The 114,689-nt window shown below is 43.4% G+C and overlaps 1 protein-coding gene and 1 long non-coding RNA gene across 2 annotated transcripts; one reads left to right on the top strand and one right to left on the bottom strand.

The window, feature by feature from the left end:
* Positions 1-20,947: 20,947 nt before the first annotated feature.
* mal2 (mal, T cell differentiation protein 2) lies at positions 20,948-56,965 on the bottom strand. The gene is made up of 4 exons (XM_073027645.1): positions 56,773-56,965; positions 56,505-56,675; positions 24,253-24,417; positions 20,948-22,323 (listed from the first exon to the last, which is right to left on the bottom strand). The coding sequence occupies exons 1-4, from the start codon at positions 56,893-56,895 to the stop codon at positions 22,252-22,254; spliced, it is 531 nt and encodes a 176-aa protein (XP_072883746.1). The 5' UTR covers positions 56,896-56,965; the 3' UTR covers positions 20,948-22,251.
* Positions 56,910-67,792, top strand: LOC140715479 (uncharacterized). Its single transcript, XR_012096142.1, has 4 exons — positions 56,910-57,041; positions 61,945-62,130; positions 66,184-66,285; positions 67,667-67,792. It is a non-coding gene; the product is annotated as an uncharacterized lncRNA (long non-coding RNA).
* The last annotated feature ends 46,897 nt before the right edge of the window (positions 67,793-114,689 follow it).

The following is a 114,689-nucleotide window of genomic DNA, read 5'->3' as shown; positions in this document are numbered from 1 at the left end:
AGTGAAGAAATCTTAAACAGGAGTACAAATTTTTGAAAGTATAGATAAGGTAATTGCAAGCAGGCCTTTTCACCTCCATTTGGGTGAGTCATAGTTTAAAAGTGAAATGTGAAGTATTTAAGAGGAATTTGTGGGGAACTGTCTTCACTCAGAGGGTGGCATGGAAGTGGTTTAAAGTTCAAAGTAAATTTATCATCAAAGTACATATACGTTAACATATACAACCCTGAGATTCATTTTCTTCTGGGCATTCAGATTAAATCCAAGAACCATAATAGAATCAATGAAAGACCACACCTAACAGGACGGGCAAACAACCAATGTGCAAAAGACAAACTGTGCAAATACAAAAGAAAAAAGAATTAATAATAATAAGTAAATAAGCAATAAATATTGAGAATATGAGATGAAGAGTCCTTGAATCTGAGTCTATGGGCCGTGGGAACGACTCAGTATTGGGACGAATGAAGTTGAGTGAAGTTCAAGAGCCTGATGGTTATGGAGTAATTACAACACTTAAGAGACATTTGGATAGGCAGATGGATAGGAGGATGTTTGAGGATGATGGACTGAGTGGAGGTAGATGGGAGTAGGCCGATCAGGTCAACATTGACTCAATGGACCAAAGGGCTTGTTTCTGTGATGTAGTGCTCTATGACTCCATGAATTTTGGTCAATGATGAAGAACAGGATACTGATACCGAGACACTTGGCCACAGGAATGGCATGAACATTATGCTACTTATCAGCCTTGTCAGGTTATTTAGCTCGTGCCACACGTATTGTTAGTTTGCTGTTTTCCTCAGTGGACATTTCAAATGATCTGCCTGGGTCCGGCACTTAAATGCCATTACCAAGAAAGCGCAGCAACACTTCTACTTTCTTAGACATTTGTGAAGATTTGGTATGTCATTTAAAACTTTGACAAACTTCTATTGATGAGTGGTGGAGAGTATATTGATTGAATGGCTGCATCACAGCCTGGTAAGGAAACACCAATGCCCTTGAACAGAAAATCCTACAAAAAGTAGTGGGTATGGCTGAGTGGTTCATGGATAAAGCCCTCCCCACCCTTGAGCACATTGACATGGAGTACTGTCAAAGGAAAGCAGCATCCATCATCAAGAACCCCCACCATCCAGGCCATGCTCTCTTCTCACTGCTGCCTTTGGGAAGAAGGTACAGGAGCCTTCGGAAAACAGTTGCAATTGGAGCAGTTTATTTTAAAAGAATCATCTTTCAATTTAAAAATTGTAAAAATCAAATAGATTACCATCTTTTTGAAAGGCGGTAAGTTCTATACTTAAATTTATTGAATGGTGAAAGGCCTCGATAGAGTGGATGTGGAGAGGAAGTTTCCTATGTGGGGGAGTTTAGGACCAGAGGGAACAGTGTCAGATTAGAGGGGCATTCTTTTAGTATAGAGATGAGGAGGTATTTCTTTAGCTATTGAGGAAAGAATCTGTGGAATTCATTGCTGCAGGTGGCTGTGGAGGCCAAGTCATTGGGAATATTAAGGCAGAGGTTGATCAATTCTTGAATGGTCAGGGCATAAACTGATATGGGGAGAAGGCAGGAGATCAGGGATGAGTGGGAAAATGGATCAGCCATAATGAAATGGCAGAGTAGACTTGGTGGGCCAAATGGCCTAATTTTGCTCCTATATCTTATGGTTTTATTGTAAAGCATACACTGTAATAGTGAAAGTCAAACAGTAAAGGCTATGTTAGAATTAAGTGCAATGTGATCAGCGTAACTTTACCAAACGTAATTCTGCAGAGACTGTTGTGTTTGCAGTTATACAAATGATGAATTTGGCACGTGAAAGGAAGGAACTTTGACGTCACTGTTCTAACAAGGGTGAACAGGGGAACAGAACAGCAAACCACGCCTGTACTCAGCTAACGGATAGCGGTCTCCCCTTGCTGGTTTAAACATTGAGTGCACAATGCAGGCATGGGTTAATGTTCAAAGAACATTTATTATCAAAGTATGCGTCATTATACAACTTTGAGATTTGCCTCCCTAGAGGCAGCCACGAAATAAAGAAACCCAAAAGAATCCATAAAAAGGTCAAACAGTCAACGTGCAGAGAAAAACAAAACAAATCATGCAAACATAAACCACAAGCAGAACTGAAGTCCACAGAAGGAGCCCAAGACCCATACTTCAGTAAATGCCGTGGAGCACGAGCTGAACTGGCCTGTCCCTCGCCTCAGACCCCATCACTCCGACCTTTTCAATCTGGCCCAGCGCCTAAATTGTTGCCTAAATATGGGGTTCAGTCCTTGTGCCTGGACCCCGGGCTCTCTTTATGGACTTCAGTTCAGAACGTTATCTGCATGCGGATATTGATTCAGCCTGTACCCAACCTTTCCGATTTGGCGTGGCACTTAAGTCGATCGAATCTCAGGTCTTCCTCGCTCTCTGCTGCAGGTCCATTGCCTCGCCTTGGTTTTGCCACATTGAATCGCCTACAAGTCCAAAGGGAAGTTACAGACTATTGCTTACGATGATTGTTTGCCAGAACAAGAGTGATTAACCAATTATTTAGTTATTTGCTTTGTTTCATTGGCCACCAGCCAGAAGTTGCTGAAGTTCACTGGCGCCATCTTAAAAAATGTTCAAAGGCCCATAAACAAACTTCTCATCAAAGTACGTTTATGTCACCACATGCTACCCCGAGATTCACCTCCTTGCAGACGTTCATAGCAGAACGAACAAGTACAGGAGAATTAATGAAAAACTACACACAAAAATCTGACAAGCAACCAATGTACCAAAGAAGAGGATCTGTGCAAATACAAATTAATAATAATATTAGAAACATAGAAACATAGAAAATCTACAGCACAATACAGGCCCTTCAGCCCACAATGCTGTGCCGAACACATACGTACTTTAGAAATTACCTAGGGTTACCCATTGCCGTCTATTTTTCTGAGCTCCATGTACCTGTCCGGGAGTCTCTATAAAAGACCCTATCATATCCACCTCCACCACCGTTGCCGGCAGCCCATTCCTTGCACTCACCACACTTTGTGTAAAAAAACTTACCCCTGACATCTCCTCTGTACCTACTTCCAAGCACCTTAAAACTGTGCCCTCTCGTGCTAACCATTTCAGCCCTGGGAAAAAGTCTCTGACTATCCACAGGAGCAATGCCTGTCATCATCTTATACACCTCTATCAGGTCACCTCTCATCCTCCGTCGCTCCAAGGAGAAAAGGCCAAGTTCACTCAACCTATTCTCATAAGGCATGCTCCCTATTCCAGGCAACATCCTTGTAAATCTCCTCTGTACCCTTTCTATGGTTTCCACATCCTTCTACAGTGAGGTTACCAGAACTGAGCACAGTACTCCTAGTGGGGTTCTGACCAGGGTCCTATATAGCTGCAACATTACCTCTCGGCTCTTAAACTCAATTGCACGGTTGATGAAGGCCATCAGACCATACACCTTCTTAACCACAGAGTCAATCTGCACAGCAGCTTTGAGTATCCTATGGACTTGAACCCCAAGATCTCTCTGATCCTCCACGCTGCCAAAAGTCTTACCATTAATACTAATTCTGCCATCATATTTGTCCTACCAAAGTGAACCATCTCACACTTATCTGGGTTGAACTCCATCTTCCACTTCTCAGGCCAGTTTTGCATCCTAACGATGTCCCATTGTAGCCTCTGAAAGCCCTCCACACTATCCACAACACCCCCAACCTTTGTGTCATCAGCAAATTTACAAACCCATTCCTCCACTTCCTCATCCAGGTCATTTATAAAAATTATGAAGAGTAAGGGTCCCAGAACAGATCCCTGAGGCACACCACTAGTCACCGGCCTCCATGCAGAATATGATCCATCTACAACCACTCTTTGCCCTCTGTGGGCAAGCCAGTTCTGGATCCACAATGCACCCATCACTCTCTGTGTGAAAAACTTACCCCTGACATCCCCTCAGTACCTATTTCTAAGCATCTTAAAACTATGGCCTCTCGTGTTAGCCATTTCAGCCTTGAGGCTACCCACACAATCAATGCCTCTCATCATCTATACATCTCTATCAGGTCACCTCTCATCCTCTGCCGCTCCAAGGAGAAAAGGCCAAGTTCACTCAACCTATTATCATAAGATATACACTCCAATCCAGGCAACGTCCTTGTGAATCTCCTCTGCGTCCTTTCTATAGTCTCCACATCCTTCCTGTAGTGAGGTGACCAGAACTGAGCACAGTACTCCAAGTGGGGTCTGACCAGGTTCTTATATAGCTGCAACATTACCTTACAGCTCTTGAAATCTATCTCACAGTTGATGAATGCCAACACATCATACACCTTCTTAGCAACACTGTCAACCTGCACAGCAGCTCTGAATCTCCTATTGACACAGACCCCAAGATCTCTCAGATCCTCCACACTGCCAAGAGTCTTACCATTAATACTATATTCTGCCATCATATTTGACCTACCAAAATGAACCACTTCACACTTATCTGGGTTGAACTCCACCTGCCACTTCTCAGCCCAGTTTTGCATCCTATCAATGTCCCGCTGTAACCTCTGACAGCCCTCCACACTATCCACAACATCCCCAACCTTTGTGTCAATTGATAATAAATAAATAAATAATACGGAGAACATGAGTTGTAGAGTCCTTGAAAGTGAGTTATAGGTTAGAGTTCGGTGTTGAAGTGAGTGAAGTTATCCACTGGTTCAGAAGCCTGATGGTTGTAGGGTAATAACTGTTCCTGAGCCTGGTGTTTTGGGACCCAAGGCTCCTGTACCTCCTTCCTGAGCTGAACAAACATGTACATAGCTTTGGAGGATCTTTGTTCATGCTAGTGCTGAGAAATGGAGACGGTTTCTCCCCCTGCATCCCCGTCTCCTTCCCTTCCCTTACCCTATACCACACTGTACTCTATCAGATTCTACCCTTTTCAGCCATGTACCTCATTCACCTATCATCTCCCAGCTTCTCTCATCATTCCATTTCCCCCCTCACTATCACCGGTCAGATTTTATTCTTACCTCTCATACCCTTCCCACGTCCCCCTCCCCACCTCCAGTACTGTGCAGAAGTCTAAGGCACATTTATATAGCTAGGGTGCCTAAGACTTTTGTATAGCACTGTATTTGTCAACGTGGAGTGAAGAGTGAATTTGTAAATCTGGCCGGAGCAAAGGATTTTGTGCATGTTGAGGGTGGAGCGCTGTGGGAGGGGTGTGGGGCAGGTAGCAGAGGAGGAGTGCTGTGGGAGGGGTGTGGGGCAGGTAGCAGAGGAGGAGTGCTGTGGGAGGGGTGTGGGGCAGGTGGCAGAGGAGGAGTGCTGTGGGGCAGGTGGCAGAGGAGGAGTGCTGGGGGAGCAGAGGTTAGTGCGGGTGTAGACTCACCCAGCCCTGAGACACCAGGCCAAGTCATCTGATTCCAAACAATTGTTTTATTAATCATTACAGAATGTCTCCTGGTCTTCCTGCTCCCTTCCCCTATTCCCAACCAGATTCCCCTCTCCCTGCCCCCTTCCCACTCTCAGTCCACAACAGAGACCCATATCAGAATCTGGTTTATCATCACCCACATATGTCATATAACCATATAACAATTACAGCACGGAAACAGGCCATCTCGGCCCTTCTAGTCCATGCTGAACGCTTACTCTCACCTAGTCCCACTGACCTGCACTCAGGCCATAACCCTCCATTCCTTTCCTGTCCATATACCTATCCAATTTTACTTTAAATGACAATATCGAATCTGCCTCTACCACTTCTACTGGAAGCTCATTCCACACAGCTACCACTCTCTGAGTAAAGAAATTCCCCCTCGTGTTACCCTTAAACTTTTGCCCTCTAACTCTCAAATCATGTCCTCTTGTTTGAATCTCCCCTACTCTCAATGGAAAAAGCCTATCCACGTCAACTCGATCTATCCCCCTCATTATTTTAAATACCTCTATCAAGTCCCCCCTCAACCTTCTACGCTCCAAAGAATAAAGACCTAACTTGTTCAACCTTTCCCTGTAACTTAGGTGCTGAAACCCAGGTAACATTCTAGTAAATCTCCTCTGTACTCTCTCTATTTTGTTGATATCTTTCCTATAAATCGGTGACCAGAACTGTACACAATACTCCAAATTCTGCCTTGTACAATTTTAACATTACATCCCAACTCCTATATTCAATGCTCTGATTTATAAAGGCTGGCATACCAAAAGCTTTCTTCACCACCCTATCCACATGAGATTCCACCTTCAGGGAACTATGCACCGTTATTCCTAGATCACTCTGTTCTACTGCATTCTTCAATGCCCTACCATTTACCATGTATGTCCTATTTGGATTATTCCTACCAAAATGTAGCACCTCAGATTTATCAGCATTAAACTCCATCTGCCATTGTTCAGCCCACTCTTCTAATTGGCCTAAATCTCTCTGCAAGCTTTGAAAACCTACTTCATTATCCACAATGCCACCTACCTTAGTATCATCTGCATACTTACTAATCCAATTTACCACCCCATCATCCAGATCATTAATGTATATGACAAACAACATTGGACCCAGTACAGATCCCTGAGGCACACTACTAGTCACCGGCCTCCAACCTGACAAACAGTTATCCACCACTACTCTCTGACATCTCCCATCCAGCCATTGTTGAATCCATTTTACTACTTCAATATTAATGCTTAACGATTGAACCTTCCTAACTAACCTTCCATGTGGAACCTTGTCAAAGGACTTACTGAAGTCCATATAGACAACATCCACTGCTTTACCCTCGTCAACTTTCCTAGTAACCTCTTCAAAAGATTCAATAAGATTTGTTAAACATGACCTTCCACGCACAAATCCATGCTGACTATTCCTAATCAGACCCTGTCTATCCAGATAATTATATATACCATCTCTAAGAATACTTTCCATTAATTTACTCACCACTGATGTCAAACTGACAGGCCTATAATTGCTAGGTTTACTCTTAGAACCTTTTTTAAACAATGGAACTACATGAGCAATACGCCAATCCTCCGGCACCATCCCCGTTTCTAATGACATTCGAAATATTTCTGTCAGAGCCCCTGCTATTTCTACACCAACTTCCCTCAAGGTCCTAGGGAATATCCTGTCAGGACCTGGAGATTTATCCACTTTTATATTCCTTAAAAGTGCCAGTACTTCCTCCTCTTTAATCAGCATAGTTTCCATAACTTCCCTACTTGTTTCCCTTACATTACACAATTCAATATCCTTCTCCTTAGTGAATACCAAAGAAAAGAAATTGTTCAAAATCTCCCCCATCTCTTTCGGCTCCACACATAGCTGTCCACTCTGATTCTCTAAGGGACCAATTTTATCCCTCACTGTCCTTTTGCTATTAATATAACCGTAGAAACCCTTCGGATTTATTTTCACCTTACTTGCCAAAGCAACCTCATATCTTCTTTTAGCTTTTCTAATCTCTTTCTTAAGATATTATATTGTTATATAGATGTTTTGTCATATGCTTTTGTGATGTCATTCTGGGGGAACATTGTCTCATTTTTTTAACTGCATTGCATTTGTGGTTTCTAAATGACAATAAACTGAATCTGAATCTGAAGATTCTTTTTACATTCTTTATATTCCTCAAGCACCTCATTTACTCCATGCTGCCTATATTTATTGTAGATCTCCCTCTTTTTCTGAACCAAGTTTCCAATATCCCTTGAAAACCATGGAGCTCTCAAACTTTTAAACTTTCCTTTCAACCTAACAGGAACATAAAGATTCTGTACCCTCAAAATTTCACTTTTAAATGACCTCCATTTCTCTATTACATCCTTCCTATAAAACAAGTAGTCCCAATCCACTCCTTTTAAGTCCTTTCACATCTCCTCAAAGTTAGCCTTTCTCCAATCAAAAATCTCTATCCTGGGTCCAGTCCTATCCTTCTCCATAATTATATTGAAACTAATGGCATTGTGATCACTGGACCCGAAGTGCTCCCCAACACATACGTCCGTCACCTGACCTATCTCATTCCCTAACAGGAGATCCAAAACTGTCCCTTCTCTAGTCGGTACCTCTATGTATTGCTGCAAAGAACTATCCTGCACACATTTTACAAACTCCAAACCATCCATCCCTTTTACAGAATGGGCTTCCCAGTCTATGTGTGGAAAATTAAAATCTCCCATAATCACAACCTTGTGCTTACTACAAATATCTGCTATCTCCTTGCAAATTTGCTCCTCCAATTCTCACTCCTCATTAGGTGATCTATAATACACCTCTATAAGTGTTACTACACCTTTCCCATTCCTCAATTCCATCCAAATAGCCTCCCTAGATAAGCCCTCTAATCTATCCTGCCATGAAATTAGTTTTTTTTGTGGCAGCAGTACAGTGCAATACATAAAATTACTACAGTACTGTGCAAAAGTCTCAGACAGCCTAGTTATATAGATATACGTGCCTAAGACTTTTGCACAGCACTGTGCCTGCCTTCCTCCTCTCACCTGAATTAATCTATTATCAGCCAATTTGTTCTCCTTCTTCTCCCCCTACCCTTTTGTTTTGGCTTCCGTCCACTTTTGTTCCAGTCCTGGTGAAGACTCTCGGCCTGAAATGTTGACTGTTCATTTCCCTCCATTCATGCTGCTTGACTTGTGGTGTTCTTCCAGCGCTTTCTGCGAGATGCTGTCAAATGGAAGCTTCTAGAACTTCAGTCCTATGCCAGAGTCTGGCCCTCGCCCTGCCAGTTATTACATCATCTAAAGTAACAATATTGGAGTTGTTATTGGTTTAATGGTCACATGGACCAAGATAGAGTGAAAACTTGCCTTTCATAACGTTTATACTGATCAAATAATTCGTTCATTCGTTTGTTACGTGCTGTGTCTGTGTCAAATGACGTGGACAATCATGACCATGATTGTTCTTAGAAATTTTTTTTACAGCATTGCTTTGCCATTGCCTTCTGGGCAGTGTCTTTACAAGACGGGTGACCCCAGATATTATCAATCCTCTTCAGAGATTGTCTGCCTGGCGTCAGTGGTCACATAACCAAGACTTGTGATATGCACTGTCTGCTCATACGACCGTCCACCACCTGCTCCCGTGGCTTCACATGACCCTGATCGGGGGCTGAGAAGGTGCTACACCTTGCCCAAGGGTGAGCTGCAGGCCAGTGGAGGGAAGGAGCATCTTACACCTCCTTTGGTAGAGGTGTATCTCCACCCTGCTACCCTAACTCAAACCGTTACATGGTACATTGAGGTTGGGACTGGTTTATTATTGTCACATGCACTGAGAGAGTGAAAAACCTGACTGTTCATACAGATCAATCACCACACAATGCCTTGAGCTAGAATGACGTCAAACAATAACAGTACAGAATGAAGTGTAAAGCTACCAAAAGAGTGCAGTGCAGGTAAATGATAAAGTGCAAGATCATAACAAGGTAGATCGTAAGGCCAAGAGTCCACCTTTTTGTACAAAGGTCCCATTTAAGAGTCGCGTAACAGCGGGGTAGAAGCTGTCCTTGAGCCTGGTGGTACGTGCCGTTGGGCTTTTGTAGCTTCCACTTGATGGGAGAGGAGAGGGGAGAGATTGTCCGGGGTTGGGGCAGTCTTTGATTATGCTGGCTGCTTTACTGAGGCAGGGAGAAGTGTAGACAAAGAGTCCACAGTGAACTAATATGCCTAACAAATGTGTCGAAAATCTTTGAGGAAATAACAGGCAGGATAGAAAAGGAGAGTCAGTGGATGCTCTGTACTTGGATTTTCAGGAGGCCACACATGATGCAGCTAAACAAGATCAGTGCCCATGGTATTACAGGAAAGATCGTAGCATGGATACAAGATTAGTTGATTGGCAGGAGGCAAAGAGTATGAATAAAGGAGGTCTACAGAGGACTTAGATTATGTAACACTTACCCAACAGACTGGTATATGTCTAGGGGAAAAGGAGATCCAGCCACACACCAACCCACCTCCCGTACACGCAGGTGCTGTGAGAATCGCGTTTATGCCTCGCGCCCGCCAACAGTATCAAACCCACAACAAATACCGGTATGAAATACACTTTAAAGAGTTTACTAAGATTAAAAGAGTATTAGGCAATACAATATATATATTTACAAGAAAAAAACAAAAGGCGCCAACTTATCAAAGTTCAGTCAGTTTAGTGCACTCGTTGGAGCTCAACCAGCGAACCATTCGACTCCTCGTTGCTTGCCCTCCCGACTTCCATGTCTTCCACCTCAGACTCTCCGGTGGCCTTCCGAGCGCACGTCCTCCTTCCTCGGCGTCTCCCTCCCGACTCCCTTCACCCCCAAGCCCACGCAACCCCTCCCCCAAGTTCCCAGCCTCACAAAACACAATAACATTCCCCATTGATTAACAAATGAATACAATTACCATATCAGCCATTCTAAAGTGAAACAACGGCGAGAGAAACATTTAACAGTCAAAGAAACATTCCTACTCGTAACAAACCAAAGAAGCCCTTTTTAGTAACATACACAGGACATTGTACAATTAGGAGAATGGGCAAAGAAGTGGCAGATGGAATACAGAGTCGGGAAGTGTATGGTCATGCACTTTGTTGGTATGAATAAAGGTGTAGACTAATTTCTAACTGGGAAAAATATTCAGAAATCAGAGGTGCAAAGGGACTTGTGCAGGATTCCCTAAAGGTGAATTTGCAGGTTGAATCGGTGGTGAGGAAGGCAAATGCAATGTTAGCATTCATTTCAAGAGGACTAGAAATAAGAGCAGGGATGTGCTGCTGAGGCTTTATAAGGCATTAGTCAGATTGCACTTGGAATATTGTCAGCATTTTTGGATCCCTTATCTAAGAAAGGATGTGCTGACGTCGGAGATTCATGATAAAGATTCCGGGAAAGCAAGGGTTATCATATAAGGAGCATCGGATGTCTCTGGGCCTGTCCTCAATGGATTTAGAAGAATGAGGGGTGATTTCACTGAAACCTATTGATTATTGAAATGCCTAGATATAGTGGATGTAGAGAGGATGTATCCTATAGTGTGGGGGGGGGGGGGGAGGTGGGCGGTGGTTAGTCTATGACTAGAGGGCACAACCTCATCAACAGAAGAACTACTGGAGGAATTGCTCTAGCCAGAGTGCGGTGAATCTGTGCCACAAATGGCTGTAGAGGCCAAGTCATTGGGTATATTTAAAATGGAGATCAATGGGTAAGATTGATTGATTAGATAGATTAATTAGTGAAGGTGTCAAGGGGTTTTGGGAAGAAGGTAGGAGAATGGGGTTAGGACGGATAATAAATCAACCATCATGGAATGGTGGAGCAGACTTGATGGGCCAAATGGCCTAATTCTTCTCCTGTATCTATAGTCTAACCAGAATGCATATGTCAATAGAATGAGTGAGAAATGGGAGGAAACCCACGTGGTCACAGGGAGAAAGTACAAACTCCTTACAGAGAACAGCAGGAACTGAACTTGGGTCACAAGCACAAGAAATTCTAAAGATGCTGGAAATCCAAAGCAAAACACTCATGTTGGTGGAGCAACACCTTATATTCCATCTGAGTAGGCTCTAACCTGGTGGCAAGACCATCGATTTCTCCAACTTTCGGTATTTCCCCTCCCCAGTCCTTCGCCATTCCCCTTTCCTGTTTCCCCCCTCACCTCTTTTCTTTACCTGCCCAAAACTTCCCCATTCTTCCATGGTCTTCTATCCTCTCCTATCAGATTCCCCCTTGTCCATCCCTTTATCTCTCTCACCAATTGACTTCCCAGCTCTTTACTTCAACCCTTTCCCTCTCCTGGTTTCACCTATCACCTGCCACCTTGTACTTCTTCCTCCCCTCCCCCCTCCTTCTAGCTCTGACTTCTCACAGTCCTGAAGAAGGCCCAAAACATTGACTGTTTACTCTTTTCCATAGAAGGCGCCAGGCCCATTGAACCTGGGTAGCTGGTTCCATACATGAGGATGCAGAACTAGTGGGGTGCAGCTACAAGTCACTAAATGTGCTAGAACAGGCCATCATTGTTGCCAACAATGCCATTCTAGACCTCTGGCCTTAGAAACACAAGCATGTAGCACTATCGCGGCACAATCCTCTCCACCATCAAGAGGTGGTGCCTCAAGAAGTGGGCATCCATCACCAAGGGCTCTCACAGTCCAGGATGTAGGCTCAGAGCGTTACAGAACACTACAGCTCAGAAACAGGACATTCAGCCCATCTAGTTCATGAGGCTGCTTAAAAAACTACGAGCCCATGGTATTACAGGAAAGATTCTAGCATGGATAAAGCAGTGGTGTTCCACAGGGGTCTGTGTTGGGACTGACTCTTCTTACGTTACATGTCAATGATTTGGATGATGAAATTGATGGCCTTGTTGCAAAGTTTGCAGACGATATGAACACGTAGAGGGGCAGGTAGTTTTGAGAAAGTAGAGACGCTATAGAAGGATTTCAACAGATTAGGAGAATGGGCAAAGAAATGGGAGATGGAATGTAGAGTTGGGAACTGTATGGCCATGCACTTTGGTAGAAGAAATGAAAGAGTTGACTGTTCTCTATATGGAGAGAAAATACAAAAAAAACCTGCAACACAAAGGCACTTAGGAGCCCTTGAGCAGGATTCCCTAAGGTTAATTTGCAGGTTGAGTCTGTGGTGAGGAAGGCAAATACAATGTTAGCATTCATTTCAAGAGGATTAGAATATAAAAGCAAGAATGTAATGTTGAAACTTTATGAAGCACTGGTGAGACCTCACTTGGAGTACTGTGATCAGGTTTGGGAAAATTATCTTAGCAAGGATGTTCTGAAACTGAAGAGGATTCAAAGGAGGTTCATGAAAAAGATTCCAAGATTGAATGGCTTGTCATATGAAGAGCGTCTGATGGCTCTGGGCCTAAATTCATTAGAATTCAGAAGGAATGAGAGGTGACCTCATTGAAAGCCATTGAATGATGAAAGGACTTGATAGAGTGGATGTAGAGAGGTTGTAGAGAGTCTAAGACCAGAGGACACAGCCTCAGAATAGAGAGGTGTCCTTTTAGACTGGAGATGAGGAGGAATTTCTTTAGCCAGAGAGTGGTGAATCTGTGGAATTCTTTGCCACAGGCAGCTGTGGAGGCCGTTTTTATGTATATTTAAGGCAGAGGTTGATAGATTCTTGGTTGGTCAGGGCATGAAGGGATGTGGGGAGAAGGCAGGAGACTTGGGGCTGAGAGGAAAGTTGGATCAGCCATGATAAAATGGTGGAGCAGATTTGATTGAGCAAATGGTCTCATTCTGCCCCTATATCTTATGGTCACCATATACAACTCTGGGATTTACTTTCTTGCCGGCATATACAGTAAATGCAAGCAACACAATAGAATCAATGAAATACTGCACCCAGCAGGATGGACAAACAACCAATGTGAAAGGACAACAAACTGTACACATACAGATGAGAAATAACCACATAAATAGGCAATAAATATTGAGAACATGAGATGTAGAATCCTGGAAAGTGAATCCATTTACTATGGGAACAGTTCAGTGATTGTGTGAGTGAGGCTGAGTGATGTCCCCTCTGGTTCAAGAGCCTGATGGCTGAGGGTAATAACTGTTCCTGAAGCTGGTGGTGTTCCTGAGACTCCTGTGCCTTCTTTCTGATGGCAGCAATGAGAAGAGAGCACATCCTGGGTGGTGGCTCACATTATCCAACCCAATCAACATCTATTTATTTCTCAGTTACAGTACATGAGGTAAGACAAACGATTGCCTACGTCAACGGTTGTGGCTTGTGCACCCCATCCGGACACTCTGAATAGAAAAGGGCAGGCTGAACTCCAGAACGTGGACCTCAGGCAGAGTAGCAACAACACATACAAAATGCTCGAGGAACTTGCCAGGTTAGGCAGCATCCCTGGAAATGAATAAGCAGTCAATGCTTAGGCTGAGACACATCATCAGGGCTCAAGATAAAGTTTTTTGGTCCGAAACGTCACCTCTTCATTCCACTCCATAAATGCTGCCTGACCTGTTGAGTTCCTCCAGCATTTGGTGTCTGTTATTTTTGCCATGAGAAGCACCCTCATTGGACAGAGTTGCTCTGGTCCTCTCACTCCAGCTCAAGCCTCCACACTCAATGAACAACACACAAAATGCAGGAGGAACTCAGCAGGTCAGGGAACATCAATGGAGGGGAATAAACAGTTAATGTCTCAGTCTGAGACTCTTCATCAGGACTGGAAAGGAAAGGAGTGGAAGCCCATGTAGATACTGATCAACTTGCTGAGCTCCTCCAACATCTTGGGTCTGTTGCTTAAGATTTGCAGAATCAGTGTCCACACTCAACAAATTATTTCATAATTTCTGCTTGCTTGAGCAAGATCCCACCTCAAAGTATGTTCCCGTCCCTCCCTTTTCAGCAGTTTGAAATGATTATTCACTTTATGACTCTAATCCACTCTTCCATCCCTACCTCTACTCCCTTTTTCATGGCACTTCTTCATGCAACTGCAAGGGGTGAATGATCTGTCCTTGTCACCCCTTCCCTTCCTACCACCTGCTCTTCCCCTAACCACATATCTTTTCCCTCACCTGGTCTCACCTATCACCTGCCAGTTTGTACTCCTTCCCCTCCCCCCAACTTCTTATTCTGCTTTCTTCCCCTTTCCTTTCCAGTCCTGATGAAGGGCATTTGCCCAAAATGTTGACTCATTATTCCTCTCCATGGATGCTGTCTGACCCGCTGAGTTGCTCCAGCATTTTGTGTGTGCTGCTTTGGATTTCCAGCACCTGCAGAATCTTGTGTATTGTGTGAATAGCAACAAGAATGTTTATGGTATTTATATGGGCTGATTTGTGCATTGGAAAAATGGTCCAAACTTCAGAAATAATTGGCTAAATTCAGGAGGGCTCACAAAAAGTGTAACACAAATACAACCCTTGGCTACATAAAAATTTTCATAAGCTGACATTTCCAAGACAAATCTCATTTTTACAGCATTGCACTTGATGTAATGACTATTGCAATATAGGAATTCAGCACTGCTAATTAATTTGTCATCAAGGCCTAATCTCAGATGATCAGACATGATTCATCTGGAACGTTCCATATGTGCTTTGTGCAAATCACAACAGAACATACCATGGCTGTGAGACATTGTATGTAATTTTATTTTAAATTATATTGATGTCACAGTAACAATAGACATCTTATCAAATAAGCAATCGAGGTGAAGGAAAATTCAGTGGAAGAGAGAAAAGACATGGGAAAAGAACCTTGAAAGGCCGGTGGAACGAGTCCAACGTGTACATTTTACAATGTCATGGATAATTCAATAATACATTATTATTTCAAATATTAAATGCACTTATCTTAAGGATGTGCTGAAACTGTAGTGTGTTCAAAGGAGGTTCACAAAATGATTCCCAGTGTGAATGGCTTGTCCTTATGAAGAATGTTTGATGGCTCTGGGCCTGTATTCACTGGAATTCAGAAGAATGACGGCTGACCTCTTTGAAACCTATTGAATGGTGAAAGGCCTTGATAGAGCGGAAGTGGAGAGAATGTTTCCTATGGTAGGACTAGGACCAGAGGGCACTACCTCAGAATGGAGGGATGTCTATTTAGAACAGAGATGAAGAGCAGTTTCTTTAGCTCGAGAGTGGTGAAATTGTGGAATTCATCGCCACGGACAGCTGTGGGGGCCAAGTCATTGAGTGTATTTAAAGTGGAGGTTGCTAGGTCTTGTTTAGCCAGAAAATGCAGGGTGACAGAGAGAAGCAGGAGAATGGGGCTGAGGGCGATAACACATCAGCCATGATGGAATGGGAAAGCAGAATCGATGGGCGAATGGCCTGGTTCTGCTCCTGTGCCTTGTGGTTTTTATGGTCTTACAATGCTTTTTAATTGTCAGCCGCACTGAACTAACAGCATCTGGGCACTAAATTAGAATGGGTGCAAATTCTTCATTTTGACATCTGCATACTGATATCATCATTCCAACACCAACCTAACCAAATGTGTTTTATTTATGCAGAAAAATATCTCACATAAATGAGGACATTTTGGTTTTTTTTTGCAATAGTACACCATAATCCATTAGTGAGGCGTTGGAGTAGTTTTTGAGTTACCTACTACAACCTGAAGGTTGTTATAGCTGGGAGTGGTAGTGGGGACAGGGGTGGTAATAGAAACAAGCTCCCTCTACCTATTAAATGCTCCCAGTGGCAAATAGCCCTCTCTCCCCTGTCTTGTTCGTGTGCTGCATAGAACCCTTTGCCGAAGCTATCAGGAGGGATGGGGGCATAAGAGGGGTGACGCTGCCAGGCAGTGGAGGGATCCAAGTCAAAACCTCCCTGTACATGGACAACATCACCGTCTTCTGCTCTGATCCGAGGTCAGTTCGCAGGCTGATCGGCATCTGCTAACAGTTTGAGCAGGCGTCGGGGGCCAGGGTCAACCACACAAAGAGCGAAGCCATGCTCTTCGGCAACTGGCCCGACTGATCCAGCGTCCCCTTCACCATCGGGGCTGATCATGTGAAGGTGTTGGGGATCTGGTTCGGAGGGGCCGAGGTGTGCAACAAGAACTGGCAGGAGCGGACTGCCAAGGTGAAACAGAAACTGGGGCTGTGGGGAGGGTGCTCCCTATCGATAGCGGCAAGAACCTGGTCATCAGGTGTGAGGTGCTCTCAGGGCTGCTGTACTTGGCGCAGGTGTGGCCAGTCCCCCGCTCCTTCAGCTCAGAAATCACCCGAGCCGTCTTCAGATTCGTCTGGGGATCCAAGATGCGGGTCAGACGGACCACCATGCACAAGTCCCTGGACAATGGGGGCAAAAACGTCCCCAATGTTGCTCTCACCGATGGCCAGCTTCGTGTGTGGCTGCATCAGGTTGTGTGTGGATCCCAGGTACGTGGGCACCAAGTACCTCTATGTGTCCAGGTTCTACCTGTCGCCCTGGCTACGAAGGATGGGTCTGGCCCCTTTCCCGCGCAACACCCCTGTCAGCTGGTCGTTGCCGCCATACCTGTCCTTCGTAGAGAAGTTCCTTCAGGTCAATGCCTTTGACCACAGGGCCATCAGGCAGTGGTCAGCACGTAAGGTCCTGCAGGCACTGCAGAAAGACATGATGGACACAGTGGGGTGGTTCCCTGAGCAGACTGTCCAGTTCATCTGGCAAAATGCCTCATCGCCAGACCTCACCAACAGGCACCAAGACCTCGCCTGGCTGGCGGTGAGAGGGGCCCTCCCAGTCCGATCCCTCCTGTACACCGGAACGTCGTCTCCACACCCCTCTGCCCACGGGAGGATTGCAGAGAGGAGGAGTCGGTGACCCACCTCTTTGCACACTGTGGGTTCGCGGAGAAGGTGTGGAGGAGGATGGAAGGGGCAGTGTCGAGGTTCATTCCCAGCAGCTGCGTAACAGAGGACTCTCTGATCTACGAGCTGTTCCCGGGGACGCACACCGAGACCAACATCTGGTGCTGCTGGCAGATCATCAACTCGGTCAAAGACGCTCTTTGGTCGGCCCGAAACTTGATGGTCTACCAGCACACGGAGATGTCCGTGGGGGAATGCTGCCGACTGGCACATTCTCGGCTGCAGGAGTACGTGCTGAGGGACGCACTCAAACTCGGTGCAGCCACCGCAAGGGCCCGGTGGGGAGGACCATAGTCTAGGGTTCTTCTCCCGTGGGAGTTGAGGGGTGGGGGGGGGGTTGGGGGTATACCCCCGAATGTAAATATGAAAGAACAAAGTGCCACGTGGGTGGCAAAACTTTTGAACTTTGAAAATGTAAAGACAGTAATGGTACCAACTGTAAATAATTGAAAGTCTTTGAATGGTTATTGTATATGATTTTATTTTTGAATAAAGTATATTTTGTTTAATTAAAAAAAATAGCCTCTGACAACCACGTCCAGCTCCTGGCCTTCACACGTAGCTGACCTACTAAGCCTGGCAGAACTGTTTCTACTGACAGGAGAAGGGGCAAAGGTGGGTTACTGGAGCCTGAAAACCAAATGCTTTGGGTACATGGGGCTTGTCAGCCACAGCTGACTGCTCATGAATGCTGACTGGCGACTCCTGCAATGCTGCTGGTACCAAAGTGTTCTGGAGTCTGCCGTTCCTTTGAGTTCATCAGCTGTGTGGAGAGGGGGAGCTTGCTATGCGGGCAAGAGCTTCCTCTCCATATCCTACTGCCCTGGCTTGTCTATCTAGACAGCGAGGACACGACCTCCAAGGTCGACTCTGACTGATGGAGGCCTCTCTCACTCACTACAACCCATTTCCCCTCAATGGATTCTGTTTATACTTCTCACTGCCTTAGTGAAACATTCAGCATAATCAATACCCCCCCTCACCCCGGGAATTCTCTATTCCCCCATTGGGCAAAAGATACAAAAGCCTGAAGACACAAACCAGCAGCTTCTATCCCCATTGTCAGACTCCGGATGGACCTCTTGTATGATTAGCTGGAGTCTTTGGCTCACAATCTACCTCGTTAGGATCTTGCACTTTATCATTTAGCTGCACACTACTTTCTCTGCAGCTTTCACACTTGATTGTGTTGTTTTACCTACCTCGGTGTAATGATCAGATCTGTGTGAACAGCATGCAGGGCTTCTTCCACTGTGTCAGTAGCTTCGTCTTGGTTTTCACTGTAAGAGCTGTTTCCGTAAGAATTTCATCTTACCAGTCAGAGTTGCTAGCCTGAGCGGGACCTCTGAATTTTGAAGACCAGTGGACCACTCTTAGTCTGGCCTCTACCTGGTTTGGCATGGGTGACCCTACCAAGAGCCAAAGCATAAAGCCCTGTCTCCAGGTCCTGAGGCACACAAGCCTCCAAACCATGACAAGGTTGAGGTCTTCTTGAAGGACGGAATAATATGGAGATATTTAAAACATCCTTAGCCACAGGTGAGATGCCAGATAATGGGAGGATATCTAATGTTTCTGTTAAGAGAGGCTTTAGCGTAAGCAAGGAAATTATAGGCTGCTGAGTCCGACATCAGTAGTGGGTAAGATATTGGAAGGTATTCTAAGGGACCAGATATAAGGAACTGATTAAGGATAGTCAGCATGGCTTTGTGACTGGTAGATCATGCCTAACTGATCTTGTAGAGCTTTTTGATGAATTTACCAGGGAAGATGGTGGCAATGCAGTGGGTATCATTCACATGGACTTTAGCCAGGCCTTTGACAAGATCCTGCACTGGAGGTTGGTTGAGAAGGTTCTGTCACTTGGCATTCAAGATGAGGTAGTAAATTGGATTAGATATGGACTCTGAGGGAGAAGCTAGGGAGTGGAGTACATAGTTGCCTCACTGACTGGAGTCCTGTGACTAGTGGAATGCTGCATGGTTTGATACTGGTCATCATTGTTGGTCATCTATATCAATGATCTGTATGATACCAAGCTCCAATTTAAATATACCAAATGACCGGGCCTTCACAGATTCTCCACCCTCTGGCTAAAGAAACTCCTTCTCATCTCTGTTCTAAATGGACTTCCCTCTGTTCTGAGGCTGTGCCCTCTGGTCCTAGACTCCCCTACCATAGGAAACATCCTCTCCACATCCACTAACTAGGCCATGCAACATTCAGATTTCAATGAGATCTCCCCTCATCCTTCTGAATTCCAGTGAGTTAAGGCCCAGAGCCATCAAACACATACCAATAAACCTTTCATTCCCTGAATCATTCTTGTGAATCTCCTCTGAAGCCTCTCCAATGTCAGTACATACTTTCCCTCTAAGGGGAACCGTATGTACAAACAGATGGAGTGGCCATGGGATCATCCTGATCACTAGTTACTGCTCATTTCTACATGGAAGACTGAGGAGAGGGCTCTGAGTTCATTGCCTTTACACCCCAAATACTTCTTCAGATATGAAGATGAGACTTTCATAGTGTGACCTCATGGACTCCACGCACTCCAACAATTCCACAACCATCTGAACAACTACATCCAAACATTCAATTTACAATGGAAATGGAGAAGAATGGTTACCTCCTAATCCTGGATGTACTGATACAACAGAAACTGGACGGTAGCTTCAGGCATGCTATTTATCAAAAACACTCAGATGGACTAATTCCTCAACAATAACACCATCACACCTCCCTACAGAGCAGTTCTTTCTACTTCTTCAGACCCAGAGAATCTCCATCAGGAAATAAGATTGTGCATAACAATCCTAAAGAATGGCTACAAGATGAAGGAAATCAATCCTTAAAAGGGCTGATGGAAAAACCAGGAAACCTAAAAATGAGGAGGGTTGTCACTACCGCTCTTCTTCCCTATATTTCTGGGGTTTCTGTAAGGATTGCCAGGACCCTGAAGAAATACCAGATAAACACCTTCCACAAACAAACAAGGACCTGGGGACTCAGAATGGCTGCTGTTTGCAGGAGTCTCTGTGAATGCAGAGCAACGTATATCAGTCAGTCGGGGTGCACGATGGAAACCTGCATCAAGGAGATTAGGTGGTGTATTCGCTTGTAGCAGAACATTGCTTACACAGTGACCACAGGATTGACTGACAGTACAGAACTACTGTGTTGTTCCAATGGCATTTGGGACCAACTGGTAAAGGAAGCCATTAAAATAAGACTAGAGAACAAGAATTTCAACAAAGACGAAGGTTTTGCTCTAAGAACTGGAATACAAGTTTAAACAAGGTGGGACAGTAGAAACCTGACAGGGTGAGGACGATGGAAGTCGAGTATATATACCACTGGACTAGACATACCGCAGCATAATCCCCGATGAAGATGACAGAGTTTGTCATTGCAATGTCATTTACAATTGACACCTGGACCCGGCTGGAAGCCTGAGAAAAGTTTATGCATCATATGCTAGGAAAGTACTAGATCTTCACAAACCACCCCCCAAACCAAAGAATGCAGGGTTATAAAACACTCCTTGATAACAAGAACATGATGAAGCAGCAATCCAATGAACAGAATATTTCAGAGTACTACTTTTATTCAGTGCAAGTTCTTTAAAACAAAAGATTAGGAAAAACATTAGAAAAATCAGAAGCATGAAAACAACTATATACACAATTGGAAATTAAGGCAACAAGTTTGGGAAGATTTGGCTTGCATGAATGGTTTTCATTCAGCTGCTTGAAATTCATTTGGAACTGAGCAAAGTTTGAGAGATGAAGTACTTGGTAAACAGATTAATTTATTCAGAGATGAATCGGCAAACCACAATAATACTACATAACCAATTTTCTGGTTGAACAAATAGGCTGCAACTAAAAATTATGAAACTATTAATTTGTCTAGAAAGAAAACATCTGCTCTTCCATTAGTTTGTCTCACATCTCAGATGTAGAGGGCTTATGCTGTAGTGGTTGAATTAAAAACTTCAATCTCGTCATGAAAACCAGACAATGGGAATGGCTTTTAATTCTAGAATGGATTGAAAAGTTATTCTCACAAGCAGGAGATCTAAAAATTTAATAAGGAAACCATGCTTAACATTCAGAACCCACTCAGGTTCTGTGGTAAATAAACCAAAGGGATTATCAAGTGTAAATATGTAAATAATTTTTCAGTAAAAAGATTTAAGATGAAGCAATTCAACAGATTAATAGTAAACCCTTATAGCATTATGACTGATCCCAGAGAATATCAATTATGCAAAAAATTTTCATTTTAACATATTTAATACAGAAGGCTAATTTCTAAAGAGTTGCATAGCAAAAGAAGTTCTTTACATTTCACCCATGAGGAAACAGTAAAATAAGTGGAACTTGATGAAAACCTTTCAAATTTGTTTTGCAATACTTTGCATTTACCCATGGACTGGAGTGTAAAGATTAAATGTGTAAATAAACAGATTATGCAATATGAAAATTCACAAGCATTAGTGACCATGGTTCAGAGGAGCACATACAGAAGTAGAAAAATGCTGATTTTTATCTGTAGGATTCATTTTCCAAAAGTTCTTACTGTACATAAACTGATATTGTATTTAAATATTGTGAAATCTATAACTGTTAGACAAACACACTGATCACGGAACATTCAGATAGATTGGAAACTTATTGTTTCACACGTTTTAGATCTTAACACTGAAAATAATTGAAAAAAGTTACGGATTTATTAACAAAAGCCACTACTGCAAAAAAATACTTCAGTACAAAACAGACTTGGCCTATGAAAGGATCACCCTGGTCTTGTGAAATCTTCCAGAATGTAACTGGTGTCAATGAAATCAATCCAGCCACCTTTCATTCCATACAGTTCATGTGTTGTCAGTTACAGTTTCCATCTTCTTAAAGCAAGAACCAAACTGCAGGCATAACAGAGGGTAACGACAAAAGAAAATATCTGAAACAAAGACAAAAAACACAAAATAAATTAAATATTGCAGTCATTTCAGTTTTAGATCAGACAGAGAGCAGACAGACATACTTTATTGATCCCGAGGGAAATTGGGTTTCGTTACAGTCACACCAACCAAGAATAGTGAAGAAATATCACTGTTGCTTTTCTCATTTGTAAAAAAAAACACTTTGCAGTAGCACATAAAAGTACAGCACAGAAACAGGCTCTTCAGCACATCTAATCCGTGCTGAATCACTTAACCTGCCTACTTCCATTGACCTGCGCCTCAACCATATCCCTCCATACCACTACCGTTCATGTACTTATCTAAATTTCTTAATGTTAAAATTGAGCTTGCATGAACCAATTGTGCCGGCAACTTGCTTCACACTCTCAACCCTGAATGAAGCTTCCCCCTCCCGTTTCCTTTAACAGCTTTACCTTTCACCCTTAACCTGTGACCTCTGGATGTAGTCTCACCCCAAACTTAGTGGAAAAAGCCTGTTGCATTTATCCTGTCTATACCCCTCAGTTTTATATATCTATCAAATTTCCCCTCAGTCTTCTATATTACAAGGAATGAAGTCCTAACCTATTCAATCTTTCCTCATAACTCAGGTCTTCCAGACTCAATAACATCCTTGTAAATGTTCTCTGTACTCTTTCAAACTTATTGACATCCTTCCTATAGGTAGGTGACCAAAACCATACACAATACTCCAAATTAGGTGTCACCAACATCTTATACAACTTCAACACAACATCCTGAGTCCTGTACTCAGAATTTTGATCTATGAAGGCAATGTACACAATCTACCCGTGACAATGAATTAACCTTCAATTAATTATGGACCTGTACTCCTTGATCCTTTTGTTCAACTGCACTCCTTAGTGCCCTACTGTTCATTTTAGAAAACCTACCCTGGCTGTCCCATCGAAGAGCAAAACTTAAAATGCCATCTGCCATTTTTCAGCTGGTCTAGATCCCACTGCAAGGTCTGATGGTCTTCCTCGCTGTTCACTACACCCTCAATCTTGGTGTCATCTGCAAATTTGCTGATCCAGTTAATCACATTATCATCCAGACCATTCTTATGGATGGCAAACGACAACAGACCCAGCACCAGTTCAAGGCACCTCAGTCACAGACCTCTAGACAGAGAGGCAACCCTCTTCTTCCAGAGTCAACATCTAATCCAATTAGAGGCCTCATCTAGAATGCTGATCGACTTAACATTACCAATATTACCACAGTACTATAAAGCTATGTATTAGCTATTGACAGAGGAATTTATTCAGTATACTTTGCCATACATGCTGCCGATTGACTGTAAATGAATAAGATCAGTCTGCCTTCAAAATAAAAAATAATCAATATCACTTAAAAATCAGCATCTGTTGACTCAGATGAATAACCTAAGCATGTGCAACTAAATGATATTTAAAAACCATTTGCTCAAAGCATGATGCAGTGTCTAACAGCCATATAAGTGGCCAGCTGTTTCTAGGATCTAAGCCTGAATACTTGAAATTGCAGTGAGCAAAAAGTTTGAATTGTCTTATTTCTCAGAACTGAGTGACAAAAAAAAAAACTTATTTTTGAATGCAAGCAGTATGTAACTAACACCACTTTAAAAAAATTGTCCACTTGAACCACAGTGTAGCATCTAACAGTCACTGATAACGACTGACACTAGTTAGAGACTGTTCAGCAACAGTTTCCTGCCCCAATTAGGCAGGATAGAGTCCCAAAAAAAAATGTAAGGTATCCTTGTTATTTCCTCAGTTAGTTGTTCCAAATAAGCAGATGCGTAGATTAACCGATGGCCCAACCAACCAGAATCCACTGTACTTCGTAGGTTGCAGATTCCAATTAGAGAAAATCCTAACTCCCTATTGGTTTGATCTGAATTGCTGAGATTTAAAACTTACCGTGGCAACAACATTGATACTGTATTGATGAAAAGTTAGAGCAGTCACAAATTTAACTGTAGTCGAGTTGATGCTTCCGGGTTCTGTCGCTGCAGCTGTTGTGGCAGCTTCAAGCAGTGAAGCTCCAAAGTAGAACACAAAGGCGATGAAGTGATAGACAAAGTCCTGCATGAGAGAAGTCCATTAGCATCAGTTTTCAGTGTCACAGCTAGTAGTTACAAATTTTACCAAAGTCTTAAATTGGATTCTACAAAACAAATATTCCAGAGTCTGTGTGGCTAGAATGTCAACATTCAACAGAAAATGACAACCATCTGACCCTCATAGTTTAAGAGAGTCATTAGAAACAACTTGTGTATGGCCTATTCAGGAAGAGGAATAGTGCTCCAATTAACTGCTTGTGGTGAACTACATATACCTGTCTGGACTGCTCCAGTGGCTCCTCCCACAGACCCCTGTATAAAGGCGATTGAGGCCTGATGCCCGGCCTCATTCTCCAGGATGTAGTGTTGTTCATTCTTTCAGTCAATAAAAACCGATACCTCGTTTCTTACGTCTCAGAGTGAGTTATTGATGGTGCATCACTGCTACACATTTAATACACAATTGATACTACTAGGAGTGAGACAGGCCAGGTGACTGAAGTTCGTGTAGGGGAACACTGAAACTTATGGCATTATGGTCAGCAGATGCAAAGTAAATATGGAAAAAGGTTGAGATTCTAAATTGAAAAAAGGCCAATTTTGATGGTATCAGAAAAGATCTGACAAATGTGGGTTGGGACAGGTTATTTTCCGACAGGGGTTTACCTGCCCGACAGCTGTGGCAAGGCTGGAATGCTATCACCTCAAAGTAAAATTAAGTGACACACAACAAGGCTTCACTTCCAAATGAGCTTAATGCCTTTTATGCTCACTTTGACCATCAAAACATGCATGTTGGAACAATCATGAACTCCTACAGATCCAATGATCCTGTGAGTTCAGTCTGAGGCTGATGCAAGAGCCACCTTCAGCAGACTGAACACACAGAAAGATGGCCCAGATGGAGTAGGCGGCTGAGTACTTTAAACCTGTGCGGATCAACCGGCTGGAGTGCTCACCGAGACCCCATCTCAGCAGTCTGAGGTACCCACCTGCTTCAATTCTACCGATGCCTAAAGAACATGGTCAGCTGACTCAAAGACCATCATCTAGTAACACTTCTACGATGAATATTTTGAGAGGTTGCAGATGAAACATCAACTCCTGCCTGAGAAGTGAATTAGATCTGCCCCAATTTGCCTACTGGCACAAGAAATCCACAGCAGATGTTATTTCATTGGCTTTTCACTTAACCCTCAAACATCTGGACAGCAAAGGTGCATACATCAGGATGCTCCTCGGGACACTGGCAGGGGGCCCACGATATCCACATGAATGTGGTCGAACCTCCGTTGGGTGGGTTCAAACTGCTGCCGCAGGGCTTTGGTGTGCCGCTGCACCTTGGCTGTTTGGCACTGCGTGCACGTTCTGGCCCATTCACTGACCGTGCCACGTGAACTTGCTGGAGACCAGCCGGACGGTTGTCCTGATAGATGGGTGCGCCAAACTATGTATGGAGTCGAAAACTCGCCGCCTCCAGGCTGCCGGGACAATGGGGCGAGGTTGGCCGGTAGCCACGTCGCACAGGAGGGTCCTATCACCTGGGCCTACGAGAAAGTCCTGCAGCTGCAAACCCGAGACTGCGGTCCTATAGCTGGGCATCTCGTTGTCTGCCTGCTGTGCCTCCGCCAGGTCTGCATAGTCCACCCCCTGGACAGCTGGTTTGGAGAGTGCGTCCGCCACGACGTTGTCCTTTCCCGAGACGTGCTGGATGTCCGTCGTGAATTGAACTCCGAACTCTGGAGTGCCTCGAGCTGTGATAACACCATGATAACCGATAGGTTACTGTGGCACCTGCCATGTCCAAGGGGCAAGGCTGAACATCAGGTTTTACAAGGTTTGATTTCTCCAGAAGCAGAAAAGGTCAAGACCAATCATGTGACTGTCAACGTGCTACCTTCCAGCAATGAAGAATGTGAAACCACAGGTCATAGTTGTATAAACGTTCTGAAGTTCAGTTGGCAGAGTGACTACATGCTAATGTGTTCCATTAAGAAAGTTATTCTGATAAGATTGAGCAAAGTAGTTTCATATCTTCAATTAAGATTTACTTAATTCATTCAAATTTTTTTGCTTTTTGTTAATGGAATAAACTTCAAATGTAAAATTTGTTTATGGATATTATATACAGCCATGTCACTAATCTGGTTCTCTAACAAGCATGAGATCATGACTATGCAATTACATACAAAGCCATGAAGCTAAAACCCACATTTAATCAGCATCTAATCACATCATTACAAATAAAATTTGAAGATAGGAATGAGATCATAAAAATAAAACACAGCAATTATTAAAATCATGGGACACCACTGCATAACAGAAGCAACTTCTAATGTGACTGAGTGTTGGAAAAAGGTTGCCATTTAAAACCAGCGTTACTTGGTTCAAGCTTCAAGTACAGCAAGTTATGGATGAACTATCAGCTTTAAAACATCTGACTGATGAAGAGATTCAGCCTGAAACATCACCTCTTTATTCCTCTCCACAGATGCTGCCTGACCTGCTGAGTTCTTCCAGCATTTTGTGTGTTACCATATGACTCTCTTGAATTTCAAAAGTTCAATGTGCAAAAGTACAAAGTACATATACACACACAACTGTAAAATTCATCTCCTTAAAGGCAGCCACAAAACAGAAACCTCAAAAGAACTCATTTAAAAAAAAACAAACACCCAATGCACAGAGAGAACAAAGAAAAGAGCATTCAGAACTGAAGTTTTACCAAAGACACAACGTCAGACATCACCGCAGCCAGAGCAGGCCCCAGCTTTAGGTCATCACAAAGCCACGTAGACATTGCAAGAGCACAGGAGCTAAGCCAGGTATCACTGCAGCTGGCACTGCATTTCGGTGTGGAGTTGAGTAAACGTCGTGGAGCTGGGAGCAAAACTGGCCCGAGCCTCATCAGGGTGTCGGGACCAGAGGTCTTTCCATCTGGCCTGACACTTAAATCATCCAAACATTGTGTCGTTCCTCGCTGACCTCTCTGGGGCCCATACCCGACTTTTCCAGCTCAGCCCAGCACTCGAGAATCGATCAGACATCAGGACCTTCTTGCTCTTGGGGATGTTGCAACTCTGCTTCCCGACTTGGCCTTCCCTGCACCTCCACTTCTCACGACCACCCTTTGCTCATCTCTCCATTGTCAGTGTTGATCATTATTAAAGGGTTATTAGTAAGTTATATAGTAGCTTCCTTTGTTTTTGCCGCCTGTAAGTAGGTGCTGGGCATCAGTGCAACATTTTAAACCGGAACCCAAGATTTTTAGCAGGCAGAATGTTTGAAAAGTGCAGAAAAAGTGCTTTGGCTTCTATTGAAGAAAACCTAAAGCGTAAAAGACTCAGTTTAACTACTCGTAAATTGTAACTTTTCAGAACTTGTTATCAAGCCATCTTCTTAAAACAACCTGCTGATTTGCTTTGACAGCCAGGATCTCCAAAGTTCATTTTAGCTATGAAGCAAGCTTCATTCCAGGAACCAATGACATGTGAAAGTGTACTTTAAAATTTTTAAAATAATTATTATTAAACTTGAAAATATAATCTATATATACACTAGAGATTCTGCAGATGCTGGAAATCCAGAGCAACACAAAATACTGTAGGAACTCAAGCAGGTCAGGTAGCACCTATGCAGATAGGAATAAACAGTTGATGTTTTGGGCATAGACCCTTCGCCAGGCCTGGGAAGGAAAGGGGAAGAACCCAGAATTAGATGGGGTGGGGAGGGGGAAGGAGTACAGACCGGCAGGTGATGGGAGGTGTTGAGTTCTGCTCATTTGGGCTATGTAAACATTTAGTTGGGATGTGTACTTTCCCTGCGATGGGAATTTGCATGAAGGGCTACAGGGGCTGTGGGTAAGAAAATGGCAGCCCCTGTGTACCAAACGTTAACAGAAAAAGTAAAGTTGTTTAAGCTAAAGAAAATCATGTCTTTGTTGTTTGAGGTCAACAGAAGGTAGGTGAGGGGAATGAAGCGGGAAGCTGTGAGGTGATAGGTGTAAAGGTAAAGGGCACAAGGAAGAAATCTGATAGGAGAGAGTGGATCATGGGAGAAAGGGAAAGAGGAGAGACAGAGGGAGGAGATGGGCAGATGAGAAGATGGGCAAGCGAGGAGCCAGAATGCGGAATAGAAGAAAAAGGGGAAGGTTTATCCTCTTCCAGATGCTGCAGACATGCTGAATTCCTCCAGCATTGTTACTCTGAATATCCTTGTCAAAGTAAACGAGTAATATTCATTTAAACTATTAAGTTTCAATCCAGAAATGAGTGAAAGGGCACTGAAAATTAAGGGGCTTTAAAAATTAAACCTGAAAATATTAGATACAAAAATTGAAATCAGTATTTAACAGGCAAGGTGTGGGGAGGGGGAAGTTAAATTCTTGCATTTGGTCATAGTGAAACAGCACAACATTTTCCGGAATCCAGTAAACATTTCACTTGACTAATGATTGCCAGAATATATTTGAGATCCGGTGGCATTTTACATTCCAAACTCTACTTGTAATGTACTATGTCATCGCTATCAAACCCACGTTCCCCTGGCAATCTCTCTACAACTACGCTGGCTCCAATTACAAATTAAACACGACAGGCAAAACAGCCCCAGAGGGAATGGGAAAGATTTAGATTTCAGCAGTATTGTACTATTGAACACCATTAACAGCAATGCTAGTATACCAGACACTGCATTGCTATCTTAAGAGGAACCAACAAAGCAAATGTTTCAACACGTAGCCTTAAAAACAAACATTCAAATGAAACTTGTGCAACATTAGCCCTAATCTTCCCACAGGCTCTAGGCTTATACTCACTGGAGTTTAGTAAAGTGAGGTGGTCGGGAGGGGGGGATGCTCATTGAATGAGTGAGTATTGAAAAGCCTGGATAGAGTGGATGTGGAGAGGACGTTCCCTATAGTGGGGGAGTCTAGGATCAGAGGGCACAGCCTCAGAATACAAGGATGTCCTTTTAGCATGGAAATGAAGAATTTCTCAGTCAGAGGGTGGCGAATCTGTGGAATTCATTACCACAGACATTGTGCAGGCCAAGTTATTGGGTATATTTAAAGTGGAGATTTAGAGGTTCTTGCTAAGTGATAGCATCAAAGGTTATTAGGAGAAATCAGGAGAATGGGGTTGAGGCAGTTAAGTCAGCCATGATGGAATGGTGGAGCAGACTCGATGGACTGAACAGCCTAATTCAACACTTGTCTTATGGCCATTCAGCCCATCAAGTCTGCTCCACCATTCTATCACGGCTGATCCCAGATCCCACAACCCCATACACCTGCCTTCTCGCCATATCCTTTGACGTCCTGACTGATCAGAAGAACGATCAACTTTCGCCTTAAATATACACGCCCCAGTTAGTGCAGAGCATTCCACACATTTACTACTCTGGCTAAAAACAGCAAAAAATTTTTTTCCTCTTTACCTTGTTCTAAAGGATCACCCCTCAATTCTGAGGCTGTGCCCTCTAGTTCTGGATACCTCCATCACACCCCCTCCCCCCCAACCCACATTCTTCTAAATTCTAGTGAGTACAGCCCTAAAGCTGCAAAATGTCATTCATATGTTAAGCCTTTAATTCCCGGCATCATCTTCTTGAACCTCCTCTGGACTCTCTCCAATGAGAACAAATCCTTTGCGATATGGAGCCCAAAGCTGTGGGCAATACTCCAAGTGCAGCCTGACTAGTGTCTTGTAAAGGCTCGGTGTTATCTCCTTGCTTTTATATTCTATTCCCCTTGAAATAAATGCCAACATTGCATTTGCTTTCTTTACCACAGACTGATGTTTGAATCTTCTCCCCATTTAGATAATAGTCTGCACTATTGTTCCTTTTACCAAAATGCATTATCATACATTTCCCAACACTATCTGCCACATTTTGCCTATTCTTCCAATTTGTCCAAGTCCTGCTGCAATCGCATTACTTCCTCAGCACTACTTACCCCTCAACATTTCTTCGTATTATCCACAGGCTTTACACAAAGCAATTTCATCTAAATCATTGACAATGTGAAAAGCAGCAGTCCTAATACTGATCCTTGAACACCATTAGTCACCAGTAGCCAACCAGAAAAGGCCCCTTTTATTCCCAGTCAATGCCTCCTGCCAGTCAGCCATTATGCTATCTGTACCAGTGTCTTTCTTGTAACGCCACAGGATTTTATTTTGTTAAGCAGCCTCATGTATGACACCTTATCCAATGCCTTCTGAAAATCCAAGTAAATGACATTCACTGCCTCTCCTTTGTCCACCTTACTTGTTACTTCCTCAAAGAATTAACAGATTTGTCAGGCAAGACTTCTCTTTACAGAAACCATGCCGACTTTGACTTTATCATTATTCTCCAAGTAGCTTGAAACCTCATCCTTAATAATAGACACCAACACTTTCCCCAACCACTGAGTTCAGGCTAACGGGACTACAATTTCCTTTCTTTTTCCTTCCTCCCTTCTTAAAGAGTGGAATCTTCCAGTCCTCTGGGACTATGTCAGAATCAAGTGAATCTTGAAAGAACATGATCGATGAATCTGTTATCTCTTTAGCAACCTCTCAGGACTCTGGGATGTAGTCCATCTGGTCCAAGTGACTTATCCACCTCAAGACTGAGTTTGCCTACAACCTTTTCCTTTGAAATAGCAATGGAACTCACTCTTGCTCCCTGACACACTGCTAATGTCTTCCACAGGGAAGACAGATGCAAATACCCATTAAGTTCATTTGCCATTTCTTTGTTCCCCGCTACTACCTCATCAGCATCATTTTCCAGTGGTCCAATATCAACTCTCACCTCCCTTTTATTCTTTATGTCACTCAGAAAAACTTCTGGTATCCAGTTTTATACTATTGGCTAGTCTGCCCTCATTTCATTTATTTCCTTCTTAAAGCTTTTTAGTTGCCTTTTTCTTGGATTTTAAAAGCTTCCCAATCATCCAACTTCCCACTCACTTTTGCTACCTTATATGCTCTTTCCTTGGCATTGTGCAGTCCTTATCTTCCCTTGTCAGCCACGGTTGCCTACCCATGCCTTTGGTAAACAACTTCTTCTGTGGGACACATCTATCCTGCACCTTGTGAACTATTCCCAGAAACTTCAGCCATCTCTGCTCTGCCATCATCCCCACCAGTATCCTCCTCCAATCCACCCGGGCAAGCTCCTCTCTCATGTCTCTGTAATTCCCTTTATTCCAGTGTGATACTGATACATGTGAGTTATGCTTCTCCCTCTCAAATTGCAGTACGAATTCAAGCATATTACAATTACTGCCTCTTAAGTGTTCCTCGACATTAGGCTTCCTAATAAAATCTGAGTTATTACACAACACCTAACCTAAGATAGCCTTTTCCAAAGTAGGCTCAAGCACAAGCTTCTCTAAAGTGCCATTTTGTAGGCATTCAACAATTCCCTCTTGCAGTGTGACACCAACCTGATTTTCCCCAATCTGCTTGCATATTGAAGTCCCCCATTACAATTGTGACATTACCCTTATTACATGCCTTTTCCAGCTCCCTTTGCTATCTCAACCCCACAGCTTGGCTACTATTTGAAGGCCTATATACAGTTCCCATAATTTATTTTTAAAAACTCTTGCAATTTCTCAACTCCACCCACAAAGATTCAACATTCTCTGACCCTATATCACCTCTTTCTAAAGATGTAATTCCATCTCTTACCAACAGAGCCACACCACCACCTATGCCTTCCTGCCTGTCCTTTTGATACAAAGTATATCCTTTGATGTTAAGCTTCCAACTAAAGCCTTCTTTCAGCCACGACTCAGTGATGTCCACAATGTCATACCAACCAATCTCTAATTGTGCCATGAAATTGTCCACTTTATTCCAAATGCCACATACATTTAAATACAGCACATTCAGTCCTGCATTCTTTGTCCTTTTGAATTTTGCTCCTGGTCAAGCGGTGCTCCAAATTCATCTTGCTGGTTACAGGCCTTTTAAGATTTGCCAAGCAGAGCCCACCTAGGCTTGTTTACTTATTCCCTGACCATTTCTCCTTCAAGTTGTTATAGCTGAGGGGAGTGTGATTGGGGGGTGGAAACAGCTCCCGCTACCTATTAAATGCTCCCAATGACGTGCATCTCAAATGGAATCTGAAAACCAAGTCCCCCTCCTGGTCTTCCTGCGTGACTTAGCTACTGGGCCTGGCAGTACTGGTTCCACAGACCAGAGAAGGGCCAAAGGCAGGTTACTAGCATCTTAAAACCATTCACTTTGGGCAGACGGGGCCCCATCAGCTATGGCTGGCAGATAATCTTGGAGGGGAAATGTTGATCTCAAACTTCCATTGACTTGCAGCTATACCCACTTGTGGGGAAGGCTTCAGGAGTAAATCCAGAAGGAAAAGTCCAAAACTGGAGTCCCTAAGGCAGTCTTACGTTGAGTTCAACACTGACCGTCAACCCCTGCAATGCTGCTGGTGCTAAACTGTACTGATCTCTGCTGCTCCTCTGGGTTCAGCTGCGTGGAGAGGGGGAGCTTGCTACATGGGCAACAATTCATCATACTGCCCTTGCTGGCGTTTCACAGACAGATGGGACGCAACGTCCATGGTTGACCAACCAGAGGCCTCAGAGACCACTTCTCAGTGATACAGGTGGGGAGAAATGTCACTGAGACACCAAGCTCTTCATAAAGATTCCATTCCCATATCTTACAGTCATGGTCATCATCATCATCATGTGTCGTGTTGTATGACATGGACAATCAGACATTGTCTGCCAGACATTAGTTGCATAACCACCAGCTGTTTGTACAACCATCCATCACCTGCTCCTATGGATTCATGTGACCCTGATCAGGGGGCTAAGCAGGTGCTACACCTTGCCCAAGGGTGACCTGCAGGCTAGCGGAGGGAAGGATTGGCTTGCACCTTCTTTGGAAGGGTCATCTCCACCCCACCATCCCGATGGTCACATTGAGATTAACAAGAGGAATCTTCCCGATGCAGAACAGCAGCAGTTGAAACCAGCACAGCTGCTTTGAGAGGGTGCAAACTAACAGCATGGTAACGTAGCAGTTAGCTCAATCAGTTTACAATGCTAGCTCCAAGATCAGGGTTCGAACCCCACTGTTGTCCAAGTCTGTAATTCTCCCACAACCACATGGCTCTCATCTGGGTGCTCTGGTTTCCACCCACATTCCAGAGATGTATGGGTTAGGGTTAGTCAGTTAGCAATGGCAGCACCAGAAGCATGGTAACATTTGTGCAATCCTATGATATGAAGCAAAAGACAAATTTCACTTGTACAATTTAACTTGTATGTGCCAAATAGAGGGCACCACAGTTGTGTAGCAGACAGCACAATGATACTCAGGGTACTGGAGTTTGAAGTTCAATTCCAGTGTCCTCTGTAAGGAGTTTGTACATTCTCCCCATTCCAGGTGCTCCAGTTTCCTCCCACACTCCAAAGACAAAGGTTAACTGGCCATTGTAAATTGTTCCGTGTTTAGGCTAGGGTGAAATAGATGGGCTGGGCCAGCTGGCCAGTGGTGTAGTGGCATCAGCACTGGAATTCAAGGTAGACAGTCGTGAGTTTGAATCCAGCTGGGTGTCAACATGGGCAGCAGTATTGTGTGGAAGAAAGGCCCGTATCTTGCCACGAAAATCTTATGGACAACTCATGGTCAACACGAGTCGATGGCACTCATTGGATACCATCAATAGATGATCATTGGGCGAGAGAGGCCTGCTCCATGTTGTATCCCTAAATAAACTAAAGCTAATCTTTAAGTAGCACATTCATGCCTTGCACAACGGCAGGCATTCAGGAACCCCAGTTTACAGTAGATGGAGGCCCTTCATTGGTGAGTTTTGACCACGGATGTTGTGTCCTTACTATCTACATAATGCACAAGCCAGGGCAGTACAATACGGAGAGAGGAGCTGCTCCACACAGCTGATGAACCCAAAGGAACATCAGACACCGATACAGTTTGGCACCAGTGGTGTCGCCAGTGTTGACAACGTCGGACTGCCTTAGAGGTTCCAGCTCCAGATTTTTTCCCCTCGGGGGTTTGCTCCCGAAGCCTTCCCCACGTGTGGATAGAGCTGCAAGGCAGCAGCGGTTTGAGATCAGAGTTTTCCTTCTCCTAGATGAGCTGCCAACCAGAGCTGATGAGCCCCATCTGCCTGAAGTGACTAATTTGATGGCACCAGGAACCCACCTTTGCCCCTTCTCCTCTCAGTAGAAGCCATTCCACCAGGTTTACTAATTACTAATCAGTGGTAATACAGTACCTGGTTTTAGTTCTTAAAGATAATGTTTATTTGCAATATGCACATTAAACAGCGAACTGCATCAACTCCGTCAATAATCAGCACAGTGACAACGTGCCGGAGGCAGCCCACAAGTGTTGGCATGTTTCCAGCACCAACACAACAATGCCACAGTTTACTCACCCCAACCCATACATCTTTGACTACGGGAGGAAACTGAGCACCCGGAGGAAACCCACATGGAAAACACACCAACTCCTCACAGACAGCAGCAGGAATTGAACCCCAACCTTCCCTTTGCTGACATTGCAAAGCATTATGCTAACTGCTACACTAGTGTGCTGCCCCAAGTATCGGTATGGTTATTGCCAGTAGGTTGAGTTGGAGGACAGATCAATGGGATAGCAAATCCATGTTCTGGGAAGGGCCCTTTATGGCAAGGTTTGGCCTTGCTGCAACCTCCAAATCTATCCTTCAGACAGATTTTACACATCTGTTTTCTCACATCAAGATTCAAGGGGAGGGAGGACTTCTTGCAGTCTGAAGAGACTTAAAAAAAAGGCTTGCAAACAATGTGCCTGGGGCACACCGCCAGGAATAGCCGGTCCACAGGAGTGTGGCCAGCGAGTTTAGGTCATCAGCAGATCCGGCCCAATTTTAGTAGGCAGGATGCAACTCACTGGGGAAAAACTTTTAAAAAGTGCAATCGTGGAAACATCCCAACAGAAGGTGTTCACGTGGCTCCAGTGCTGAAGAAGCCACAGTGAATCTCTGACTGGTCACTTATTGCAGCTATTTCACACATTTACACAAATACTTGTTTTATTATAATAGTGACAATGACATTATACTGTTTTACATAAACCTCGCATTTTATGCCAACATGTCAATCTTCAGGCCATTCCATTCAGGGACTTGTGCTAATATTTTGTGATTGTATACCGGATCGTAACTACATGTACCAGACATCCCACCTCTCCTGGAAGTTCCGGGAGTCTCCTGCAAATTGATAGCGACTCCCTGATGCCTGCAAATTATATACAATATCCCAGAAATTGATTTTTGAGGGGCAGGGGGCGCGAGGGGTACCATGGCAGAGTGTTCCAAAAAAGAAAATATACTTCAGCCCAGACTGCACTAAGGTGTACCTCTGCCTAATAGGGGTCAAAAATAATGACAGTGTTGCTCGCTGCACTGTTTGCAAGCGACTTTTCTATTGCCCATGTAAGAGACATGTTGAGGCAAGTTTAACAGGTGTCATTCATTCATTAGCATAGCTAACGTTATTTAGACTAGCTGGCTAGCTGCTAAGGAGCCTACTCTATTGCAGACATCCCACTTCCCCCAGAGGTTCCGGGAGTCTCCAGCAAATTGATGGTGCTGGAGTGAGTTTTTGCAGGGTAGGAAGTCTGACACACTGTGTTTTGCATATTGGCCCAGTAGAAATGTTTTGTTTGATTGTATACATGTGTGGTTGGAATGGCAATAAACCTGAACTTCAAGTTCCAATTCTCAGAAGTTCGTGATTTATGGGAAACCCAAAAATGAAAAAGAGAGTGCATCCGGAGAAACTCCATAATTCAACACAACCCAATATAAACAAGCACGTTAGGGGACAACTGTAACACCTGCAGCATAACAAAATGCTGGACAAATTCCAATCAGGCAGTGTCTATGTACAGGATGTACATATCAGGATGTATATTATATACATTTCTGACATTAAATGTACCTTTGAAACCTTTGAATTAACAGTTGTTTTGGACCAAGACCCTTCATCAGCACCAAAAAATGAAGGAGACAAGAAATGCCACACAAGGTGACAGGTGCCATTAACAGTAATGCTTGTCAATCAGATGTTTCATCTTCAGAGACTTAGTCTACACTGTCATCTCCTCAGGCCACCCTCCCTGCTCTATTCCAAACCTCAATCTCCAGCCTCCCATTACAAGAAAGGCCAGCATCAGCCCACCTGCAGCTCTGTGAACACTTTCTCGTCTACTCCAGGAACATAAAGAACTAAGATCAGGGATAGTGCACTCAGCCTGTCCCCACCCACCAGTGACACAGGTAATCAAGGTGAAGAGGTCCTGGAGAAAGATTTTAGGGAGTTAGGTAGAAAGCTGAAAAACAGGCCCTCCAAGATAGTAATGTCTGGACTGCTGCCTGTGCCATGTGCCAATCAGGATAAAATTAGGATGAACTGGCAGGTGAACATGTGGCTGAGGAACTGGTACAGGGCAGGGGCTCAGATTTATGGATCATCGGCATCTCTCCTGGGGAAGGCCTGATGTGCATAAAAGGGGCAGGTTACACCCGAACCTGTGGGGTTCCAATATCTTTGCAGGCAGGTTGGCTGGAGTTGTTCAGGAGGATTTAAAGTAATTCGGCAGGGGGACGGGAATCAGAGTAATAGTGCAATAGAGTAATAGATCAGGTAAATGGTTTACAAACAGAAGCAGTGCGTAATGAGACTCCTAGCAAGGAGAGACTGATAATAGGGCAAAATTGCAGTCAACAGGATGATTTGCAATTGAAAAGGATGAATACAGGATGGTGTTAAATTTGAATGTGCACTGAACACGGAACAAAGTAGATGAACTTGTAGTCCAGTTACAGATTGACATGTATGATGTTGTAGGCATCACTGAATCATGCCTGAAAGATTATAGCTGGGAGCTTAATGTCCAAGGACACATATTGTATTGAAAGGACGGGCTGGAAAACAGACAGGGCAGTGTTGTCCTGTTGGTAAAAAATGAAATCGCATTATTAGGAGGTGTCATAAGGTCAGAAGGTGTTGAATCGTTGTGGATAGAGGCTAAGGAACTACAAGGGTAAAACAACTCATGGGAGTTGTATACAGACCCCCAGAGTAAAGATGTGACCTACAAATAACAACGGGAGATAGAAAATGCATGTCAAAAGGGCAATATTACAATAGTCATGGGGTATTTCAATACGCAGGAAGATTGGGAAAATCAGGTTGATGCTGGATCTCAAGAGGGGAATTTCTAGAGTGCCTATGAGATGGCTTTTTTGAGCAGTTCATGGCTGAGCCCACTAGGCGATCAGCATTTCTGGATTTGGTGTTGTGTAATCAATTGGAATGGATTAGAGAGCTTAAGGTAAAAGAACCTCAAGGGACAAGAGATCAGAGTATGATTGAATTCAACCTGAAACTTAGAGGTAAAAGCTAAAGTCAGATGTATCAGTATTACGGTGGAGTAAAGGGAATTAGAGGCATGAGAGAGAAGTTGGCCAGAATTGATTGGAAATTGACTGGCAGGGATGATGGCAAAATTGGCTGGAATTTCTGGAAGCAATTCAGAAGGCACAGGATATACACACCCCGAAGTAGTATTCTAAAGGTAAGATGGCACAACCAAAGCTAACAGGTCTAAGCCAACACAAAAGCCAAAGAAAGGATTTATAATAGAGCAAAAATTAGTGGGAAGTTAGAGGATTGGGAAGCTTTAAAAAAAAACCCCAACAGAATGCAACTACAAAGTATGTTTGTAGTTAAGGTAAATATTGAATACTAAAGTAAGCTAGCCAATAATAAAATTTATTATTTAATATTAATATTAAATGTTTCATCAGAGACATGAAGTGTAAAAGATGTGAAAGTGGGTAATGAACCGCTGGAAAAATGATGCTGGGGAGGTAGTAATGGGGATAAGGAAATGGCTGATGAACTGAACAAGTATTTTGCATCAGTCTTCTCTGCAGAAGACACTAGCAGTATGCCAGAACTTCCAAGAGTAAGTGTGGGAAGTTACTATTACTAGGGAGAAGGTTCTTGGGAAATTGAAAGACCTGAATGTAGAAGTCACCTGGACTGGATGGTGTACACCCCAAGATTCTGAAAGAGGTGGCTGACGTAATGATCTTTCAAGAATCATTAGATTCTGGAATATTTCCAAAAAGCTAGAAAATTGCAAATGTCCCTTCAAGAGGGGAGAGGCAGAAGAAAGGAAATTATGGGCCAGTTAGTCTGACCTCAGTGACTGGGAAAATACGGAGCTGGTAGTTAACAATGTCGTTTCAGAGTACTTGCAGGCACTTGCCAAAATAAGCCATAGTCAACATGGTTTCCTCAAATGAAAACCTTGCCTGACAAATCTGTTGGAATTCTTTGAAGAATTAACAAGTAGGATAGACAAAGGAGAATCGGTTGATGCTGTGTACTTGGATTTTCAGAAGGCCTTTGACAAGGTGCCACACACAAGGCTCCTTCACAAGCTATAAGCTCATGGTATTACAGGAAAGATTCTATCGTGGATAAAGCAGTGGCTGATTGGCAGGAGGCAAAAGAGAGACCCTTTTCTGATTGGTTGCTGGTGAGTAATGGTGCTCCACAGGATTGGGATTGCTTGTTTTTACATTATACGTCAATGGTTTGGAATTGATGGCTTTGTTGCAAAGTTTGCAGATAATATGAAGATGGGTGGAGGGGAGGTAGTTTGAGGGAGTGGGTAGAGTGGTGAATTTGTGAAATTTGTTGCTATAGGCAGCTGTGAAGACCAAGACTATGTATATTTAAGGGAACAGTTGAGAGTCTTCATTGGTCAGGGCATGAAGGGATATGGGGAGAAGGCAGGAGATTGGGGTTGAGTAGAAAAATGGATCAGCCATTATGAAATAGTGGAGCAGACCCGATGGGCCGAATGGCCTGTGACCAATTGCACATGGCTTTAATTCTTCTCTGCCATTTATCCAATGCCTTTTGTTCCTCTATTTACCAAATCTACATCCACCTCCATAGAGGTGTTGAACATTACACCACAGGACCTTCAGCCATGCCAAACTGTTATTCTGCCTAGTCTCATTTTCCTTCATCAGGGCCATACCCCTTGCACCCACTAGCTTTCCAAGTTTCTCTTACATGTAATTGTACCACATCCACTTTCCGCTGACAGCTCATTCCACACTTGTACTGCCCTCTGAGTGAGCTTTAAAGACTTGAAATACTTTGAAACTGTGTCCATTACCCTCCAGGCAGTGAATTTCAGAGAATCATTAACTTCTGTGAGAAGTAATATCCTGTAATAACCAGACACTGGACACTTAATTATATCCGAGACCTTCCTATGAATGAAAACATCTCAATCTCATCGGTCAAGCTTCCACAGGATCTTGTATGTTTGAATACATTCAATACTTTTGCATTTTTGCACCACCCACTAGACATCAGGGATATTAGTCAAGTTAGAGGTCAAAGGACATTCCCCTCCAACCCTCATCATCCCCCCTCTCCAGACAATAAACCTGCCATTTATGAACCCAACAGTATTGAATGCAAATTAGTAAAATGCTTAGCATCCATTATTGCCTGAGGTATCACGGCATTAGAAATGCAAAGTTCAAAAGGTAAAGCAACAGGTACAACCATTCTTTTGTTAATGGGGGGGGGGGGGGAGAAGAGAGAGAAGGGGGAAAGACCTGAGATACAGGAACATTGTATCTTCAGCTTTGGGGAACTGATGAGGAGAAAGATGGAGGCGTGTGACACAGGGTTGGGATGTCGTGTCACTGTGTTATACTGTGGTATAAGAAGTTGGCAAGACTCCATTTGAAGCATTGTGTGCATCTGTTTGCTATACAATAGGAAGGGTATCATTAACTGGGCAGGATGTAGAAAAGATTCACAAGGATGTCAGCTGGACTAAAGGACTCCAGTTATTGGGAAACAGGATAGGCTGAGGGATTTCAATACCTCCCCACCCAACCAGAACAAGGAGGCTGATGGATGACATTATTAGAGGCTTACAAGATCACAAGAGGCACAGATAGGGTGGTTAGTGGTTTTCCCAGGGTCTCGGAGTCTCAAGCCACAGGCCATGATTTAAGGCAGAGGGGAAATGTAATGAGGTGAGTGACAACTCTCCTGCACAACCACCCACACAGGTTTTGGGAGTATGTGGACTGAGCTGCTAGAGAAAGTGGAATAGGCAAGGACAATCATGTTTAAGATATTAGACATACATAGATTGAGAAAGTTAGTGAGATATAGGACAAAAGCAAGGGCTTGCTACTCATTCAGAGAGTCAGGTGGGTCAGTATGGATGAAAAGGGTCAAAAGGCCTGTTTGTACTCCCTCCTTACCAGGGTTGAGAGATCCCAAGCCTAGCAGAACAGCAATGATAGCTGAGTGGGAGGGGAGGTGAAGGGGAACATGGCAAACTGCAGTAAGAAACAATTACAGAAGACCAGCAGGAAGTGCTGCTCTCAGCTGTACTAGGTGGACTGGCCCAGGTCATACTGTTCAAAGAACACAAGGGAGGCACCTCATGACAATGACACTTTCTCCCATGTGCGGAAGACCAAGGATATGACTGTTAATTTTAGGAGGGTGCAGATGAACCTTCACCTTCTGCACAAACGTGGCTCATCCATAGATAGAGTTAAGTGCACCAAGTTCCTGGGAGTTCACATCACAGATGAGCCCACCCAGTCCTTCCAGATCATCGTCCTGAATAAGGCAGCAGAGCAGTACCTCCACTTCCTGACGAGGATGAGGTAAGCAAGGCCCTTACCCCCACCCCCATCTTAATTGAATTTTACTGGAGCACCATTGAGAGCATCCTGAGAAGCTGCATCTCCATCTGGTATGGGAGCAGCAGAACGTCAGACCAGCAGTCCCTACGAAGGATGAAGAATGGCCAAAAGGATCATGGGGATATCCCTGCCATCCATCAGGAGCGATGCATGCGCAGGGCCCTTAGTATTATTATGGATCCTATCCGTCCTCTGACATTCTTCCAAATGGAGGGTGCAATAGTTCAATCTAATACCAATGTACTATGTTTAAACAAAGATTACAGCAGGATGAGGATGGAACTGGATAGGGCAAACTGGGAACACAGGCTTTATGGTGGGATAGTTGAGGAACAGTGGAAGACTTTCAAAGAGATTTTCTGGTGTTCAAAAGTATATTCCAGTAAACAGCAAGGGTGGGGAGAGCCAGCCATGGATAACTAAGGAAATAAAGGAAGGCATCAAACTAAAATGGATAGTAAAAAGTTTTTATAATTCTATAAAGTGGAAAAGGGCGTCTAAAGTGAACATAGGTCCCTTGGAGGACGAGAAAGGGGACTGTTATTGGGTAATGAGGAAATGGCCAAGGCTTTGAATAACTATTCTATGCTGGTTTTCATGGTGGAGGATATGTCTAACATGCCAGAGATGATATGGATGCAATGGGAGGCGAGGACCTCATTACAATAGCTACCACCAAAGATGCAGTGCTGAGCAAACTCGTTGGCCTAAAATTAGACAGGTCCCATGGTCCTGATTGAATGCATTCCTAGGGTACTGAAAGAAATGGCAGATGCTATAGTAGAAGCTTTGGAGATAATTTACTAAAATGCTCTGGACTCTGGGCAGATCCTGGTGGAGTGGAAGAAAGCAAATGCTAGACCACTGTTCAAAAAAGGATGTAGGCAAAAGGCAGGTAACTACAGGCCAGTTAACATCCTTAGTTGGGGAAAATGCTTGAAGCTATCATTAAAGAAATAGCAAGGCATCTGGAAAGAAATGAATCCATCCTGGTTGACAAACTTGCTGGAGTTGTTTGAGGATATACTGAGTGCAATGGATAGAGGGGAACAAACAAATGGATATTATTTACTTGGATTGTCAGAAGGCGTTTAATAAATTGCTGCATAAAAGACTTATCCGTAAGATAAGGATGCATCGAGTTGGGGATGATGTATTAGCATGGATAGGGGATTGGTTAACAATAGAAAGCAGACAGTTGGGATACATGACCATTACTCTGGTTGGCAATCAATGGTGGGAGGTGTGCCACAGGGTTCAGTGCTGAGCCCGTAACTGTTTGATATACATTAATGATCTGGAAGAGGGGGACCGTGTGTAGTGTTTCCAGGTTTGCTGATGACACTAAATTGAGTGGAAAAGCAAATTGTGCAGAGGATACAGAGAGTCTGCAGAGAGATATAGATAAGTTAAGTGAGTGGGCAAGGGTCTGACAGATGTAGTACAATGTTGGTAAATGCAAGGTCATCCACTTTGAAAGAAAAATGGAAGAGCAGATTATTTAAATGGTATGCAGAGCCAACAACCCGTCCCTTAATGCGAACTAAACAAAAGATGGTTGTTGACTTAAGGAGGGCACGGAGTGACCACTCCCTGCTGAACATCGATGGCTCCTTGTTAAGAGCACCAAATTTCTTGGTGTTCACCTGGCGGAGAATCTCACCAGGTCCCTCAACACCAGCTCCATAGCAAAGAAAGCCCAGCAGCGTCTCTACTTTCTGTGAAGGCTGAGGAAAGTCCATCTCCCACCCCCCATCCTCATCACATTCTACAGGGGTTGTACTGAGAGCATCCTGAGCAGCTGCATCACTGCCTGGTTCGGAAATTGCACCATCTCTGATTGCAAGACCCTGCAGCGGATAGTGAGGTCAGCTGAGAAGATCATTGGGGCCCCTCTTCCTGCCATCATGGACATTTACACAACACGCTGTATCCACAAAGGAAACAGCATTATGAAGGACCCCATGCACCCCTCATACAATCTCTTCTCCCTCCTGCCATCTGGGAAAAGGTTCCGAAGCACTCGGGCTCTCATGACCAGACTATGTAACAGTTTCTTCCCCCAAGCTATCAGACTCCTCAATACCCAGAGCCTGGACTGACACCTTGCCCTACTGTCCTACTTATTATTTATTGTAATGCCTGCACTGTTTTGTGCACTTTATGCAATCTTATGCAGGTCTGTAGTCGAGTGTAGCTTTCTGTGTTTGTTTGTTTTTTTTTTACGTAGTTCAGTCTAGTTTTTGTACTGTGTCATGTAACACCATGGTCCTGAAAAACGTCTCATTTTTACTACGTACTGTACCCGCAGTTATGGTCGGAATGACAATAAAAGTGACTTGACCTGAAAAGTCTCCGGGACCGGATGAGATATACCCCAGGCTACTGTGGGAGGCAAGGAAGGAGATGGCTGAGCCTCTGGCGATGATCTTTGCATTATCAATTGGGACATAGGAGGTTCTGGAAGATTGAAGGTTTGCAGATGCTGTTCCCTTATTCAAGAAAGGGAGTAGAAATAGCCCAAGAAATTATAGACTAGCGAGTCTTATTTCAGTGGTTGGTAAGTTGATGGAAAAGATCCTGAGAGGCAGGATTTATGAACATTTGAAAAGGCATAATATGATTAGGAATAGTCAGCAAGGCTTTGTCAAGGGCAGGTCATGCCTTATGAGCCAAATTCAATTTTGAGGATGTGACTAAACACATTGATGAGGGAAGAGCAGTAGATGTAGTGTATATGGGTTTCAGCAAGGCATTTGATAAGGTATCCCATGCAAGGCTTATTGAGAGAGTACGGAGTCATGGGATCCAAGGGGACATTGCTTTGTGGATCCAGAACTGCCTTGCCCACAGAAGGCAAAGAGTGGTTGTAGATGGGTCATATTCTGCATGGAATTCAGTGACCAGTGGTGTGCCTCAGGGATCTGCTCTGGGACCCCTACTCTTCGTGATTTTTATAAATGACTTGGATGAGGAAGTGGAGGGATGGGTTAGTAAGTTTGCTGATGACACGAAGATTGGGGGTGCTGTGGATAGTGTGGAGGTCTGTCAGATGTTACAGCCGGACATCAATAAGATGCAAAACTGGACTGAGAAGTGGCAGATGGAGTTCAACCCAGAAAAGTGTGAAGTGGTTCATTTTGGTAGGTCAAATATGATGGCAGAATATTAATGGTAAAACTCTTGGCAGTTTGGAGGATCAGAGGGATCTTGGGGTCCGAGCCTATAGGCGCTCAAGCTGCTGCACAGTTTGACTGTAGTCAAGATGGCATACGGTGCATTGGCCTTCAACTGTGGGATTGAGTTTAAGAGCCAAGAGGTAATGTTACTACTGTATAGGACCCTGGTCAGACCCCACTTGCAGTACTATGCTCAGTTCTGGTCACCTCACTAAAGGAAGGATGTGGAAACTATAGAAAGGGTGCAGAGGAGATTTACAAGGATGTTGCCTGGACAGGGGCGCATGCCTCATGAAAACAGGTTGAGTGAACTTGACCTTTTCTTGACATAGAATGAGAGGTAACCTGATAGAGGTGTACAAGATGATGCACTGATTGTGTGGATAGTCAGAGGCTTATTCCCAGGGCTGAAATGAGAGGACACAGTTTTAAGGTGCTTGGAAGTAGGTACAGGAGGAGGATATTGGGGTAATTTTTGTTTTAAAAAAAAGTGAGTGCATGGAATGGGCTGCTGGCGACAGTGGTGGAGGTAGATACAACAGGGTATTTTAAGAGACTCCTGGATAGGTACAAGAAGCTTAGAAAAATAGAGGGCTATGGGTAAGCCTATCTAATTTCTAAAATACGTACATATTCAGCACAGCAAAGGGCCTGTATTGTGCTGTAGTTTTTCTACAGTTCTATGAAGTACTGCTTGCAGTTCTGGCTTTGGCGGTGGTGCAGAGGTGGTTCACCAGGTTGAATCCAGAGATGAGGGGCTTAGACTATGGGGAGAGATTGAGTCACCTGGGACTGTACTCGCTGGAATTAAGAATGCAAGAAGATCTTATAGAAATAAAATAATGAAAGTGATAAGATAGAGGCAGGTAAGTTGTTTCCACTGGTAGGTGAGACTAGAACTATGGGACATAGCCTCAAGGTTTGCGGATGTAAATTTAGGTTTGAGATGAGGATGAATTGCTTTCCCCCCCCAACAACTAGTGAATTGGTGGAATTCTCTGCCTAAAGAAGCAGTGGAGGCTACCTTAGGAAATATATTTAAGACAAGCCTTGATAGATTTTTGCACAGTAGGGGAATTAAAGGTTATGGGGAAAAAGGCAAGTAGGTGGAGATGGCCAGATCAGCCATGATCTTATTGAATGGTGGAGGAGGCTCAATGGGCCAGATGGCCTACTCCTATTTCTCATGTTCCTAGGAGACTCCAATGCACAAAAATCAACAGTCAGAATGGGAAACAGTTTTGTCCTTCAGGCGATTAGGCTTCTGCACTCCATGCCGCATTGCATCGAAGTGTCAAAAGATAATTTGTATTGTACCATACAATATTTAACTTATGCACTTTACTTTATCTGTGCACAATTTATTTAGATTTAATTCTTACTTTGTCTTGTGTACTACTGTGCTTTACACCTTAGTCTGGAAAAGCATTGTCTTGTTTGTTGGTATAAATGTTTAGTTAAATGACAATAAACTTGGCAAGGCAAATCAAAGCCAAGTTTCACAATATCCATTCTTCCACCCAAATGATCTGATCCCACCATTGTTCAAGATTCCACATTACATCAACTGATATTTGCTTGGCCAACATCCAATTGTTTGGCGCTGAATTCCCAAAGGGGGTGGGGGGAAGAGAATCTAAAGCAGAGTCCACAAGGTAGCCCACATTGATTTCAAAGTGGACAGGCAACTCCTACAATGCCACTGGTGCCAAACTGTATTGGTCTTTGCCGTTCCTTTCGATTTGTCAGCTGCATGGAGAGTGGGAGCTTGCCACATGGTCACCAGCTTACTCTCCATACTGTACAGCTCCAGCTTGCTTATTTGGACAGCTAGGATGCAACATTCATGGTCAACGACCATGAATCCTCAGATTGCATAGAAGCCTAGAAAACCTAGAGCACAATACACGTCCTTCAGCCCACAGAGATGTGCCGAGCATGTCCTTACTTAGAAATTACCTAGGGTTATCCATAGCCCTCTATTTTTCTAAGCTCCATGTACTACAGTTCAACATTGATTACTTTGCACTAAAATGGATTTTTGTGCTAATTTTGTTCTTGCAGAAATGACGTACAATTCATGCTGATGTTTTTCTTGCGAACGCTACTTACCTGATGCGCTGTGCCAGTGATGCTGCTGCAGTTAAGTTTGGCATTGCACCTGTGCAGATGTGGACTTGTAGATATGACAAACTCAAGTTTACTATTAACAAGATTTGATGGAGGTACACAAAATTATGAGGGGTATAGATAGGGTAAACAAGCAGGCTTTTTCCTCTGAGGTGGGTGAGACTACAACCAAAGGCCACAGATTAAAAGTGAGAGGTGAAATGTCCAAGGGTAACATGAGGGGGAGGCCTCTTCACTCAGAGGGTTGAGAGAGCGTGAGCTGTCAGTGTAAGTTGTTTAGGAGAAGTTTGGATAGGTACAAGGAGGGTAGGGGTATGGAGGGCTGTGGTCCTGGTGCAGATCAATGGCTGTTTAAGTGGTTTGGTATGGACTAGATTGGCTGAAAGTTCTGTTTCTGTGCTGTAATTTTCTATGACCATTGTGCAGGAGTTTTAGAGTTAAAATCCTTCTAAAACCCACAACCAAGTCCACATCCACACTTTGAGGCAGTGCATTTGGTATGTCAATTATTTACTGTGCTTTTAAAAAAGCCTTTGGCTTGAACTTTTGCACTCTGTGGCAGTGAGTTCCACGGATTCACCACCCACGCATTGAAGAAATTCCTCATCTGTTTTAAAGGCGCTTCCTTGTATTCCGAGGCTGTGCCTCCTGGTCATGGACTCCTCCATTCCAGGAAATACCCTCTCCACGTCCACTGTCCAGGCCTTTCAATATTCAATGGGATCCCCTTAGTGGCATAGGAACTGGCTCAGAGGGCATGGTTTCAGGTCTTTGGATGACTGGAACATTTTCTGGGGCAGAGGTGACCTGTACAAGAGGAATGGGTCAACCTGAACTGGAGGGGAACCAATGTCCTGGCCGGGAGGTTCACTAGAACTACTTAGGAGGGTTTAATTGAGTTTGGCAGGGGAATGGGAACCAGAGCAGGAACTGTTGGAATGGAGAGAAATGTCAGGGCAAGTAAAAACAAAGTAATTGATACGAGTCAGATAGTTTGAAGTGTGTGTATTTTAATGCTGAGAGTATTATGGGTAAAGGTGATCAATTCAGAGAATGTTTCAGTATGTGGAACTATGGTGTTGTGGCTGTTACAGAGGGGGACAGGAGTGGGTGCTTAATGACCCAGGGTTTTGATGTTTTAGGAAACTGATACATTGAGGAACAGATATGCAGGCAGATTAAGGCAAAAACAAAGGGTTGTTGTCATGGGGGTCTTCAACTTACTAAGATAAACTGGGCCTCTTTCATGCATGGGGTTTAGGTGAGGCAGAATGTTAGGTGCATCCAGGAGGGGTTCTCAAATTAATGTCATTAGTACAAGAGGAGGGGGCTGTACTGGATCTGATGTTGGTAATCAGTCTGGCCAGATGAGTAGTTAGGGAACTGTGACCAAACTCCTTAGGTTTAAGATAATTATGGACCTTGTGGGAGTGTATTACATTGGAGCAGGGCAAATTACAGAGCATTAGGCAGGAACTAGGGAGAGCTAGATGGGAACAGCTGTTTTTGGGCAAGTCCACATCCACTGCGTGGAGGGTGTTTAAAGACCAACTGCCTAGAGCACAGGGCAAGGACGTTCCAGACAGAAGGGCAACGACGTTCCAGACAGAAGGGCAACGACGTTCCAGACAGAAGGGCAACGACGTTCCAGACAGAAGGGCAACGACGTTCCAGACAGAAGGGCAACGACGTTCCAGACAGAAGGGCAAGGATGTTCCAGACAGAAGGACAAGGACGGCAAGGAAAGAGCTTTTGATGTAGAGATAGGTGATGAATTTAGTCAAGAAAAAAGAAGTACATGAAGGTTAGAAAGCTAGAATCAAACAGACCTCTTAAGGATAATAAAGAAGCCAGAAAGTTACAGAGGGAATTGGGATAGCCCGGAGGGACCATGAAAAGTCTTTGGCAAGTAGGATTAAAGAGATTCCCAGGGCATTCTATACATATAGCACAACAAAGGGACAACCTAGAAGAGGATAGGTCCAAAGATAAAGGGGAAAAATTTGCTTGGATGCGGAGGACGAGGGTGAGGTCCTTAAAGAGTACTTTATTTTAAATGAGTCATTTTTTAAACTATCAGTGAGTCATAATTTATCAAGGCTGTAGAAGATCAGGAGATCATTGTCGAGTATTAATATGCCAGGACATTTCAAAGTACAGGAGGAAGTAGTGTTGGGTCTCTTAGAGCATTAAGGTTGACATGTTCCCAGGGCCTGATGGGATATATCCTGACTTATTGAGAGGGGCAAGTGAAGAGATTTCTGGGCCTTGATCAATATCGTTGAGTCCACTCTAGCCATAGGTGAGGTCCTGGAGGGCTAGTGAGTAGCTAATGTTGTTCCATTATTGCAGAAGAGAACCAGGGTTAACCGTGGAAACTATAGACTGGCGAGTCTCATATCAGTAGTGGAGAAGTTACTTCAGAGAATTCTTAAGCATTTGGAAAATCATCGCCTAATTGGGGAGAGCCACCATGGCTTTGTGTGGGGCAAGTAGTATCTTACTAACTTGATCGAAATTTTCAATGAGGTGATGAGGGCAATTGATAAAGGCAAAGCTGTGGATGTTGTCTACATGGATTTTTGTAAGGTGTTTTTACAAAGTCTCTCATGGGAGGCTCCCTGAAAGAGGCTACGATAGTTGATAGGGTGGTTAAGAAAACAATGACATGCTTGCATTAGTCAAGGCATTGAGATTAAAAGTCATGTGGTTATGTTGCAACTTTATAAAATTCTGGTTAGGCCACATTGGAGTATTGCATACAGTTCTGATTGCCCCATTATGGGAAGGATGCAGAAGAGGTTTACCAAGATACCAGGTCATGTGCTGTAACAAGAGACTGGACAAACTTGGGTTTTCTCTGCAGTGGGATGGCTGAGGGGAGATCTGACAGAGGTTTATAAGATTACAAGAGGCATAGATGGAGTAGCAGATGCAAACGGTCAAGTGCTTTTTCTAAAAAAAAGTGGTGGGTCCCTGTAATGCACTGCAGAAACATTAGGGACTTGAGATGTTTAGATAGACACACAAATCTGAGGAAAATGGAAGCATATGGACATTGTGTAAGCAGAAGAGATTAGTTTAGTTAGCCTTTTCATTACAAGCTTACTTGGTTCAAAACAAAAATGTGGGCTGAAGGGCCTGTTTCTTCACTAGTCTATGATCTACAGTCAATGTTCCTCTGCACGAATTTGCTTGCATACCAAACATGTGCAATATGTCACCTTTAGCTTTAACTTAAATCTTTATCACAACTGCCAAGCATTGTTAGAAAATAAAAACAAATGGAAAATCTTCAGTTCAATCATTTTTGTTTGCTTTTAACACTCCCAATTTGTTAAAGTGGGTGACTTTTTCAATGCAGAGAAAATCATCTGACAGAAGACTTACAGATTCTATTATGTAAAGTTACTATTGTCTGCAAATTTCCTTGCACTCCACTTCCTGACTTCAACCAATACACATACATAGACGTAGTAAGAATGTACGCAAACCCCATTAACTTTTCCCGTTACAATCCCTGAAGTTACATAGGACAGTGCAAGGACAACTGTTTAGTTTCGTGCAAATTTAATTGCACCTGGTACTTGATTCACCTATCAAACCCAACTTGTAAGAGTAAAAAAAATCACAAAATAAACCATCAAAACCCGACAGATCAGTACAAAGGTATTGGAGAAACTTAGCAGGCAGCATCTATGGAGGGAAATGGAAAGTCAATGTTTAGGGCTGAGACCCTTCCTTAGTTCAGTAGAGATGTGTATATAATGAATAGAATTGTTTATTTGTTATGTGCCATGTCATATGACATAGCTGATCAGGGTCTTCCCATGACCATTCCTGGCAAATTCTTCAAACAAGTGATTTGCCATTACCTTCTTCTGGGCAGAGGTGAGCCCAGCCATGATCAATACTCTTCAGGGATTGTCTGCCTGGTGTCAGTGGTCACATAACCAGGACCTGTGATATGTACCAGCTGCTCATACGTCCATCCACCACCTGCTCCCATGGCTTCATGTCACCATGATCGGGGAGGGGAGGTGGTCTAGACCAAGATTGACCTGCAGGCTAATGGAGGGAAAGGGCACCCTATACCTCCTTTGGCAGAGACATCTCTACCTTGCCACCCACAATGGAATAACTTGCAAAAAAAACACAAAAACCATGAACAATCTGTGTTTGTATCAGAAAGAAAATTCAGCTTAATAAAGAATTTGAAGTCAAGTCAATTATGCAAAATGCACTAATTTGATGAAATGTTTTTCATTTTTGTGAACATTTATAAACTGAGTCTAAAAAAAATACTCTCTGCTACCACTTTGTGAAGTACACCAGCTCATTAATGCAAATAGCTAAAATAGAACCCCGAGGCTCCATCAAACACACTGAGCTAGTTTGTGCATTCCTTCCATTTACTCCAGTTAGTTCCAACTTGGAATTCCAAAGTGAAATAGCTCTTCCTCCCAGAGATGGGCCCATGGGAGGATGATAGTAGTGATCACTACAATGAGCAGATTGTGTTTTCATGGTTTTGTCAGTAATTATATACTCAAGGCCACTTTATTAGGTACACCTGCTTGTTAATGCAAATATCTAATCAGCCAATCATGTGGCAGCAAAACTCAATGCATAAAAGCATGCAGACCTGGTCAAGAGGTTCAGACCAAACATCAGAATGGAGAAGAAATGTGATCCAAGTGACTTTGAACACAATGATTGTTGGTGCCAAACGTGGTTTGAGTACTTCAAGCTGCTGATCACATGGGAATTTGAGTCAGAATCATAGAACATTATATCAGAGAAAGAGGCCCTTTGGCCCTAGCTCGTGTCAAACCATTAATCTGCCTAGTCCTATCAACATACAATCAGACCATAGCCCTCCCAATCATATACCTATCCAAATGTCTCTTAAAATGTTGAAATCAAACCAACATCCACCACTCCTGCTGGCAGCTTGCTCTACACTCTCAACACCCTGGGTAAAGAACTTCCCCCTGATAATTTCAGGTTTCACCCTTAACCCCCGACCTCTAGTTAGAGTCTCACACAACCTTACTGGAGAAAGACTGCTTGGCTTTTCACGCACAACAGTCTCTAGAGTTTAAAGAGAAATGTGGGTGAAAATGCCTTGTTAATGGGGGGGGGGTCAGAGGAGAATGGCCAGACTGGTTCAAGCTGACAGGAAATCAACAGAAACTCAACCACGTGTTACAGGGGTGTGCAGGAGAGCCTCTGAATGCATAGCACATTGGACCTTGAAGTTTTGAGCAACAGAAGATCCCACTGGGTTCTAATCATGTAACTAATAAAGCAGCCACTGAGTGCCAATCTGCAAATGTGATGTCAAGAGTTTAGTGAGAACATTTTTACACCCAATGTAAAATCCAAACAGATATTCAGACCCAGAAAACTAACCAGCCTTAAATTTGCACAAAAGAATCCTTTAAAAAACATTTTATGGCAAGATGTCCAATTTGTTTTGATGCTGGACAGAATCTCTGAAGAGAATTAATAATGACCGGGGTCACTTCACCCATCTGGTAAAGACACTGCCCAGAAGGCAATGGTAAAGCACTTCAGTAGAAAAATGTATCAAGAACAATCATGGTCATGGAAAGATCATGATTACTAATGTCATGCAACACAACAATGTGGAAATAGGTGGTTAAATTATTAATAGTTTAAAATGTTTCTTATTAATCTATTTGTGGCCCTATTACACACATAGCCCCACCTCACTCCTGTTACCACTCCAGGTAATAGAACTCCAATGCACCCTAGTAGAAATGTCTAAAACAAATGCTATTGTATAGATTACCCTGCCTTATTGACTCAGCAACCATTCGGTACCCAAATTTCCAGTAACGCAAGCTGAAATTTATGCTGAACTTTGCCAACCATATCCCAAGCCAATGCAGAGTGTTCATTGGGTTACCCCAGCTTTGCAGTCTCTTTCAACCCTATAACCTTCCAGGAACTCTGCTCACCACTAATTAGTTACGTACCATTTCTTACCATTCTGTTGCCTTGTAGCTCACTGGCCCTTGGTCTAGAATTCCCTCCCTCTCATTTGCCCTTACAATTACAGGCAGTGCTCAGGTAGGGAAGTCATCGCCTCACAGACCAGAGTTCAAATGGACCCCAGGTGCTGTCTGTGTGGAGTTTGCATGTTCCTCCCAGTTTCCTCCTGCATCCCAAACATACATGGGTGGTGGCTTGCAGTGACCAGTTGAGCTTAGCATCAGTGCAGACCTTCGTGTGAAGTTCTAGGAATGCACGAGAATGTGGTACTAGTGCAAGTGGGTAGCTGCGGATGGGGCAGACCCAGGAGGGCAGCAGAGCTCATTTGCCATGTGTATTTTTTTTCATTAAGCCCATTTCCCTCTCCAAATATTCCTCTTAAGTTTGCATAAATATACCTGTGCAATTTTACCAAGCACAACAATGCAATTTTTTTTATTTTTTATTAGTTTGATACAGTAATCTAATCTGCAGCAAGACAATTCCAAAGCTCATGGGTAGAACAAGGAAGATTTAATCCTCAACCTCTAATATTAGACTGAATGGCTTTAGAGGCATAGAAAATTGTAGTACAGAACCAGGTCCTTTGGTTCATCTAGTCTGTGCCAAACTATATAATCTGCCTACTCCCATTGATCTACACCAGGATCACAGCCCTCCAGACCCTCCCATCCATGTAGGAAGCCAAACTGCTCTTAAACATTGAAATTGAGCTTGCATGCACCACTTGTGCTGGCAGCTCATTCCACACTCTCAACACCCTCCTCATGGTCCCCTTAGACTTTTCACCCTTAACCCATGAACTCAAATTGAGAGATACTGATGCAGACTTCAAACTAAATGGCCTCCTTCTGACGTTCTCCATGCCAATAGCTTGTCCTGTTCCTACCACAGAGGTCACAGCACAAAAGCTCACCAACACCACTACTTCCTCAGGGAGTCAAAGAAATCTGTCATGTCGTCGTCCACCCTCGCCTGGATGTCTGGCATGACCCCATGGAATGTGTGGGTTTTCTCTGGGCTCCTCCCACAGTCCGAAGACGTACCAGTTAACAGATCATTGCAAATTGTTCTCTCTGATTAGGCCAAGGTTAAACTGGGAGTTACTGGGTGAAGCGCTTCAAAGAGCCGATTTTGAGCTGTATCTCAATAAAATTATTTAACTGCTGCACCACAGGAAGTATTCCATCTGGATACATCACAGCTCAGCAAGGAGCTGCTCTTCACATAGTGGAAAAAAACACAAGAGTTGTGAACAATACACACACAAAATGCTGGTGGAACACAGCAGGCCAGGCAGCATCTATAGGGAGAAGTGCTGTCGACGTTTCGGGCCGAGACCCTTTGTCAGGAAGAGTTGTGAACACAGCTCAGCACATCATGGAAACCAGCCTCCCATCTGGACTGTCTACACTCCTCACTTCCTCAGTAAAGCATTTAGCCAACATAATCAAGTGACCCCACCCACACCAGACACTCTCCTCCCATCAGGAAGATGAAACATGAGCCTTGAAACCATGTACGTACTGACTCAAGGACCGCTTCTATCCTGCTGTTAAGGCTATTGAATGGGACAGCAAGTTGTACTGTTCACCTTGCATGTTACTGTTTACCTGCCCTGTTTTCCCCATTTTCTCTGTAACTGTTACACTTCATTCTGCCTTAGACCACAAGATATAGGAGCAGAATTAGGCTATTTGGTCACTGGAGTCTGCTCTGCTGTTTCCTCATAGCTGATCCATTTTCCTCTCATCCCCAGTCTCCTGCCTTCTCCCTGTATCCCTTCATACCCAGAAGAATCTAGAATCTATCAACCTCTGCCTTAAATATACATAAAGACTTGGCCTCCAGAGCTGCCTGCAGCAATGAATTCCACAGGTTCACCACTTTCTGGCTAAAGAAATTCCTCCTCATCTCTGTTCCAAATCAATATCCTTCTTGTCTGAGGCTATGTCCTCAGATTTTGGACTCCCTTGTTCTTTCTCAATTAACTGTGTAGGCACAGCACACAAGACAAGTTTTCCACTATATCTCAGTAACAATAGTAAACCAATTCCAATACCTGGTAGGCATCAAAGAATATATCTAAAATTATCAAACTTCCTCTGCAATTTGTGTTTCAAGTAAAAACAAAAATTCCATCCCCAGAAACCAAAGTGAAGAGAGTTTAGTGAAGGTTCCGGTCTTCAACAATCTCTCCAGTCTTCTGGCTAACCACAACTAGACTTGCCACTTAAACAGGCAACTGAAAGTTCAAAATAAGCTTATTATCAAAGTCCATATACAACCCTGAGATTCATTTCATTGTGGGCATTCACAGCAAATAAAGCAATAACAGAATCAATTAAAGACCTCACCCAACAGGAAGGACAAAGAACCAATGTACAAAAGACAAACTGCAAATACAAATACAAAAAAAATAAATTATAAGCAATGAATATCAGGAACACGAGATGAAGAGTCTTTGAAAGGTTATGGGATCAGATCAGTGCTGAGTAGCACTGAATACTGTTGAAACTCAGCAAGTCAAGCAGCTTCATGGAGGAAAATGCTGCTGTTTTATGTAATTTCACAACTGCTAGTTTATTATGATAGTGCCAGTAACATTATACTGTCTTACATAAAGTGCGAGGTTCATATTAATGTCAATGGTCTGGCCACGCCCCTCAGGGACTATGGCTAGAACACAGGACAGTAAACACTAATCCCTCCAATGACACAATATCCACATCCCTCCATCCATGTAACTATCCAAATGTCTCCTAAAAGCCTCTAAAGCGTTTGCCTCTGCCACCATACCAGGCAGCGGACTCCAAGCATCCACCACAAGGAGTAAAAAGCTTCACACACAAAATGCTGGGGAAACTCAGCAGGCCAGGCAGCATCTATGGAAAAATGTACAGTCGATGTTTTGGCCTGAGAACCTTCAGCAGGACTGAAAAGCTTACCCCTCACACTCCTCCGTCCATATGAACCCACCCCTCTCACCTTCCATGCATGCCCTCTGTTATGAGTGATGCACTATCAATAACTCTAGCAGACTGGAAGTGAACGATAGGCTTTTATTAACAGTGAAAAGGGAGCACGACCATGTTGAAGACTGAGGGAGGAGCAGGGCCCCAATCACCTTTATACAGGGGTCTGTGGGAGCAGCCACAGGAGCAGTCAGCAGAGGGGAGTGTCCAGACAGGTATACATAGTTTACCACAATGAGACACTTCAACCCTTGGAAACAGATACTCTCTATCTAGGCTAATACTTTGTGACTGAAGGTGCAAGAGTGTAAACATTGTTTCAGTTAACTGTATACATGTGGTTGACTATAAACTTGTTTTTTTGTATGGGAGGAGTGATTTGGGGGATGATGTTCCATTTTTGTTCATTTTTTTGTGTTGGGGGTGGTAGATAAAACCCTCAAAATAAGCTGCTTCCCCCCCCCCCCCCTTAGTTTCTTGGAGGAGAATTTCAGAGTTGCATACTTTGATAATAAATGAACCTTTAAACCTGAAAATGAATAGCTGATGGTTTGGGAGGAGACCCTGGAAAAGAAGGCGACAGAAGCCAGAAGAATGTGGAGGGGGTGGAAAGGTGAAAGTTCAGGAGTCCCTTTCCAGGGCCAATTAAGAATCTTGGCCAGAAACGTCAGCAGTTTCCCTCCACAAATGCTGACTGACCTGCTGAGTTCCTCCAGCATTTTGTGTGTGTTACTCCGGATTTGCAGCATCTGCAAAAATCTCTTACGTTTAAGGTTCGCGATCTTGCGTGCGCCCGCCTTCGGGGACCGGTGAGAAACGGCCGGCTGGTGAGTTTTCAATGAGTGTGAGGCCGGCTAACCAGAGGCAGGCTCCACCCCACACCTCCCAGCGGCGAGGCGACGCCGAGATTTCCGCATAGCGACCCATGGCAGGGGCACAGGCTCTGGCAAGAGGGGGAAAGGGTTTGCGAGGACAACAGGCGATGGTCTACTTACCACCATGTTCCAGTCAGTGTCCAGCCGGTCGGCCAGCCCGCACAGATACACCGACAGGTAGAGGCAAGAGCACACGAACATGGTGACTGACACAAACATCACCCAGCCTTGCATCAGGGGCACCGGGACGTTGGAGGAAGCGACCAGAATCCATACCAAGCCTCCGAACAACTGTGTTGGGAGAGAGAAAGGCAAAGAGGGATTGTTACACCGCCGGTAAACAAGACGCCGCCGCCCTGCCCTCCCGGACCTGGGCAGCTGTACTTACTATCTCCAGGCAGATGAATACACCCGAGTAAGTCTGCAGCACCGACATGCCCAGGGGTAGAGTCACCCGCGGAGCAGGGAAGGACACGGCGTTCGCACTGGCGTTGGTCGTGGCTGCCGACATGGTCGCAGGTGAGTCTCAGAGACCTGGCGGCGTCACGTGACCCGGGCCCCAGGCAGGTGCAGCCACTCCCCGGAGAGCGCGTGCACGGCGGAGGGAGCGCGCCTGTGTAATTGCGAGAAGGGATGTCCCAGGAACTACAGTGAAAGGTATTTATGATGTTTATTTTATTGCTGGCAATTAAGTACAATCATTCATACCTCTTGCTTCATTAAGATTTTTACAGCCGGGTGAGGTGGTTATGACAAACTCCCACTGTCTTTTAAATGTTCCCAATGGTGTGAGTTTCAAATACTCTGTGATAACCAAGTTCAGCTCCAGGTTTTAACATGTGGCTTATCACCAAACCCAGCGGAACCGGTTCTACCGACTAGAGAAGGGGCAAATGCAGGTTACTGCCGCCTTAAAACCAGTCGCCTAGGACAGATGGAGATTGTCAGCGGTTAGCAGCTCATCTAGGAGAGGGAAAACTCTGATCTCAAACCTCTGCTGCCTTGCAGCTGCACCCACTCATGGGGAAGGCTTTAAAAGTAAATCCTGAGAAAATAAATCCGGAGCCAGAGTCCCTAGGGCAGTCCTAACATTGAGTCCAACACTGACTGGCAACTTCTGATGCCAAGCTGTATTGGTCTCTGCCATTCCTTTGGATTCTTGAGCTGTGTGGTGAGTGGGAGCTTGCTACATGGGCTACTTGTTCTCCGTATGGTACCACCATGGCTTGTCTACACAATACCCATAGCCAACCCTGACCAAAGGAGGCCTCTTGGGAGTTGCGAAATAAATCTAAGGCTAGAATCCCGTGTATTATCACTGCCTTGTATCTGGTGAAAGTTGTTGTTTTGCAGCAGCAGTATAGTGCAAAGACATAAAATTACTATACAATAGTAATAACTGTGCAATAATGGAACAGCGAGGCGATACCAACCGTTCAGAAACCTGTTTGCACAGGGGAAGAAACTGTTTTGCTGAGGCTCCCTGATGGCGATAACCAGAAGAGAACATGTCCAGTGTGATGCTGGAGAAATCAGTCACTGAGCCTGCTAGGAAGTGGTTTTTAGGGAAAGACAAAGACTTCTCCTCGCTGACACTTGTAAATTCACATAATATTTCACTAGTATTGATTCTTCTTCAGCCCATCACCCTTACTAGGGTGTAGGCAACAGATGGCAGCTTGACAGAGTTCTCTGTCCTGGGCCAGTGTTTCAAAATTTCCCCAGATTTAGCCCATCTTCTTGGTATCCTCCTCTCCCAGGGATGAGGTCTTTGGAGCTTCTGTTGGCAGTTCTTCACCTCTGGGTATTTAGTGATGGGGTTGCTAGCTCGATGCCCTACTCGCCTCCTCTCAAAGCTGGGCTTGGGACTGTCCATGTAGAGTTTAGTATTCTAGTATTCACACCAGGCTTGGGACTGTCAATGACAGAGTTGTAATATTGAATGTAAACAAGTAATTTGTAGTAATTGAAGAATTAAGTAACAGCAATGTGATTGATTTGTGGTATCCGGAAAAGTCTAGGTGGATGTTAACATTGACAGCAGAAATCAAGTTTGCTCTGCATTTATCTTTAAATAAAGAAACAAATTTCTCTGACTCATGGGTTCTGAAGTTCTGTACACCTTGTGCATTAACTATGGGGGCTGAGCTACTATGGTGATTATTTTAATACCATGTAAAGGATGGAGAGGAGACAAGGGAGGAGATAGTTTGGGAACAGGGGGAGATTGGTGAGGCTGAAAGAAAGGGAATGAATCAAGAGCAATGGTATGATTGTGTAGATGTTGGAGGAACTCAGCAGGTCGGGCAGCACCAGGGGAGGGGGTAGGCAGATGAGGAGAATAGGTAGGACGTCAGAGTGGGGAACTGAAGATGTGAGAAGGGGGAGTTGGAAAAGATTACCAGAAATTGGAGAAATTGCTGTTTATGCCATGATGTTGGAGGCTACCTAGATGGAGTATGAAGCGTTGGACCTCTAAGAGGAGGCCAAGGCCTGACATGTTAGAACGGGAATGAGATAGGAATTAAAATGGTTGACTGCTTGGAAATCCCGCTCTATCTGTGTTGACACAGGGAAATTTACCAATTACATACTGGTAGGCAAATGTGAAGGATGAAATGCTTCTGGAAAGTTCTATTCCTGTTCATCTCTTTCGTTTGCAGATAGATTGAAGGAATGCAATGATATCTGCCAAACTGTGGCACATCCTCTACCACTGGACTCTCAGCCAGGTGGAGGAACATAGGGATCTGAGTGTCCACATCGATAGATCCTTCAAAGATGCCTCATGATAATGGGGTTGTTAAGAAGGTGTATGGTGTGTCAGTCTTCATTCGTCAGGGTATTGAGTTTGAGAGGTAACGTTACAGCTCCATAAAACCCTGCTTAGATGACAATTGGACAATTATGGTCGCCTTGTTATAGGAAGGATGTGGAAGCTCTAGAGCAAGTGCAGAGGATTTGCCTGGATGAAAGAGAAGATCGGTAGCTTGGGTTGGCTGCTAGTTTGTAGGGTTGTAGGTCCCAAACATTTCATCACCAGTCAAGGTGACATCATCAGTCCGCGTGAATATTGTTTCTGCTGAGTACTCACATTTATATTGGTCTGACTTGTTCTGGTTGATTGCCTATCGTGCTGGCCTCTAGTCTCCACTGGGTCCCAGCAAACTGGATAGCTGAGTGATCTCCGCTAGCCCGTATCCCTGGTTATCAGTCATTGTGAGCGTTGGTTCTTTGGGTGTCCACGGCACACCCCTTGGCCCTGATCCCACGGATCCAGAGGATGCTGCCTCGGTTAGAGACCACGTCTTATAAAGATCGGTTTGGTGAACTAGGGCTGTTCTCTTTGAAGTGAAGGAGGATGAGCACTGTACAAAGTGATAAGAGGCAGAGACTGAGTGGACAACCAGAGACATTTTCCCAGTGTGGAAATGGCAAGTACGTGGGGCATAACCTTAAGCTGATTGTAGGATAGTAATGACGGGGATGTCAGAGGTAAGTTCTTTCCACAGAGAGTGGTGAGTGTGTGGAATGTGCCGCCAGGGGTGCTGGTAGAGGCAGACATTTAAGAAACCCATGGATCATAGGAAAATGGAGGACTATCTATGAAGGAGGGAAGATCAATCTTAGAATAGGTTTAAAGGTCAGCACAACATTGTGGGCCGAAGGGTCTGTACTGTGTTCTATCTTCCATTGTCTATATATTGCCAAGTCTGATTGTCCTCCTGCCATCTGAGCAGATGTAGAAGGGATTCAGTGTGGTACCCAGACATAGTATTAACTACAGAAGGATAGTGGTTAGCACAATGCTTTACCAAACCAGCGACTTGGGTTCACATTCTACCTCTGTCTGTAAGGAGTTTATATGTTCTCCCCATGACTGCCAGTTTCCTCCCACAGTCTAGAGATGTACCAGTTAGTAGGTTAATTGTTCATTGTAAATTGTCCTAAGATTAGGCTAGGGTTAAATTAGGAGTTGCTGTGCAGCGTGGCTGGAATGCCTGTTCCGTGCCGTATCTCAGCAAAGAAAATAAATAATTGCCTTTGGTCAGGCTAGCCGTGTAGTGACATTTACTCTCTGAGCAGAGGGTTCTGAACCTCCATGAAGACAGCTGATCAGTGTCCAGTGGACGTAGACATCATTGACAAGGCATCGAATAATAACCCATCCCGGATCCCCCTGAGCATCAGCTGTTCCTGTTCATGTAGTGATACAGCACGCTTTCATTAAAGAGTTCCAATGTATTGATTGACTAGCAATAAACAAGTCTAAATGGAAAAGTTCTTGGAGTTGATGGAACACTCAATGCCTCTGCCACTATTTTCCCAGATGACAGAACATAGAACATTACAGTGCAGGCCCCTCGGCCCACAATATTGTGACGACCCTTTAACCTACTCTAACATCAATCTAACCCTCTCCCCCCCCAATAACCCACCATTTTTCTACCATCCATGTACCTATCTATGAGTTTCTTAAGTGTACCTGATGTATCAGCCTCTTCCACCAACCTTGGCATGGCATTTCACTCTGTAAAAAAACATGAAGTACTCATTTGCAACACCCCCCTGTAATTTCTTCCAACACAATTCCATGAAAATCAGTGGGCCATTTGATCTTTTGAAACACATAATCATGAGCAGATTTATTAACACTGTTGTATGGTGTGATTTGTTGTTTTGTTTCAGCAAAGACATAAAAATCACTAAATTACTAAAACAAATATATAGTGGAAAAATAAAGGCAGAAAGAAGGCTGATTGTTCATGGGTACATGGACCATTCCGAAATCTGATTGCAGAGAGCAAGAAGCTGTTCCTAAGTTGTTGAGAGTGATGTGTCTCTGAAGAGAAGTGTTATTTTTAAGCTCTGACTAAGCAAAACACTTCAAGTTGATAATATTTCCTTGGACACAGTCTTATGTAGCTGTTGACAAACAATAATAACTCATCTAACTGACTCTTACACTTACTCCCACCCCAGCCCACCACCATTTCCGGTTCTAATAACATGTGCCAATTATCATTTAAATTGATTATTTTGCTCATGGTGTCAGGGTTGCCTCATCAAGATCGTTTCTGAGGACTATGACGTGGACTGATGCAGAGATTAGTCCTTACACGAATGCATGGTAGCTTAGGGGTTAGCGTAAGTTTATTACAGGGCTAGCTGTAAGATGGGGGTTCACTTTCTGCCAATGCCTGTAAGGCATTTGTATATTCTCCCCGTTACTGCATGGTGCTCTGGTTTCATTCCACATTGCAAAGACGTACAGGATGAGGTTAGTGAGATGTGGGCATGCTATGTTGGTGGCAGACCTATGCCAGCACTTGTAGACAACTTGGTCAAATCCTCACTGGTTTGATGGAAAAACAACACGTTCTGCTGTTTGCTTCAATGTACCGGTGAGAAACAAAGTGAATCTTTATTGCTTTAGATAAGAAGTGCTCTGCTGATCTAACTGGATGAGACCACTCACCCTCTTCTCTATTATTCAAATAATTAAGAAGCTTTCATTCCAATAAAGCCTGTGATCTGCATTTTGATTATGTGTTTTCAGGCCAATTGAGCGGTCTGGGGCTTTGCTGTCTCCAAGGGAATTCAGTGAGATTTCAAGCAAAGCGTGCAGCCTAGAGACCAAGAAGTCTGGAGACGGGTTGTGAGCCCATGATCGACTCCATTTCTCAGTGATCCTGCCAGTTAAACCATTGAGGAAGATTGAAATCAATGAGGATAAGAGCAGAAGGTGGGTGGGGTTCAGTGCCATTTGACCTCCCTCTCTTCCCCACCACCCTCTCTCACCCTCCCCACCACCCTCTCTCACCTTCCTCCCCCTCCCAGGAATGTGCCTATGTATGAATGGTCTCTCTCTCTCTCTCTCCTCCTTGCTCGATGGTGCCGGAGTCCTGGGTTTTGGGCAAGGTTTTGTTGATTGGACTCTGTTGTTCACGTTATGAAGTGTTTCTGCTTTCTGGATGACCCTTTTATTTTTGCTGCTGCTTTGTATGATTTTTGAATGTGCGGGCTAGTGCTGTGGCCTGTAGATAGCAGCTGGATTGAACTGAATGGAATATGCCTGGACTCCTTCAATGCCTTTGTGATTTTATGTTTTGTATTCTGTGTTATTCACTCGTTTCTTTAGCCGCTTCCGCAATTTTTTTTTGGTGTGTTGGGAGTCTGCTGTATTTCTCTAAACGTGTCCGTGGTTTTCTTTTTGTCGTGGTTGTCAGTGGGAAGATGGATCTCAGGGTTGTACCCTGCACACTTTCTTTGATAACAAAATATACTTTGAATATTATTAGCAAGTATTAAAAGACTGTTCTGGAATGTAAGAACAGGTTGCCTGAAGGGTCAAATATTACTTGACTGAGCAACAGCTCAGCTTTGCCTGTCCGTGGAGTGATAAAATGTGACTCAAGCATTCAGAATGATGGTGAAATACAATGGGTGATTGATAAGTTTGTGGCCTAAGGTAGAAGGAGTCAATTTTAAAAAACCTAGCACATTTATTTTTCAACATAGTCCCCTCCTACATTTACACACTTAGTCCAGCGGTCGTGGAGCATACAGATCTTGGACCTCTAGAAAGTGCCACAGCAGGGGTGATTGATAAGGTTGTGGCCTAAGGTAGAAGGAGATTGAGAAGATTGAGGGGGGATCTTATTGAAACGTATAAAATTCTAAAGGGATTGGACAGGCTAGATGCAGGAAGATTGTTTCCGATGTTGGGGAAGTCCAGAACGAGGGGTCACAGTTTAAGGATAAAGGGGAAGCCTTCTAGGACCGAGATGAGGAAAAACTTCTTCACACAGAGAGTGGTGAATCTGTGGAATTCTCTGCCACAGGAAACAGTTGAGGCCGGTTCATTGGCTATATTTAAGATATAGCCCTTGTGGCTAAAGGGATCAGGGGGTATGAAGAGAAAGCAGGTACAGGGTTCTGAGTTGGATGATCAGCCATGATCATACTGAATGGCCTACTCCTGCACCTATTTTTTATGTTTCTATGAGATGAGTTATTAACCAAACTTTCTGCATAATCACTCAAAGAGTTGCCCTGCATGAGCATGTAACGAGAGCGGTATAACTCATCTCCTTCTACCTTAGGCCACGAGCTTATCAATCACCCCTGCTGCAGACAGTTTCTGGAGGTCCAGGATCCGTATGCTCCACGACCGCTGGACTAAGTGTGTAAATGTAGGAGGGGACTATGTTGAAAAATCAATCTGCTAGGTTTTCTAAAATTGACTCCTTCTACCTTAGGCCACGAACTCATCAATCACCCCTCGTACTTTGGTGTAGATATGTTATTGAGTAACCATCTGAAGCAGACTTTGGTAATGAAAAATATGTATGCATTACTACTGTTCCATTAAGTGTTTTATTTTCTGCAGTTTTTCTATAAAACGCAGTGTGTTCTGTTCTTTAAGTTTCACAGTTCAGTATTCACATCTTCAAAAGGTGATGCCTCAAAATGACGACATCCATCATTAAGGACCCCCATCACTCTGGACATGCCCTCTTCTCATTGCTACCATCAGGGAGGAGGTACAGGAGCCTGAAGACACACACTCAACGATTCAGGAACAGCTTCTTCCCCTCTGCCATCAGCGAGGAGGTACAGGAGCCTGAAGACACACACTCAACGATTCAGGAACAGCTTCTTCCCCTCTGCCATCAGGGAGGAGGTACAGGAGCCTGAAGACACACACTCAACGATTCAGGAACAGCTTCTTCCCCTCTGCCATCAGGGAGGAGGTACAGGAGCCTGAAGAGACACACTCAACGATTCAGGAACAGCTTCTTCCCCTCTGCCATCAGGGAGGAGGTACAGGAGCCTGAAGACACACACTCAACGTATCAGGAACAGCCTCTTCCCCTGCCTCGGCAGCCATCAGATTTCTGAACAGCCATTAACCCACATACACTACACCAATATTTTTTTACACTACTTTTTAAAAAATATATTTCTTGTTGTAACACGCAGCAGATTTTTTGAATGTATTGCAGTGTACTGCTGCTACATGACAACAAGTTTCATGACATACATCAGCGATTATAAACTTGATTCTGATTCCTTCAGCTGCTTTGGTTGTCGAGTACTGTACTCTCTCTCTCACCTGAATTCAGTTTAATATCACTGGCAAATGCTGTGAAATTTGTTGTGTTGTGGCAGCAGTACAATGCAATACATGATGTTAAAAAATATAACTTGCAATAATATGTATATATAAAAATTGGATAAGTCGTGCAAAAAGACAGCAACAAAAGTAGTCAGATAGTGTTCAAGAGTTCATAGTCTGTTCAGAAATCTGATGGTGGAGGGGGAAGAACCTGTTCCTGAAATGTTGAGTGTCTGCCTTCAGTCTCCTGTACCTCCTTCCTGATAGCAGTATTGAGAAGAGAGCATGTCCTGGGTGATGGGGGTCCTCAGTCCCTTTTTGAGGCATCTCCTTTTGAAGGTGTCTTTGATACTGGGGAGGCTCGTGCCCATGATGGAGCTGACTGAGTTTACAACTCTCTGCAGCTTTTTCCGATCCCGTGCAGTGGCCCCTCCAGACCTGACGTTGATGAAACCAGTTAGAATGCTCTCCACGGTAAATCTGTAGAAGTTAGTGAGTGTCATTGGTGACATACCAAGTCTCCTCACACTCCTAATGAAATATAGCTGCTGTCTTTGTAACTGCATCAACATGTTGGGCTTAGGATAGATCCTCAGAGATGCTGACACCCTGAAACCGTTCACCCTTTCCACTGTTTATTCCTTGATGAGGACTGGTGTGTTCTCTCTAATCCAGCCCTGAACCCCTTTGGCATTGAATATGTCGTTAGTGTGGGTCGTTCAGTCTGAGATCAGCAAGCTGAAAATACTCCGGGTCTATGCCACAGTTGTACCCACCTAGCCTCGGAACACTTCATATGGCTCATTGTATGCTAGGAGGATTGATTTAACAACGCGGTTGCTCTTCTTAATGAGTAAAGTATTTTATAAACCTTTCTCTTTGCTCACTGTTTATATTCAGTTAATGATTAAAGCAGTCACCTTTCATTCTTGTTTGGCCAGTGTGGGTTGCAATGTCGCTTGCAATCTGCTGGCTGGGTTTTCACCTTGCTGTGCGGGTGATGACCTAGACGAGTTGATTACACAGTTCATGCTGATCTGATCGACTAGATGAACGTTGGGAGTGCTTTACAATGATCATCTCCTCCACAGCACTGCAGGCATCTAAGTTTACTGAATATTTCAACCGCTCACACTTTACAAGTTCAGTTTATTGTCATTCAATTGTACACACGTATATCACCGAATGAAGCAACGCTCCTCCAGGGATTTGAGTGTCCTATCAACATGGACCACAAGATCTCTCAGAACCTCCACACTGTCAAGAGACTCATCACTTATATAGTGCAAACACAAGGAAATCTGCAGATGCTGGAAATTCAAACAACACACACAAAATGCTGGTGGAACGCAGCAGGCCAGGCAGCATCTATAGGGAGAAGCGCTGTCGACGTTTCGGGCCGAGACGTCGACAGCGCTTCTCCCTATAGATGCTGCCTAGCCTGCTGTGTTCTACCAGCATTTCGTGTGTGTTACTTATATTATATTCTGTCTTCAAATTGGACATAGCAAAATGAACCACTTCACACTTATTTGGCTTGAAGTCCATCTGCCCCTTCTCAGCCCAGTTCTGCATTCTATTGATGTCTTGCTGTAACCTTTGCTAACCCTCCAGACTATCCCCCAACTTTGTGTCATCGGCAAACTAACTAACCCATCCTTCTACTTCTTCACCCAGTTCATTTATAAAAATCACAAAGAGGAGGGGTCCCAGAACAGATCCCTGCAGAATACCACTGGTCACCGACCTCCATTTACAACAATCCTTTGCCTTCTAAGGGTAAGCTAATTTTGGATACACAAATCAAGGTCTTCATGGACCCCATGCCTTCTTACTTTCTGAAGGAGCCTTTCATGGGGAACTTTATCAAATGCCTTACTGAAATCCATCTACACTACATCCTCTGCTCTTCCTTCATCAATGTGCTTTGTGACATCCTCAAGGTATTTAATCAGGCTCACAAGGCACAACCTGCCCTTTACAAAGCCATGCTGACTGTCCCTAATTAGATTATATCTCTTCAAATGCTCGTAAATCCTGCCTCTCAGGATCTTCCCCAACAACTTGCCCATCGCTGAAGTCAGACTCACTGCTCAATAATTTCCTAGGTTATCTCTATTCCCTTTCTTTCAAACAACATTTGCAACCCTTCAATCCTCCGATCCTTCTGTTGTCCCTATTGATGATACAAAGATCATCGCAAGAGGATCAGCAATCTCCTCCCTCGCTTCCCACGGTAGTCTGGTGTATATTTCATCCAGTTCCGGTGACTTATCTAACTTAATGCTTCTCAAAAGCACGAGCACATCCTCTTTTTAATGTCTATATGCTCAAGTATTTCAGTCCACTGTAACTCATCCCCAAAATTGTCAAGTTCTTTTTCCCAGGTGAATACTGAAGCAAATTATTCATTAAGTACCTCCACTACCTTCTCTGCCTCCATTCACATGTTTCCGCTTTTGGACCTGATTGGTCCTATTCTCGCACAGCATATCCTCTTGCTCTTCAAATACTTGTAAAATGCCTTGGGGTTTTCCTTAATCCTGCTCACCAAGGCCTTCTCATGGCCCCTTCTATCTCTCAATATTCCATTCTTAAGGTCCTTCCTAGCAATCTTCTAATTTTCTAGAGCTCTAACAATACCTAGTTTCTTGAACCTTTCTTGAACTTTTCTTCTTAAAGGATTTTCTAAATCCTTTTAAAACCATGGTTCTTTAACCATACCAACCCTTCCCTGCCTCAACGAAATGTACCTATGCAGAACTACTGCCTTGTGTATTTCCCGGAGAACATCTACTCCCAATTTATTCTCCTAAGTTCCTGCCTAATAGCATCATATTTTCCCCTACCCCAATTAAATGTTTTCCCAAATTATCTGCTTCTATCCATCTCCATCACTATGGTGAAGGAGATAGAGTTGTGGTCACGACCTCCAAAATGCTGTCCCCCCCAAGAGATCTGATACCTGACCAGGTTCATTTCCCAATGCCAGATCAAGTACATCCTCTCCTCTATCGATAATTTCTTGATTCTGACTGAAATACAATTTAAGCAAAGGTAGCATTTATTTGGCTAAGAAATTTAAAATACAGTTGCCAGATTTTGTTAAATGTATAATGAAAAAGTGATCAATGTTTGTGCATTTGTTTTTTTCTTACAGTGACATGGTCAAGCCAAGTTGAACAGCTGAGGGAATTTGAGAACTTGTGGATGAAAACCAAAATGGTTTCTGGTATCAGTGATGTTTTCATAGATGGGAATAAAGAATCATTGACTTTTTTCATAACAGTGTTGGTCACAGTTCCTACAGTGTGAAATCTAGCTATGGTGCTCTTGTCTCGTGACTATCTAAATTTAGGTTTGGAGGAAAGCCCGAGTTTGCTCAACTTTTCCTCATAAGACATGTTCTCTAATCCAGGAAGAATCCTGGTAAATCTCTTCTGCACCCTCTCTAAGGCTACGTCCACACTACACTGGATAAATCCATTACCAAAGCTTTTTCTCTTCATTTTTACCCTCCGTCCACAATAAAACGGCGTTTTTGTCCCCCAAAACCAGAGATTTTTGAAAACACTCTCCGGAGTGTGTAATTTTGAAAACACTGGATAGTGCGGAGTAGTGTGGACGGGGTAACCAGAGTAATCTAAAAACACTGTCATGACGTGCCGGAACAGATGGTGACGGCGGCACGCCATCTCATTGTTTTCTTGAACGCAATCTAACAATTTCAGAACAGACGGCAACGAGACTGAAGCCAGAAGAGAAATGTACTCATCAAATACTTTGACCCATAACTTACTGAATAAATAAGTATACTTTGCCCTGTTTTCTGTCCTTGCTCATATGAAGGTGTCCGTCGTTTAAGTTTTTCTAGTCTGTAACTGAACAAACGCGCACTTTCACGGCGAGATTCGACACCAAACATGTTGCTTGTTTTCGGTAGATGTGTCTTTCGCGTGCGCAGTAGGAGGAGATTCGCCGAAATATCTGTTTTATCATAGACGGAGGTATTTTTAAAAACGCATAGTGTGGATGCCTTTCGTTTTTACGCGAAACCGGCATTTTCAAAATTATCCGGTCTAGTGTGGACGTAGCCTAAAGCTTCAAAACCCTTCCTTTAATGAGGCAACCAGAACTGATCACTAAACTCCAAAGGTAATCTAACCAGAGGTTCAAATCACTTATTCTGAAGAAGGGTCTTGGCCTGAAATGTCAATTGTTTATTCATTTCCATAGATGCTGCCTGTCCTATTGAACTCCTCCAGCATTTTGTGTGTGTTGCATTGTAAGTATAGTGTTTACTGAGTGCTCTTAATCCTGCAGAGTTTTGCTAAATGATGTTAACAGTACAGGAAGGGAAATAAATAAATACTGTAAATTTTATCCATTCACAAGCAAAAGAAAATCCTCAGATGCTGGAAATCCAAGCAACAATCTGTTTTTGTTACAGAGTCTAGCCATTTAATGAAAGTCATTCAAATAAATACTTGCTCAAGAGAAAATCTGCAGATACTGAAAATCCAAGCACCACACACAAAATGCTGGAGGAACTCAGCAAGCCAGGCAGCATCTGTGGAAAAAAGTACAGTCGATCTTTCGGGTTGAGACCCTTCCGCAGGAGAGGAGAGAAAAAGATGAGGAGTATTTTTAAAAGGTGGGGAGTGGGGAGAGAAACACAAGGTGATAGGTGAAACCGGGAGGGGATGGGATGAAGTAAAGTGCTAGGAAGTTGATTGGTGAAAGAGATACAGGGCTGGAGAAAGGGGAGTCTGATAGCAGAGAACAGAAGGCTATGGAAGAAAGAAAAGGGGGAGGAGCACCAGAGAGAGGTGATGAACAGGCAAGGAGATAAGGTGAGAGAGGGAAAAGGGGATGGGAAATGGTGAATGGGGGGGGGGGTGGGAAGCAATCCTGGAAGTTTGAGAAATTAAAGTTCATGCCATCAGGTTGGAGGCTGCCGAGATGGAATATAAGGTGTTGTTCCTCCAACCTGAGTGTGGCCTCATCGTGGAGGCCATGGATTGACATATCAGAATGGGAATAGGAAGTGTAATTAAAATGGGTGGCCACTGGGAGTTCCTGCTTCTTCTGGTGGACAGAACCTAGGTGCCCTGCAGAACACTGGGTCTCACTGATATACTGTGTTCTTGATGCATCCCCAAAAGACTCACAGGTGAAGTGTTGCCTCACCTGAAAGAACTGTTGGGGCCTTGAATGGTAGTGAGGGAGGAGGTGTAGGGGCTGGTGTAGCATTTGTTCCCCTTGCAAGGATAAGTGTGAGGAGGGAGATCAGTAGGGAGGGACAAATGGACAAGGGAGTCGCATAGGGAGTACTCCCAGTGGAAAGCAGAAAGCGGGGTGGGGGGGGGGGGGAGAGTGAAAGATATGCTTGGTGGAGGGATCCCGTTGGAGATGGCAGAAGTTCCGGAGAATTATGTGCTGGACGTGGAGGCTGGTGGGAGGGTAGGGGTTACCTCTTTACTTGCCCATCACCTCCCTCTGGTGCTTCTCCCCACCTTTTCTTTCCTCCGTAGCATTCTGTCCTCTCCTATCTCCCTTCTCCAGTCCTGTACCTGTTTCACCAATCACCTTCCCAGCTCTTTACTTCATCTCTCTCCCTCCCAGTTTCACCTATCACCTTCTGTTTCTCTCTTCCCTCCCCCACCTTTTAAACCTTTTCCTCTTCTTTTCTTTGCCAGTCCTGTCGAAGGGTCTCGGCCCAAAATGTCGGCTGTGCTTTTCTCATGAATGCTGCCTGGCCTGCTGAGTTCCTCCAGCATTTTGTGTGTGTTGCAAAGAAATACTTCTCATTTTCCCTTTGATATTTTGTTCAACTCCAGGCTCTCCACACAACGGACTTCAGTAATATTGTCAAGGTGGAGACCTACCAGCTGGTGATGTGCCATTAATTCCAGTAATCCTTACAGGGTTAGCTAAGTATCCTCGTTAATGGTGTACTATTGAAGTGTCTTGAGTAAGTCATTAAAATTTGACAGATGGGAGAAACGTGTTGCTTCTGGATAAACGTGTTGCTTCTGCTTCTGGATAAAAGCAGAGCAAGATAAAGCATCACCAAATTCCTGAAGATAATTAAGGGTATCCTCTCCTCTAGGGTTTTTTGACAATTAAGCTGAATTACTGCCCTTTCTTACTAGAAGATTTCTTCTGCTTTCTACAGATATTGAGCCATTCAGATAAAGCACTGAGGACAGCCTCGGGGTTGCTGCCTGTGCCACGTGCGAACGAGCGCAAGAATAGTATAATCAGGCATATTAATTCATGGCGGAGAGACTGGTTAAGGGTTCAGGGCTTCAGATTTCTGGATCACTGGGGCCTCTTCTGGGGAAGATACAACTTGTACAAAAAGGACAGGTTACACCTGAGCCCAAAGGGGTCCAATATCCTAGCAGGCAGGTTTAATAGAGCTGTTAGGGAGGGTTTAAACTAATTTGGCAGGGGGATGGGAACCGGAATGATAGGGCTAAGGAAGGGGAAAACAGAAATAAATCAAAGATTGCGTGCAACAGAGATGATAGAAAGACAGGCAGGAGATGAAGTATAATCATAGCCAGTGAGATGAGTTACAGGCAATAGAGGCATGATGTAGTTAAAACAGAAAGCAACACATACTGGACTGAAGGTGTTGTATTTGAATGCGCGCAGCATAAGAAATAAAATGGACGATCTTGAAATTCAGCTACAGATTGGCAAGTATGACATTGTGGCCATCTCTGAAACTTGGCTGAAGGATGGCTGCCATTGGGAGTTGAACGTCCAAGGATATACGGTGTATCGGAAAGATAGGTTAGTAGGCAGAGGGGATGGTGCGGCCCTGTGTATAAGAAATAATATTGAATCATTAGAAAGGGATGACATAGGATTAAGGTGTGGAGTCTCTATGGGTTGAGTTAAGAAATGGCAAGGGTAAAAGGACCCTAATGGCAGTTGTATACAGGCCTCCAAACAGCAGCCGGGATATGGATTACAAATTACAGCAAGAAATAGAAAAGGCAGTATTGGACCTCAAGAGAGAATTTGTAGAATGTCTAAGGGATGGCTTTTTAGAACAGCTTGTTGTTGAGTCCCTGTGCTGAATTGGGTGTTGTGCAATGATCTGGAGCTCATAAGGGAGCTTAAGGTTAAGGAACCCTTAGGGAACAGAGATCACAATATGATCGAGTTCACTTTGAAATTTCAGACGGAGAAACTAAAATCCAATGTGTCGGTATTTCAGTGGAAACAAAGAAAATTACAATAGCATGAGGAGGGAACTGGCCCAGTTGACTAGAAAGGGAAACTAGCAGGAAGGACAGCAGAGCAGCAATGGCTGGGGTTTCTGTGAAGAATGACAGAAGTGCAAGACAGATATATTCCAACTAAGAAGAAATTTTCAAATCGAAGAAGGACACTACCGTGGCTGACAAATGAAGTCAGAGCCAAAGTAAAAGCAACAGATAGGGCATACAAGAAAGCCAAAAACTAGTGGAAAGATAGAGGATTAGGAAGCTTTTAAAAACTTTCAGAAGGAAACTAAGAAGGTCATTAGGAAGGAAAAGATGAATTATGAAAGGAAGCTGGCAACTAATATCAAAGAAGATACTAAAAGCATTTTAAGTATATAAAGAGTATAGAAGAGTTGAGGGTAGATATAGGACCAATAGAAAATGACACAGGAGATGTTGTAATGAGAGATGCAGAGATGGCAGAGGAACTGAATGTGTATTTTGTATCACAGTGGAAGACGTCTGCAGTATACCAGACATTCAAGAGTATCAGGGAAGTAAAGTTTGTGCCGTGAAAATTACAACTGAGAACGTGCTCAGGAAGCTAATGGTCTGAGGATGGATAAATCTCCTGACCTGATGGAATGCACCCCTCAGATTCTGAAGGAAGTAGCTGGAGAGATTGCAGAGGCATTAATGATGATCTTTCAATAATCGCTAGATTCTGGCATTGTACCGGATGACTGGAAAATTGCAAATGTTACTCCGCTATTTAAGAAGGGTGGGTGGCAGCAGAAAGGAAACTATAGACCTGGTAGCCTGACATCAGTGGTTGGGAAGTTGTTGGAATTGATTGTTAGGGATGAGATTAGGAGTACCTGGAGGCACATGACAAGATAGGCCAAAGCCAGCATGGTTTCCTGAAAGGAAAATCCTGTCTGACAAACCTACTGCAATTTTTTTGAGGAAATTACAAGCAGGGTAGACAAAGGAAATATAGTAGACATGGTGTACTTGGATTTTCAGAAGGCCTTTGACAAGGTGCCACACATGAGGCTGCTTAGCAAGATAAGAGCCCATGGAATTACAGGGCAGTTACTAGCATGGGTGGTGCATTGGCTGATTGGCAGAAGATAGAGAGTAGGAATAAAGGGATCCTATTCTGGCTGGAGTTCCACAGGAGTCTGTGTTGGGATTGCTGCTTTTTACGATGTATGTCAATGATTTGGACTATGGGATTAATGGATTTGTGGCTAAATTTGCTGATGATACAAAGATAGGTGGAGGAGCGGGTAGTGTTGAGGAAACAGAGAGCCTGCAGAGAGACTTAGATAGTTCATGGAAATGGGCAAAGAAGTGGCAAATGAAATACAATGTGGGGAAGTGTATGGTCATGTACTTTGGTGGAAGAAATAAACAGGCAGACTATTATTTAGATGGGGAGAGAATTCAAAATGCAGAGATGCAAAGGGACTTGGGAGACCTTGTGCAAGATACCCAAAAGGTTAACCTCCAGGTTGAGTCGATTGTGAAGAAGGCAAATGCAATTTTGGCATTCATTTATAGGGGTATAGAATATAAGAGCAGGGATGTGATGTTGAGGCTCTATAAGGCACTCGTGAGACCACACTTGAAGTAATGTGTGCAGTTTTGGGCTCCTTATTTTAGAAAGGATATACTGACATTGGAGAGGGTTCAGAGAAGATTCACGAGAATAATTCCAGGAATGAAAGCGTTACCGTTTGAGGAACGTCTGGCAGCTCTTGATCTGTATTCCCTGGAGTTCAGGAGAATGAGGGGTGATCTCTTAGAAACATTCCTATTGTTAAAAGGCCTGAACAGATTAGATATGGCAAAGTTATTTCCCATGGTAGGGGAGTCTGGGACAAGAGGGCACGACTTCAGGATTGAAGGATGTCCATTTAGAACTGAGATGCTGAGAAATTACTTTACTCAGGGGATGGTAAATCTGTGGAATTTGTTGCTGTGAGTGGCTGTGGAAGCCAAGTCATTGGGCACATTTAAGGCAGAGATAGATATGTTCTTGATTAGCCATGGCACCAAAGGGTATGGGTTGAAGGTAGGGGAGTGGGGATGACCTGAAGAATTGAATCAGCCCATGATTGAATGGTGGAGCAGACTCGATGGGTCAAATGGCCTGCTTCTGCTCCTATATCTTATGGGTGGAAGAGAGACCCCAGTGATCCTCTCAGCATTCCTTGCAATTCTGTGTGGGGTCTTGCGATCAGGTGCCTTGTCATTCCTGTATCAGGCGGTGAATCAGCTGGTCAGGTCACGCTCAATAGTTCCCCTATAAAAACTGGTTAAAATGTGCAGGGAGTGAAGCCTCACTCACCTCAATCTCCTCAGGAAGTGGAGATGCTGCTGTGCTTTCTTGACAAAGCAGTGGTGTTGAGGGGTCAGGTGAGATCGTTCATTTTGAGCTCTCTGATAATACTAGATAGAATGATTCATCTTGTTATGCACTCTGATACATCATCAGGGTGTTTCGGATCATCAGACACTCTCACCGGGTGACTCAGCAGGGATTGATCAAGCTCCAATTTGTGTCTGAGTAGCATTCAGCCATGGATCAGTCCTCCTGATCCACAGCTCGCTCTGCTGCATCTTTAAGGTGTTCCTGATGGTTTTCCTCTTCTGGTCTGAGATGTTCATCCGGCTGTAGGCTCGGCAGAGGGGTGAACAGCAAACCCTCTGCAGCACTCCTCCACCAAGTCTTGGTACTTTGTCTCTTTCCTTTCATGGGCCTCCTCCATCCGGTCTTCCCAGGGAACGGTCAGCTCCACCATGACCACCTGTATAGATGACTCTGGCAGCAGCACTATGTTTGGTCTAGTCATGGTCGAGGAGATGTGCTCAGGGAATCTGAGCTGCTTCCCCAGGGTCAGCTCTCAATTGCCAGCCCTTTGCAGTTCCTAGGAAACCGGCGTGCTCCTGGGATTGGGTTTGGCCTTCTCCCCCGCCTTGATGAAAGCAATTACTTTGCACAAGGTGTTAGCCACTGTCTTCAGCCCCTGGTTGTGGTGCCAATGACAAAGCGCTTCCCCCAGGGCTTTTGGGCAGCAGCTGAGAATGTGCTCTGGTGTCCCCTTCCCTTGGTACAGGGACCATGCTGGAGTTTTGGCCTTGCCCCAGCGGTAGATGTTCACCGGACTTACCAAGGCATCATAGACCGACTGGATCAGGAACTTGATGTTCACCAAACTTCCCCCCGTGAGATGTTGTGTTCCAACTGGATCAGGAACTTGATGTTCACCAAACTTCCCCCCGTGAGATATACTCCATTACCTGGTCCCATCTTCTCCACGTGCCTCGTTGCCGCATGCCAGCAATGTCACTGGCGCATAGCTCCTCCACTGGAGCTCGTATTTCCTTTTTTTTAAATATTAGTTTTTTTATACATTTTCTACATAGCTACAGATAAAAAAACCTGGATCAAAATGAAGAACATTGATACAGTGCAAAAATAAACATACAATAATAATATGATACAAAGAAAGATAATTGAGAAAGCACCCAAATTGAAGACATGTAAAATTAGTATCCTCCCCAAGCCCCGCAACAAAAAAAAAACTCCAGACCAACCACAACACAATATAGAGAATATAAATTAGGACAATCAAACCCCCAAAACTGTAAATACACTCAGCAACAGAAGATATTAATGCCTACTACCAACAAAAAAAAGGAGCTGAAAGCAAGGGACCGAAAAAAAACCTTAGTTAAGAGGAAGGTTATAAAAGTACTCAATAAAAGGTCCCCAGACCTTATGAAACTTTATATCTGAATTAAGAACTGAATAATGAATTTTTTCAAGGTCTAAGCAGGCCATAATATCGTTAAGCCATTGAGCATGTGTGGGCGGGGCAACATCTCTCCATCTAAGGAGGATTAAATGTCTAGCCAGGAGAGAGGCAAAAGATAATATTCGACACTTAGTCGAACTCAGACGTAAATCTGTCTCACCCCAGAAACTGAACAAAGCAATTAAAGGGTTAGGTTCTAGGTGGCGATTCAGAATATACGATAACGTTATGAAGACATCTTTCCAAAATTTCTCCAAGCTAGGACAAAGCCAGTACATATGAATGAGAGAGGCCTCGCCCCTTTTGCATTTATCACAAAGCGGACTGATGTTAGGGTAAAACCGAGATAATTTGGATTTAGACATATGGGCTCTATGAACAATCTTAAACTGTAAAAGGCAATGGCGAGCACAAAGAGAGGTTGAGTTAACCGATTTGAGAATCGAGTCCCAAGTCTCATCGGATAAGGAGGTATTTAAATCATGCTCCCATGCCATTTTAATTTTATCCACAGGGGCACGTCTAGGGCTGCTAATTTATCATGAATAAATGATATTAAACCTTTACCTAGTGGATTAATAGAAAGAAGTAAGTCCATAACATTTTTCTCAGGCATTACAGGGAAGTTAGGGATTAAAGGAGTAATAAAGTGTCTAATTTGGAGATATCTAAAAAAATGAGCATTAGGCAGATTGAACTTAGCAGAGAGCTGTTGAAAAGAGGCGAAGCGATTATCAATAAAAAGATCTTCAAAATGTCTAATGCCCTTCCTATACCAATCATGGAAGGCTGAGTCATACGTAGTAGGTAAAAAAAGGTGATTATGTAAGATAGGGCTAGAAAAGGAAAAACCATGGAAACCATAAAATTTCCTAAACTGAGCCCATATACGCAAAGTGTGTCTGACAAGAGGATTAACTATTAATCTGTACAAACTACTAGGGAGTACAGAGCCAAGAAGTGCAGAGATAGATAATTCTTTAGTGGAGCTCAACTCCATTGCCACCCAATTAGGGCACTCGGGTTGGCCATGGAAAAAAGACCAAAAGGTAGCACAACATGTATTGGCTGCCCAATAATATAAACGAAAGTTAGGTAAGGCCATGCCACCCTCTTTTTTAAATTTTTGGAGATAAACTTTGTTAATTCTAGAGCGCTTATTCTTCCACAGATATGACAAAATAATAGAGTCTAAGGAATCAAAAAAAGATTTAGGAATAAAAATTGGGATTGATTGAAATAAATATAAAAGTTTAGGGAGAACATACATTTTAACAACATTAATATGACCTACCAAAGACATAGATAGAGGTGACCATTGTAACAGACTCTGTTTAATAGTATATGAAAGATTGGCAAAATTTTCACGAAAGAGATCTTTAAACTTCCTTGTGACTATAATCCCAAGATAAGTAAATTGATTGTGGACTACTTTAAAAGGGAGATCACAAAATGTTAATTCTTGTGCTTCTTTATTAATTGGGAAAAGTTCACTCTTATGTAAATTAAGTTTATATCCAGAGAACTGGCTAAACTGGTCAAGAAGTGAAAACATTGGAGGTAAGGATGTAGATGGATTTGAAAGAAAAGTAATAAGTCATCAGCATAAAGAGAAACTTTATGCTCAACACCCCCTCTCCAAATCCCGGTCAGTTCAGGACAATTTTGAAAAGCTATCGCCAAAGGTTCAATAGCCAAATCAAAGAGAAAGGGACTTAAAGGGCATTCCTGACGGGTGCCACGTTTGAGGTTAAATAACTGGGATTTCTGAAAATTAGTTAAAACAGAGGCAGTAGGACACAAATACAGCAATTTGATCCAAGAGATAAAACTTTGACCGAAGTCAAATTTTTCTAAACCTGCAAAAAGGTAGTTCCACTCTATACGATCAAATGCTTTCTCCGCATCAAGGGAAATAACACATTCAGGAATCCCAGTTGGAGGTGAATATAAAAAGTTAAATAAACGCCGAATGTTAAAAAAAGGAAGACGGTTTTTAATAAAACCAGTTTGATCATCAGAAATAATAGAGGGGATAACAGTTTCTAATCTATAAGCCAAAACTTTGGCCAAGATTTTAACATCAACATTAAGCAATGAAATCGGCCTATACGAGGAATTCTCTGTTGGGTCTTTACCCTTTTTTAATAAAAGAATAATAGAAGCCTCATTGAAAGAGGGTGGCAATTTGCCATAGTTAAACGAGTCAGATAATACTGAAAGTAACTGAGGGGAGAGAAGTGAAGAGAATGATTTATAAAATTCTACGGGGAACCCATCAGGTCCAGGAAATTTCCCTGAGGACAATGCAGAAATTGCAGAAGATATTTCTTCTGATGATATAGGCGCATTAAGTTTGGCTTTAAAATCAGATGAAAGTGAAGGAATATTCAGATTATTTAAAAAATGATCGATAGAGATATTGTCATTCAAATATTCAGAGGAATAAAGTCGAGAATAGAAATTTTTAAATGCGTCATTGATTTCTAAGTGATCCGATGTAAGATCTCCATTCTCCTTCCGGATCTTTGTAATATGTTGTTTGGCTTTGGAACGCCTCAGCTGATTGGCTAGAAATTTACCAGATTTGTCACCATGAATATAAAAACGACTCTTACTTTCAAGAAGTTGGCGTTCGACAGGTTGAGTGGACAGAAGATTAGATTTAGTTTGAAGTTCTACACGTTTCTTGTATAGTTCAAGATTCTTAGTTTGAGCATACAGTTGATCCAATTCTTTAATCTGATTAATGAGGTCTAAACGATCTGCACAAGACTTTCTATTAAGATTTGCTGTATAGGAGATTATTTGACCCCTCAGATATGCTTTCATGGCATCCCAGACAATCTGGGATGACACTTCAGGTGATGTTTTGGTGTTAAAATAAAAGGTTATCTGATCCTTGATAAATTTTAGAAAATCATCATCCGATAGTAAAGTTGAATCAAACTGCCAGTGTTTATTCCTCTGAGGGAGGCCAGGAAAATTTAAGGACAGAGTAATTGGGGCATGGTCAGAAATCAGTATACTCTGATAATCACAAGAATAGACAAATGGAATGAGTTGATTGTCGAGTAAGAAGTAGTCAATTCTACTAAAGGTATGGTGAACATGTGAAAAAAAAGAATAATCTCTCTCAGTAGGATGAAGGAAACGCCATATATCAGAGACGATAATTAGATATCATGATAATTAGAAACGATTGAATAGCTGAGGCAGATTTAGTAGGTGGTCTAGTAACAGAGGACGATCGATCCAAACTAGGATCTAACCAACAATTGAAATCACCACCCAGTATAAGAGTATGAGTTTAAGTCTGGTAGTGAGGAGAAAAAACGTTCAAAAAAATTAACATCATCAAAATTGGGGGCATACAGGTTTGCTAGTACAACTTTAGTATTATATAGTTTACCAGAAACAATAACAAAACAGCCATTTGTATCAGATATCTTATTATGGAGTTCAAAAGGAATATTTGAGTTAATAAGGATGGAGACCCCCCTAGCTTTGGCAGCAAAGGATGAATGAAAATGCTGACCCGCCCACTTTGACAAAAGCTGGGAGTTATCAGAACAACGAATATGAGTTTCTTGAAGGAAAGCAATGTCCGCTTTGAGTTGTTTAATATGTGAGAAGACCTTCCTTCTTTTAACAGGGTGATTCAATCCCTTTACATTCCAGCTCACAAATTTAAGTGTGTTAACCATTATCAGTTGTTAGTACGTAGAAGGCAGCAGGCATATAAAAAGTCAAGCAGTACAATAACAGTCTGGGAGCAAAAATGTAAACATAGATTCGTAGAATCAAAACAGAAACATGTCCTGAGTAACAGAGGAAAGCAAAGGAAACAGTGAGTGGTGTTGGAACTGGAGAATCCACCCCATCCTCCCAACCCAAAACTAGACAGCTACCAAAAAAAGCAGCTAGCTCTACCAAAAAAATTAACCCAAATATGACTTCCAGTTCTGTGTCATTAACAACAGTTCCGTATAAATACTATAGCAAATGGTAACTAGTTTATGCACTAGAAAACATAACAAATAGGAACAGCTTCAGCAGAAGTGTGAGACTTAATACAAAGAGAATCAAAAGAAAACCAAAACTAACTTACCCGCGAAAAATTATAGAAGATTAAAAGAAAAAAAAAGGGAGGGAGAAAAGAGGAAAATTATAGATTCGAAAATAGTACTTATCAACCATTTACAGAAAAAAAAAGCAAAACTTAAACTATGAATCAACCAACAGGGAGGCCTTCAATAAAAACTCCAAACCTCCAAAACAAGTTAAAGTCAATTGTAGATCTCTATAGATAAAGTTATACAAGAATAAAATAGATTACACAAGTACAGTCTAAACGTCCACAGGGAAACATTAAACTCAGATTATCTATTTAGAAAGAACGCACCAAGTCCAGGGAGAGATTGTCTACAGCCCTTAGAGTCTCAATAGATAATGTCTGAATTATTCAAGTACAGTCTGAGTCAGGAAAAAAAGTAGCTTTACTACGAGAGGTACTTATCCACCATTTTAAAAGGTCAGACCGGGTTCCTGAGGAGACGGGATAGCCGGAAGACTTCCGACAAATGCTTCAGTATCCTTCACTGATTTAAACCACTTATATTCTCCAGTAGTAAGCGTAATTCGCAGGTCGGCTGGATTGCGAAGAGAGGGTCTAAAACCACGATCAAAAAGCACTTTCATTACACCTTTAAACTCAGCACGCATCTTCAGAACCTGGGGGGCAAAATCCTCCACAAAGCGAATGACTGTATTTTGAAAAGCAAAAGTACCTCTGCAGCGTGCCTTCATAATCAAACGGTTTTTCACCTGGTATTGATGAAAGCACAAAATTACCGGCCGTGGGCGGGAACCCAGAGTTGCACGGGGAACGTAGATCCTGTGTGCCCTTTCAAGCTCAGGTGGAGTGGGAAGAAATTCTTTCCCAAAAATCTCACAGAGAAAATCGGAAAAAAATTTCACGGGAGAGCCCTGTTCGGTGGCCTCTGGCAAACCAAGAATTCGTAGATTACAACGTCTGCTCCAGTTTTCAAGATCCACCATTTTGGAAAAAAGCTTACAAATCTGCTGCTCCAGGCTGGAGCAGAGGGTTTCCAAATATTGGGCACGGCGTTTTAAATCTTAAGAAGCCGAGTCGATGCAAGATAAATGTTCGGCATGTTCGTCCACTCTAGCGTTGATCCGATCCAATTTGATATCCAGCTGGTTGAAAGAAGTTCTAAATTCTTTTAAAATATCTTGTCGATGCTGTTCCAAAGCAGCGAGAATGTCAACCGGCAAAGCCGTAGAAATTTCTTTTTTCCCAGTTTTAGTACTTTTGTTAGACATTATAAGATAGATGTGTTCGCAGGCAAGTAAGAGAAACCTAATAAAATACCTAACTAAGGTTTAAGAATGGAGACATATAGTGCAAAGGTAGGGAAAATGACGGAGCAAAAGTTCGGAACAGCTAAACAGTCGCCATCTTGCCTGAAGTCCGGAGCTCGCATTTCCTGCTGGACCAACCGGTGCCTCGCTCTTCCTTGCTCCTTATCATAGCGGACTATTGGGAAACAACCCAAAGCCCACCCGTCCCGATGCCACTGAGCCCACCAGCATGCTCTGGCATAGCCGTGCTTCGGTTTGTTCAACCGCATCCTGTGCCCTCCACCTCATGCCCGTCCTCACCTCAAAGCCAGCGTGTGAGACCTTCGGGTTGCTGGGCTCGCTGTGTTGCAGCACTTCTCTTGCACGGGTGACCATGAACTCCTCGCTCACACCGCTGACAGGGAGTTTCAGTCCGTTTTCCTTCCCGTACCAGGCTCCTAGGCAGATCCAGCCGCCTCCCCAGATGCTGGCTGGATTTTCTCTGAAAAGTCAGCTGTCACTGTTTCTCACTGTCAGCTGTTGACAGTGGGACATCTTAGACTAGCAGAGGCCACAGGATCCGAGGGAGAATAACATACGGATTAATCCAGGCGTTGGATTTACCCGGCAGCCCTGACTTGTCCACAGCAGCCAACCATTGCTGCAGCTTCTCCCCAACTGCTTCGACGAATGCTGCATCTTCAGTGAGCTGTTAAACACTTTGCCAAGGCTCTTCACCGACATGACCCATGCCTACTGGCTGGAGAGTTTATAGCCAACTATAGCTAAGTGGGGAGGAGTGTTGAGTATTTAATATTTCAGTAATATTTGTGTAATATCATTAATATATTTGATTAAGCACACTTTTCTGTAAATAACTCATGGATTATATGTAAAAATACATGAATGGCATCAACACACCATCATGTCCTTGTGTATGCATGTCTCACTTAAAGTAAAATCGAGACTGAAAAATGTACTCCCGGCCCCATAATTTTATCTTCAATTATTATTATTATTATTATTAGTATTTTAGTTTTTATGTTTTGGAGTTAGAAAACATAACAGAAGTTATCCCCTCTGGTTCAAAGGGGTAGTAACTGATCCTGAACCTGGTGGTGTGAGTCCTGAGGCACCTGTATCTCCTTCCTGCTGGCAGCAGCAAGAATAGAGCATCACCTGGGTGGTGGGAGCTTTTGATGATGGACGCTGCTTTCCTGCGAGATGTGCTGAATGCTGGAGATGGCTTGGAGGGAGGTGGGCTGAATGCTGGAGATGGCTTGGAGGGAGATGTGCTGAATGCTGGAGATGGCTTGGAGGGAGGTGGGCTGAATGCTGGAGATGGCTTGGAGGGAGATGGCTTGGAGGGAGGTGGGCTGAATGCTGGAGATGGCTTGGAGGGAGATGTGCTGAATGCTGGAGATGGCTTGGAGGGAGGTGGGCTGAATGCTGGAGATGGCTTGGAGGGAGATGGGCTGAAGGGTGGAGATGGCTTGGAGGGAGGTGGGCTGAATGCTGGAGATGGCTTGGAGGGAGGTGGGCTGAATGCTGGAGATGGCTTGGAGGGAGATGTGCTGAATGCTGGAGATGGCTTGGAGGGAGATGTGCTGAATGCTGGAGATGGCTTGGAGGGAGGTGGGCTGAATGCTGGAGATGGCTTGGAGGGAGGTGGGCTGAATGCTGGAGATGGCTTGGAGGGAGGTGGGCTGAATGCTGGAGATGGCTTGGAGGGAGGTGGGCTGAATGCTGGAGATGGCTTGGAGGGAGGTGGGCTGAATGCTGGAGATGGCTTGGAGGGAGGTGGGCTGAAAGCTGGAGATGGCTTGGAGGGAGATGGGCTGAATGCTGGAGATGGCTTGGAGGGAGATGTGCTGAAAGCTGGAGATGGCTTGGAGAGAGGTGGGCTGAATGCTGGAGATGGCTTGGAGGGAGGTGGGCTGAATGCTGGAGATGGCTTGGAGGGAGTTGGGCTGAATGCTGGAGATGGCTTGGAGGGAGGTGGGCTGAATGCTGGAGATGGCTTGGAGGGAGGTGGGCTGAAGGGTGGAGATGGCTTGGAGGGAGATGTGCTGAATGCTGGAGATGGCTTGGAGGGTGGTGGGCTGAAGGGTGGAGATTGGGACAGATAAGGTGGACTTCGTGGTCAACATGGGCTCATTGGTCCTGTATTGCTGTATGACTCTAATACCCAGGGGTTCCCATTGAGTAAGGGGTCCATGGACCCAAGGTTGGGAGCTCCTGCTCAAAGCCGTTTCCGACATTTCCCTGTCACTCAGGTGTAGAGTTGGACACAGTAGTTCAACTTAGTTGAGTAGAAGTACAGTAGTGCATCTTGCCCTACAGATAGAGGCTGGTAAATAGCCATCTTATTTGTGGATACTCTCTTTTACAGTCAGTACAATTTAAGCATCCTCTTATAATGCTCCAGTAAGTTTTGGATTGCTAAACTGTGGTCAAATTCGTTGACCATCACAATTCCCATTCATTGGATTATCTTAATCACTTTAATACATTTTAATAAGATGAATTTTAGAATTCATTCAGCAATCTTGTTTATTCTAAGCCAGTCAATTGGTTCAGGATAATTAATGAATTGATAGGGTTTAGATATTAGTAAACCACATTCAGAAGAAGCGATTCTCTACTGCCATCATAGAGAGCATCCTCACATCAGCCATCGCTGTCTGCTTTGGTGTAGCACCCTCTCTCAATGTGCTGATCATTTTTGTTAGCTTTGTGTGTGGGGGGAGGGATTTGGGGGGGGGTGCAATTTGCCCGATCCATTTTATTCAAATTTTTTTTGTCTGGGAGGAGGGATTTGAGTGGGGGTGGTCGATGTTCCTGATCCGTTTTGCTTGTTTTTGTTTTGTGGGGAGGAGGGGTTTGGGGGATCAATGTGCCAGATCTGTTTTGTGCAGGAAGAGGGATTGGAGGGGGGGTGGTTCGATATGCATGATCTGTTTTGTTTGTCTTTGCGGGGAGGAGGGATTTGGGGGATCAATGTGCCTGATCCGTTTTGTGCAGGAAGAGGGATTGGAGGGGGTGGTTCGATATGCATGATCTGTTTTGTTTGTCTTTGTGGGGGAGGAGGGGTTTGGGGGATCAATGTGCCTGATCCGTTTTGTGCAGGAAAAGGGATTGGGGGGGGGGGGGTGGTTCGATATGCATGATCTGTTTTGTTTGTCTTTGTGGGGAGGAGGGATTTGGGGGATCAATGTGCCTGATCCGTTTTGTGCAGGAGGAGGGATTGGGGGGGGTGGTTCGATATGCATGATCTGTTTTGTTTGTCTTTGTGGGGAGGAGGGATTTGGGGGTTGATGATCGTGCTGCCTTTCTTTCTTGGTTTCATGGCTACCCGGAGAACTGAAGAATTTCAGAGTTGTATACTTCGGTAATAAAATGAACTTTTGAGCCAATGTACAAGGACTACAGCGAACTGTCGGGTCAGCAGAAAAGGTCATTGGCTGCAGTCGACCATGACTGCAGGACTCCTATGTGTCCAGGACAACAAAGTGGGCAGAAAAAAGCATTGTGGATACATTGTGCAAACTTCACCCCTTCAGGAAAGCGCTATAGGAATATTAAAATAAAAACCTCACTCCATCTTCAAAGTTTCTTCCCCCAGGCACTTAATCTGATCAGAATTGTAGTTCCCACAGCTTGCTGGGGGTGGGGGATAAGATCAGCAGAACACAAATATAAAGGGCTACTGGAGCAGGGCTCGGATAATAATAATAATAATAGCTCAATCCAATTACTTATACAGACACAATCACTCAATCTAATTACTTACAAGTCGCCAACTTCATTCATCAAAACTTTGCTTTAAAATACAAACTCATGAAAGTCACCATACCTTACTATAAATACAAGGCTGATCCGGTTTTAGCGTCAAAGTCCCACGAATTATATTACGACTGATCCGTTATGACAGAAAGTCAATCTGCAAGAACAGTCCGGGTATAATATTACAGGATTAACAAGCAAGAACAACTTACACGATAGACACAGCCGTTCTAAACACACAACACACACAACTCAATAAGTTTAAAACACCAGAAATATGCTGAATTAGAAGAGGCATATTTCTCTTGACACCTGACTTTGGAACATGAACAGGGTATACATTGTCCCCATAGTAATATCTACAACTGGTATTCTCCCAAGGTCACTACACAATGGCATTAAACAATTAGGGCTACACAGTAATATCTGTGTAAATTTCCAGAAAGCCACAATACTAAACACCACTAGAATAGTCTCTAAGTTGCTAGCAATTGAGAAGTGAATGTGCTTGGCTATGCCTGTACCTCAGGTTTTACCAGCTTGAGCAGAGAAAAAATAACAATGACTTAGGGCACTTTTCATATGGACAATGAATTCAAAGTGGTTTGCAATGGGATAGAATGCAGACATTAAAAATAAAATTAAAAATTAAAATATAAAATTTAACATGAAAATAAAAGACAAGAAGTTGTCAGTTAAAAGCAAGGATAAATAAATAGGTTTTGAGCTGGTGTTTAAAAGTCTCAACTGAGTCTGCATCCCTTATAGTTTTTGGTACTCAGTTCCATCATTTAGGAGTGTAGTCCCAAAAAGCTGACCTGCCAATTACCTTTTGATGGAAATTGTTTAGATTTAAAAAACCGGTGGAAGACGACCCGAGTGCTCGGGCAGGATTATAACACAAAAACGATTCTGTGATGTAGTCCGGTCCCAGACCACTGAGATGTTTTAAAAACAAGTAAGGGAACTTTAAAATCAATCCTAAACAATACAGGAAGCTAATGCAGAGTAGCTAGGATGGGAGTGATATAGGTGAGAATAGGAACCATGAGGGTAAACAGAAGTTAGAACCAGATGGGGGGGAGGATTACTCTGCAAGAGTCATAGACACATATACTATACAGTATACAGCACAATGTGGAGCACAGCACGAGTTTGTCAATCTGATGGGAGCACAGGATGTTGGGAATGGTGAGGGTGGAGTGCGGGACGGGTGGCAGAGAAGGACTGCTGGGGGTGGGGTTGTGTGGGTGCAGACACACCCAGCCCTCAGACATCAGGCAGGGTCGTTGATTCCAAACAATTGGTTTATTGATCATTACAGAATGTCTCTCTGGTGCTTCCCACTCCCTCCTCTCCCTTCCCCTTTTCCCAACCATGATTCCCCTCTCCCTGCCCTCTTCCCACTGTCAGTCCACAATAGAGACCCATATCGGAATCTGGTTTATCATCACTCACAGATGTCATGAAATTTGTTGTTTTTTTGTGGCCGCAGTACCGTGCAATACATAAAATTACTACAGAATTGTGCAAAAGTCTTAGGGACCCTATGATATAAAGTTGAATTGAATTAAATTGACATTATTTCTTACATCCTTCACATACATGAGGAGTAAAAATCTTTATGTTACATCTCTCCATCTAAATGTGCAATCATAGTAATTTATAATGAATGGAACAGTCAATGTAATATAGAGTACACTCAAGTTAGTGTGAGTTCATCAGTCTGATGGCCTGGTGGAAGAAGCTGTCCCGGAGCCTGTCGATCCTGGCTTTTATGCTGCGGTACCATTTCCCAGATGGAATAATAGACAATAGACAGTAGACAATAGGTGCAGGAGTAGGCCATTCGGCCCTTCTAGCCAGCACCGCCATTCACTGTGATCATTGCTGATCATACACAATCAGTACCCCGTTCCTGCCCTCTCCCCATATCCCTTGACCCCACTATCTATAAGAGCTCTATCTAACTCTGTCTTGAATGCATCCAGAGACTTGGCCTCCACTGCCTTCTGGGGCAGAGCATTCCACATATCCACCACTCTCTGGGTGAAAAAGTTTTTCCGCATCTCAGTTCTAAATGGCCTACCCCTTATTCTTAAACTGTGGCCTCTAGTTCTGGACTCACCCATCAGCGGGAACATGCTTCCTGTCTCCAGCGTGTCCAATCCCTTAATAATCTTATATGTCTCAATCAGATCCCCTCTTATCCTTCTAAATTCCAGTGTATACAAGCCCAGTCGCTCCAATCTTTCAACATATGACAGTCCCGCCATTCTGGGAATTAACCTTGTGAACCTATGCTGCACTCCCTCAATAGCAAGAATGTCCTTCCTCAAATTTGGAGACCAAAACTGCACACAGTACTCCAGGTGGGGTCTCACCAGGGCCCTGAACAGCTGCAGAAGGACCTCTTTACTCCTATACTCAATTCCTCTTGTTATAAAGGCCAGCATGCCATTAGCTTTCTTCACTGCCTGCTGTACCTGCATGCTTGCTTTCATTGACTGATGTACAAGAACACCTAGATCTCGTTGTACTTCCCCTTTTCCTAACTTGACTCCATTTAGATAGTAATCTGCCTTCCTGTTCTTGCTACCAAAGTGGATAACCTCACATTTATCCACATTAAACTGCATCTGCCATACATTTGCCCACTCACCCAACCTGTCCAAGTCACCCTGCATTCTCATAACATCTTCCTGACATTTCACACTGCCACCCAGCTTTGTGTTATCTGGAAATTTGCTAATGTTACTTTTAATCCCTTCATCTAAATCATTAATATATATTGTAAACAGCTGCGGTCCCAGCACCGAACCTTGCGGTACCCCACTGGTCACAGCCTGCCATTCCGAAAGGGACTCGTTAATCGCTACTCTTTGTTTCCTGTCAGCCAGCCAATTTTCAATCCATGTCAGTACTCTGCCTCCAATACCATGTGCCCTAAATTTTCCCACTAATCTCCTATGTGGGACTTTATCAAAAGCTTTCTGGAAGTCCAGGTACACTACACCCATTGGCTCTCCCTTGTCCATTTTCATAGTTACATCCTCAAAAAACTCCAGAAGATTAGTCAAGCATGATTTTCCCTTCATAAATCCATGCTGACTTGGACTGATCCTTCTACTGCTATCCAAATGTGTCGTAATTTCATCTTTTATAATTGACTCCAGCATCTTTCCCACCACTGACGTCAGGCTAACCGGTCTATAATTCCCTGTTTTCTCTCTCCCTCCTTTCTTGAAAAGTGGGACAACATTAGCCACCCTCCAGTCAGCAGGAACTGTTCCTGAATCTATAGAACATTGGAAAATGATTACCAATGCGTCCACGATTTCTAGAGCCACCTCTTTAAGTACCCTGGGATGCAGACCATCAGGTCCTGGGGACTTATCAGCCTTCAGACTCAACAGTCTATCCAACACCGTTTCTTGCCTAATATAAATTTCCTTCAGTTCATCTTTTACCCTAGTTCCTTTGACCACTATTACATCTGGGAGATTGTTTGTGTCTTCCCTAGTGAAGACAGATCCAAAGTACTTGTTCAACTCATCTGCCATTTCCTTGTTCCCCATAATAAATTCACCCGTTTCTGTCTTCAGTGGTCCAATTTTGGTCTTAACTATTTTTTTGCTATTCACATACCTAAAGAAGCTTTTACTATCCTCCTTTATATTCTTGGCTAGTTTACCTTCGTACCTCATTTTTTCTTGGCGTATTGCCTTTTTTGTTATCTTCTGTTGCTCTTTAAAAGCTTCCCTGTCCTCTGGTTTCCCGCTCATCTTTGCTATGTTATACTTCTTCTCTTTTATTTTCATACTGCCCTTTACTTCCCTCGTCAGCCACGGCCACCCCTTACTCTCCTTAGGATCTTTCTTCCTCTTTGGAATGAACCAATCTTGCACCTTCTGCATTATTCCCAGAAATACCTGCCATTTTTGTTCCACTGTCTTCCCTGCTAGAGTATTGTTCCATTGAACTTTGGCCAGCTCCTCTCTCATAGCTCCATAGTTCCCTTTGTTCATAGATTGTGGTTGGGGTGATTCAGGTTCCCAGTGATCCTACGGGCCCTTTTTACACACTTGTCCTTGCAAATGTCCTGAATCATGGGAAGTTCACAAGAATCCTGTGATTAAGGGAGGTACAGTTCCCATACCAGGCAGTGATGCAGCCAGTCAGGAGGCTCTCAATTGTGCCCCTGTAGAAAGCTCTTAGGATTTGGGGGCCCATACCAAACTTCCTCAACCATCTGAGGTGAAAGAGGCCTTTTCCACCACACAGCTGGTGGGTACCTAAGACTTTTTAAACAGCACTGTAACAGAGGGAAACCTATGTGTTACAGGAGTGGATGAAGCCAGCAGAGGTTGTTCCACCTTTAAGTTTTTTTTAGGTTTATTGAGATGGATGTGGGGATAGCAAGGGGAGTTAGGGGGGCAGGTTAAGGTTTAAACACAGGTATGTGGGAGATGTCAAGGTCAGGCCAGAATCTCAGTCTCCGATCCGTGTTTGAAAAGCAGTGACATGGACATGATCAGATGTCATGTCGGTCTTTTTTAATTAAGTGCAATCGTGAACAATAGCCAGATCAGAAATGCTGATCAAGTCAACTAGTTCCCAAAGAGAACTCTGATAGGCCAATCAGATGGTTCACTGCTGCTCAGTGTTAGAACATAAAAAAAATGATATGTGCAATTAAGAAACATTAAAAAGTAGTAGAAATACTGAAGTCATGATGATCACGATGAAGTCTGCTGGAGAGAGACCTTTATACACATGCTGTCCTCCATAAGAGGCCTCCAGAGAGATTGAAGGATAAGGTTGCAGGGTGACAAAACGCGACAGGAGCACTTGGAACTAAAAACTAATCCCTACCGGGAGAAAACAGCACCTGATCTTTCCGCATTGTTCTCCAGCAGTTTAAGGACTAAGTCCAGCCGGAACATAACTCACAAGTGCTCTTGAAAGTCAGCTATTAACCCTACCTACCTGGTAGATAGATAGATACTTTATTCATCCCCATGGGGAAATTCAACTTTTTTCCAATGTCCCATACACTTATTGTAGCAAAACTAATTACATACAATACTTAACTCAGTAAAAAAATATGATATGCATCTAAATCACTATCTCAAAAAGCATTAATAATAGCTTTTAAAAAGTTCTTAAGTCCTGGCGGTAGAATTGTAAAGCCTAATGGCATTGGGGAGTATTGACCTCTTCATCCCGTCTGAGGAGCATTGCATCGATAGTAACCTGTCACTGAAACTGCTTCTCTGTCTCTGGATGGTGCTATGTAGAGGATGTTCAGAGTTATCCATAATTGACTGTAGCCTACTCAGCGCCCTTCGCTCAGCTACCGATGTTAAACTCTCCAGTACTTTGCCCACGACAGAGCCCGCCTTCCTTACCAGCTTATTAAGACGTGAGGCGTCCCTCTTCTTAATGCTTCCTCCCCAACACGCCACCACAAAGAAGAGGGCGCTCTCCACAACTGACCTATAGAACATCTTCAGCATCTCACTACAGACATTGAATGACGCCAACCTTCTTAGGAAGTACAGTCGACTCTGTGCCTTCCTGCACAAGGCATCTGTGTTGGCAGTCCAGTCTAGCTTCTCGTCTAACTGTACTCCCAGATACTTGTAGGTCTTAACCTGCTCCACACATTCTCCATTAATGATCACTGGCTCCATATGAGGCCTAGATCTCCTAAAGTCCACCACCATCTCCTTGGTCTTGGTGATATTGAGACGCAGGTAGTTTGAGTTGCACCATATCACAAAGTCCTGTATCAGTTTCCTATACTCCTCCTCCTGTCCATTCCTGACACACCCCACTATGGCTGTGTCATCAGCGAACTTTTGCACATGGCAGGACTCCGAGTTATATTGGAAGTCTGATGTGTACAGGGTGAACAGGACCGGAGAGAGTACGGTTCCCTGCGGCGTAAAGTCTAGCGGTGACCCCCCCCCCCCCCCCCCCAGGTCAGTGAGTCAACATTAGGTTCCGTGTGGGCTGGAGGCGTGAGGGCTGGTGACCCCTTAGTACACAAATTGGTGAGACTGGAGTTTGAGGCCTAGTGCTTGGGCCCTGCCTTTGTCATCGACAATGAATTCTGGGCTGATACTGAAGGTTGTAGCCCGAAGGTTAATGGAAGCACCACGATAGTGTAGCAGTTAGTGCAAAGCTATTATTATAAATGATTACATCACGACTCGATGATTGGTGCCCCCGGTTTGCAGGCCTCTGTGAGTCTGCTGAGGTTGTCAAGGGACCAGTGTCTGTGAATCCTTTAGTGCACTGAAGGCTGGAGGCCAAAGATGGCCTGTCCTGGGGTTAAAAGCCTGTGTGCGTGTGTGGGTGGAGAAACTGGGCATGTTTTGCTGTGTTGTTTTGTCACCAGGAATATCCAGTTCCATGTTGTTCTGCTGAGCATCCTGGGCGTTCAATGACGGTGTCTGAATGTGTGGTGACTCTTGCGGGCTGCCCCCAACACATCCTTCAATGTGCTGGTTGTTAACATGAGTGACATATTTCACTGTAAGTTTCAATCAATGTTCCCTCTGACAGTTTTTGCAGCTGCATAGACCAACCATTGCTCTGAGCACGAGATTCTCACGTGGCCTGCAAAACTGCCCGGCACATTGAATGGTTTTTTTTGTAATATGTGTACTCTGAATATTTGGAATGAAAATTGAAAAATCACATACTTTCAAGTTTATTTATTAACTGAAGGGTATAATGAGATACAGTAAAACAAAGAAAATCTTTCGCACTTTGTAAACTGTTTCTCATCTGTCTTTACTCCAGCTGCACAGCAACAACGGCTACGTGCGCGGGAACATTGCGGTCACTGTGCGGCCGCGTACTCACTCGGCCTAGAAGGAGCAGTGATTATGATGTACATGTGATAGATAGATAGATCTGAATCTGACTTCTGAGCACCTCAAGTCTTCTGTGTTTTCTTTTGTAAGATTGAAGATTCGAGACTGTTTAATGTCATTTCCAGTACACAAGTGTAAAGGAGAACAAAATAATTGTGACTCCAGATCCAATGCAGCACAAAAAACAACACAATAAGATAAAGAACACAATAATACTAAAAAAGACAATATATGTAAACCAGCTTATATCCATAGATTGATGGTACTGTATGTCCATGAAGTGACGATAGGCACAGGGGTGTCTGTGCATAAGGTGACTGACTGGAAATGATAAAATACTAGTGTTTGGGGGTGTGGTTCCTTAAAGTTGTCATGGTTGGAGGGTTGGGAAGGTAGTGGGGGTGAGCTCCCACTACCTATTAAGTGCTTCTAATTAGGTATGTCTCAAATAGCCTCTTACAACCAAGTTCATCTCCTGGTCTTCATGTGAGGTTCAGCGCTGACTGGCAACTCCAGTGATGCCACTGGTTCCACCGCTCCTGCATGGAGAGGGGGAGCCTGATACATGGGCAGCAGCTTGCTCTCCAACTGTCCTGACTTGTGTATCTGGACAGCTAGGGCACAACATCCATGCTTGACCCCAACCACTGGAGGGCTTCTAAAACTGTCCTAACTGTTTTTGAGTCTGGTGGTCCTAGACCGCTGGAGTACGTCCTATGTAGCCTCCTCCCTGATGGGAGTGGGACAACTAGTCCCCACTCTCACTGAGTTATGGAGCCACTTTAGGCCATTTATCAAATTCCTCAGGTTGAGCAGATCTGCAAGAAAACACTTGCCTTCTTCCGTAGGATCTGTTGCCTGTTGCCTGTTGCCATGCCATTTCCCAGAAACAGGCTTTAACGGACCCAGTTCAAGGTATGGCTGCTGCTCCTAACATCTCATCACTGCTATCAACTCTTGAGTCACTAGAGGTCGCTGTTACATCAAGGTTGGGTCTGTTGTGAATTCCTTCTCCAGAGAAATTCACTGTAAAATCAGTCAACATAAATTTATTATTAAAGTTTGCGCATATACTACCTTCCATAATTTTCAAGAACTTTACAACTCATTTTCTCAATATTATTTATTACTTACTTATTATTACTATAAACATTTTTCTCAGCTCAAGCTGGTAAACCTGAGGTACAGGCATAGACAAGCACACTCATTTTTCACTTTCTAGGAACTTTCAGACTATTCTAGTGGTGTTTAGTATTGTGGATTTCTGAAGATTTACAGAGCATGCCCACCATATTGAGCAGAACAACACAAACAATAGTAACAAACAAAACAACAACAAACAAGCCTTTCCCCACCATCCAATCACACAGACAGGACTCCCACACCAGGAGAGATGGCCTCTGGACCTATGACCTCCAATCCTAGGCTCCAGACCCTCAGACTTATAGATACTGGGCTTCTGACTTCAGCACCTTCATTTATTTATCTATGTATCTATCTGTCTATCCATTTATTTATCTATCTATCTGTCTTTCTTTATTTATTTGTTTGCTTGTTTGTTTGTTTAAAGACACAATGTGGAATAGGCCCCTCTGTCCCTTCGAGCCAAACCATCCAGCAACACCTTACAACCCCAATTTAACCCTAATCTAATCACAGGACAATTTATAACGACCAATTAACCTCCTCGGTATGTCTTTGGACTATAACAGAGTCAATGAAAGATGCCCAACTAGGGTGTTCAACTAGAGTGCAGAACACAACTAATTGTGCAAATACTAAAAGAAGATATAATAATAATAATAATAATAATAATAATAAGTAAACAATAAATATCAAGAACATGAGAAAGTGAGTCCATTGGTTGTGGGAACATTTCAGTGATGGGCAAGTGAAGTTGAGTGAAGTTATCCCCTTTGGTTCAAGAGCCTGATGGTTCCTGAACCAGATTGTGTGAGTCCTGAGGCTCCTGCACCTTCTCCCTAAAGGCAGCAGTAAGAAGAGAGCATGAGCTGGGTGGTGGGCTTTCTGATGCTGGCCTGTATGCACCCAGAATAAAGTAGGCAGGAAAAATCATTGCAGATTTGACCCACCCAGCAAACTGCCTTTTTACTAAAAGCTCACTTCTGGAAAGCACTGTAGGACTATTAAAACAAAAACATCTTAAAAGTTTCTTTCCTTAGGCAACTAATCGGATCAACCATTCTAGTTAGCTCTTCCCGCCCCCTCTATTACCTCAATCACTGCATTGCTGTGTAAACACTTTATTTTATTTTGGGATACAGTGCGGAACAGGGGAAAAGGCCTAACCAGACCTTTGAGCACCACTGCCCAGAAACCCACAAATTTAACCCTAGCCTAATCACAGGACCAATAACCAATTAACCTACTGTCGGAGGAAACCAGAGCACCTGGTGCATATATGGGAAGGAACATGCAAACTTACTTACAGAGGACGATGGAATTGAATCCTAACTCCGGCACCTTGGGCTGTAATAGCATTGCGCTAACCGCTCCGCTTCTGCAGCGCCTCACTTTAAACCACTTTGTATAAAGCTGTTTACATTGTAAATACATGCTGGCGTTTATGTATTTTTGCACATTTTACTCTATATCTGTACTTTAACTTCTAACCTTACTATTTAATGTAATTCTTCTTTTGTTGTTTATAACTGTTGAATGTTGTTTCTTGTTTCATGTTTATTTATTTAGAGACACATAGCAGAACTCTTCCAGTCCTTCGAGCTGTGTCACCCAACAATCCTTTGATTGAATCCTAGGCTAATCATGGGACAATTTATGATGACTAATTAACCTACCAACCAGTAAGTCTTTGGACTCTGGGAGGAAACCAGAGCACCCGGAGGTCATGGAGAGAATGTATGAACTCCTTACAGGCAGCGACAGGAATTGAACCCAGGTTACCTGTACTGTAAAGTGTTGTGCTAACCACCATGCTACTGTACCACCCCCGACCAACACACCACAGCAAATTTCTTCCAGATATAACTGTGTATGGCAAATTAAGTTCAGCCTTGATTATGAAGTTATAGTTATGAAAGTTTGAAATTAAGCTGAGGGAAGATTGAGTCAATGGAAAATTTGTAAAACTTCTTTAATTGCCTGAAGCTATTTTTTTGGCAATTGGAAGGCTGAGTCAGAGCCATCAGGCTCCCCTCCAAAACAATGATACAACAGGGACCAAGACATATCTGTTACTAGAAATTTCCATCAGAAATTGACTTCTCTTTTTGTGCAAAAGACAAGGAGCAAACACAAAAAGAAAGAATAATGATAATAAATAAACAAGCAATAAGTATCAGGAGCATGAGATGACGAGTCCTTGAAAGTGAGTCCGTAGGTTTTGGGAACGTTTCAATGATGGGGTGAGTGAGGAGCTCTGATTCAAGAGCCTGATGGCTGAGGGGTAATAATTGCTCCTGAACCTGGTGGTATGGGTTCTGAGGCTTCTTCAGAATCAGAATTAGGTTTAATATCACCAGCACGTGTCCTGAATTGTGAAGTTTTGTGGCAGCAATACATAGTAATAAAGGCTATATATTGCAATGAAAAGCATATATAAAGATGAATTAAATAAGTAGTGCAAAAAGAGAGGAGAAGAATGCTGAGGAAGAGTTCATTGTCCATTCATAAATCTGATGGTGGAGGGGAAGAAGTTGTTGCTGAATCATTGAGTATGTGTCTTCAGGCTTCTGTACCTCCTCTCTGATGGTAGTAATGTCCTGGGTGATGAGGGTCCTTAATGATGGATGTCGCCTTTTTGGGGTATTGCCTTTTGAAGATGTCCTCGATGCTGGAGAGGCTAGTGCCCATGACAGAGCTGGCTGAGTTTACACCTTTTCCAATCCTGTGCCGTGGTCCCTCCATACCAGACAGTGATGGAATCAGTGGATGCTGTCCGTGGTACATTTGTAGAAACTTGCCAGTGGGTTTGGTGACAAACCAACTCCCCTCAGACTTATAATGAAATGCAGCCACTGTTGTGCCTTTTTTGTAATTGCATCTACGTATTGAGCCCAGGATAGATCTTCAGAGATGTGGACAGCCAGGAACTTGTAATTGCTCACTCTTTCCACTGCTGGTCCCTCCGTTCTGATCGTACCATGGAAAGCATTCTAACTGGTTGCGTCACTGTCTGGTACGGAGGGGCCACTGCACAGGACCAGAAAAAGCTACAGAAAGTTGTAAACTCAGCCATCTCCATCATGGCCACTAGTCTCTCCAGCATCCAGAATACCTTTGAAAGGCGATGCCTCAAAAGGGCAACACCCATCACCCAGGACATGCCCTCTTCTCATTGCTACCATTAAGGGGGAGATACAGGAGCCTGAAGACACACACTTAATGTTTCAGGAACAGTTTCTTCCCCTCTGCCATCGGATTTCTGATTGAACAGCCATGAACTTGAAACTGCCCATTCTTTCCACTTCAGATCCCTCGGTTTCCCCCTTCCTGAAGTGCACAGTCAATTCCTTGGTTAACTTGTTAGTTAATCTACCCAGCTTGCTCCAATAAGAAAGAAGAACCATACCTAGTGAATGCCACACAATGGCTCTGATAGGTGATAGAGACACGATGAAGTGAGGCTTGAGAGAGTGGTAGATGTGTGAAGGCATAATCAAACACAGAGTGGTCTTGGATCCCAATGATACGCCTGCTTGGAGAGTGAAGATGGTGAAAGAAACTGAAGGATGCAGATACATTAGGGGGATTTAAGAAAAATGGAGGGCTATGTGGGACGGAAGCATTATGTTGATCTTGGTGTAGGTTAAAGGGTCAGCACAAAATCATGGGCTCAAGGGCCTGTTCTGTGCTGTGCTGTTCTATAACTACTAACGTTAATCTGACAATGAGTGCACTGATTCTTCTTGAGTTTGTATTTGAATTGACTTTACTTCTTACATCCTTCACATACGCGAGAAGTAAAAATCTTTATGTTCTGTCTCCATTTAAATGTGCAATGTGCAATCATAGTACTGTTTGCATTTACCCTATCTATACTCCTCATAATTTTGTATACCACTGTTAAATCTCCTCTCGATTTTCTATGTTCCAAGGAATAAAGACCTATTCAAACTTTCCTTATAACTCAGGTCCTCCAGACCCGGAAACATTCTTATAAATTTTCTCTGTACTCTTTGAACTTCATTTAGATCTTTCCTGTAGGTATGTGACTCCACACAATACTCCTAATTAGGCCTCACTAATGTCTTATACAACTTCAACATAACATCCTATCTCCTGTATTCCCAGATCCCTTTGTTTAATCACACTCTACCACGTTCATTAATCATTCTTGTTCATTCAAATAATTCATTACAGGTTATATGTGTAAATATATAGATTACATATGACATCATGCTACTGCGTGATACATGTGTGTCTCACTTAAAGTAAACACAAAGTCAGACTCACACCATGTCTTTCTTTGAATTAGTTTAATATTTTGAAGTAACAAAATATAACAGCGGCAACGAGCTACTTTTAGAAACAAACCCGATATGACTACCAACCTGTTGAAGCGCAGTGAGGAACAACAAGTTAAAAAAAAGCACAGTGAGAAATGGTGGATAAAAGAACACAGTCCAGTAGATGCAGAGACAGTCGAGTTTAAAAAAAGTAGAGCAGCTCATATTCTTCAGAAGGGAAGATACAATTGAGCTTTTCAAACATTCAGAAAAGGGAACAATTCATGGGCTGATAATGACTGAGTACCAGATGAGAATAACCGTAAAATAAAATCAGAAATGGCTGGCTACATTGGTTAGATTGACACATTTAATTACACAACAGATAACTGGATTTTATTTACTGAGCAAATTGAACAGTATTTTGAAAGCAATGGCATAGCCAATGAGAAACAAGTACCAATTCTGCTAAGTGCATTGAGTTTAAGGGCATACAGTTTCCTTTGAAATTTGACTGCTCCAACCAAATGAGCTTTGCTGCTACTGTGAAAGTAATGCAGGAATATTTAGAACTGAAACATTGTTGAATGTAAATTCTTTAGGTTTCATAAGCAGAATCGAAAAGAAGGGGAGTCCATTTTAGTGTATGTGGCTGAATTGTAGAGATTGTCTGAGCATTGTCGGTTCAATGATAGGCTTAATGAGGCACTAAGAGATTGTTTAGTTTGTGGAATCCTACAAGAAAACATCAAAAATGGCTCCTAACTGAAGCACAGCTTACATTTAAAAGAGCACTGATCAATGGAAACAGCAGGCAGAGACACAATTGCATTGCAGTCAGCAAAGAAAGTGAACGTGAACAAAATTGCAAGATCTAAACAGAAACTGTCCTGACTGGAAAAACTTGTGTTACCATTGTGGCAGGGGCTCACATACATCAAACCAATGCAGGTTTAAAGATGAAACTTGCAAAAAATGAAGCAAAGTAGGTCATATACAAACAGTATGTCAGGAAGACAAAAATATATGTTCTGCATAGGAAAGAGAAAAAGCTAAAAAGGCAAGTTGCAGTTTCAAAAAGGGCACTAATTTCTGATAATGATGGGAGTGATACAGGACTGTGTAGCCTTGAGATTTACAATGTGAAAACTAACAATAGAAGCAATGTGGCTTAGGCCAGAAGTGAACGGCAAACTAATTAAAACGGAATTAGACACTGGCTCAGCTGTTTCAGTCATTCTACAAGATGAGTTTGAATGACATTTCAAAGTTACTAAACTGAAGCCTGCAGATGTCCATCTAAGAACTTATACTGGAGAAAAGATAACTCCCGTAGGAATGACATTTGTAACAGTGAAATACAACAACCAAGAGGCCACATTGTACTTGTATGTTGTAAAAACAGGAGTACCAGCATTGTTTGTTCATGGTTGGCTGAAGCAACTACAACTTAATTGGAAATTTATTGACCATTTGCATGCCATGTCCCCTGTATAGACTGTGAAAGCAAATTAAGAAAGGTACTGGATGATGCCAGAACTGTTTCCATGCAACACCATGAACCATTGCCCAACAGGGGAAAAATGGGTGTTGGTGCCAACCTCTGTGCCCCGATTAGAAACATATTAGACCAAGGAACGTCCATGCTGTTCAGAGGAATATTGAAGGTGACGAAAGCAGTCGTCCGACTACAACGGGTTTTGTTGGCAACATATCTGAGAATACTTCTGATATCAGAATCAGGTTTATTTTATATATATATATATATATAAAGTGAGGTAGTGTTAATGGGTTCAATGTCCATTTAGGAATCATATGGCAGAGGGGATGAAACTGTTGCTGAATTACTGAGTGCGTGCCTTTAGTGTTCTGTACCTCCTTCCTGTCAGTAACAATGAGAAGTGGGTGATAGGGGTCCTTAATAATGGACACCGTTTTTCTGAGGCACCGATAATTGAAGATGTCTTGGATACTACTGACGCTAGTATCCAAGATGGAGGTGACTAATATTACAACTTTCTGTAGCTTCATTCAGTCCTGTGCTGTAGCCCTCTCCCCAACCCCCATACCAGACAGTGATGCAACCTGTCAGAATGCTCTCCACGGTACACCTATAGTCGTCTTTGTGTGCTTTAGTTGACAAACCAAATCTCTTCAAACTCCTAATGAAATATAGTTGCTGTTTTGCCTTCTTTATAGCTGCATTGATATGTTGAGAACAAGTTTGATCTTCAGAGATCTTGGCACCGAGGAACTTGTATCTGTTCACTCTCTCTACTTCTGACTCTTCATATCAATGAGGATTGGTATGTGTTCCCTCATCTTATCCCTCCTGAAGTCCACAATCAGCTCTTTTGTCTTACTGATGCTGAGCGCAGGTTGTTGCTGCGAGACCAGTCAACTAGCTGGTATACCTTGCTCCTGCACACCCTCTCGTCTCCATCTGAGGTTCTACCAACAGAGGTTGCAGCAGCAAATTTATAGATTGTATTTGAGCTATGCCTAGCCACACAGTCATGGAGAGTAGAGAGTAGAGCAGTGGGCTAAGCACAGGTCCCTGAGGTGCACCAGTGTTGATCGTCAGCGAGGAGGAGATGTTATCACCAATCCGATCAGATTGTGGTTTTCTGGTTAGGAAGTTGAGGATCCAATTGCAGAGGGAGGTACAGAGGCCCAGGTTCCGTAGCTTATCGACCAGGACTGTGGGAATGATGGTGTTAAACACTGAGCTATAGTCAAGAAGCAGCAACTTGACATAGATGTTTGTATTGGCCATGTGATCTAAGGCTGTGTGAAGAGCCATTGAGATTGTGTCTGCCATAGACTTACTATAGTGATAAGCAAATTGCAGTGGGTCCAGGTATTTGCTCAGACAGGAGTACATTCTAGCCATGACCATAAAACCATAAGACATAGGAGCAGAATTAGGCCATTCAGCCCACTGAGTCTACTCCGCTATTTCATCATGGCTGATCTGGGATCCCACTCAATCCCATACACCTGCCCTCTCACCATATCCCTTGATACCCCGATCAATCAGGAGTATATCAACCTCTGCTTTGAATATACCCATGGAATGGCTTCCACCACAGTTTGTGGCAGAGCATTCCACAGATTCATCACTCTTTAGCTAAAATAAATCCTCCTTACTTCTGTTCTTCTTCTGTTGTAAAAGGTCGCCCCTCAATTTTGAGGCTGTGCCCGCTCATTCTGGATATCCCCACTAGAGGAAACATAAGTCCTGCTGCAATCACATTGCTTCCTCAGCACTACCTACCCCTCCACCTATCTTCATATCATCCAGAATCTTTGCCACAAAGCCAGCAATTCCATTATACAAATCATTGACAAACAATGAAAAGTAGTGGTCCCAATCCTGATCCCTGAGGAACACCACTAGTCTCTGGCAGCCAACTAGAAAAGGCCCCTTTATTCCCACTCACTACCTCCTGCCTGTCAGCCACTCCTCTATCCATGCCAGTATCTTTCCTGTAACACCACAGGATTTTATCTTGTTAAGCAGCATCATGTGTGGCACCTTATGAAATATCTTCTGAAAATCAAAGTAAATGTCTTTCACTGCCTCTCCTTTCTCCATCCTGCTTGCTACTTCCTTGAAGAACCCTAACGGATTTGTCAGGCAAGATTTCCTTTCACAGAAACCATGCTGACTTTGCCTTCTTTTATCATTAGTCTCCAAGTACCCCGAAACCTCATCCTTAATAACTGATTCCAACACTTTCCCAACCACTGAGGTCAGGCTAACTGGCCTATAATTTCCTTTCTTTTGCCTTCCTCCCTTCTTAAAGATTGGAGTGACATTTGGAATCTTCCAGTCCTCCAGGGCCAGAATCAAGTGATTCTTGAAAGATCATGACCAATACATCTGTTATCTCTTCAGCAACCTCTCTCAGGACTCTGGGATGTAGTCCATCTGGTCCAGGTGACTTATCCACCTTAAGACCTTTGAGTTTGCTTAGCACCAACCTCTCATATGTTACTCAGGAAGTTCTTGGTGAAATGTGGCTTGGTTTTTAACTGGGAGACAGTTCAAGGACCTTCAGGAAAGATGCAAGCATTCAGCTTTTGTGAGTACAAAGAATGAGAGCCTACTCTGCGTGCATTAAAGTTTTTGCATGAACTTCAAGTGGGAGACAAAAGCTGCTTTTAAAAGTAGATGCAAAGACCAAAGCCTGGCTGGATGAATGAAAGGCCAGAAAGAAAAGAGTCAATGGAGATAAAAATACATAGGATTCGTCAGATGACATTGTGAATGAGGAAGCCAAGAAGAGAGATCAGATCACAAAGGGGGCAATTGAAGGATTAGTAAGAAAATATTCCTGTGAGCTAAGTGGACCTTCCCATGATCAAGATGCACATCTCAGAAAGAAGAACAAGGAGAAGAAAGGTGTCCAGAGCTGTCAGAAACACTTCCCACAGTCTCAGAGACACCTCCTACAATCAGCATAGAGGAGGCCACAGAACCTGAGATTGTTTCACAGCCACAAGTCTCACCTGTTGAGCAGAGTGATCCCTTTGTCAGGGAAGCCGTTATCTCACAAGAGTAAGAAATCCTCCACAGCGATTAAATCTTCAGGCCTGAATGGAGCAATTTAAAATTTACTACACTGTGGATGTCTGCTTCCATGTGATACATCTGCACTTTGCTTCAAGTAAACATGAAATTAGACTCACACTTCGGACTCCTGTGTCTTTCTTTAATGTTTTGAAGTTACGAAACATAACAAGTCTGACCACCCATATACGATTATTCCAATCGCGCAAACCTTTATCGATATCCTCAGAGTCACAATTATGGCAATAGATCCCAGAATTATCTGCTCTGATTACCATATGTACATATTTTGGGAAGCATTCCCAGAAACTACAGAACATCCTCTCTCCCATACACTCTTACACCATTTCTCACAGTCCAAAGTTCAAAGTAAATTTAATATCGAAGTACATAGATGTTACCATATATGAACTCAAGATTCATTTTCTTGTGGACATTTACAGGAAAAATAGAATAGACTTTAAAAAAACAGAGAAAACAAATTAACAAACAATGGGCAAAAGAAGTCAAATTGTGCAAATCAATAGATAGATAAATACATGGATAGAGACAAAAAGATGGATAGATAGATAGATAGATAGTTAATGACAGAGATAGGTATCTAATGATAGAGATAGATTTGGATAAAAAATTGGCTTTTGGATAAAAAAATTGGCTTAATTTGGATAAAAAATTGGATAAAAAATCCACACGATCAATGCCTCTCATCATCTTATACACCTCTATCAGGTCCCACGTTGCTCCAAGGAGAAAAGGCTGAGTTCACTCAACCTATTCTCATAAGACATGCTCCCTAATCCAGGCTACATCCTTGTAAATCTCCTCTCCACCCTTTGTATGGTTTCCACATCCTTCCTGTAGTGAGGTGACCAGAACTGAGCACAGTACTCCAAGTGGGGTCTGACCAGGGTCCCATATAGCTGCAACATTACCTCTCAGCTCCTAAATTCAATTCCATGATTAATGAAGGCCAATACACCGTATGCCTTCTTAACCACAGAGTCAACCTGCGCAGCTGCTTTGAGCGTCCTATGGACTCGAACCCCAAGATCCCTCTGATCCTCCACACTGCCAGGAGTCTTACCATATTCTGCCATCATATTTGACCTACCAAAATGAACCACTTCACACTTATCTGGGTTGAACTCCATCTGCCGCTTTTCACCCCAGTTTTGGATCCTATCAATGTCCCACTGTAACCTCTGACAGCCCTCCACACTATCCACAACACACCCAACCTTTGTGTCATCAGCAAACTTACTAACCCACCCCTCCACTTCCTCATCCAGGTCATTTATAAAAATCACGAAGAGTAAGGGACCCAGAACAGATCCCTGAGGTACACCACTGGTCACCGACCTCCATGCAGAATATGACCCATCTACAAACACTCTTTAACTTCTGTGGGCAAGGCAGTTCTGGATCCACAAAGCAATGTCCCCTTGGATCCCATGTCTCCTTACTTTCTCAATAAGCCTTGCATGGGGTACCTTATCAAATGCCTTGCTGAAACCCATATACACTACATCTACGGCTCTTCCTTGTGTTATCCAGACGGAACCCACTTACCCAGTGGCCACACATTTTAACTAAAGCAGGATCTCCCAGTGGCCACACATTTTAATTCCACATCCCATTCCCATTCTGATATGTCTATCCATGGCCTCCTCTACTGTCAAGATGAAGCCACGTTGAGGTTGAAGGAACAACACCTTATATTCCGTCTGGGTAGCCTCCAATCTGATCGCATGAACATTGATTTCTCTAACTTCCGTTAATGCCACTCCTCCTGTTCTTAACCCATCTGTTATTTATTTCCCCCCCTCCTTTTTTTCTCTCTCTGCCCATCACACTTTGCCTGTTCTCCATCTCTCTCTGGTGCTCCCCTCCCCCTTTCTTTCTCCTGAGGCCTCCCGTCCCATGATCCTTTCCCTTCTCCAGTTCTGTAACCCTTTCGCCAATCACCTTTCCAGCTCTTAGCTTCATCCCACCCCCTCCGGTCTTCTCCTATCATTTTGGATTTCCTCCTCCCCCTCCTACTTTCAAATCTCTTACTACCTTTTCTTTCAGTTAGTCCTGACGAAGGGTCTCGCCCCGAAACGTCGACTGTACTTCTCCCTATAGATGCTGCCTGGCCTGCTGCGTTCCACCAGCACTTTGAGTGTGTTGCTATTATTACGCCTTTCCAGGATCTGTTTCTGTGGCCTGTTACTATTGGGCGGCCTATCAAAAACACCCAGTAAAGTCATCAGGGCATATAAGTTATCCTTTGAAATGACCAAGTTAGCTAAGCATTGGGACAGGGCTAATGTTGATTTAGATTGGGTAGTTATAGAACAGAGCGTGGCTGCACCACATTCTCTCACAACATCAGGAAAACAAGACTAATCTAAATCCTATACTATTTCACTCAAGGAGTGTGTGGAGTACAATTCATAAAGCTTGTAAAATGTCACATTTAAATCAGTTATATCCTCTACCCAGAAAGTGTTGGAGGAGCAACATCTCACGTTCTGTCTGGGTAGCACAGACATCAATTTCTCTAACTTCCAGTTATTTCTTCACCCTCCCTCTTTCCGTCTTTTCCATTCCCCATTCTGGTTCCCCTCCAACCCATTGTTTCTTCTCACCTGCCCATCACCTCCCTCTGGTGCCCCTCCTCCTTCCCTTTCTCCCATGGTCCACTCTCCTCTCCTATCAGATTCCTTCCCCTCTCCCCCAACCTTGTATCCTGGCTTCTGTCCCCTTTCTTTCCAGTCCTAATGAAGGGAAGGGTTGACCGTTTACTCATTTCCATAGGTGCTGCCTGACCCTCTGGGTTTCTTCAGCTTTTGGTGTGTGTTGCTCAAGATTTCCAGCACCTCTTTCCCACCTATCACCTCCAAGCTATCCAGCTTTCCCTCCCTCCACCGTCTTATTCAAGTATCTTTTTCAAGTCAAGTCAAGCCACTTTTTATTGTCATTTTGACCATAACTGCTGGTACAGTACACAGTAAAAACGAGACAATGTTTTTCAGGACCATGGTGCTACATGAAACAGTACAAAAACTACATGAACTACGTAAAATCAACACAGAAAAAAACTACACTAGACTACAGACCTATCCAGGACTGCATAAAGTGCACAAAACAGTGCAGGCATTACAATAAATAATAAACAGGACGATAGGCACAGTGGAGGGCAGTAAGTTGGTGTCAGTTCAGACTCTGGGTATTGAGGCGTCTGATAGCTTGGGGGAAGAAACTGTTACATAGTCTGGTCGTGAGAGCCCAAATGCTTCGGTACCTTTTCCCAGATGGCAGGAGGGAGAAGAGTTGGTATGAAGGTTGTTTGGGGTCCTTCATAATACTGTTTGACTTGCGGATGCAGCATGTGGTGTAAATGTCCGTAATGGCGGGAAGAGTGACCCCCTTCCTCTCCTTCCTCTTCCCCTTTCCTCTCCTGTCTTGGCCCAAATGTTGACTGTACTCTTTTCCACAGAAGCTATCTTTTCCATAGAAGCTGCCTGACCTGCTGAGTTCCTCCAGCATTTTGTGTGTATTACCCTATTCAAGTATTTTCCGCTTTCAAAAATAGTCTAATGTTTAGTGCAGATGGCCATAAATAGACAAATTTAAATTTGTACTTGGTGTACTGTTGAACATCGGGTTTCCTGATTCAAGCAAACTTCTGCTAGTTTGAGGTTTCCATTCAATTAAGCCAGCAATGGCAAAAAAAAAAATGCTAACCACAAAACTGTTAACATTATCTTCCAAGCAATTAGTGAATATCTTCTTTGTGCAAATGGAAAAAAAAAGTAATTTGGAAGATTCCAGTGTGCAGACAAAATGCTAAAAAAAGACTGATGAGTGGGAAGAGGGTAATTATTACAAAAATGTTCCATAGATTCAATATAAGATGTTTGGGTTCTGGGATTTATTTTATAAACAGTTAGTTTTTGGCTTTTCATAATGATAAAGGTTCACAGCCTCAATTGTTACTTGTTGGTACTGATTAAATCACATAAGTAAAAGCTGATAAAAGAGCAACACACTCAATCTGCTAGAGGAACTTGACATTTCATGCTGAGGCCATTTATCAGGACTGGAAAGGAAGAGGGTAAAAAGCCAGAGTAAGATGGTTGGGGCAGGGGGAAGGAGGACAAGCTGGAAGGTGGGTGAAGCTGGGTGTGTGGGGAGGAGGGAATGAAGTAAGAAGCTGGGAGGTGGTAGGTGGAAAAGGTAAAGGGCTGAAGAAGAAGGAATCTGATAGGAGAGGAGAGTGGACCACGGGAGAAAGGGAAGGAAGAGGGGCACCAGGGAAGGTTATAGGGGGGGGGGGGGAGAAGAGGTAAGAGGCCAGGGTGGGGAATTGAAGAAGGAAGGGAAAGGGGGAAATAATTAGTGGAAGTTGGAGAAATCAACTGTTTATTCATTTCCATAGGTTCTACCTGAACTGCTGAGTTCCTCCACCATTTTGCATGTGTTGGTCTGGATTTCCAGCGCCTGCAGAATCTCTTGAGTTTATGTAGCTGATAAAAGGGTTAGGAGGAACCATTTACAAGCATTTTTTCCAAATAAGCTCACACTACAAAAATAATTATAGTTCACAAATAGAATGGCCATATAGAATGGAAGTATAATCCCCCGTGTATTTCAGAAGTGAGCTCTGCTGATAAAGTAATATTAGACTATTGGAAAGGGAATGGGAAAGTAATTAATGTTTTCTGGGATTTACATCATTAATCTGAGAAGATGAAGTGTAAGTAAACAGAAAGTGATATCATTCCTACAACTTTATTCCCCAAGAGATGTGAAAGATAGCAAATACTGGAATCTGGAACAATAGTCTGCTGGAGCAACTTAGGACAGTTGCAGAGTTTCACCCTGAAATATCAAGTGTCTTATTCAGAATCAGAATCAGATTTATTATCACTGACATAGGTCATGAAATATATTGTTTTGTGGCAGCAGCACAGCGCAATACATACAAAAATTTCTATGAATTAAAATAAGAAATATATTTAAAAATAAGACCATAAGATATAGGAGCAGAAGTAGGCCATTTGGCCCATTGAGTCTGCTCCGCCTTTCAATTATGGGCTGATCCAATTCTTCCAGTCATCCCCACTCCCCTGCCTTCACCCCATACCCTTTGATGCCCTGGTTAATCAAGAACCTATCTATCTCTGCCTTAAATACACCCAATGACTTGGCCTCCACAGCCGTTCGTGGCAACAAATTCCACAGATTTACCACCCTCTGACTAAAGTAATTTCTCCGCATCTCAGTTCTAAAAGGATGTCCTTCAATCCTGAAGTCATGCCCCCTTGTCCTAGAATCCCCTATCATGGGGAATAACTTTGCCATATCTAATCTGTTCAGGCCTTTTAAAATTGGGAATGTTTCTATGAGATCCCCCCCTCATTCTCCTGAACTCCAGGGAATACAGCCCAAGAGCTGCCAGACGTTTCTCATACAGTAACCCTTTCATTCCTGGAATCATTCCTGTGAATCTTCTCTGAACCCTCTCCAATGTCAGTATATCCTTTCTAAAATAAGGAGCCCAAAACTGCACACAATACTCCCAAGTGTGGTCTCACGAGTGCCTTATAGAGCCTCAACATCACATCCCTGTTCTTATATTCTATACCTCTAGAAATGAATGCCAACATTGCATTCGCCTTCTTCACAACCAACTCAACCTGGCAGTTAACCTTTAGGGTATCCTGCACAAGGACTCCCAAGTCCCTTTGCATCTCTGTATTTTGAATTCTCGCCCCATCTAAATAATAGTCTGCCAGTTTATTTCTTTCACCAAAGTGCATGACCATACACTTTCCCACATTGTATTTCATTTGCCACTTCTTTGCCTGTTCTTCTAAACTAATCAAGTCTCTATTTCCTCAACTCTATCCACTTCTCCACCTATTTTTGTATCATCGGCAAATTTAGGCACAAATCCATTAATACTGTCGTCCAAGTCATTGAACACACATCGTAAAAAGCAGCGGTCCCAACAACAACCCCTGTGGAACTCCACTGGTAACCGGCAGCCAGCCAGAATAGGATCCCTTTATTACCACTCTCTGTTTTCTGCCGACCAGCCAATGCTCCACACATGCTAGTAACTGCCCTGCAATGCCATAGGCTTTTATTTTGCTAAGCAGCCCCATGTGCAGCACTTTGTCAAAGGTCTTCTGAAAATACAAGTACAAAGTAATGCAAAAGGAGAGAAAAACAGTGTGGTAGTGTTCATGGGTTCAGAGACCATTTAGAAATCGGATGGTGGTGGGAAAGAAGCCGTTCCTGGAATGTTAAGTCTTCAGGCTCCTGTTCCTCCTTCATGATGGTAGCAATGAGACGAGGGTATGTCCTGGGTTGTGGGAGTCCATAATGGTGAATGCTACCTTTTGATAGCCATGTGCCTATCTAAGAGTTTCTTAAATGTCCGTGACCTACCTGTCTCGACCACCACCCCGGCAGGGTGTTCCACACACCTACCACTCTTTTTAAAAGGCCTACTTCTGACATCCTCCTTACACTTCCCTCCAATCACCTTAGAATTCTGTTTCCAGATATTAGCCATTTGCACCTTGGGAGAAAGGTGCTGGCTGTTCACTCTTTCCATACCCATTATCATCTGATACTGCTCCATCAAGTCAAGTTTAAGTTTAATCAAGTTCAATTGTCATTCAACCCAATGAATACAATGATACAGTGTTCCTCCAGGGCAAAGGAGAAAAACACAGTACCATTGATCCATAATGATGGGAGCCACCTTGTTGAGGCATCGCCTTTTGAAGATGTCCTGGATGCTGGGGGTGTTCGGTGCCCCTGATGGAGCTGGCTGAGTTTACAACCCTTTGCAGCTTTTTCCAATCCTGTACATTGGCCCCTCCACACCAGACAGTGAGGAAAACAGCTTCTTTCCTCCCACAGTCGCCGCTCAACCCAGCAGATTGTTTGTTTCTCTTTTCTCCCTGAGAAGTCGAAAGAAAGAGAGTTAATGCTTTGAGCTGACAAACTAACCTTGGACTTGGTAAACTTTAGGTACTGTAGCCATAAAACAACACATTTCACAACATGCAAATTTACAGATACCTAAATTTGTACCTAATAAAGTGGCCACTGAGTGTATGTTCGTGGTCTTCTGCTGCTGTAGCCCATCCACTGCAAGGTTCAACGTGCCGTGTGTTCAGAGATGCTCTTCTGCACTCCACTGCTGTAACGTGTGGTTATTTGAGTTTCTGTCAGTTGAACCAGTCTGGCTATTCTCCTCTAACCTCTCTCATTAACAAAGTATTTTTCTCACAGAACTGCTATTCATTGGATGTATTTTTTTTTGATTTTCCATAAAACCATAAGATATAGAAGAGTTAGACCATCAATGGCTGATCCATTTTTCCTCTCAGCCCCAAACTCCTGCGTTCTCCCCATATCCCTTCATGCCCTGATTGATCAAGAAATTATCAACTGCTGCCTTAAATATACATAGACTTGGCCTCCACAGCTGCCTGTGGCAACGAATTCCATAGATTCATCACTCTCTCTCTGAAGAAATTCGAACTTGTCTCTGTTCTAAAAGGACACCCATAAAACCCTAAGACTATAAACACAGGAACAGAATTAGACAGACAGACAGACAGACAGACAGACAGGCAGACAGACATACTTTATTGATCCCGAGGGAAATTGGGTTTCATTACAGCCGCACCAACCAAGAATAGTGAAGAAATATAGCAATATAAAACCATAAATAATTAAATAATAATAAGTTAATCATGCCAAGTGGAAATAAGTCCAGGACCAGCCTATTGGCTCAGGGTGTCTGACTCTCCGAGGGAGGAGTTGTAAAGTTTGATGGCTACAGGCAGGAATGACTTCCTATGACGTTCAGTGTTGCATCTCGGTGGAATGAGTCTCTGGCTGAATGTACTCCTGTGCCTAACCAGTACATTATGGAGTGGATGGGAGTCATTGTCCAAGATGGCATGCAACTTGGACAGCATCCTCTTTTCAGACACCACCATCAGAGAGTCCAGTTCCACCCTCACAACATCATTGGCCTTACGAACGAGTTTGTTTATTCTGTTGGTGTCTGCTACCCTCAGCCTGCTGCCCCAGCACACAACAGCAAACAAGATAGCACTGGCCACCACAGACTCGTAGAACATCCTCAGCATCGTCTGGCAGATGTTAAAGGACCTCAGTCTCCTCAGGATATAGAGACGGCTCTGACCCTTCTTGTAGACAGCCTCAGTGTTCTTTGACCAGTCCAGTTTATTGTCCATTCGTATCCCCAGGTATTTGTAATCCTCCACCATGTCCACACTGACCCCTTGGATGGAAACAGGGGTCACCGGTGCCTTAGCCCTCCTCAGGTCCACCACCAGCTCCTTAGTCTTTTTCACATTAAGCTGCAGATGATTCTGCTCACACCATGTGACAAAGTTTCCCACCGTAGCCCTGTACTCAGCCTCATCTCCCTTGCTGATGCATCCAACTATGGCAGAGTCATCAGAAAACTTCTGAAGATGGCAAAACTCTGTGCAGTAGTTGAAGTCCGAGGTGTGGATGGTGAAGAGAAAGGGAGACAGGACAGTCCCCTGTGGAGCCCCTGTGCTGCTGACCACTCTGTCTGACACACAGTGTTGCAAGTGCACGTACTGTGGTCTGCCAGTCAGGTAATCAATAATCCATGACACCAGGGAAGCATCCACCTGTATCACTGTCAGCTTCTCACCCAGCAGAGCAGGGCGGATGGTGTTGAACACACTGGAGAAGTCAAAAAACATGACCCTCACAGTGCTCGCCGGCTTGTCCAGGTGGGCGTAGACACGGTTCAGCAGGTAGACAATGGCATCCTCAACCTCTAGTCGGGGCTGATAAGCGAACTGGAGGGGGTCTAAGTGTGGCCTAACCATAGGCTGGAGCTTCTTGCCATATCCATTGATGCCCTGACCAATCAGGAAACGATCAACTTCCGCCTTAGATACACGCATGGCCTTGGCCTCCACTGCAGTCTGTGGCAGAGCAGTCCATGGATTCACTAATCCCTGGCTAAAAAAATTCCTCCTTACTTCTATTCTAAAGGGTTGCTCCCCAATTTTGAGGCTGTCCCTCTAGTTCTGGATATCCCCACCACAGGAAACGTCCTCTCAAAATGCACCCTATCTAGTCCTTTCAACATTCAGTAGGTTTCAATGAGATCCTCCACATTCTTCTAAATTCCAGTGAGTACAGGCCCAAAGCTGCCAAATGCTCCTCATATGTTAACCCCTTCATTTTCAGAATCATCCTTGTGAACCTCTTCTGGACTCTCCAATGACAATACATCCTTTCTGAGATATGGGGCCCAAAACTGATGACGGTACTCCAAGTGTGGACTGACTAATGTCTTATAAAGCCTCAGCATTATCTCCTTGCTTTTATATTCTATTCCCCTTGAAATAAATGCCAACATTGCATTTGCTTTCTCTACCACAAACTCAACCTGTAAATTAACCTTTTGGGAGTTGTGCACGAGAACTCCTAAGTCCCTCTGCACCTCTGATGCTTGAACCTTCTCCTTATTTAGATAATATTCTGCACAATTGTTCCTTTTACCAAAATGCATTATCATACATTTCTCAACACTATATTCCGTCTGCCACTTTTTTGCCCATTCTTCCAATTTGTAAGTCCTGCTGCAATCGCATTGCTTCCTCAGCACTACCTACCCCTCCACCTGTCTTTGTATCATCTGAAAACTTTGCCAAAAAGCCATCAATTCCATTATCCAAATCATTGACAAACAGTGTGAAAAGTAGTGGTCCCAATACCATCCCCTGAGGAACACCACTAGTCACTGGCAGCCAACCAGAAAAGGTCCCTTTTATTCCACTCGCTGCCTCCTGTCTGTCAGCCAACCTGCTAACTATGCCAGTATCTTTCCTGTAAAGTCAAAGGATTTTATCTTGTCAAACAGCCTCATGTTAAGCAATCTCGAGTAAATAATATCCACTGTCTCTCCTTTATCCACCCTGCTGGTTACTTCCTCAACGAATTAACATTTGTCAAACAAGATTTCCCTTCACAGAAACCGTGCTGACTTTGCCTTCTTTTATCATTAGTCTCCAATTACCCCGAAACCTCATCCTTAATAATAGACTCCAACACTTTCCCAACCACTGAGGTTAGGCTAACTGGCCTATAATTTCCTTTATTTTTGCCTTCCTCCCTTTTTAAAGAGCAGAGCGACATTTGCAATCTTCCAGTCCTCCGGGACCATGCCAGAATCAAGTGATTCTTGAAAGATCATGACCAATGCATCCGTTATCTCTTCAGCAACCTCTCTCAGGACTCTGGGATGTAGTCCATCTGGTCCAGGTGACTTATCCACCTTAAGACTTTTGAGTTTGCCTTGTACTTTTGCCTTTGTAATAGCAATAGCAATCACTCCTGCTCCCTGACACTCACGGGCCTCTGGCACACTGCTAGTGAGTAGACAGATACAAAGTACCCATTGAGTTCATCTGCTATTTCTTTGATCCCCATTACTACCTCACCAGCAACATTTTCCAGTGGTCCAATATCAACCCTCACCTCCCTTTTACTCTTTTACAGCAGAAAAAACTTCTGGTATCCTGATTTATATTATTGGCTAATCTGCCCTCACAGTTGATTTTATAAAAGTTTCCCAATCATCCAACTTCCCACTCACTTTTGCTACCTTATAGGCCCTTTCCTTGGCTATTATGCAGTCCTTAACTTGCTTTGTCAGCCACGGTTGCCTACTTCTGCCATTTGAAAACTTCTTTCTCTGTGGGATATATCCATCCTGCTCTTTGTGAACTATTCCCAGAAACTTCAGACATCTCTCCTCTGCCATCATCTCTGCCAGTATCCCCCTCCAATCCACCTGGGCAAGCTCCTCTCTCATGCCTCTGTAATTCCCTTTATTCCATTGTGACTCTGATACATGTGACTTATGGTTCTTCCTCTTAAATTGCAGCATGAATGCAATCATATTATGATCACTGTCTCCTAAGGGTTCCTTTACCTTAAGCTCCCTAATAAGATCTGGGGTTACTATACAACACCCAATCTAAGATAGCCTTTCTCCGAGTAGGCTCAACCACAAGCTGCTCTAAAAAGCCATCTCACAGGCATTCAACAAATTCTCCCTCTTGCGATTCAACACCGACCTGCCTGATTTTCCTAATCCCCTTGCATGTTAAAGTAGTCTACTACAATTGTGTGATTAACTGTATCACATGCCTTTTCCAACTCCCTTTGCAATGTCAACCCCACATCTTGGCTACTATTTGGAGACCTGTACATGGTTCCCATAATGTTTTTTTTAACCCTTGCAATTTCTTAAATCCACCCACAAAGATTCAACATTCTCAAACCCTATGTCACGTCTTTCTAAAGATGTAATTCCATCTCTTACCAACAGAGCCACACCACTGCCTATTCCTTCCTGCCTGTCCTTTCGATATGAAGTATATCCTTTGATGTTAAGCTCCCAACTATGGCCTTTTTTCAGCCACGACTCAATGATGCTGATAATGTCATACTGACCAATCTCTATTTGCACCATAAGTTCATCCACCTTATTCCGAATGCTACGCACATTTAAGTACAGCACCTTCAGTCCTGCATCCTTCACCCTTTTAAATTTTGCCTCTGTGGTACAATTTAACTCTTTGCTCTGTCTGCATTTATACCCAGTCATTGGCTTGTCCTTCCTTACATTCATGTTACACCCATCATCTACTTGTAAACCTGCTGGCTCATCCTAAACTCTCTCATCCTGGTTCCCATCCTCTAGTCACATTAGTTTAAACCACTCCCAACAGCTCTAGTAAATCTGCCTGCAAGAATATTGATCCTCCTCAAATTCAAGTGCAATGAGTCCCTTTTATACAAGTCTCACTTGTCCCAGAAGAGGTCCCAGTTATCCAGAAATCCAAATCCCTGCCCCCTGCTCCTATTCTTCAGCCATGCATTTATCTGTTACCTCATTCAATTCCTGTATTCTATGTCCTCTGGTCCCAGACCCCCCACCATAGGAAACATCCTCTCCACATCCACTCTATTGAGGCCTTTCAACATTTGATAGGTTTCAATGAGTTCACCTCGCATTCTTCTGAATTCCACTGAGTACAGGCAGACCTTGAAACACCCTTCACATGACAAGTCTTTCAATTCAAGAATCATTTTTGTGAACATCATTTGAAGCCTCTCCAACTTCAAGTCATCCTTTCTGAGATAAGGGGCTCAAAGCTGCTCACAATACAAGTGAGGCCTCACCACTGCTTTTAAAGTCTCAGCTTTACATCCTTGCTTTTCTATTCTAGTCCTCTTGAAATGAATGCTAACATGGCATTTGCCTTCCTCACCATAGACTCAACCTGCAAATTAACCTTCAGAGAAACCTGCACAAGGACTCCCAAGTCCATTTGTGTCTCAGTTTTTGTATTTTCTCTCCATTTAGAAAATAGTCTGCACTTTCATTTCTTCTACCAAAGTACATGATCATACAATTCCCAACACTGTATTCCATCTTCCACTTCTTTGCCCATTATCCATATTTGTCTAAGTCCTTCTGTAGCCTCTCTACTTCCTCCAAACTACCTGCCCCTCCACCTATCTTAATATTATCTTACATCTTTGCCACAAAGCACCATTTTCGCACCATTCACTTGAAGTGTCTGAAACACTAGAGACTGTTGTGTGTGAAGATCCCCGGAGATCAGCAGTTAATGAAATACTCAAACTACCCATTTGGTACCAATATTCATTCCATAGTCAAAGTCACTTAGATCACATTTCTTCCTTATTCACAGCAGAACCAAAGAAACACAATGGAATTAATGAAAGACCACACCCAACAGGATGGACAAACAACCAACGTGCAAAAGACAGCAAATTGTGCAAATACAAAAAAAAATAAATAAATATGTAAGCAATAAATATTTAGAACATGAGTCCTTGAGAGTGAATCCACAGGTTATGGGAACAGTTCAGTGATGGGGTGAGTGAAGTTGAGTAAAGTTATCCCCTCTGGTTCAAGAGTCTGATGGTTGAGGGTAATAACTGTTCCTGAACCTGGTTGTGGGAGT

The sequence above is a fragment of the Hemitrygon akajei genome, chromosome 1 (assembly GCF_048418815.1).
Source record: "Hemitrygon akajei chromosome 1, sHemAka1.3, whole genome shotgun sequence".
Lineage (NCBI taxonomy): Eukaryota > Metazoa > Chordata > Chondrichthyes > Myliobatiformes > Dasyatidae > Hemitrygon > Hemitrygon akajei.
The sequence above is the reverse complement of the archived record's forward strand: the minus strand, read 5'-3'. Positions and strand labels throughout refer to the sequence as shown.

What these genes read in the sequence shown, in the direction of transcription:
- mal2 (XM_073027645.1), bottom strand. Translation starts at nt 56,895, where the DNA reads ATGTCGGCAGCCACGACCAACGCCAGTGCGAACGCCGTGTCCTTCCCT. An exon ending in ACACTGACTGGAACATGGTG is followed by an intron (nt 24,418 to 56,504) that starts GTAAGTAGACCA and finishes TCTCTCATGCAG; the next exon opens with GACTTTGTCTATCACTTCAT. An exon ending in GTATCAATGTTGTTGCCACG is followed by an intron (nt 22,324 to 24,252) that starts GTAAGTTTTAAA and finishes TCTTTGTTTCAG; the next exon opens with ATATTTTCTTTTGTCGTTAC.